The 116838-nt window shown below is 49.8% G+C and overlaps 3 protein-coding genes across 3 annotated transcripts; 2 read left to right on the forward strand and 1 right to left on the reverse strand.

The window, feature by feature from the left end:
- Nucleotides 1-15723: 15723 nt before the first annotated feature.
- TBPL2 (TATA-box binding protein like 2) lies at nt 15724-43785 on the forward strand. The gene is made up of 8 exons (XM_038756711.1): nt 15724-15774; nt 20578-20906; nt 24143-24230; nt 25796-25887; nt 28285-28452; nt 33624-33718; nt 39558-39669; nt 43578-43785. The coding sequence occupies exons 1-7, from the start codon at nt 15724-15726 to the stop codon at nt 39632-39634; spliced, it is 900 nt and encodes a 299-aa protein (XP_038612639.1). The 3' UTR covers nt 39635-39669; nt 43578-43785.
- Nucleotides 43786-50238: 6453 nt separating this feature from the next.
- ATG14 (autophagy related 14) lies at nt 50239-73559 on the forward strand. Its single transcript, XM_038756748.1, has 10 exons — nt 50239-50447; nt 53550-53612; nt 55001-55043; nt 57939-58020; nt 59994-60231; nt 63315-63541; nt 64674-64791; nt 66647-66737; nt 66835-66920; nt 73199-73559. The coding sequence occupies exons 1-10, from the start codon at nt 50239-50241 to the stop codon at nt 73545-73547; spliced, it is 1506 nt and encodes a 501-aa protein (XP_038612676.1). The 3' UTR covers nt 73548-73559.
- Nucleotides 73560-75718: 2159 nt separating this feature from the next.
- On the reverse strand, nt 75719-113594 carry FBXO34 (F-box protein 34). The gene is given in 4 exon segments (XM_038756712.1): nt 75719-76720; nt 76722-77412; nt 96033-96236; nt 113485-113594. Coding segments are annotated over 2 exon segments (1434 nt in total). The 5' UTR covers nt 77403-77412; nt 96033-96236; nt 113485-113594; the 3' UTR covers nt 75719-75967.
- Between the last annotated feature and the right edge of the window lie 3244 nt (nt 113595-116838).

Consider the following 116838-nt stretch of genomic DNA (forward strand, 5'->3'; position numbering starts at 1 on the left):
GGTTCCAAGGTGATCAGGTTGTCCCACGGGGGGCTCACAGTCTTCATCCCCATTTTACAGAGGAGGGAACTGAGGCCCAGAGAAGTGAAGTGACTTGCCCAAAGTCACACAGCTGACAGTTGGCGGAGCCAGGATTTGAACCCCTGGCCTGCTGGGTGACCTTGGCCAAGTCACTTCCCTGCTCCGGGCCTCAGTGACCTCCTCTGGAAAATGGGGATGAAGGCTGGAAGTCCCACGGGGGACCACCTGATCAGCTTGAGAAGCAGCGTGGCTCAGCGGAAAGAGCCCGGGCTTTGGAGTCTGAGGTCGTGGGTTCAAATCCCGGCTCTGCCAATTGTCAGCTGGGTGACTTTGGGCAAGTCACTTCACTTCTCTGGGCCTCAGTTCCCTCATCTGGAAAATGGGGGTGAAGACTGTGAGCCCCCCCCGTGGGACAACCTGTTCACCTTGTAACCTCCCCAGTGCTTAGAATGGTGTTTGGCACATGGTAAGCGCTTAACAAATACCAACATTATTATTATTTTCTGGGCCTCAGTTCCCTCACCCATCAAATGGGGATGAAGACTGTGAGCTCCCCGTGGGACAACCTGATCATCTTGGAACCTCTGCAGCGCTTAGAACAGTGCTCTGCACATAATAAGTGCTTAACAAATACCATTATTATTATTATTATCATTATGAGCAGAAGGGGAAATGGGATGGGGGGAGGGGGATGGGGGAGTGGGATGGAGGGGAGAGGGGGCATAAAGGGGCAGGGAGAATGGAGGGGGAGGGGGAAAGGGAAGCAGCGTGGCTCAGTGGAAAGAGCCCGAGCTTTGGAGTCAGAGATCATGGGTTCAAATCCCAGCTCGGCCACTTGTCAGCTGGGTGACTTTGGGCAAGTCACTTCACTTCTCTGGGCCTCAGTTCCCTCATCTGTCAAATGGGGACTAAGGCTGTGAGCCCCACGTGGGGCAACCTGATCACCTTGTAACCTCCCCAGCGCTTAGAACAGGGCTTGGCACACAGTAAGCGCTTAATAAATGCCGTCATCATTATTATTATTACTAAATGGGATAGAGGGGGAGGGGGATGGAAGGGAAATGAGGAGGGGGAAGGGGAATGGGAGTAGGGGGGATAGAGGGGGATGGGGAAGGGGAATCGAATGGGGGGAGGGGAACGGAATGGAATGGGAGGAGGGGGATGGGGGTGGAATGGGGGAGGGAGACGGGGATGGGAGAGGGGAATGGAATGGAATGGGGGGGGAGGGGAATGCGGGGAGGGGGTGGGGAATGGGAGTCCGGGGGATCCTCTGCACACAGTCAGCGCTCAATAAATACGATTGATTGATTGATAGAGGAGGAGGGGGGAGGGGAAGGGAATGGGGGAGGGGGCTGGGAGAGGGGAAGGGAATGGGGGAGGGGGAGGGGGATGGGAGAGGGGAAGGGAATGGGGGAGGGGGAAGGGGAATTGAAGTAGGGGGGATGGAGGGGGAAGGGAAGGGGAATGGAGGGAGGGGGAGGGGAAGCGGGGAAGAGGAAGGGAGGGAGGGGGAAATGGGGAAGAGGGAGGGAGGGGGATGGGGAACGGGAATGCGGGGAAGGGGAATGGGAGTACGGGGAATAGAGGGGGAGGGAGGATGGGAAGGGGGATGGGAATGAGGGAGGGGATGGGAATGGGGGAGGGGGGCAGGAATAGGGGAGGGGGAGGGGGAAGGGGCTAGAGGGAAGGGGTCCGCCCAAGGCCCGTTGGGGTCCGGGGCCTGTGTCTCACCGCGCAGGCCCGCTTCCGGTCCCCGTCCGCTCCCGGTCCCGCTTCCGGTCCCGCTTCCGGTCCCACTTCCGGTTCCGGTCCCGGTCCGGTCCGCTCCGGGGCTGGGGGGGGGCGGGGGGGAGTGGGGGAAGCGTGTGGCCGCCGGGCAGGGAGCGGGGGCCTGCTGGGGGGGCGGGGCCGACCGGGGGGCGGGGCCCGCGTCGGCCAATGGGCGGTGACCGGGGAGGGGGCGGGGCCGGGGCCGGCCAATGGGAGGGGCCGGGGGGCGGGGCCTGATGAGGGGGGCGGAAGGGGCGGGGCCGGTGGGGGGGCAGGTCGGCGCATGCTCAGTGCGCGCGCGGCGGCGCAACCCGGCCCTTAAAGGGCCCGCAGCCCCCCAAACCGCCCAGCGGGGGTTACAGCCACCGATGCTGATTATCGATCATCACCGGATATATGTCTGAGGCCCTAACTATGTGCTGAGCGCTCTTCTCACCCCTGGGGAGGTTCCCAGGTGGTCAGGCGGGGTCCCACGTGGGGCTCACGGGCTTCATCCCCATTTGACAGATGAGGAAACTGAGGCCCAGAGAATAATAAGCGCTTACTATGTGCCAAGCGCTGTTCTAAACGCTGGGGGAGAGGCGAGGTCGTCAGGTTGTTCCCACGTGGGGCTCCCAGTCTTCATCCCCATTTTACGGATGAGGAAACTGAGGCACAGAGAATAATAATAATGATGGCATTTATTAAGCGCTGAGTGCCAAGCACTGTTCTAAACGCTGAGAGAGATACAAGGTCGTCAGGTTGTTCCCACGTGGGGCTCCCAATCTTCATCCCCATTTTACAGATGAGGAAACTGAGGCACAGAGAATAATAATAATAATAATGATGGCATTTATTAAAAGCTTACTGAGTGCCAAGCACTGTTCTAAGCGCTGGGGGACATGCAAGGTCGACAGGTTGTTCCACGTGGGGCTCACAATCTTCATCCCCATTTTACAGATGAGGGAACTGAGGCCCAGAGAACAATAATAATAATAATAATAATAATGATGATGGTATTTGTGAAGTGCTTACTATGTTCAAAGCACTGTTCTAAGCGCTGGGGGACATACAAGGTCGTCAAGTTGTTCGCACGTGGGGCTCACAGTCTTCATCCCCATTTTACAGATGAAGGAAGTGAGGCACAGAGAATAATAATAATAATAATAATGTTGGTATTTGTTAAGTTCTTACTATGTGCTAAACGCTGGGAGACATACAAGGTTGTCAGGTTGTTCCACGTGGGGCTCCCACTCTTCATCCCCATTTTCCAGATGACGGAACTGAGGCTCAGAGAATAATAATAACAATAATAATAATAATAATAATGGTATTTGTGAAGCGCTTACTATGTGCCAAGCACTGTTCTAAGCGCTGGAGGAGATACAAGGTCGTCAGGTTGTACCCACGTGGGGCTCACAGTCTTCATCCCCATTTTACAGATGAGGGAACTGAGGCACAGAGAATAATAATAATAATAATGGTATTTGTTAAGTGCTTACTATGTGCCAAGCACTGTTCTAAGGTTGTCAGGTTGTTCCACGTGAGGCTCCCAATCTTCATCCCCATTTTACAGATGAGGGAACTGAGGACCAGAGAATAATAATAATAATAATATTAATGGTATTTGTTAAGTGCTTACTATGTGCCAAGCACTGTTCTAAGCACTGAGGGAGATACAAGGTCGTCAGGTTGTTCCCACGTGGGGCTCCCAATCTTCATCTCCATTTTGTGCTCTGCACACAGTAAGCGCTCAATAAATACGACCGAATGAATGAATTTGACAGATGAGGGAGGCACAGAGAATAATAATAATGCTATTTGTTGAGCACTTACTATGTTCCAAGCACTGTTCTAAGCGCTAGGGGAGATGTAAGGTCGGCAGGTTGTTCCATGTGGGGCTCGCAGTCTTTATCCCCATTTTACAGAGGAGGGAACTGAGGCCCAGAGAATAACAATAATAATAATAATGATGGTATTTGTTAAGCGCTTACTATGTGCCAAGCACTGTTCTAAACGCTGAGAGAGATACAAAGTGGTCAGGTTCTCCCCACGTGGGGCTCACAGTCTTCACCCCCATTTTAAAATGAATAATAAATAAATTTGGTATTTGTTAAGCGCTTACTATGTGCCAAGCCCAGTTCTAAGTGCTGGGGAGGTTCCAAGGTGATCAGGTTGTCCCACGGGGGGCTCACAGTCTTCATTCCCATTTGACAGATGAGGGAACTGAGGCACAGAGAAGTGAAGTGACTTGCCCAAAGTCACCCAGCTGACAATCAGCAGAGCTGGGGTTTGAACCCATGACCTCTGACTCCAAAGCCTGGGCTCTTTCCACTGAGCCATGCTGCTGAGGGAACTGAGGCCCAGAGAAGTGAAGTGACTTGCCCAAAGTCACCCTGCTGACAATCGGCGGAGCCGGGATTTGAACCCATGACCTCTGACTCCAAAGCCCGGGCTCTTTCCACTGAGCCACGCTGCTTCAATAAATACGACTGAAGGAATGAATGAATGCTTCTCTTGGCACTGGGGAGGTTCCAAGGGGATCAGGTTGTCCCACGGGGGGCTCACAGTCTTCATCCCCATTTTCCAGATGAGGGAACTGAGGCCCAGAGAAGTGAAGTGACTTGCCCAACGTCACCCAGCTGACAATTGGCGGAGCCAGGATTTGAACCACTGACCTCTGACTCTAAAGCCTGGGCCCTTTCCATGGAGCCATGCTGCTTCATCCATGATAATACTAATAATAATGATAATAACTGTGGTACTTGCATGAGAAGCAGTGTGGCTCGGTGGAAAGAGCCCGGGCTTTGGAGTCAGAGGTCATGGGTTCAAATCCAGGCTCCGCCAATTGTCAGCTGTGCGACTTTGGGTGGGTCACTTAGCTCCTCTGTGCCTCAGCTCCCTCACCTGTAGAATGGGGATGAAGACTCTGAGCCCCCCGTGGGACATCCTGATCACCTTGTAACCTCCCCAGTGCTTAAAACAGTGCTTTGCACATAGTAAGCGCTTAATAAATGCTATTATTATTATTATTATTATTTGTTTGCTAGGCACTTACCGCGTGCCAGGCACCATTCTAAGAGCTGGGGTGGAAACCAGCAAATTGGGTTGGACCCTCTCCCTATCCCACGTGGGGCTCACAGACTCCATCCCCATTTTGCAGATGAGGGAACTGAGGCACAGGGGAGTTAAGTGACTGGCCCAAGGTCATGCAGCAGATACAAATGGCAGCAAAGCTTGTGACTCCCAGGCCCGTGCCCCAACCCTGTGCAGCAGACAAATGGCAGCAAACCTCCTGACTCCCAGGCCCGTGCCCTAATCAATCAATCAATCAATCAATCGTATTTATTGAGTGCTTACTGTGTGCAGAGCACTGTACTAAGCGCTTATGCAGCAGACAAATGGCAGCAAACCTTGTGACTCCCAGGCCCGGGCCCTATCAATCAATCAATCAATCAATCGTATTTATTGAGCGCTTACTGTGTGCAGAGCACTGTACTAAGCGCTTGGGAAGTACAAGTTGGCAACATATACAGACAGTCATCATCAATCGTATTTATTGAGTGCTTACTGTGTGCAGAGCACTGTACTAAGCGCTTGGGAAATACAAGTTGGCAACATATAGAGACAGTCCCCACCCAACAGTGGGCTCACAGTCTAGAAGGGGGAGAAAGAGAACAAAACCAAACATACTAACAAAATAAAATAAATAGAATAGATATATACGGGTAAAATGAATAAATAGAGTATTAAATCTGTACAAACATATATACATATATACAGGTGCTGTGGGGAAGAGAAGGAGGTAAGATGGGGGGATGGAGAGGGGGATGAGGGGGAGAGGAAGGAAGGGGTTCAGTCTGGGAAGGCCTCCTGGAGGAGGTGAGCTCTCAGTAGGGCCTTGAAGGGAAGAAGAGAGCTAGCTGGGCGGATCCCTATGCAGCAGACAAATGGCAGCAATGCTTGTGACTCCCAGGCCCGTGCCCTAACATCCCCATGCCATACTGCTTATCTATCGATGGCTATCGATTGATCTCTGGTATGTACTGAGCGCTCGCTTGCTTGGTGGAGAGCCCCACACAAAACACTCGGGAGGGTACACTACAACAGAGCTGGTAGATCGATCAACCGATCGTATTTATTGAGCGCTTCCTGTGTGCAGAGCACTGTACTAAGCACTTGGGAAGTACAAGTCGGCAACACGTAGAGACAGTCCCTACCCAACAGCGGGCTCACAGTCTAGATGTGACCCCTGCCCACGAGGAGATTAGCTTGTGACTCCCAGGCCGGTGCCCTAACCCTATGCAGCAGACAAATGGCAGCAAACCTTCTGACTCCCAGGCCCGTGCCCTATCAATCAATCAATCAATCAATCGTATTTATTGAGCGCTTACTGTGTGCAGAGCACTGTACTAAGCGCTTGGGAAGTACAAGTTGGCAACATATGGAGACAGTCCCTACCCAACAGTGGGCTCACAGTCTAAAAGGGGGAGAAAGAGAACAAAACCAAACATACTAACAAAATAAAATAAATAGAATAGATATGTACAAGTAAAATAGAGTCATAAATATGTACAAACATATATACATATATACAGGTGCTGTGGGGAAGGGAAGGAGGTAAGATGGGGGGATGAAGAGGGGGACGAGGGGGAGAGGAAGGAAGGGGCTCAGTCTGGGAAGGCCTCCTGGAGGAGGTAAGCTCTCAGTAGGGCCTTGAAGGGAGGAAGAGAGCGAGCTGGGCGGATCCCTATGCAGCAGACAAATGGCAGCAAAGCTTGTGATTCCCAGGTCCGGGCCCTAACCCTATGAAGTAGACAAATGGCAGAAACCTTGTGACTCCCAGGCCCGTGCCTAATCAATCAATCAATCAATCGTATTTATTGAGCGCTTACTGTGTGCAGAGCACTGTACTAAGCACTTGGGAAGTACAAGTTGGCAACATATAGAGACAGTCTCTACCCAACAGTGGGCTCACAGTCTAAAAGGGGGAGACAGGGAACAAAACCAAACATACTAACAAAATAAAGTACATAGAATAGATATGTACAAGTAAAATAAATAAATAAATAAATAGAGTACTAAATCTGTACAAACATATATACATATATACAGGTGCTGTGGGGAAGGGAAGGAGGTAAGATGGGGGGATGGAGAGGGGGACGAGGGTGAGAGGAAGGAAGGGGCTCAGTCTGGGAAGGCCTCCTGGAGGAGGTGAGCTCTCAGTAGGGCCTAGAAGGGAGGAAGAGAGCGAGCTTGGCGGATCCCTATTTAGCAGACAAATGGCAGCAAAGCTTGTGACTCCCAGGCCCGGGCCCTAACCCTATGCAGCAGACAAATGGCAGCAAACCTCCTGACTCCCAGGCCCGTGCCCTAATCAATCAATCAATCGTATTTATTGAGCGCTTACTGTGTGCAGAGCACTGTACTAAGCGCTTGGGAAGTACAAGTCGGCAACACATAGAGACAGTCCCTACCCAACAGCGGGCTCACAGTCTAGATGTGACCCCTGCCCACAAGGAGTTTAGATGGTGCCAACTTGGACTTCCCAAGCGCTTAGTACAGTGCTCTGCACACAGTAAGCGCTCAATAAATATGATTGAAAGAATATATATATATAGATAGATAGATATAATACATAAGTAGCTGATTTGTACTTTCCAAGTGCTTAGTCCAGCGCTCTGCACACAGTAAGCGCTCAATATATAGACATAATACATATATATATAGCTGATTTGTACTATCCAAGCACTCAATCCAGTGCTCTGCACACAGTAAGGGCTCAATAAATATGATTGAATGAATATATATATAGATAGATATCATTATTATTATTATTATTATTATTTGTTTGCTAGGAACTTACCACGTGCCAGGCACCATTCTAAGAGCTGGGGTGGAAACCAGCAAATTGGGTTGGACCCTCTCCCTATCCCACGTGGGGCTCACAGTCTCCATCCCCATTTTGCAGATGAGGGAACTGAGGCACACGGGAGTTGGGTGACTGGCCCAAGGTCATGCAGCAGACAAAGGGCAGCAAAGCTTGTGACTCCCAGGCCCGTGCCCTATCCTTATGCAGCGGACAAATGGCAGCAAAGCTTGTGACTCCCAGGCCCGTGCCCTATCAGTCAATCAATTGTATTTATTGAGCGCTTACAGTGTGCAGAGCACTGTACTAAGCGCTTGAGAAGTACAAGTTGGGAACATATAGAGACAGTCCGTACCCAACAGTGGGCTCACAGTCTAAAAGGGGGAGACAGAGAACAAAACCAAACATACTAACAAAATAAAATAGAGTAGATATGCACAAGTAAAATAAATAAATAAATAGAGTAATAAATATGTACAAACATACATACATATATACAGGTGCTGTGGGGAAGGGAAGGAGGTAAGATGGGGGGATGGAGAGGGGGACGAGGGGGAAAGGAAGGAAGGGGCTCAGTCTGGGAAGACCTCCTGGAGGAGGTGGGCTCTCAGTAGGGCCTTGAAGGGAGGAAGAGAGCTAGCTTGGCGGATCCCTATGCAGCAGACAAATGGCAGCAAAGCTTGTGACTCCCAGGCCCGTGCCCTAACCCTATGCACCAGACAAATGGCAGAAACCTTGTGACTCCCAGGCCCGTGTCCTATCAATCAATCAATCAATCGTATTTATTGAGCGCTTACTGTGTGCAGAGCACTGTACTAAGAGCTTGGGAAGTACAAATTGGCAACATATAGAGACAGTCCCTACCTAACAGTGGGCTCAGTCTAAAAGGGGGAGACAGAGAACAAAACCAAACATACTAACAAAATAAAATAAATAGAATAGACATGTACAAGCAAAATAAATAAATAAATAAATAGAGTAATAAATATGTACAAACATATATACATATGTGCAGGTGCTGTGGGGAAGGGAAGGAGGTAAGATGGGGGGATGGAGAGGGGCACGAGGGGGAGAGGAAGGAAGGGGCTCAGTCTGGGAAGGCCTCCTGGAGGAGGTGAGCTCTCAGTAGGGCCTTGAAGGGAGGAAGAGAGCGAGCTTGGCGGATCCCTATGCAGCAGACAAATGGCAGCAAACCTCGTGACCCCGCCTGGCCCGTGCCCTAACCCAATGCAGCAGACAAATGGCAGCAGACCTCCAGACTCCCAGGCCCGTGCCCTAATCAGTCGATCGTATTTATTGAGCGCTTTCCGTGTGCAGAGCACTGTACTATGCGCTTATGCAGCAGACATATGGCAGCAAGCCTTGTGACTCCCAGGCCCGTGCCCTAACCCTATGCAGCAGACAAATGGCAGCAAACCTTGTGACTCCCAGGCCCGTGCCCTAATCAATCAATCAATCAATGGTACTTATTGAGCGCTTACTGTATGCAGAGCACTGTACTAAGCGCTTATGCAGCAGACAAATGGCAGCAAAGCTTGTGACTCCCAGGCCCGTGCCCCAACCCCATGCAGCAGACAAATGGCAGCAAAGCTTGTGACTCCCAGGCCCGTGCCCTAACATCCCCATGCCATACTGCTTATCTATCGATGGTTATCGATTGATCTCTGGTATGTACCGAGCGCTCGCTTGCTTGGTGGAGAGCCCCGTACAAAACACTCGGGAGGGTACACTACAACAGAACTGGTAGATCGGTCAATCAGTCTTATTTATTGAGCGCTTACTGTGTGCAGAGCACTGTACTAAGCGCTTGGGAAGTACGAGTCGGCAACGCATGGAGACAGTCCCTACCCAACAGCGGGCTCACAGTCTAGATGTGACCCCTGCCCACGAGGAGTTTAGATGGTGCCAACTTGGACTTCCCAAGCGCTTAGTACAGTGCTCTGCACACAGTAAGCGCTCAATAAATACGAATGATTGATTGATTGATAGGGCACGGGCTTGAGACTCACAAGCTTTGCTGCCATTTGTCTGCTGCATAGGGATCCGCCCAGCTAGCTCTCTTCCTCCCTTCAAGGCCCTACTGAGAGCTCACCTCCTCCAGGAGGCCTTCCCAGACTGAGCCCCTTCCTTCCTCTCCCCCTCGTCCCCCTCTCCATCCCATCTTACCTCCTTCCCTTCCCCAGAGCACCTGTATATATGTATATATGTTTGTACAGATTTATTACTCTATTTATTTTACCTGTACATATCTATTCTATTTATTTTATTTTGTTAGTATGTTTGGTTTTGTTCTCTGACTCCCCCTTTTAGACTGTGAGCCCACTGTTGGGTAGGGACTGTCTCTATATGTTGCCAACTTGTACTTCCCAAGCGCTTAGTACAGTGCTCCGCACACAGTAAGCGCTCAATAAATACGATTGATGATGATGATGATGATGATGAGCAAGCGCTCAATAAATACAATTGAATGAATATATATAGAGATTTAATACATATATAAGTAGCTGATTTGTACTTTCCAAGCGCTTAGTCCAGTGCTCTGCACACAGTAAGCGCTCAATACATACAATTGAATGAATATATTATATAAGTCGCTGATTTGTACTTTCCAAGCACTCAGTCCAGTGCTCTGCACACAGTAAGTGCTCAATAAATACAATTGAATGAATATATATATATATATACATTGAATACATATATAAGTAGCTGATTTGTACTTTCCAAGCGCTTAGTCCAGTGCTCTGCACACAGTAAGCGCTCAATACATACAATTGAATGAATATATTATACAAGCGCTTAGTACAGTGCTCTGCACACAGTAAGCGCTCAATAAATACGATCGATGATAAGTCGCTGATTTGTACTTTCCAAGCGCTCAGTCCAGCGCTCTGCACACAGTAAGTGCTCAGTACGATTGAATGAATATTTATAGATATGATACATGTATATGTAGCTGATTTGTACTTCCGAAGCGCTCAGTCCAGTGCTCTGCACACAGTAAGCGCTCAATAAATACGATTGAGTGAAGGGATAAATAAATGAAATGAGTTGCCTTGCCCTAAAACCTAATTCTGGCCAAGACTCTTCCTCTACCATTTCTGTTTGCAAACCTGTCGCGCAGCAGGGGCAGATTTTCCACTCAGGTGGGATCCATGAAGCAATCATCTTGATTATCAGCACAATCAAGTGCTTGCCTCGTGCGGGGCACTGTACTGAGCGCTTGGGGAAAATGTGCTATAAAAAGAGTTGATAAAGACGCCCCGGGGCCCACAGCGAGCTTACAGAGGGGGCCAGAGACGTTAATTCATTCATTCAATCGCATTTATTGAGCGCTGACCGTGTGCAGAGCACTGGACTAAGCGCTTGGAAAGTCCAATTCGGCAACAGAGACCATCCCGACCTAACAGCAGGCTTCCAGTCTAGAAGCAGCGTGGCTCAGTGGAAAGAGCCCGGGCTTTGGAGTCAGAGGTCATGGGTTCAAATCCCAGCTCTGCCACTTATCAGCTGTGTGGTTTTGGGCAAGTCACTTCACTTCTCTGGGCCTCAGTTCCCTCCTCTGTAAAATGGGGATTAAGACTGTGAACCCCCTGTGGGACAACCTGATCACCTGGTAACCTCCCCGGTGCTTAGAACAGTGCTTTGCACGTAGTATGCGCTTAACAAATGTCATTATTATTATTATTATTCTCTGGGCCTCAGTTCCCTCCTCTGTAAAATGGGGATGAAGACTGTGAGCCCCCCGTGGGACAACTTGATCACCTTGTAACCTCCCAAGCACTTAGAACAGTGCTTTGCACATAGTAAGTGCTTAATAAATGCCATTATTATTATTATTGTTATTAATAAAGGCTATCATTAATATTATAATTAGAAGGGGGAGACAGACAACAAAACAAGTGGCATCAACAGCATCAATATAAATAAATAGAATTATAGAGATTTTGTTGTCTGTCTCTCCCTTCTAGACCGTTGTTGGGTAGGGACCGTCTCTAGATGTTACCGACTTGGACTTCCCAAGCGCTTAGTACAGTGCTGTGCACACAGTAAGTACTATTACCCTCTATCTCCCCCAGAGCTTAGAACAGTATTCGGCACATAGTAAGTGCTTAACAAATACCAACATTATTATTATTATTAATAAATATGACTGAGTAAATGAATATAGACACATCATTAATAAGAGTACTAAATATGTTCTAGTGTCCTCTCCCAAAGCACTTATCTCCCCCAGTGCTTAGAACAGTACTCGGCACATAGTAAGTGCTTAACAAATACCAACATGATTATTATTAATAAATACGACAGGGAATGAATATAGACACATCATTAATAAGAGTACTAAATATGTTCTAGTGTCCTCCCCCAAAGCGCTTATCTCCCCCAGCGCTTAGAACAGTACTCGGCACATAGTAAGTGCTTAACAAATACCAACATGATTATTATTAATAAATATGACTGGGAATGAATATAGACACATCATTAATAAGAGTACCAAATATGTTCTAGTGTCCTCCCCCAAAGCGCTTATCTCCCCCAGCGCTTAGAACAGTACTCGGCACATAGTAAGTGCTTAACAAAATACTAACATTATTATTATGAATGAATATAGACACATCATTAATAAGAGTACTAAATATGTTCTAGTGTCCTCTCCCAAAGCGCTAATTTCCCCCAGTGCTTAGAACAGTACTCGGCACATAGTAAGTGCTTAACAAATACTAACATTATTATTATGAATGAATATAGACACATCATTAATAAGAGTACTAAATATGTTCTAGTGTCCTCTCCCAAAGCGCTTATTTCCCCCAGTGCTTAGAACAGTACTCGGCACATAGTAAGCACTTAACAAATAATAATAATAATGATGGCATTTGTTAAGTGCTTACTATGTGCACAGCACTGTTCTAAGTGCTGGGGGAGATAATGAATGAATATAGACACATCATTAATAAGAGTACTAAATACGTTCTAATGTCCTCTCCCAAAGCGCTTATCTCCCCCAGCGCTTAGAACAGTACTCGGCACATAGTAAGTGTTTAACAAATACCAACAACATTATTATTATTATTATTGTGAATGAATATAGACACATCATTAATAAGAGTACTAAATATGTTCTAGTGTCCTTTCCCAAAGCGCTTATTCATTCATTCATTCAATCAATCGTATTTATTGAGCGCTTACTGTGTGCAGAGCACTGGACTAAGCGCTTGGGAAGTACAAGTTGGCAACACATAGAGACAATCCCTACCCAACAACGGGCTCACACTCTAGAAGGGGGAGACAGACAACAAAACAAAATATGTGGACAGGTGTCAAGTCATCAGAACAAATAATTAAAGTACAAATATATATACAAGTGCTGTGGGGAGGGGAAGGAGGTAAGGCCCGGGGGATGGGGAGGAGGAGAGGGAAAAGGGGGCTTAGTCATTCATTCAATCGTATTTATTGAGCACTTACTGTGTGCAGAGCACTGTACTAAGCGCTTAGAACAGTACTCGGCACGTAGTAAGTGCTTAACAAATACCAACATTATTATTAATGTGAATGATTATAGACACATCATTAATAAGAGTACTAAATATGTTCTAGTGTCCTCTCCCAAAGCGCTTATCTCCCCCAGTGCTTAGAACAGTACTCGGCACATAGTAAGTGCTTAACAAATACCAACATGATTATTATAACTATTAATAAATACGACAATGGATGTAGACATCATTAACAAGAGTATTAAATATGTTCTAGTGTCCTTTCCCAAAGCGCTTATCTCCCCCAGCGCTTAGAACAGTACTCGGCACGTAGTAAGTGCTTAACAAATACCAACATTAATATTAATGTGAATGATTATAGACACATCATTAATAAGAGTACTAAATATGTTCCAGTGTCCTCTCCCAAAGCGCTTATCTCCCCCAGCGCTTAGAACAGTACTCGGCACGTAGTAAGCGCTTAACAAATACCAACATTATTATTATTACTATTAATAAATACTACTGAATGAATATAGACACATCATTAATAAGAGTAATAATAAATACCAACATTATTATTAATGTGAATGAATATAGACACATCATTAATTAGAGTAATAAATATGTTCCAGTGTCCTCTCCCAAAGCGCTTATCTCCCCCAGCGCTTAGAACAGTACTCGGCACATAGTGAGTGCTTAACAAATACCAACATGATTATTATAACTATTAATAAATACGACTGAATGAATGTAGACATCATTAATAAGAGTATTAAATATGTTCTAGTGTCCTTTCCCAAATCACTTATCTCCCCCAGCGCTTAGAACAGTACTCGGCACGTAGTAAGTGCTTAACAAATACCAAAATTATTATTAATGTGAATGATTATAGACACATCATTAATAAGAGTACTAAATATGTTCCAGTGTCCTCTCCCAAAGCGCTTATCTACCCCAGCGCTTAGAACAGTACTTGACACGTAGTAAGTGCTTAACAAATACCAACATTATTATTAATGTGAATGATTATAGACACATCATTAATAAGAGTACTAAATATGTTCCAGTGTCCTCTCCCAAAGCGCTTATCTCCCCCAGCGCTTAGAACAGTACTCGGCACGTAGTAAGTGCTTAACAAATACCAACATTAATATTAATGTGAATGATTATAGACACATCATTAATAAGAGTACTAAATATGTTCCAGTGTCCTCTCCCAAAGCGCTTATCTCCCCCAGCGCTTAGAACAGTACTCGGCACGTAGTAAGTGCTTAACAAATACCAACATTAATATTAATGTGAATGATTATAGACACATCATTAATAAGAGTACTAAATATGTTCCAGTGTCCTCTCCCAAAGCGCTTATCTCCCCCAGCGCTTAGAACAGTACTTGGCACGTAGTAAGTGCTTAACAAATACCAACATTAATATTAATGTGAATGATTATAGACACATCATTAATAAGAGTACTAAATATGTTCCAGTATCCTCTCCCAAAGCGCTTATCTCCCCCAGCGCTTAGAACAGTACTCGGCACGTAGTAAGTGCTTAACAAATACCAACATTAATATTAATGTGAATGATTATAGACACATCATTAATAAGAGTACTAAATATGTTCCAGTGTCCTCTCCCAAAGCGCTTATCTCCCCCAGCGCTTAGAACAGTACTCGGCACGTAGTAAGTGCTTAACAAATACCAACATTAATATTAATGTGAATGATTATAGACACATCATTAATAAGAGTACTAAATATGTTCCAGTGTCCTCTCCCAAAGCGCTTATCTCCCCCAGCGCTTAGAACAGTACTCGGCACGTAGTAAGTGCTTAACAAATACCAACATTAATATTAATGTGAATGATTATAGACACATCATTAATAAGAGTACTAAATATGTTCCAGTGTCCTCTCCCAAAGCGCTTATCTCCCCCAGCGCTTAGAACAGTACTCGGCACGTAGTAAGTGCTTAACAAATACCAACATTATTATTAATATCAATGATTATAGACACATCATTAATAAGAGTACTAAATATGTTCCAGTGTCCTCTCCCAAAGCGCTTATCTCCCCCAGCGCTTAGAACAGTACTCGGCACGTAGTAAGTGCTTAACAAATACCAACATTAATATTAATGTGAATGATTATAGACACATCATTAATAAGAGTACTAAATATGTTCCAGTGTCCTCTCCCAAAGCGCTTATCTCCCCCAGCGCTTAGAACAGTACTCGGCACGTAGTAAGCGCTTAACAAATACCAACATGATTATTATTATTACTATTAATAAATACGACTGAATGAATGAATACAGACACACCATTAATAAGAGTACCAAATGTGTTCTAGTGTCCTCTCCCAAAGCGCCTTGGCCAGCCAGTGGGCGCTCAATAAATAGGATGGAGTGATGGCATGGAGCTGGGGTGGTCGCAGCTGGGCCCTAGAGGTGTGTGGACGCCCCCGGGGGTGGGGGAGGCCTTGATTGCTTAACGCGTTACAGCGGAGAGGGCCCCACCCAACCGCGTTATGAGAGAGCTGGGGGGAGAGGAGGGGTCCTCCTTTCCCATCCCATCCCATCCCATCCCATCTCCCCCCGGCCCAGCCGCTGATGGAGGGGGACACTTCCCTGGAGAACTTTCTGGACCAGTGTGCCACTCAGGTGACTGTCTACTGGACTCTCCCGGGCGCTTAGTACAGTGCTCTGTCTCCCCCTTCTAGCCTGGGAGCCCGCTGTTGGGCAGGGACCGTCTCTAGATATTGCCGACTTGGACTTCCCAAGCGCTTAGTCCAGTGCTCTGCACACAGTAAGCGCTTAATAAAGGATTGAATGAATGAATACCATTATTATTATGTGTATATATGTTGCCAACTTGGACTTCCCAAGCGCTTAGTACGGTGCTCTGCACACAGTAAGCACTTAATACATGATTGAATGAATGAATACCATTATTATTATTATTACGTGTATATATGTTGCCAACTTGGACTTCCCAAGCGCTTAGTACGGTGCTCTGCACACCGTAAGCGCTCAATAAATACGATTGAATGAATGGGGCCCGTATCTATATGTTGCCAACTTGTACTTCCCAAGCGCTTAGTACGGTGCTCTGCACACAGTAAGCGCTCAATAAATATGAATGAATCCATTATTATTATTATTATTATTATTATGTGTATATATGTTGCCAAGTTGTACTTCCCAAAATTTTAGTACAGTGCTCTGCACACAGTAAGTGCTTAATAAATGATTGAATGAATGAATGAAAACCATTATTATTATTATGTGTATATATGTTGCCAACTTGGACTTCCCAAGCGCTTAGTACGGTGCTCTGCACACAGTAAGCGCTCAATAAATATGATTGAATGAATCCCATTATTATTATTATGTGTATATATGTTGCCAAGTTGTACTTCCCAAGCACTTAGTACGGTGCTCTGCACACAGTAAGCGCTCAATAAATGATTGAATGAATGAATACCATTATTATTATTATATGTGTGTATATGTTGCCAACTTGTACTTCCCAAGCGCTTAGTCCAGTGCTCTGCACACAGTAAGCGCTCATTAAATATGATTGAATGAATGAATACCACTATTATTGCTATTATTATATGTGCATATATGTTGCCAACTTGTACTTCCCAAGCACTTAGTACAGTGCTCTGCACACAGTAAGCGCTCAATAAATATGATTGAATGAATGAATACCACTATTATTGTTATTATTATATGTGTATATATGTTGCCAACTTGTACTTCCCAAGTGCTTAGTACAGTGTGCTCTGTACATAGTAAGTGCTTAATAAATGATTGAATGAATACCATTATTATTATTATTATATGTGTATATATGTTGCTAACTTGTACTTCCCAAGCGCTTAGTCCAGTGCTCTGCACACAGTAAGCGCTCAAATATGATTGAATGAATGAATACCATTATCATTATGTGTATATATGTTGCCAACTTGGACTTCCCAAGCGCTTAGTATAGTGCTCTGCACACAGTACGTGCTCAATAAATACGATTGATTGATTGATTAGTACAGTGCTCTTCACACAGTAAGCGCTCAATATGATTGAATGAATGAATACCATTATTATTATTAGATGTGTATACATGTTGCCCACTTAGACTTCCCAAGCGCTTAGTACAGTGCTCTGCACACAGTAAGCGCTCAATTAATAGGGACTGTTTCTAGATTTTGCCAACTTGGACTTCCCAAGCGCTTAGTACAGTGCTGTGCACACAGTAAGCGCTCAATAAATATGATTGAATGAATGAACGCTCTGCTGGCAGGGAGCGCTCAATAAATAGGATTGGGAGCGGCAGGGAGAGTGTCTCCCCAAGCTCCTTGTGGGGAGAGTGTCTGTGCTGTTGTAGTGGGCTCTCCCAATAATAATAATGCTAATAATAATAGTATTTATTACTATTACTAAATACAATGATAGTATTTGCTAATAATAATAATAATGATGGCATTTATTAAGTGCTTATGTGCAAAGCACTGTTCTAAACACTATGTGCAAAACAGGCACAGAGAATAATAATAATAAGGGCATTTATTAAGCGCTTACTATGTGCAGAGCACTGTTCTAAGCGCTGGGGAGGTGACAAGGTGATGAGGTTGTCCCACGGGGGGCTCACAGTCTTCATCCCCATTTTCCAGATGGGGGAACTGAGGCCTAGAGAATAATAATAATAATAATAGGGGCATTTATTAAGCGCTTACTATGTGCAGAGCACTGTTCTAAGCGCTGGGGAGGTGACAAGGTGATCAGGTTGTCCCCCATGGGGCTCACAGTCTTCATCCCCATTTTACAGATGAGGTCACTGAGGCCCAGAGAGGTTAAGTGACTTGCCCAAAGTCACCCAGCTGACAAGTGGCGGAGCCAGGATTAGAACCCACGACCTCTGACTCCCAAGCCCGGGCTCCTTCCGCTGAGCCACGCTGCTTCTCCCAAGCGCTTAGTACAGTGCTCTGCACTCAGGAAGCGCTCAATAAATAGGATTGACTGCCTGGGCGCAGCAGGGGAAGGGAGTGTGTCTGTTTTAGGGTTGCATTGTGCTCTCCCAAGCACTTAGTACAGTGCTCTGCACTCAGGAAGCACTCAATAAATAGGATTGACTGCCTGGGCGCAGCAGGGGAAGGGAGTGTGTCTGTTTTAGGGTTGCATTGTGCTCTCCCAAGCGCTTAGTACAGTGCTCTGCACTCAGGAAGCACTCAATAAATACGATTGATTGATTGACTCACTGCCTGGGCGCAGCAGGGGAAGGGAGTGTGTCTGTTTTAGTGTTGCATTGTGCTCTCCCAAGCGTTTAATACAGTGCTCTGCACTCAGAAGGTGCTCAATAAGTACCATCGACAGCCTGGAAGAGGGATTTCACGCTTGCTCTGGGCAGGGAATGTGTCTGTTCTATTGTTGTGTCGTCCTCTCCCAGGTGCTTAGTACAGTGCCTGCACACAGGCAGCGCTCAATAAATAGGATGGACTGCCTGAGCGCAGCAGGGGAAGGGAGTGTGTCTGTTTTAGGGTTGCATTGTGCTCTCCCAAGCGCTTAGTACAGTGCTCTGCACACAGGAAGCGCTCAATAAATAGGATTGACTGCCTGGGCACAGAAGGGGAAGGGAGTGTGTCTGTTTTAGGGTTGCATTGTGCTCTCCCAAGCGCTTAGTACAGTGCTCTGCACTCAGGAAGTGCTTAATAAATACGATTGAGTGAATAAATACCACTGATTGATTGATTGTAAGCCCATTGGGTAGGGACCGTCTCTATAATGTGGCCAACTTGGACTTCCCAAGCGCTTAGTACAGTGCTCCGCACACAGTCAGCGCTGAATAAATACGATTGAATGAATGAATATCACTGATTGATTGATTGTGAGCCCGTTGGGTAGGGACCGTCTCTATAATGTGGCTGACTTGGACTTCCAAAGCGCTTAGTACAGTGCTCCGCACACGGTCAGCGCTCAATAAGTACGATTGAATGAATGAATAAATGCCACTGATTGATTGATTGATTGACTGTGAGCCCGTTGGGTAGGGACCGTCTCTATAATGTGGCTGACTTGGACTTCCAAAGCGCTTAGTACAGTGCTCCGCACACAGTCAGCGCTCAATAAATACGATTGAATGAATGAATAAATACCACTGATTGATTGATTGATTGACTGTGAGCCCACTGTTGGGTAGGGACCGTCTCTATATGTTGCCGACTTGGACTTCCCAAGCGCTTAGTACAGTGCTCCGCACACAGCGCTGAATAAATACGATTGAATGAATGAATGAATGAATAAATACCACTGATTGATTGATTGATTGACTGTGAGCCCGTTGGGTAGGGACCGTCTCTATAATGTCTGACCTGGACTTCCCAAGCGCTTAGTACAGTGCTCTGCACACAGTCAGCGCTCCATAAATACGATTGAATGAATGAATGAATGAATACCACTGATTGATTGACTGTAAGCCCGTTGGGTAGGGACCGTCTCTATAATGTGGCCGACTTGGACTTCCCAAGCGCTTAGTACAGTGCTCTGCACACAGTAAGCACTCAATAAATACGATTGAATGAATGAATGAATAAATACCACTGATTGATTGATTGACTGTGAGCCCACTGTTGGGTAGGGACCATCTCTATGTTGCCAACTTGGACTTCCCAAGCGCTTAGTACAGTGCTCTGCACACAGTAAGCGCTCAATAAATATGAATGAATGAATGAATAAATACCACTGATTGATTGACTGTGAGCCCACTGGGTAGGGACTGGCTCTATAATGTGGCTGACTTGGACTTCCCAAGCGCTTAGTACAGTGCTCCGCACACAGTAAGTGCTCAATAAATACAATTGAATGAATGAATTAATAAATACCATTGATTGATTGACTGTGAGCCTGCTGTTGGGTAGGGACTGTCTCTATAATGTGTCTGACTTGGACTTCCCAAGCGCTTAGTACAGTGCTCCGCGCACAGTCAGCGCTGAATAAATACGATTGAATGAATGAATATCACTGATTGATTGATTGTGAGCCCGTTGGGTAGGGATCGTCTCTATAAAGTGGCTGACTTGGACTTCCCAAGCGCTTAGTACAGTGCTCCGCACACAGTAAGCGCTCAATAAATACGAATGAATGAATGAATAAATACCACTGATTGATTGATTGTGAGCCAGTTGGGTAGGGACCGTTTCTATAACGTGACTTCCCAAGCGCTTAGTACAGTGCTCCGCACACAGTAAGTGCTCAATAAATACAACTGAATGAATGAATAAATAAATACCACTGACTGATTGATTGAATGACTGTGAGCCCACTGTTGGGTAGGGACCGTCTCTATATGTGGCCGACTTGGACTTCCCAAGCGCTTAGTACAGTGCTCCGCACACAGTCAGCGCTCAATACATACGACAATGAATGAACCAAAGCGGTCATCATTAATTATTATTTGGTCTTTCCTAGGATGAGCTGGGCTCGGACGGCCAGCTACTGTTTAGCCCCCTGGCTCCCTTCGGCGACGACCTGGCCGGTCCGTCCCTGCGGGAGGTGGCGTTTAGTCCACCCCTGGTCCCGTCGCGAGAGCCCCCGGCCGATTTCTCATCCGTGGACCTCAGTTTCCTTCCCGACGAGCTGGCCCAAGAGCCCGGAGACCAGGCCGGAGAGGGTCCGGGACCCCCGGGCGGGTCCGAATTCGCACCCGAGGCCGCGGGGCCTTTGCCCTTGACGGTGATGACGCCTCTGACCCCGATGACCCCTGGGCCTGAAGCGTCCGGGATCGTTCCCCAGCTGCAGTGAGTACAAACCAATCAATCAATCAATCAGTCGTATTTATTGAGCACCTACTGTGTGCCGAGCACTGTACTAACCGCTTGGGAAGTCCAAGTTGGCAACATCTAGAGACGGTCCCTACCCAACAGCGGGCTCACAGCCTAGAAGGGGGAGACAGACAACAAAACATATTAACAAAATAAAATAAATAGAATAGTAACCATTCAGTCATTCAATCGTATTTATTGAGAGCCTACTATGTGCCGAGCACTGTACTAAGCGCTTGGGAAGTCCAAGTTGGCAACATCTAGAGACGGTCCCTACCCAACAGCGGGCTCACAGTCTAGAAGGGGAAGACAGACAACAAGACAAAACATATTAACAAAATAAAATAGAATAGTAACCATTCATTCATTCAATCATATTTATTGAGCACCTACTGTGTGCCGAGCACTGTACTAAGCGCTTGGGAAGTCCAAGTTGGCAACATCTAGAGACGGTCCCTACCCAACAACGGGCTCACAGTCTAGAAGGGGGAGACGGACAACAAAACAAAACATGTTAACAAAATAAAATAAATAGAATAGTAACCATTCAGTCATTCAATCGTATTTATTGAGCGCCTACTGGGTGCCGAGCACTGTACTAAGCGCTTGGGAAGTCCAAGTTGGCAACATCTAGAGACGGTCCCTACCCAACAGCGGGCTCACGGTCTAGAAGAAACCATCAGTCTAGAAACCATTACTGCGGTAGTTGCTAGGCGCTTACTCTGTGCTGTTATGATGATGATGATGATGGTATTTGTTAAGCGCTTACTATGTGCCAAGCACTGTTCTAAGCACTGGGGAGGTTACAAGGTGATCAGGTTGTCCCACGGGGGGCTCACAGTCTTCATCCCCATTTTCCAGATGAGGTCACTGAGGCCCAGAGAAGTGAAGTGACTTGCCCAAAGTCACCCAGCTGACAGTTGGCAGAGCCGGGATTTGAACCCATGACCTCTGACTCCAAAGCCCGGGCTCTTTCCACTGAGCCACGCTGCTATTATAATAATAATAGCATTTATTCATTTATTCAATCGTATTTATTGAGCGCTTACTGTGTGCAGAGCAATGGACTAAGCGCTTGGGAGGTACAAGTTGGCAACATAGAGAGACAGTCCCTACCCAACAGCGGGCTCACAGTCTAGAAGCGCTTACTATGTGCCAAGCACTGTTCTAAGCACTGGCGGGGGGGGGATACAAGGTATTCAATCAGTCCCACGGGGGGCTCACAGTTTTAATGCCCATTTTCCAGATGAGGGAACTGAGGCCCAGAGAAGGGAGGCGACTTGTCCCAAGTCCCACAGCTGACAGGTGGCGGAGCCAGGATTAGAACCCACGACCTCTGACTCCCAAGCCCGGGCTCTTTCCACTGAACTACGCTGCTTCTCTAATAATAATGGTACTTGTTATTAATAATAATAATAATGATGGCATTTATTAAGCGCTTACTATATGCAAAGCACTGTTCTAAGCGCTGGATTGTAAAGCGCTTACTATGTGCCAAGCACTGTTCTAAGCGCTGAGGGGGATACAAGGTGATCAGGTTGTCCCCAGTCTTCATCCCCATTTTCCAGATGAGGGAACTGAGGCCCAGAGAATAATAATAATAATAATAATGATGGCATTTATTAAGTGCTTATTATGTGCAAAGCACTGTTCTAAGCGCTGGATTGTTAAGCGCTATGTGCCAAGCACTGTTCTAAGCGCTGAGGGGAATACAAGGTGATCAGGTTGTCCCCAGTCTTCACCCCCATTTTCCAGATGAGGGAACTGAGGCCCGGAGAATAATAATAATAATAATAATAATGATGATGATGGCATTTATTAAGTGCTTACTATGTGCCAAGCACTGTTCTAAGCACTGAGGGGGATACAAGGTGATCAGGTTGTCCCCAGTCTTCACCCCCATTTTCCAGATGAGGGAACTGAGGCCCGGAGAATAATAATAATAATAATAATGATGGCATTTAGTAAGCGCTTACTATGTGCCAAGCACTGTTCTAAGCACTGAGGGGGATACAAGGTGATCAGGTTGTCCCCAGTCTTCACCCCCATTTTCCAGATGAGGGAACTGAGGCCCAGAGAATAATAATAATAATAATGATGGCATTTATTAAGCACTTACTATGTGCAAAGCACTATTCTAAGCACTGAATTGTTAAGCGCTTACTATGTGCCAAGCACTGTTCTAAGCACTGAGGGGGATACATGGTGATCAGATTGTCCCCAGTCTTCATCCCCATTTTCCAGATGAGGGAACTGAGGCCCAGAGAATAATAATAATAATAATGATGATGGCATTTAGTAAGCGCTTACTATGTGCCAAGCACTGTTCTAAGCACTGAGGGGGATACAAGGTGATCAGGTTGTCCCCAGTCTTCACCCCCATTTTCCAGATGAGGGAACTGAGGCCCAGAGAATAATAATAATAATAATGATGGCATTTATTAAGCGCTTACTATGTGCAAAGCACTATTCTAAGCACTGAATTGTTAAGCGCTTACTATGTGCCAAGCACTGTTCTAAGCACTGAGGGGGATACACGGTGATCAGATTGTCCCCAGTCTTCATCCCCATTTTCCAGATGAGGGAACTGAGGCCCAGAGAATAATAATAATAATAATGATGATGGCATTTATTAAGCACTTATTATGTGCAAAGCACTATCCTAAGCGCTTACTATGTGCCAAGCACTGTTCTAAGCGCTGAGGGGGATACAAGGTGATCAGGTTGTCCCCAGTCTTCACCCCCATTTTCCAGATGAGGGAACTGAGGCCCGGAGAAGTGACTCGCCCAAAGTCCCACAGCCGAGAAGTGGCGGAGGCGGGATTAGAACCCACGACCTCAGACTCCCAAGCCGGGCCTTCATCCTGCTTACGACTCCCTCGGTTTTATTTATTTATTTATTTATCTATTTATTTAATTTATTTATTCTATTTATTTTATTTTGTTAATACGTTTTGTGGTCTGTCTCCCCCTTCTAGACTGTGAGCCCGCTGGTGGGTAGGGACCGTCTCTAGATGTTGCCAACTTGGACTTCCCAAGCGCTTAGGCCAGTGCTCTGCACACAGTAAGCGCTCAATAAATACGACTGATTGATTGATCAGTCCAGTGCTCTGCACACAGTAAGCGCTCAATAAATACGATTGATTGATTGATTAGTCCAGTGCTCTGCACACAGTAAGCGCTCAATAAATACGATTGACTGATTTCCCCAGGAATATCGTGTCCACCGTGAATCTGGCTTGTAAACTGGACCTGAAGAGGATAGCCTTGCACGCCAGGAATGCGGAATATAATCCCAAGGTAAGGATTCGCGGCCTTCCCGGGTTAATCGATCGACTCCAGAGGTGAGCGCTCATTAAATACCGTTAATCGATCGACTCCAGGAATAAGAGCTCAGTAAATACCAATAATCGACTCCAGAGGTAAATATTCCGTAAATACCGTTAATCGATCGACTCCGGAGGCGAGCGCCCAATAAGTACCGCTGATCGATCGACTCAAGAGGCGAGCGCCCAGTAAGTACCGTCGATCGATCGACTCCGGAGGCGAGCGCTCAGTAAGTACCGTCGATAGATCGACTCGAGCGCCCAGTAAGTACTGTTGATAGATCAACTCGAGGCGAGCGCCCAGTAAGTACCGTCGATCGATCGATCGACTCCGGAGGCGAGCGCCCAGTAAGTACCGTTGATCGACTCCAGAGGCGAGTGCTCAGTAAGTACCGTTGATCGACCCCAGAGGTGAGTGCTCAATAAGTACCGTTGACTCCAGAGGCAATTGCTCAATAAGTACTGTCGATCGATTGACTCCAGAGGCAATTGCTCAATAAGTATTTATTTATTTATTTTTATTACTCTATATTTATTACTCTATTTATTTATGTATTTATTTATTTTACTTGTACATTTCTATCCTACTTATTTTATTTTGTTGGTATGTTTGGTTCTGTTCTCTGTCTCCCCCTTTTAGACTGTGAGCCCACTGTTGGGTAGGGACTGTCTCTAGATGTTGCCAATTTGTACTTCCCAAGCGCTTAGTACAGTGCTCTGCACATAGTAAGCGCTCAATAAATACGATTGATTGATTGATTGAAGTACTGTCGATCGATCGACTCGAGGCAAGCGCCCAGTAAGTACTGTCAATCTCTCGACTCCAGAGGCGAGCGCTCAATAAATACCGTTAGTCTCTCGACTCCAGAGGTGAGCGCTCAATAGGTACCATTAATCTCTCGATTCCAGAGGCGAGCGCTCAATAGGTGCTGTCGATCAATCGATCAACTCATCATCATCATCAATCGTATTTATTGAGCGCTTACTGTGTACAGAGCACTGTACTAAGCGCTTGGGAAGTACAAACTGGCAACATCTAGAGACAGTCCCTACCCAACAGTGGGCTCACAGTCTAAAAGGGGGAGGCAGAGAACAAAACCAAACATACTAACAAAATAAAATAAATAGAATAGATATGTACAAATAAAATAGAGTAATAAATATGTACAAACATATATACAACTCCAGAGGTGAGCGCTCAATAAATGCCGTTAATCGACTCCAGAGCGCTCTGTAAATACCATCAAACAGAGAAGCAGCGTGGCTCAGTGGAAAGAGCCCGGGCTTTGGAGTCCAAGGTCGTGGGTTCGAATCCCGGCCCCGCCAACTGTCAGCTGGGTGACTTTGGGCAAGTCACTTCTCTGGGCCTCAGTGACCTCCTCTGTCAAATGGGGATGAAGACTGGGAGCCCCCCGTGGGACAACCTGACGACCCGGTAACCTCCCCAGCGCTTAGAACGGTGCTTGGCACGTAGTAGGCGCTTAATAAATGCCATTATGATGATTATGATGATGATGATGATGAATGGATCGCCTCCAGAGGTTCGCCGCTGTGATCATGAGGATCCGGGAGCCGCGGACGACGGCGCTGATTTTTAGTTCGGGGAAGATGGTCTGCACAGGGGCCAAAAGGTACCGTCCGTCCAGCCCCGCGTGGGACCTTAGCCAAGTCATTTCCCTTCTCTGGGCCTCAGCGACCTCAGCCGCACGCAGTAATCAATCAATCGTATTTACTGAGCGCTTACTGTGTGCGGAGCACTGTACTAAGCGCTTGGGAAGTCCAAGTTGGCAACATATAGAGACAGTCCCTACCCAACAGTGGGCTCACAGTCTAAAAGTAAGCGCTCAGTACATACGACGGACCGAACCGCCGCCTCTGGTTTCCCTTCCGGGCCCTCTCCTCCCTTCCTTCACTCGCTCTGTTGTATTTACTGAGCGCTTACCGTGTACAGAGCGCTGTACTAGGCGCTCGGGGGAGGACAGTGAGCCCACTGTTGGGTAGGAACTGTCTCTATATGTTGCCAACTTGTACTTCCCAAGCGCTTAGTACAGTGCTCTGCACAGAGTAAGCGTTCAATAAATACGATTGATTGATTGACAACAGAACAGACATGTTCCCTGTCCAGGACAAGCGGCCTGGTGTTAATGGTGGTGTTTGTTAATACTAATCATTCATTCATTCAGTCAGTCATATTTATTGAGCGCTTACTGTGTGCAGAGCACTGGACTAAGCACTTCATTCATGCATTCAATCGTTTTTATTGAGCGCTTACCGTGTGCAGAGCACTGTACTAAGAGATTCAATCATTTTTATTGAGTGCTTACTGTGTGCAGAGCGCTGTACTAAGCGCTTCCTTCCTTCAGTCATTCATTCAATCGTATTTATTGAGCGCTTACTGTGTGCAGAGCACTGTACTAAGTGCTTCCTTCCTTCCTTCCTTCATTCAATCGTATTTATTGAGTGCTTACTGTGTGCAGAGCACTGTACTAAGCGCTTCCTTCATTCATTCAATCATATTTATTGAGCGCTTTCTGTGTGCAGAGCATTGTACTAAGCGCTTCATTCATTCATTCAATCGTTTTTATTGAGCGCTTACTGTGTGCAGAGCACTGTACTAAGTGCTTCCTTCCTTCCTTCAATCGTATTTATTGAGTGCTTACTGTGTGCAGAGCACTGTACTAAGCGCTTGGGAAGTCCAAGTTGGCAACTCTCCCCCTTCTCCCCCTCTCCATCCCCCCCGCCTTACCTCCTTCCCTTCCCCACAGCACCTGGACATATGGCTAGATATTTGTACAGATTTATTACTCTTATTTTACTTGTACATATTTATTCTATTTAATTTTTTTCATCCATTCAATCATTACCTCCTTCCCTAAGAGTTGCCAACGTGGACTTCCCAAGCGCTTAGTCCAGTGCCCTGCGCACAGTAAGCGCTCAATAAGTACGGTTGAATGAATGAATGAACCAAATAGAATAAATACGTACAACTACTACGGGGGACAACCTGATGACCCGGCATCTCCCCCAGCGCTTAGAACAGCGCCCGGCACGTAGTAAGCGCTTACCTTTTTCGACTGCGAGCCCGTTGTTGGGTCGGGACCGTCTCTATCTGTTGCCCAATTGGACTTTCCGAGCGCTTAGTACAGTGCTCTGCACACAGTAAGCGCTCCATAAATACGATTGATGATAATGATGATGAGTGTCTGTATATGTTGCCAACTTGTACTTCCCAAGCGCTTAGTACAGTGCTCTGCACACAGTAAGCGCTCAATAAATACGATTGAATGAAAAGGGCAGGAAGAGAGGGTAAGCCTGAGGAGGAAAACGCTTAGCACAGTGCTCTGCACACAGTAAGCGCTCCATAAATACGATTGATGATAATGATGATGACTGTCTGTATACGTTGCCAACTTGTACTTCCCAAGCGCTTAGTACAGTGCTCTGCACACAGTAAGCGCTCAATAAATACGATTGAATGAAAAGGGCAGGAAGAGAGGGTAAGCCTGAGGAGGAAAACGCTTAGCACAGTGCTCTGCACACAGTAAGCGCTCCATAAATACGATTGATGATAATGATGATGACTGTATATGTTGCCAACTTGTACTTCCCAAGCGCTTAGTACAGTGCTCTGCACACAGTAAGCGCTCAATAAATACAATTGAATGAAAAGGGCAGGAAGAGAGGGTAAGCCTGAGGAGGAAAACGCTTAGTACAATGCTCTGCACACAGTAAGCGCTCCATAAATACGATTGATGATAATGATGATGACTGTATATGTTGCCAACTTGTACTTCCCAAGCGCTCAGTACAGTGCTCTGCACACAGTCAATAAATACGATTGATTGATCCCCCCGGAAAAATATCGTTATTATCCTCCAATACAGTCCAACCCCCGTGGTCCCTGCGGTGCGGAGGCCCTCTTTCTCTCCCATCCCACCCCATCCGGTGCCAACCCCCGGATTCTGGGAGAGGGTGGGATGGGAGGCGGGGGAAGGTCTCGCCCTCGTGACTCGGTGTCCCTCCGTCAGCGAGGAGCAGTCCCGCCTGGCGGCCAGGAAGTACGCCCGCGTCGTGCAGAAGTTGGGGTTCCCCGCCAGGTTCCTGGACTTCAAAATCCAAAACATGGTGGGCAGCTGCGACGTGAAGTTCCCCATCCGCCTGGAGGGCCTGGTGCTCACCCACCAACAATTCTGCAGGTTACTTGTTCCCTTTCTTCGTCCCCGCGTGTTGTCGTATTTATTGAGCGCTTACTGTGGGCCGAGCGCTGGACTAAGCGCTTGGGAACAGAGAAAGGCAATCCCTACCCGACGACGGGCTCACGGCCTAGAAAGGGGGGAGACGGATGAGAAAACAAAATAAATAGGCATCAATTCAGTCATTCGTTCGATGGTATTTAGTGAGCGCTTACTGTGTGCGGAGCACTGGACTAAGCGCTTTGGAAGTCCAACTGCGCAACAGAGAGAGGCAATCCCTACCCGACAACGGGCTCACGGACTAGAAAGGGGGGAGACGGATGAGAAAACCAAACAAGTAGGCATCAATTCAGTCATTTGTTCGAGGGTATTTAGTGAGCGCTTACTGTGTGCGGAGCACTGGACTAAGCGCTTCGGAAGTCCAATTAGGCAACAGAGAGAGGCAATTTCTACCCGACAACGGGCTCACGGACTAGAAGGGGGGGAGACGGACGGGAAAACCAAACAACAAGGCATCAATTCCGTCATTCGTTCGATGGTATTTAGTGAGCGCTTACTGTGTGCGGAGCACTGGACTAAGCGCTTTGGAAGTCCAGTTGGGCAACAGAGAGAGGTAATCCCTACCCGACAACGGGCCCACGGCCTAGAAAGGGGGGAGACGGACGGGAAAACCAAACAACAAGGCATCAATTCAGTCATTTGTTTAATGGTATTTACTGAGCGCTTACTGTGTGCAGAGCACTGGACTAAGCGCTTCGGAAGTCCAGTTGGGTAACAGAGAGAGGCAATCCCTACCCGACAACGGGCTCACGGCCTAGAAAGGGGGGAGACGGACGGGAAAACCAAACAAGTAGGCATCGATTCAGTCATCCGTTCGATGGTATTTAGTGAGCGCTTACTGTGTGCGGAGCACTGGACTAAGCGCTTCGGAAGTCCAGTTGGGCGACAGAGAGAGGCAATCCCTACCCGACAACGGGCTCACGGACTAGAAAGGGGGGAGACGGACGGGAAAACCAAACAAGTAGGCATCGATTCAGTCATCCGTTCGATGGTATTTAGTGAGCGCTTACTGTGTGCGGAGCACTGGACTAAGCGCTTCGGAAGTCCAGTTGGGCGACAGAGAGAGGCAATCCCTACCCGACAACGGGCTCATGGACTAGAAAGGGGGGAGACGGACGGGAAAACCAAACAAGTAGGCATCGATTCAGTCATTCGTTCGAGGGTATTTAGTGAGCGCTTACTGTGTGCGGAGCACTGGACTAAGCGCTTTGGAAGTCCAACTGGGCAACAGAGAGAGGCAAACCCTACCCGACAACGGGCTCACGGCCTAGAAAGGGGGGAGACGGACGGGAAAACAAATCAAGTAGGCATCGATTCAGTCATTCGTTCGATGGTATTTATTAAGCGCTTACTGTGTGCGGAGCACTGGACTAAGCGCTTTGGAAGTCCAACTGGGCAACAGAGAGAGGCAATTCCTACCCGACAACGGGCTCACAGCCTAGAACGGGGGGAGACGGACGGGAAAACCAAACAAGTAGGCATCAATTCAGTCATTCGTTTAATGGTATTTAGTGAGCGCTTACTGTGTGCGGAGCACTGGACTAAGCGCTTCGGAAGTCCAATTAGGCAACAGAGAGAGGCAATCCCTACCCGACAACGGGCTCACGGTCTAGAAAGGGGGAAGACGGACGGGAAAACCAAACAAGAAGGCATCAATTCAGTCATTCATTTAATGGTATTTAGTGAGCGCTTACTGTGTGCGGAGCACTGGACTAAGCGCTTCGGAAGTCCAGTTGGGCGACAGAGAGAGGCAATTCCTACCCGACAACGGGCTCACGGCCTAGAACGGGGGGAGACGGACGGGAAAACCAAACAAGTAGGCATCGATTCAGTCATTCGTTCGATGGTATTTAGTGAGCGCTTACTGTGCGCGTAGCACTGGACTAAGCGCTTCGGAAGTCCAACTGGGCAACAGAGAGAGGCAATTCCTACCCGACAACTGGCTCACGGCCTAGAACGGGGGGAGACGGACGGGAAAACCAAACAAGTAGGCATCAATTCAGTCATTCGTTTAATGGTATTTAGTGAGCGCTTACTGTGTGCGGAGCACTGGACTAAGCGCTTCGGAAGTCCAGTTGGGCGACAGAGAGAGGCAATCCCTACCCGACGACGGGCTCACGGACTAGAAAGGGGGGAGACGGATGAGAAAACAAAACAAGTAGGCATCAATTCAGTCATTTGTTCGAGGGTATTTAGTGAGCGCTTACTGTGTGTGGAGCACTGGACTAAGCGCTTCGGAAGTCCAGTTGGGTAACAGAGAGAGGCAATTCCTACCCGATAATGGGCTCACGGACTAGAAAGGGGGGAGACGGATGAGAAAACAAAACAAGTAGGCATCAATTCAGTCATTTGTTCGAGGGTATTTAGTGAGCGCTTACTGTGTGCGGAGCACTGGACTAAGCGCTTAGGAAGTCCAGTTGGGTAACAGAGAGAGGCAATTCTTACCCGACAATGGGCTCACAGCCTAGAAAGGGGGGAGACGGACGGGAAAACCAAACAAGAAGGCATCAATTCAGTCATTCATTTAATGGTATTTAGTGAGCGCTTACTGTGTGCGGAGCACTGGACTAAGCGCTTTGGAAGTCCAGTTGGGCGACAGAGAGAGGCAATCCCTACCCGACAACGGGCTCACGGCCTAGAAACGGGGGGAGACGGACGGGAAAACCAAACAAGTAGGCATCGATTCAGTCATTCATTCGATGGTATTTAGTGAGCGCTTACTGTGTGCGGAGCACTGGACTAAGCACTTCGGAAGTCCAATTAAGCAACAGAGAGGCAATCCCTACCCGACAACGGGCTCACGGCCTAGAAAGGAGGGAGACGGACGGGAAAACCGAACAAGTAGGCATCAATTCAGTCATTCGTTCGATGGTATTTAGTGAGCGCTTACTGTGTGCAGAGCACTGGACTAAGCGCTTCGGAAGTCCAGTTGGGCGACGGAGAGAGGCAATCCCTACCCGACAACGGGCTCACGGACTAGAAAGGGGGGAGACGGACGGGAAAACCAAACAAGTAGGCATCGATTCAGTCATTCGTTCGATGGTATTTAGTGAGCGCTTACTGTGTGCGGAGCACTGGACTAAGCGCTTCGGAAGTCCAACTGGGCAACAGAGAGAGGCAATCCCTACCCGACAAAGGGCTCATGGTCTAGAAAGGGGGGAGACGGACAACAAAACAAGTAGACAAGCATCAATTCATTGATTCGTTCTATCGTATTTATTCAATCAATCAATCACTCGTATTTATTGAGCGCTTACTGTGTGCAGAGCACTAGACTGAGCGCTTGGAAAGAAATTGGGCAACAGATAGAGGCAATCCCTACCCAACAACGGGCTCACGGTTTATAAAGTCCAACTTGTACTTCCCAAGAGCTCAGTCCGGTGCTCTGCACACAGTAAGCGCTCAATAAATACGATTGAATGAATAGAAAGGGGGGAGATGGACAACAAAACAAGTAGGCAGGCATCAATTCATTCATTCAGTTGTATTTATTGAGCGCTTACCGTGTGCAGAACACTGGACTAAGCGCTTGGAAAGTCCTATTCAGCAGCAGCGTGGCTCCGTGGAAAGAGCCCGGGCTTTGGAGTCGGAGGTCGTGGGTTCAAATCCCGGCTCCGCCAACTGTCAGATGTGTGACTTTGGGCAAGTCACTTCACTTCTCTGGGCCTCAGTTCCCTCCTCTGGAAAATGGGGATTAAGACTGCGAGCCCCCCGTGGGACAACCTGATCACCTTTTCATTCATTCAATTGTATTTACTGAGCGCTTACTGTGTGCAGAGCACTGTACTATCACCTTGTAACCTCCCCAGCGCTTAGAACGGTGCTTTGCACATAGTAAGCACTTAATAAATGCCATTATTATTATTATTAAATACAATCCTTACCCAATACCCATCATTTATTTATTTATATTTACCCCCGTCTCCCCCTCTAGACTGTAAGCACATTGTGGGTCCAGAAGGTATCTGCTTATTGTTGTATTGAGCACTCCCATGCACTTAGTACAGTGCTCTCCCATGTGCTTAGTACAGTGCTCTGCACACAGTAATTGTCAGTAAATATGAATACCACCCCCCAATCTCAACTGCGGCAGGACCACCTATTTTCCCAGCGTGTGGAATCAGTGTGGTGGCTCTGTAAATAATAATAATAATTACGGTATTTAAGTGCTTACTAGGTGCCAGGCGCTGTACTAAGAGCTGGGGGGGAAGCAGCGTGGCTCAGTGGAAAGAGCCCGGGCTTGGGAGTCAGAAGTCGTGGGTTCAAATCCCGGCTTTGCCACTGGTCAGCTGGGTGACTTTGGGTAAGTCACTTCCCTTCTCTGTGCCTCAGTTACCTCATCTGTAAAATGGGGATGAAGACTGTGAGCCCCCCCATGGGACAACCTGATCACCCTGTAACCTCCCCAGTGCTTAGAACAGTGCTTTGCACATAGTAAGCGCTTAATAAATGCCATCATTATTCTCTGGGCCTCATCTGGAGAATGGAGATGAAGACTGTGAGCCCTTCATGGGACAACCTGATCACCTTGTATCCCCCCGCAGTGCTTAGAACAGTGCTTTGCACATAGTATGCACTTAATAAATGCCATCATTATTCCCTGGGCCTCATCCGGAGAATGGGGATGAAGACTGCGAGCCCCTTGTGGGACAACCTGATCCCCCTGTAACCTCCCCAGCGCTTAGAACAGTGCTTTACACATAGTAAGCGCTTAATAAACGCCATCATTATTCTCACCTGATCACCTTGTATCCCCCCCAGCGCTTAGAACAGTGCTTCACACACAGTAAGCGCTTAACAAATACCATTATTATTATTACCGTTATTATAACACCCAACTTCTTAAGGATCTAAAGGAATTTCTTAGCAGAGTGGTGATTAATAATCATTCTAATAAAATGGAGGTGTTTATTAAGTACAACCTGATCACCTTGTAACCCCCCCAGCGCTTAGGACAGTGCTTTGCACATAGTAAGCCCTTGATAAATACCATTATTATGATTATTATGATTAGATAGCTCCTCTGGAAGACGATCCGGGGGGCACCCGAAGGTAAACGGCCGGAGCGTTCATCGCAAGGTCCCAACCTCTTCCTTCTCCCCCTCTCGGAACAGTTACGAGCCCGAGCTCTTCCCCGGCCTCATCTATCGGATGGTGAAGCCAAGGATCGTGCTCCTCATCTTCGTGTCCGGGAAAGTCGTGCTCACGGGTAAGTCCGGGGCAGGCCCCTCCGATTTCCGAAGAGGAGTCGGTCGCCGTGGGAAGTGCTACCTACTGAGCGCCTACCGTGAGCGGAGAGGCTAGTGAGCGCTAGTATTTGTAATATTCACTCCTATTTATTGAGCACTTGCCGCGTGCAGGGAGGCTAGTGTTTCCACAAACTCTCAACTCATTGTGGGCAGGGAATGTGTCGCTACAGCTCTGTTGTCATGGTCTCTCCCAAGCGCTCAGTACAGTGTACCGAGTAAGCGCTTAATAAATGCCATTATTATTATCATCATCAATTGGTGGCATTTGGTAAGTGTTCAACAAATGCCACCGATTGATGATAATGATAATGGCATTTATTAAGCGCTTACTATGTGCCAAGCAATGTTCTAAGCACTGGGGGAGTTTACAGGGTGATCAGGTTGTCCCACCGGGGGGGCTCACATTAATCCCCATTTTCCAGATAAGGGAACTGAGGCCCAGAGAAGTGACCTGCCCAAAGTCACCCAGATGACAGTTGGCAGAGCCGGGATTTGAACCCATGACCTCTGACTCCAAAGCCCGTGCAGAGAATAGTATTCCTAATAGCATTTCAATCCATCAATCAATGGTATCTATTGAGCCCTAACTGTGTACAGAGACTACTATTCCTAATAGCATTTCAATCAATCAATCAGTGGAATCTATTGAGCGCTTACTGTGTATAGAGTAGTATTTTAATTAATGCTATCTCGACCACTTGCTGTGTGCAAAGAATAGTATTCCTAATAGCATTTCAATCAATCAATGGTATCTATTGAGCACTAACTGTGTACAGAGACTACTATTCCTAATAGCATTTCAATCAATCAATCAGTGGTATATATTGAGCGCTTACTGTATATAGAGTATTATTTTAATTAATACTATCTCGACCACTCGCTGTGTGCAGAGAATAGTATCCCTAATAGCATTTCAATCAATCAATCAATGGTATCTATTGAGCACTAACTGTGTACAGAGAGTAGTATTCCTAATAGCATATCAATCAATCAGTGGTACCTATTGAGCGCTTACTGTGTACAGAGTAGTATTTTAATTAATACTATCTCGACCACTCGCTGTGTGCAGAGAATAGTATTCCTAATAGCATTTCAGTCAATCAATCAATCAATCAATGGTATCTATTGAGCACTGTGTACAGAGACTACTATTCCTAATAGCATTTCATTCAATCAGTGGTATCTACTGAGCGTACTGTGTACAGAGAGTAGTATTTTAATTAATACTATTTCGACCACTCGCTGTGTGCAGAGAATAGTATTCCTAATAGCATATCAATCAATCAATGCTATCTATTGAGCACTAACTGTGTACAGAGACTACTATTCCTAATAGCATTTCAATCAATCAATCAATGGTATCTATTGAGCACTAACTGTGTACAGACTATTATTCCTAATAGCATTTCAATCAATCAATCAGTGGTATCTATTGAGCGCTTACTGTGTACAGAGTAGTATTTTAATTAATACTATCTCGACCACTCGCTGTGTGCAGAGAATAGTATTCCTAATAGCATTTCAATCAATCAATGGTATCTATTGAGCACTAACTGTGTACAGAGACTACTATTCCTAATAGCATTTCAATCAATCAATCAATTGGTATCTATTGAGCACTAACTGTGTACAGAGACTATTATTCCTAATAGCATTTCAATCAATCAATCAGTGTTATCTATTGAGCACTTACTGTGTACAGAGAGTAGTATTTTAATTAATACTATTTCGACCACTCGCTGTGTACAGAGACTACTATTCCTAATAGCATATCAATCAATCAATCAATGGTATCTATTGAACACTAACTATGTACAGAAACTACTATTCCTAATAGCATTTCAATCAATCAGTGGTATCTATTAAGCGCTTACTGTGTACAGAGAGTAGTATTTTAATTAATACTATCTCGACCACTCACAGTGTGCAGAGAATAGTATTCCTAATAGCATTTCAATCAATCAATGGTATCTATTGAGCACTGTGTACAGAGACTACTATTCCTAATAGATAGCATTTCAATCAATCAATCAATTGTATCTATTGAGCGCATACTGTGTACAGAGAGTAGTATTTTAATTAATACTATCTCGACCACTCACTGTGTGCAGAGAATAGTATTCCTAATAGCATTTCAATCAATCAATCAATCAATGGTATCTATTGAGCACTAACTGTGTACAGAGACTACTATTCCTAATAGCATTTCAATCAATCAATCAGTGGTATCTATTAAGCACTTACTGTGTACAGAGAGTGGTATTTTAATTAATACTATCTCGACCACTCGCTGTGTGCAGAGAATAGTATTCCTAATAGCATTTCAATCAATCAGTGATATCTATTGAGCGCTTACTGTGTACAGAGAGTAGTATTTTAATTAATACTATCTTGACCACTCGCTGTGTGCAGGGAATAGTATTCCTAAAGCATTTCAATCAATCAAAGGTATCTACTGAGTGCTTACTGTGCGCACAGAGTAGTATTCAAAATAGTATTTTAATGAGTGGTATCTAGTGAAAGCTTACTCTGCACTGAGAATGGGATTTCTTAATATTTCAATCAATGGTAATAATAATAATAATAATAATTTTGGTATTTATTAAACACTTACTATGTGCAAAGCACTGTTTTAAGCGCTGGGGAGGATACAAGATGATCAGGTTGTCCCATGTGAGGCTCACAATCTTAGTCCCCATTTTACAGATGAGGTAACTGAGGCTCAGAGAAGTGAAGTGACTTGCCCAAAGTCACACAGCTGACAGTTGGCAGAGCCAGGATTTGAACCCATGACCTCTGACTCCAAAGCCCGGGATCTTTCCACTGAGCCACGCTGCTTCTCTCAGTGGTACTGAGCTTTTACAGTGTGCAGAGAGTAGTATTCTTACTAGCATTTTAATCCATTAGTGATTGAGCACTTACTGTGTGCTGAGCAGTATTTGTAATATTCAATGGTATTTATTGAGTACTTACTGCATGCAGAGCACTGGACTAAGCGCTTGGGAGAGGACAATACATGAATGAAAAGACATATTCCCTGCCCACAATGAGCCTACAGTCTAGAGAGCTGTGATAGTGGTAATAGTATTTCAATTAATGGCATTTATTGAGCATTAACCCTGTGCAGAGAGTAATATCCGTAATAGTATTTCAATTAATCAGTGGTATCTACTGAGCACTCCCCAGGTGCAGAGCACTGCACTAAGCGCTTGGGAGGGAACAATACACTAATAAACAGACACATTCCCTGCCCACAATGAGCCTACAGCCTAGAGGGCTGTGATAGTAGTAATAATATTTCAATTAATGGTATATATTGAGCATTTACCCTGTGCAGACAGTAATATCCATAATAGTATTTCAATTAATCAGTGGTATCTATTGAGCTTGGGAGAGGACAATACACTAATAAACAGACACATTCCCTGCCCACAACGAGCCTACAGTCTAGAGGGCTGTGACAGTAGGAATAATATTTCAATTAATGGTATTTATTGAGCATTAACCCAGTGCAGACAGTAATATCCGTAACAGTATTACAATTAATCAGTGGTACCTATTGAGCACTCCTCATGTGCAGAGCACTGTACTGAGCGCTTGGGAGGGAACAATACACTAATAAACAGACACATTCCCTGCCCACAGTGAGCCTACAGCCTAGAGGGCTGTGATAGTAGTAATAATATTTCAATTAATGGTATATATTGAGCATTTACCCTGTGCAGACAGTAATATCCATAATAGTATTTCAATTAATCAGTGGTATCTATTGAGCTTGGGAGAGGACAATACACTAATAAACAGACACATTCCCTGCCCACAACGAGCCTACAGTCTAGAGGGCTGTGACAGTAGGAATAATATTTCAATTAATGGTATTTATTGAGCATTAACCCAGTGCAGACAGTAATATCCGTAACAGTATTACAATTAATCAGTGGTACCTATTGAGCACTCCTCATGTGCAGAGCACTGTACTGAGCGCTTGGGAGAGGACAATACACTAATAAAAAGACACATTCCCTGCCCACAATGAGCCTACAGTCTAGAGGGCTGTGACAGTAGTAATAATATTTCAATTAATGGTATTTATTGAGCATTAACCCTGTGCAGACAGTAATATCCGTAACAGTATTTCAATTAATCAGTGGTATCAATTGAGCTTGGGAGAGGACAATACACTAATAAACAGACACATTCCCTGCCCACAATGAGCCTACAGTCTAGAGGGCTGTGATAGGAGTAATTATATTTCAATTAATGATATTTATTGAGCATTAACCCTGTGCAGACAGTAATATCCGTAATAGTATTTCAATTAATCAGTGGTATCTACTGAGCTTGGGAGAGGACAATACACTAATAAACAGACACATTCCCTGCCCACAATGAGGCTACAGTCTAGAGGGCTGTGATAGTAGTAATATTTCAATTAATGGTATTTACTGAGCATTAACCCTGTGCAGACAGTAATATCCGTAATAGTATTACATTTAATCAGTGGTATCTATTGAGCACTCCCCATGTGCAGAGCACTGTACTAAGCTCTTGGAAGAGGACAGTACAACAGAGTTGGCTGATGTGTTCCCTGCCCACAGGGAGCTTAAAATAAAATAAAAAAGTAAAATAGACTACAGAGCTGCATAGAAGTGTTGTGGGGGCTGAGGATGTTTTGTTTTGTCGTCTGTCTCCCCCTTCTAGACTGTGAGCCCGTTGTTGGGTAGGGACCGTCTCTACCTCTTGCCGATTTGTACTTTCCAAACGCTTAGTACAGTGCTCTGCACACAGTAAGCGCTCAATAAATACGATTGAATGAATGCGGTGAATATCAAGTGCTTAAAGGGTCCAGATCTGGGTTACAACCGTCCAAAACACTGTCAATCTTTTTGTGGTGGAAAGAGCCCGGGGAGTCAGAGGTCGTGGGTTGAGAAGCAGCGTGGCTCAGTGGAAAGAGCCCGGGCTTAGGAGTCAGAGGTCATGGGTTCAAATCCCGACTCCGCCACATGTCGGCTGTGTGACTTTGGGCAAGTCACTTCCCTTCTCTGGGCCTCAGTGACCTCATCTGTAAAATGGGGATGACGACTGAGAGCCTCCTGTGGGACAACCTGATCACCTTGTATCCCCCCCAGCGCTTAGAACAGTGCTTGGCACATAGTAAGCGCTTAACAAATACCAACATTATTATTATTATCATCCCAGCTCTGCCACTTTCCTGCTGTGTGACCTTGTGTGCTCTGCACATAGTAAGCGCTCAATAAATAAATACGATTGATGATCTTGGGCAGCTCACTTCACTTCTCTGGGCCTCAGTTACCTCATCTGTCAAATGGGGGAATCAGTACCGGTTCTTCCTCTTACTTAGACTATCAGCCTCGTGTGGGACCCAATTATCCCGAAGCCACCCCAGCGCTTAGTACAGTGCTTGGCGCAGAGTAAGTGCTACTCAAATATTATTGGGGAATTATTGGGGAAGCAGCGTGGCTCAGTGGAAAGAGCCCGGGCTTTGGAGTCAGAGGTCAGGGGTTCAAATCCCGGCTCCGCCACTTGTCAGCTGTGTGACTTTGGGCAAGTCACTTCACTTCTCTGGGCCTCTGTTACCTCATCTGTAAAATGGGGATTAAGACTGTGAGCCCTCCATGGGACAACTTGATTACCTTGTACCTCCCCAGCGCTTAGAACAGTGCTTTGCACATAGTAAGCGCTTAATAAATGCCATCATTATTATTATTATTATTATTATTATTATTATTATTACTACTCTCATTCCGCTTGTACACTTTGTGAACTTTCCTTTTGCAGGAGCCAAAGACCGTTCGGAAATCTACGACGCATTTGAAAACATCTACCCTATCCTAAAGGGCTTTAAAAAAGGCTAAAGATCCAAACGAACTGATTGAGAAGGACTGCGTTGGTTTGTATTGAAGTTCCTGGGGTTTCCATGGCTAAAATAATAATTATTATGGTATTTAAGCGCTTACAATGTGCCAAGCACTGTTCTAAGCGCTGGGGGAGATACAAGGTGATCAGGTTGTCCCCCCCGTGGGGCTCACAGTCTTCATCCCCATTTTCCAGATGAGGGAACTGAGGCCCAGAGGAGTGAAGTGACTTGCCCAAAGTCACATAGCTGATAAGTGGCAGAGCCGGGATTAGAACTCACGACCTCGGACTCCCAAGCCCGGGCTCTTTCCACTGAACCACCCGGCCTCTCCTGCTTCGTGCCCAAATTTCCTTCCACTCAGGGAACTTATGGAGTGCAGACGAGACTGTTTGCCCTAAAACCAGAGGATGTGCTCAAATCCACATAATATATATAATATATATTATAATATATATATTATACATACACACATATATACATACATATATATACACTATACACATATATACATATACATACACATATATACATATATATATATACACACACATCCGAGGGTTGAAGTGCTTCAGTCTTAGAAAAATATGTGTGTGTATATATGTGTATTTTTTTCTAAGACTGAAGCACATATACATATGTATATATATATGTATTCTTTTTCTAAGACTGAAGCACTTCAACCCTCGGGTTTCATTTCCTAAATAACATTTCGTAGTGGGAAAGGTCTTTCGTTTTTACCAACACGTGGCTTCAGTCTTAGAAAAATATATATGTGTGTGTATATATTTGCATTTTTTTTCTAAGACTGGAGCACATATACAAATATAAATGTGTATTTTTTTTTTCTAAGACTGAAGCACTTCAACCCTCAGGTTTCATTTCCTAAATAACATTTCGTAGTGGGAAAGGTCTTTCACTTTTATCAACACGCGGCTTCAGTCTTAGAAAAATATATGTGTGTATATATGTGTATTTTTTTCTAAGACTGAAGCACATATACATATATATATATATATATATATATATGTATTCTTTTTCTAAGACTGAAGCACTTCAACCCTCAAGTTTCATTTCCTAAATAACATTTCGTAGTGGGAAATGTCTTTCATTTTTACGAACACGCGGCTTCAGTCTTAGAAAAATATATGTGTGTATATATGTGTATTTTTTTTCTAAGACTGAAGCACATATACAAATATATACGTATACATATATTTTTTTCTAAGACTGAAGCACTTCAACCCTCGAGTTTCATTTCCTAACTAACATTTCGTAGTGGGAAAGGTCTTTCATTTTTACCAACACGCGGCTTCAGTCTTAGAAAAACAGATATGTGTGTATATATGTGTATTTTTTTCTAAGACTGAAGCACATATACAAATATATGTGTGTAGATGTATTTTTTTTCTAAGACTGAAGCACTTCAATCCTCAGGTTTCATTTCCTAAATAACATTTCGTAGTGGGAAGGGTCTTTCATTTTTATCAACATGCGGCTTCAGTCTTAGAAAAATATATGTGTGTATATATGTGTATTTTTTTCTAAGACTGAAGCACTTCAACCCTCGAGTTTCATTTCCTAAATAACATTTCGTAGTGGGAAAGGTCTTTCGTTTTTCCCAACACGTGGCTTCAGTCTTAGAAAAATATATGTGTGTGTATATATGTGCATTTTTTTCTAAGACTGAAGCACATGTACAAATATAGACTATATATATGTATTTTTTTTCTAAGACTGAAGCACTTCAACCCTTGAGTTTCATTTCCTAAATAACATTTCATAGTGGGAACAGTCTTTCATTTTTACCAACACGCAGCTTCAGTCTTAGAAAAATAGATGTGTGTATATATGTGTATTTTTTTCTAAGACTGAAGCACATATACAAATAAGTGTACATGTATGTATTTTTTTTCTAAGCCTGAAGCACTTCAACCCTCATTCATTCATTCAATCGTATTTATTGAGCCCTTACTGTGTGCAGAGCACTGGACTAAGCGCTTGGGAAGTCCAAGTTGGCAACATCTAGAGACGGTCCCTACCCAAAAGTGGGCTCACAGTCTAGAAGGGGGAGACAGACAACAAAACAAAACATATCAACAAAATAAAATAAATAGAATAAATATGTACAAATAAAATAGAGTAATAAATATGTACAACGAATTTCATTTCCTAAATAACATTTCGTAGTGGGAAAGGCCTTTCGTTTTTACCAACACGCGGCATCTCTGGCTCACAGTCTAGAAGGGGGAGACAGACAACAAAACATATCAACAAAATAAAATAAATAGAATAAATACGTACAAATAGAGTAATAAATAAGTACAACGAATTTCATTTCCTAAATAACATTTCGTAGTGGGAAAGGCCTTTCGTTTTTACCAACACGTGGTATCTCTGGCACATAAAAAAGCCAACCATCTGATAGATCTGAATGTCTTGGTTGTAGGAAGAGCAGGGATTTCGTGTCTTGCTGGAGTCACCCTTGGTAATATCAATCAATAGTATTTACTGAGTGCTTACCGCTACACATAGTAAGCGCTCCACATAAATACCGCTGATGGATTGTGTTTTAGACTCTTTCACAGGACTTGGGTTCTAATCCCGGCTCCGCCACTTACCCGCTGTGTGACCTCGGGCAAGTCCCTTGGCTTCATTCATTCATTCAATCGTACTTATTGAGCGCTTAGTGTGTGCAGAGCACTGGACTTTGGATTCTCTAGGCCTCAGTTCCTTCGTCAGTAAAATGGGGATTCGATATTCGTTCTCCTTCCTACTTAGACTGTGAGCCCCACGTGGGACCTGATTATCTTAGAGAAGTAACGTGGCTCTGTGGAAAAGAGCCCGGGCTTTGGAGTCAGAGGTCATGGGTTCAAATCCCGGCTCCGCCACTTGTCAGCTGGGTGACTTTGGGCAAGTCACTTCACTTCTCTGGGCCTCAGTTCCCTCACCTGTAAAATGGGGATGAAGACTGGGAGCCCCCCGTGGGACAACCTGATCACCTTGTAACCTCCCCAGCGCTTAGAACAGTGCTTTGCACATAGTAAGCGCTTAATAAATGCCATCATCATCATCTTGTTTATTATCTGATTAGCGTGGCTCAATGTAAAGAGCCTGGGCTTGGGAGTCAGAGGTCATGGGTTCAAATCCTGGCTCTGCCAATTGTCAGCTGGGTGACCTTGGGCAAGTCACTTCTCTGTGCCAACTTGTTGCCAACTTGTACTTCCCAAGCACTTAGTACAGTGCTCTGCACACAGTAAGCACTCAAATACGATTGATTGATTGTGCCTCAGTTACGTCATCTGTAGAATGGGGATTAAGACTGTGAGCCCCCCGTGGGACAACCTGGGATCACCCTGTAACCTCCCCAGCGCTTAGAACAGTGCTTTGCACATACTGCTTAAATGCCATTATTATTATTATTATTATTATTATTATTATCAAGTAGGGTAGATACAGACGTCATGGGTTCTAATCCCAACTCTGTCACTTGTCTGCTGTGTGACTTTGGGCAAGTCACTTCGCTTCTCTGGGCCTCAGTGACCTCATCTGTAAAATAGGGATGAAGACTGGGAGCCCCACGTGGGACAACCTGATCCCGCCCAGTGCTTAGAACAGTGCTTGGCACATAGTAAGCGCTTAACAAATACCATTGTTATTATTACCCTAGAGTTTAGTACAGTGCTGGGTTTACAGTAAGCGCTTAACAAATAATACTACGATTATTGTTAATAAAGTGCTTAAGGGATACAGTCCGGGATAATTGGGCGATGCCAAAGAGCTGTGTCCTATAAACACAAAATGGGAGTGGAAGACACGGAGCCGGCCCCTCCACAACTAGGGGGAACACGAAACCATTTTTAACTTTCACGGTGGAGCAACTTCTATTTTTCTTGTCGTTCGACGGTCTTTATAAACGCCCTTGAATTGTCTCGTGATTTCAGGCACGCTTCGACCGCCACCGAGGAGGTGAAAAGGCCACTTACTCCGCTTTGATCCGCACTGCTGGAGCCATCCGGGACTTTTAAAAATGGGTCGCGCCCATTCACCCCGGGCCCTGGACAGAGTCCTCCGTCCGTAATGAGCTCTCATTTACTTGACTCACCCCTGTAATTAAAACAGTCATGGCCAAGGTATTTTTCGGGACGGCCTAAAAATAATTTGTTTTGCAAGTGCGAGTCGGCTGATGGATTCCCCTCCCACTCCTGCTGGGGTCTGACTAACTCACTGGATGTGCAATCATAAGCACACAAGATAATATTTTTCTCTAAGTGCTCAATACACACCATCAGTGGATTGGTAGCTATGGCAGTGCTTAGCGCATAGTAAGTGTGCAACAAATACACATTATTATTAATATTATTTGGAGGTCCAGGGCCTCATATATAATTATCTTGTGTGCTTATGATAGGATGGGTATAAACTTATATATATATATGTGTGTATAAACTTACACACACACACACGTGTGTGTGCATATAAATTTGTGTGCGTGTAAGCTCCTTGTGTGTGCAGGCTTATATACGTGCGTGCAGGCTTCTTATATACGTGCGTGCAGGCTTCTTATATACGTGCGTGCGTGCTTGCAGGCTTCTTATATACGTGCGTGCATGCAGGCTTCTTATATATGTGCGTGCAGGCTTCTTATATGCATGCGTGCAGGCTTCTTATATGCGTGCGTGTAGGCTTATATGCATGCGTGCAGGTAGGCTGCTTATATGCGTGCATGCGTGCAGGCTTATATACGTGCGTGCGTGTAGGCTTCTTATACTTGCGTGCGTGCAGTCATATACGTGCGTGCGTGTAGGCTTCTTATATATGTGTGTGCATGTAAGCTGATCTGTGTGTGTGTGTAAATTTTTGTGTATAAATTTTTGTGTGTATATGTATGTATACACATACACATACACAGATTGTCTACTTACGCTACTGAACTCTGACAAGCACATAGTAAGCACTAAATACATACCACGGATTTTTTTTTAAATTATGGCACTTGTTAAACACATGCCACGTGACGGGCCCTGTACTAAGAGTCGCGGTAGATAAAAGTTAAAAAGTTTGGACACAGTGCATGTCCCGCAGGGGGATGACCCAAGCGCTTAGTACAGTGCTCGGCACACAGTAAGCGCTCAATAAATACGACTGAATGAATTACCCCGTATTACAGGTGAGGAAGGAGAGGCGCAGTGGAGTGAAGTGACCTACCCAAGGTCACCCGGCAGACAAGGGACCGAGCCGGGATTAGAACCCAGGTCTTCCTGACTCTCAGGCCTGGGCTCTAACCACTAGGCCCTTAGACTGAGCGCCCCATGGGGGACAGGGACTTTTTCCAACCCGATTAGCTTGTATCTACCCCAGCGCTTAGTACAGTGCCTGGCACATAGTAAGCGATTAACAAATTATAATAATATTGATAAACCACGCTGCTTCTCTACCAGTCTACCCCGGCGTGAGTGGTTCCTATGCCAGCGTTTAGCACACAGTAGGACAAGGATTGTGTCTGACTTGATGAGCTTCCGGAGCCTGGGCTTGGGAGGGCGTGGGTTCTAATTCCGCCTCTGCTACTTCTCTGCTGGGGGACCTTGGGCGAGCCACTTCACTTCTCTGGGCCTCAGTTCCCTCAACTGTAAAATGGGGATGAAGACCGTGAGCCCCACGTGGGACAACCTGGTCACCTTGTATCTCCCCCAGCGCTTAGACCAGGGCTTGGCATGTAGTAAGTGCTTAACAAAAATACCATCATGAGCTTGTATCTCCCCCAGCACTTAAACAAGGGCCTGGCATGTTGTAAGCGTTTAACAAAGAGACTCTCATCATCATGGAGGTTGGCTGTCCCCCAACACTTAGACCAGGGCTTGGCATGTTGTAAGCGCTTAACAAAAAGACCCTCAGCATCACAGAGGTTGGCTGTCGCCCAGGGCTTGGCATGTAGTAAGTGCTTAACAAAAAGACCCTCATCATCATGGAGGTTGGCTGTCCCCCAGCACTTAGACCAGGGCTTGGCATGTTGTAAGTGCTTAACAAAAAGACCCTTATCATCATGGAGGTTGGCTCTCCCCCAGCACTTAGACCAGGGCTTGGCATGTAGTAAACGCTTAACAAAAAGCCCCCCATCATCATGGAGGCTGGCTCTCCCCCAGCGCTTAGACCAGGGATTGGCAAGTTGTAAGGGTTTAACAAAAAGCCCCTCATCATCATGGAGGTTGGCTGTTCCCCAGCGCTTAGTGCAGGGCCTGGCCCATAGGATGCGCTGAACAGGGGCCATTTTTGTTGAGAAAAACACCTCAGGTTTGGTCTTTGTGTGGAGGCGTTGGCGGCCCCCTCGGGACGCCTTCCCGCTTTCCCCCGGCCCATAGTAAGCGCTTAACCAAAAGACCCTCATCATCATGGAGGTTGGCTGTCCCCCAACACTTAGGCCAGGGCTTGACATATTGTAAGCGCTTAACAAAAAGACCCTCATCATCATGGAGGTTGGCTCTCGCCCAGGGCTTGGCATATTGTAAGCGCTTAACAAAAAGACCCTCATCATCATGGAGGCTGGCTCTCCCCCAGCGCTTAGACCAGGGCTTGGCACGGTGCAAACGCTTAACAAAAAGACCCTCATCATCATGGAGATTGGCTGTACCCCAGCGCTTCGACCAGTGCCACCTCATGGAGGTTGGCTGTCCCCCAGCGCTTAGACCAGTGCCTCAACATGGAGGTTGGCTGTCCCCCAGCACTTAGACCAGGGCTTGGGATTTAGTAAGCGCTTAAAAAGATCCTCATCATCATGGAGGTTGGCTCTCCCCCAGCGCTTAGACCAGGGCTTGGCATGTTGTAAGGGTTTAACAAAGAGACCCTCATCATCATGGAGATTGGCTGTACCCCGGCGCTTCGACCCGTGCCGCCTCATGGAGGTTGGTTGTCCCCCAGCGCTTAGACCAGGCCTTGACATATTATAAGCGCTTAACAAAAAGACCCTCATCATCATGGAGGTTGGCTGTCCCCCAGCGCTTAGCGCAGGGCCTGGCTGGTAGGAAGCACTGAACCGGGGCCATTTTTGTTGAGAAAAACACCTCCGGTTTGGTGTTTGTGTGGAGGTGATGGCGGCCCCCCTCAGGCCGCCTTCCCACCCTCCCCCTGGCCTGTAGGAAGCACTTAACAAAAAGCCCCTCATCATCATGGAGGCTGGCTCTCCCCCAGCACTTAGACCAGGGCTTGGCACATTGTAAAAGCTTAACAAAAAGACCCTCATCATCATGGAGGTTGGTTCTCCCCCAGCGCTTAGACCAGGGCTTGGCACGTTGTAAGGGTTTAACAAAAAGACCCTCATCATCATGGAGGCTGGCTGTCCCCCAGCGCTTAGCCCAGGGTTTGACATATTGTAAGCACTTAACAAAAAGACCCTCATCATCATGGAGGCTGGCTGTCCCCCAGTGCTTAGACCAGGGCTTGGCATGTTGTAAGCGCTTAACAAAAAGACCCTCATCATCATGGAGGCTGGCTCTCCCCCAGCACTTAGACCAGGGCTTGGCACGTTGTAAGTGCTTAACAAAAAGACCCTCATCATCATGGAGACTGGCTCTCCCCCAGCGCTTAGACCAGGGCTTGGCACATTGTAAAAGCTTAACAAAAAGACCCTCATCATCATGGAGGTTGGCTCTCCCCCAGCGCTTAGACCAGGGATTGGCACGTTGTAAGTGCTTAACAAAAAGCCCCTCGTCATCATGGAGGTTGGCTGTCCCCCAGCACTTAGCCCAGGGCTTGACATATTGTAAGCGCTTAACAAAAAGACCCTCATCATCATGGAGGTTGGCTCTCCCAGGGTTTAGACCAGGGCTTGGCACGTTGTAAGCACTTAACAAAAAGCCCCTCGTCATCGTGGAGGTTGGCTGTCCCCCAACACTTAGCCCAGGGCTTGACATACTGTAAGCGCTTAACAAAAAGCCCCTCATCGTCATGGAGGTTGGTTCTCCCCCAGCGCTTAGACCAGGGCTTGACATACTGTAAGCGCTTAACAAAAAGCCCCTCATCATCATGGAGGTTAGTTCTCCCCCAGCGCTTAGACCAGGCCTTGCCATAAGCGCTTAACAAAAAGCCCCTCGTCATCATGGAGGCTGGCTGAGCCCCAGCGCTTGGCGCAGGGCCTGGCCTGTGGGAAGCGCTGAACCAGGGCCATTTTTGTTGAGAAAAACACCTCAGGTTTGGTGTTTGTGTGGAGGTGATGGCGGCCCCCCTCAGGCCGCCTTCCCGCCCTCCCCCTGGCCTGTAGGAAGCACTTAACAAAAAGACCCTCATCATCATGGAGGCTGGCTCTCCCCCAGCGCTTAGACCCGGGCTTGGCACGTTGCAAAAGCTTAACAAAAAGCCCCTCATCATCATGGAGGTTGGTTCTCCCCCAGCGCTTAGACCAGGGCTTGGCACGTTGTAAGGGTTTAACAAAAATACCCTCATCATCATGGAGGTTGGCTGTCCCCCAACGCTTAGCCCAGGGCTTGACATACTGTAAGCGCTTAACAAAAAGCCCCTCATCATCATGGAGGCTGGCTGTCCCCCGCGCTTAGACCAGGGCTTGGCACGTTGTAAAAGCTTAACAAAAAGACCCTCGTCATCATGGAGGTTGGCTGTCCCCCAGCACTTAGACCAGGCCTTGATATATGCTCTTAAAAAGACCCTCGTCATCGTGGAGGTTGGCTGTCGCCCAACACTTAGCCCAGGGCTTGACATATTGTAAGCGCTTAACAAAAAGCCCCTCATCATCATGGAGGTTGGCTCTCCCCCAGGGCTTAGAACGTTGTAAGCGCTTAACAAAAAGCCCCTCGTCATCATGGAGGTTGGCTGTCCCCCAACACTTAGCCCAGGGCTTGACATACTGTAAGCGCTTAACAAAAAGCCCCTCATCATCATGGAGGTTGGTTCTCCCCCAGCGCTTAGCCCAGGGCTTGGCATGCTGTAAGGGTTTAACAAAAAGCCCCTCATCATCATGGACGTTGGTTGTCCCCCATTGCTTAGACCAGGCCTTGACATATTATAAGCGCTTAACAGAAAGACCCTCGTCATCATGGAGGCTGGCTGGGCCCCAGCGCTTGGCGCAGGGCCTGGCCTGTGGGAAGCGCTGAACCGGGGCCATTTTTGTTGAGAAAAACACCTCAGGTTTGGTGTTTGTGTGGAGGTGCTGGCGGCCCCCCTCAGGCCACCTTCCCGCCCTCCCCGTGGCCTGTAGGAAGCACCTAACAAAAAAGCCCCTCATCATCATGGAGGCTGGCTCTCCCCCAGCGCTTAGACCCGGGCTTGGCACGTTGCAAAAGCTTAACAAAAAGCCCCTCATCATCATGGAGGTTGGTTCTCCCCCAGCGCTTAGACCAGGGCTTGGCACGTTGTAAGGGTTTAACAAAAATACCCTCATCATCATGGAGGTTGGCTGTCCCCCAACGCTTAGCCCAGGGCTTGACATATTGTAAGCGCTTAACAAAAAGACCCTCGTCATCATGGAGGCTGGCTGTCCCCCAACACTTAGCCCAGGGCTTGACATATTGTAAGCGCTTAACAAAAAGACCCTCATCATCATGGAGGCTGGCTGTCCCCCAGCACTTAGACCAGGGCTTGGCATGTTGTAAGCGCTTAACAAAAAGACCCTCGTCATCATGGAGGCTGGCTGTCGCCCAACACTTAGCCCAGGGCTTGACATATTGTAAGCGCTTAACAAAAAGACCCTCATCATCATGGAGACTGGCTCTCCCCCAGCGCTTAGACCAGGGCTTGGCATGCTGTAAGCGCTTAACAAAAAGACCCTCGTCATCATGGAGGTTGGCTGTCCCCCAGCACTTACACCAGGCCTTGACATAAGCGCTTAACAAAAAGCCCCTCGTCATCATGGAGGTTGGCTGTCGCCCAACACTTAGCCCAGGGCTTGACATATTGTAAGTGCTTAACAAAAAGACCCTCATCATCATGGAGGCTGGCTCTCCCCCAGCGCTTAGACCAGGGCTTGGCACGTTGTAAGCGCTTAACAAAAAGCCCCTCATCATCATGGAGGTTGGCTGTCACCCAGCACTTAGACCAGGGCTTGACATATTGTAAGCGCTTAACAAAAAGACCCTCATCATCATGGAGGTTGGCTCTCCCAGGGTTTAGACCAGGGCTTGGCACGTTGTAAGCACTTAACAAAAAGCCCCTCGTCATCATGGAGGTTGGCTGTCCCCCAACACTTAGCCCAGGGCTTGACATATTGTAAGCGCTTAACAAAAAGACCCTCATCATCATGGAGGTTGGTTCTCCCCCAGCGCTTAGACCAGGCCTTGACATATTATAAGCGCTTAACAGAAAGCCCCTCGTCATCATGGAGGCTGGCTAAGCCCCATCGCTTAGCGCAGGGCCTGGCCTGTGGGAAGCGCTGAACCGGGGCCATTTTTGTTGAGAAAAACACCTCAGGTTTGGTGTGTGAGTGGAAGCGATGGCGGCCTCTCCTCAGGCCCCCTCAGGCCGCCTTCCCGCCCTGCCCCGCGCGCGCGCGCACGCACGCACACACTCACGCACGCGCGCGCGCGCCCTCCCGGCCGGCCGTCCCAGCATGCACCGGGCGCGACACCGCCCCCACGTGACGGGCGCCGGTCGGGGCCCATCATGGCGTCTCCCAGCGGGCCGGGGGCCCGGGGCTTCGGGCGGCGCCCCCCGGCCGGCGGAGCCCTGGCGGCGTCGGTGGAGGCGGCCGAGGGGCTGTCCGTGGCGGTGGAGCGCTGCCCGCTCTGCAACACCACCCGCCGGCGCCTCACCTGCGCCAGGTGCGTCAGGACCGGCGACTTCGTCTTCTTCGACGGCCGCGACGGCGAGAGGTACGAGCCCCTCAATGACGGCCTCCTGCCCACCCCCACCCCACCGCCGCTCCTTCCGGCGCTCGCGCGCCACCCCTCCCCCCCCACCGTCTCAGCCCGAGCTCGCGCGCGTGCGCGCGGACGGTGTTGGGGGGCGGAGGTCGGTGGGGGTGATGACCTCGCGCACGCGCAGTCGGGGCGCCGGGTGGGGGGGGGCAGGGAGGTCGGCGGCGGGGACCTCGCGCACGCGCAGTCGGGGCAATTGAGGGGGAGAGGGCGGTGATTGCCTCGCGCATGCGCAGTCGGGGCGCTTGGTGGGGGGGAGAGGTCGGCGGCGGGGACCTCGCGCACGCGCTGTCTGGTTGCTTGGTGGGGGGGGTAGAGGGCGGTGATGGCATCGCGCATGCGCAGTCGGGGCGCCGGGTTGGGAGAGGTCGGCGGAGGGGACCTTGCGCACGCGCTGTCTGGTCGCTTGGTGGGGGGGGGAGAGGGCGGTGATGCTTCGCGCATGCGCAGTCGGGGAGCCTGGTGGGGGGTGGGCGGTGATGGCCATGCGCACGCGCAGTCGGGGCGCCGGGGACCTCGCGCGCGCGCGCGCTGCCTGCTCGCTTGGTGGGGGGGAGTGGGCGGTGATGGCCTCGCGCATGCGCAGTCGGGACGCTTGGTGGGGTGAGAGGGCGGTGATGGGCTCGCGCACGCGCAGTCGGGGCGCTTGGTGGTGGGAGGGGAAGAGGGAGATCGCGCGTGCGCAGTCGGGGCGCCGGGTTGTGGGGGGGGTCGGCGTTGGTGGCCTCGCGCACGCGCAGTCAGGGCCTCTCGCCTGGCCGGGCCTCCCCTCAGCCATCCAGGGCCTCGACGGACTCACTCATTCATTCATTCATTCGTATTTATTGAGCGCCTACTGTGTGCAGAACACTATACTAAGCGCTTCAGAAAGCGCACTACAATAAACAGTGACCTTCCCTGCCCACAGCGAGCGTACAGTTTAGAGGGGGTGGGACAGCCATCAACACAAATAAATAAAATGACAGATAGGGACAGAATAATAGTAATGATAATAGCGATGACATTTATTAAGCGCTTACTATGTGCAAAGCACTGTTCTAAGCGCCGGGGAGGTTACAGGGTGATGAGGTTGTCCCACAGGGGGCTCACAGTCTTAATCCCCATTTTACAGATGAGGTAACTGAGGCCCAGAGAAGTGAAGTGACTTGCCCAAAGTCACACCGCTGACAATTGGCGGAGCAGAGATTTGAACCCATGACCTCTGACTCCAAAGCCTGGGCTCTTTGCATTGCGCCACGCTGGTTCTTGATAGTAATCAGTGGTATAAACTAAGGGCAGAGCACTGTACTAAGCGCTGGGGAGAGGACAACAGAACGGACACATTTCCTGCCTACGATGAACTTAGGGTCTGTAGTTGTACCCCAAGAGCTAAACGCAGTGCTCTGCCCACAGTGAACACGCAGTCCAACACCACAGATTGATGGACGGAGTTCATCTCGGAACCCAGACCTCCGCCGCTCCCCACCTGCTAAGCGGGCGGTGGGGTGGGATTTGGGGAAATGGTTTTCCAGGGAGGTGGTGCCGGGGGTTTCTGGAGGAGCTGTCCTCCTCAGTCCACCTGGTTGGCCACAATGGAGGCCTCTCCCGTCCCCTTCCCCTCCCCGGGGTGGCCATCCTGTTCAGCACAGCATCTGAGCCCCAGCCCCTTGGCCGGCCGATGCTGCCTGTGGGCCTGTTAAGCCAAACCCTCCGCCTGTCTCTCTTTTCCCCTCTCTCTTCCTCTCCCCTAAACTCTCTCTCACACTCTCATGTTGCTCTCACACTCTCCCTTTCTATCTCCCCCTCACGCATTATCTCTCTCCCTCATTCTGTCTCTCATGTTCTCTCTCACTCCCACTCTCCCTCTCTCCCCCCACACTCCCTTCCTCTCTCCCTTTCTCTCACCCCCTTTTCCTCTCTCACTCCCTCACATCCTGTCTCTCCCTTATCTTTGTCTCTCTCTCTCATACCCTCTCTTTCTGACGCTCTCCCTCTCTTCCACGCTCCCCCTCACACTCTGTCTCTCTCATGCTCTCATTCCTGCTCTCCCTCTCTCCCCCACACTCCCTCTCCCTCCTTCTCCCACCCCCTTTTCCTCTCACTCCCTCACACTCTGTCTCTCCCTTTTATCTCTGACTCTCTCCCTCTGTCACGCTCCCCCCACGTGCTCTCACTCCTGCTCTCCCTCTCTCCCCCTCACACTCCCTGCCTCTCTCCCTCCTTCTCACCCCCTTTTCCTCTCACTCTATCTCTTTCTCTCTGACACTCTACCTCTCTTCCACGCTCCCCCTCACACTGTCTCTCTCATGCTCTCCCTCTTTTCTCTCTCCCCCTGACACTCCCTGCCTCTCTCCCTCCTTCTCTCATCCCCTTTTCCTCTCTCACTCCCTCACACTGTCTCTCTCCCTTTTTATCTCTTTCTCTCTGACACTCTCCCTCTCTTCCACGCTCCCCCTCACACTGTCTCTGTCATGCTCTTTCTCATTCCCTCTCTTCCTCTCCCCTCACTTCCTTTCTCCCTCCTTCTCTCACCCCCTTTTCCTCTCTCACTCCCTCACACCTGTCTCTCCCTTATCTCTCTCTGAGGCTCTCCCTCTCTTCCACACTCCCCCTCACACTGTCTGTCTCACGCTGTCTCTTCCTCGCTCCCCGCCTCTCTCCCTTTCTCTCACCCCTGTCCTCTCTCACTCCCTCACATCCTCTCTTTTTCTCTCTGTCTTTCTCTCTAATGCTCTCTTTCTGACGCTCTCCCTCTCTTCCACACTCCCCCTCACACTCTCTTCCTCTTCCTCTCGCCCTCTTTTCCTCTCCTTCCCTCGTCTCTCTCTCACATGCTCCCCCTCACGTTCTTTATCTCTCTCCCTCTTTCCCCCCACCCTCTTTCCCCTCACGTTCTTTATCTCTCTCCCTCTTTTCCACTCTCTTTCCCACTCTCCCTCTCCCGCTTTCCCCTTCACATTCTTTATCTCCCTCTTTCCCACTCTCTTTTCCACCCTGTCCCCCTCACCCTTTGCCTCTCCCCCCCCATCTCTCCCTGTCTCTCTCTCTCTCTCTCTCTCTCTCTCTCTCTCTCTCTAGGTTTGCTGACAAGAAAGAGAGGCTAAGCAAGCTGAAGAGCAAACAAAATGAGTTCCAGGAACAGTAAGTCGGCTTGTTCGCTTTCCCCATCTCCGCTCACCGCAACGGGGTGGAGGTGGCCCGGGTGTTTTAAGCCCCTTTTCTGAGCTGGAAAACCGCCCCCCCCATGAGGGATTCTCCACCGGTCGGGAGCCGCCGGGAAGCCCAGCAGCCAGAGCTGGGACGTGAGCGTCCGTGGAAATGAGCGGCACGTTCCGGGCCCGGCCCGGAGGCCCCCGAGTGTGACCATTGGAGCCCGCTGGCCTCATCATCTCCTCAGGCTTTTAATCTTTTTTTTAAATGGTATTCGTTAAGCGCTTCCTATGTGCCAGGCACTGGACTAAGCGCTTGGGGTAGCTCATCAGGTCGGATACAGTCCCTGTCCCCCGTGGGGCTCACAGTCTTCATCCCCATTTTCCAGATGAGGGAACTGAGGCCTGGAGAAGTGAAGTGACTGGCCCAAAGTCAGAACAGCTGACAAGTGGCGGAGCCGGAATTAGAACCCATGACCTTCTGACGCCCAGGCCCAGGCTCTATCCACCTCACCATGCTGCTGTACATAAGGGCTGGGGGGTGGAGGGTGGGGCGATTATCAAATAATAATAATGTTGGTATTTGTTAAGCGCTTACTATGTGCCAAGCAGTGTTCTAAGCGCTGGGGGAGATACAAGGTAATCACGTGGGGCTCACAGTCTCGATCCCCATTTTACAGATGAGGGAACAGAGGCCCAGAGAAGTGAAGTGACTCGCCCAAAGTCACACAGCTGACACGTGGCGGAGGCGGGATTAGAACCCACGACCTCTGACTCCTAAACCCGGGCCGTTTCCGCGAAGCCACGCTGCTTCTCCATGTCCAAAGGTGACAGATCCTAGAGAAGCAGCGTGGCGCAGTGGAAGGAGCCCGGGCTTTGGAGTCAGAGGTCATGGGTTCAAATCCCGGCTCCGCCAACTGTCAGCTGGGCGACTTTGGGCGAGTCACGTCACTTCTCTGGGCCTCAGTTCCCTCACCTGGAAAATGGGGATGAAGACTGGGAGCCCCCCGGGGGACAACCTGATCGCCTCGTAACCTCCCCAGCGCTTAGAACGGGGCTTTGCACATAGTAAGCACTTAATAAATGCCATCGTTATTATTATTATTATTATTATTATTATTAAATCCGAGCGCTTAGATGAAGCAGGAGGGAGAGGGACAAGAGGGCTGAATCGGGGACGGCCTCTTGGAGGAGGTGTGACTTGAATGAGGTTTTGAAGGTGGAGAGAGCGGTGGTCCGGCACAGACGGAGGTGGGAGGGAGTCCCGGGCCAGAGGGAGGACGCGGGAAAGGGGTCGGCGGGCGTTGCCCCACACTGGGGCCGGGATCACTACTTAACCAGCCTCGATTTCCCTCCCATCCCCTTCCCCATACCCCGCAGGCTGCTACAGGCCATGGAGGGGAAGCGCATAGCCGACCAGTTGGTGAGTCGGGGCTGGGGGATGTTCTCACTGTCTTCTTATTTCATTCCTATTTACTGAGCGCTTACTGCGTGCAGAGCACTGTACTAAGCCCTTGGGAGAGGACGACAGGACAATAAACTGACACATCCCCTGCCCACAACAAGCTGACGGTCCGTCCTTTGGGCCCCGCTGTCTTGGAGACTTTGTTTTTTAATGGTATCTGTTTTTTAATGGTATCTGTTAAGGGCTCTGTGTTGAGCCCTGTTCTGAGCGCTGGGGGAGATTCATTCATCCAGTCGTATTTATTGAGCGCCTACTGGGTGCCGAGCACCGTACGAAGCGCTTACAACCTAATCGGGTCGGACGCAGTCCCGTCCCACAAGGGGCTCACGGTCATCACCCCCGTTTTCCACGTGAGGTAACCGAGGCCCAGAGAATAATAATAATAATGATGATGGCATTTGTTAAGTGCTTACTATGTGCAAAGCACTGTTCTAAGCGCTGGGGGAGATTCATTCATTCAGTCGTATTTATTGAGCGCTTACTGTGTGCCGAGCACCGTACGAAGCACTTAATAACCTAATCGGGCCGAACACAGTCCGTGTCCCATAAGGGGCTCACGGTCGTCACCCCCATTTTCCACATAAGGTAACCGAGGCCCAGAGAATAATAATAATGATAATGGTGTTTGTTAAGTGTTTACTATGTGCAAAGCACTGTTCTAAGCGCTGGAGGAGATTCATTCATTCAGTCGTATTTATTGAGCGCTTACTGTGTGCCGAGCACCGTAGGAAGCGCTTACAACCTAATCGGGTCGGATGCAGTCTCGGTCCCATAAGGGGCTCATGGTCGTCACCCCCGTTTTCCACGTGAGGTAACCGAGGCCCAGAGAATAATAATAATAATGATAATGGTATTTGTTAAGTGCTTACTATGTGCAAAGCACTGTTCTAAGCGCTGGGGGAGATTCATTCATTCAGTCGTATTTATTGAGTGCTTATTGTGTGCCGAACACCATACGAAGCGCTTAACAACCTAATCGGGTCGGACGCAGTCCCGGTCCCACAAGGGGCTCACGGTCGTCACCCCCATTTTCCACGTGAGGTAACCGAGGCCCAGAGAATAATAATAATAATGATGATGATGGTATTTGTTATGTGCTTACTATGTGCAAAGCACTGTTCTAAGCGCTGGGGGAGATTCATTCATTCAGTCGTATTTATTGAGCGCTTACTGTGTGCCGAGCACCGTACGAAGCGTTTAACAACCTAATCAGGTCGGACGCAGTCCCGGTCCCACAAGGGGCTCACGGTCGTCACCCCCGTTTTCCACGTGAGGTAACCGAGGCCCAGAGAATAATAATAATAATGATGATGGTATTTGTTAAGTGCTTACTATGTGCAAAGCACTGTTCTAAGCGCTGGGGGAGATTCATTCATTCAGTCGTATTTATTGAGCGCTTACTGTGTGCCGAGCACCGTACGAAGCGTTTAACAACCTAATCGGGTCGGACACAGTCCCGGTCCCAGAAGGGGCTCACGGTCGTCACCCCCGTTTTCCACGTGAGGTAACTGAGGCCCAGAGAATAATAATAATAATGATGATGGTATTTAAGTGCTTACTATGTGCAAAGCACTGTTCTAAGCGCTGGGGGCGATTCATTCATCCAGTCATATTTATTGAGCGCTTACTGTGTGCTGAACACCGTACGAAGCACTTAATAACCTAATCGGGTCGGACGCAGTCCCTGTCCCATAAGGGGCTCACAGTCGTTACCCCCATTTTCCACATAAGGTAACCAAGGCCCAAAGGATAATAATAATAATAATAATGGTATTTGTTAAGTGTTTACTATGTGCAAAGCACTGTTCTAAGCGCTGGAGTAGATACAAGGCAATCAGGTTGTCCCACGTGGGGCTCAACAGTCTTCATCGCCGTTTTACAGGTGAGGGAACTGAGGCACAGAGAAGTGAAGTGACTTGCCCAAGGTCACACAGCAGAGAAGTGGCGGAGCCGGGATTAGAACCCAGAGAAGTAAAGTGACTCTCCCAAGGTCCCGCAGCAGACAAGTGGCGGGGCCGGGATTAGAACCCGGGTCGTTCATTCAGTCGGTCGTATTCAATGAGCGCTTTCTGTGTGTAGAACACTGTACTAAGCGCTTGGGAGAGGACAATACCACAATAATAATAATAATGACGGTATTTGTTAAGCGCTTACTATGTGCAAAGCACTGTTCTAAGCGCTGGGGAGGTTACAAGGTGATCAGGTTGTCCCACGGCGGGGGGGCTCACAGTTTTAATCCTCATTTTACAGATGAGGGCACGGAGAAGAAGCAGCTTGGCCAAAGTCACCCAGCTGACAGTTGGCAGAGCCGGGATTTGAACCCTTGATCTCTGACTCCAAAGCCCGGGCTCTTTCCACCGAGCCACGCTGCTTCTCATAACAATAAACAGACAGATTTTCCGCCCACAACGAGCCGGCGGTCGAAAATCCACAGTCCAGGCCTTCCGACTCCCGGGCCGCGGGACTAGGCCACGCCGCTTCCCCTCGGGGTGTCTCTTAGAGCGACCCTCTCCCGGCTCGATCAGCGAGTCCCCACAAACCGGCCGTGGAGAAGCCCCAACGCCCCCCGTCTCCATGATGGGTCGACGGGATTTATTGAGCGCTTTTCCAGTCGGGAGAGAACAGCGGAACGGGCGCGTTCCCTCCCTGCCCTCAGCGGGCCGACGACTAGCGGGGCGGGGGGAGAGGGACGTGAACGGGAATCGATAAATCGATGATAGGTGCGGATCCACATGCCAGGGCGGCCCTTTTTACCCACGATTAGCGTCCCAGCGGCTAACGGTGGGCCGCGGGAGGGGGACCCGGAGGCCGTCCCTCCCGCGCCTCGCTCACCGGCTGGCCTCTGGATTTCAGAGATGGAAGATAATGTCCTGCAAGATGAGGATCGAACAACTGAAGCAAACCATCTGTAAAGGCAACGAAGAAATGACAAAAAGTAAGGAGGATGACACGACAGACGACTTACTTGTGGCGGGAGGGGATCTTATATTCATTCATTCATTCAGTCATATTTATGGAGCGCTTACTGTGCACAGAGCACTGGACTAAGCGCTTGGGAAGTACAAGTCGGCAACATCTAGAGACGGTCCCTACCCAACAGCGGGCTCACAGACTAGAAGGGGGAGACAGAGAACAAAAGAAAACATATTAACAAAATAAAATAAATAGAATAAATATGTACAAGTAAAATAAATAGAGGAATAAATACAGGTGCTGTGGGGAGGGGAAGGAGGTAAGGCGGGGGATGAGGAGGGGGAGAGGAAGGAGGGGGCTCAGTCTGGGCTCAGTAGAAAGAGCATGAGCTTTGGAGTCTGGGGTCATGGGTTCAAATCCCGGCAACGCCGATTGTCAGCTGGGTAACTTTGGGCAAGTCACTTCTCTGGGCCTCAGTTATCTCATCTGTAAAAAGGGGATGAAGCCTGTGAGCCCCCCGTGGGACAACCTGATCACCTTGTATCCTCCCCAGTGATTAGAACAGTGCTTTGCACATAGTAAGCGCTTAATAAATGCCATTATTATTATTATCTATTTCCCCCCACCCCCGGCCACGTTTTCTATGGTATCTGTAAAGCGCTTACTATGTGCCCAGCACTTGACTAAGCGCCGGGGGTGGATACGAGCTAATCCAGTTGGATACGGTTCCACGTGGGGCTCACGGTCTTAATCCCCGTTTTCCAGATGGGGGAACTGAGGCCCGGAGAAGTGAAGTGACTGGCCCAAGGTCACACGGCAGACAGGCGGCGGAGCCGGGATTAGAACCCGTGACCTCTGGCTCCCAAGCCTGGGCTCTTGCCACTGGGCCCTGCTGATAAACAGACCCATGCCCTGCCCACGAGGAGCGGACAGTCTAGAGGGGGAGACAGACATGAATAGAAATCAATAAATGTTCAGATGTGGACGTAAGTGGTGTGGGGCTGGGCGGGGGGGGGATGAAGAAAGGGAGCGAGTCAGGGTGACGTGGAAGGGAGCGGGAGAGGAGGAAAAGGGAGGTTTAGTCAGGGAAGGCCTTTTGGAGGAGATGGGCCTTCAGTAAGGCTTTGAAGGGGAGGAGAGTCTTGAACAAATGAAGGGATGAAAACAACAGGGAATCAAGGAATGGGGGAATGAAGGCAAGGGGGACTGAAAGAACGGGGAAGTGAAGGGACGGGGGAATGAAGGAACTGGGAAATGAAGGGATGGGAGAATGAAGGAATGGGGAAGTGAAGAAATGGGAATGAGGGAACGGGGGACTGAAGAAATGGGAATGAAGGAACTGGGGAATTAGGGAACGTGGGAATGATGGAATGAAGGAATGGAATGAAGGAATGGGGGACTGAAGGGATGGGGGAATGAAGGAATGGGGAAGTGAAGGAATAGCAGAATGAGGGAACAGGGGAATGGGGATGGGAGAATGAAGGAACGGGGGAATGAAGGAATGGGGGAATGAAGGGACGGGAGAATAAAGGGACGGGAGAATGAAGGAACGGGGGAATGAAGGGATGGGGGAATGAAGGAATGGGGAACTGAAGGAATGGGGACGGGGGAAGTGAAGGAATGGGGGAATGAGGGGACGGGGGAAGTGAAGGAATGGGGGAATGAGGGAACAGGGGAATGAAGAAACGGGGAAGTGAAGGAATGGGGGAATGAGGGAACAGGGGAATGAAGAAACGGGGAAGTGAAGAAACGGGAATGAAGGGACAGGGGAATGAAGGGACCGGGGAAGTGAAGGAATGGGGGAATGAGGAGACGGGGAAATGAAGGAAATGGGAAATGAGGGAACGGGGGAATGAAGGAACCGGGGAATGAAGGAACAAGCAAATGAAGGAATGAAAGGTGGAACGAGCGAACAAACGGGCAAACGAGTGAGCGCGGGACCGAACGGCGGGCCGAGCGACCGTCCGCAGGAGCGAGCCCCTCTGTCCTCCCCAGCTTCCGAGGGCCTGGAGAAGACCCAGGAGAAGAACCAGAAACTGTCGTGCCGAGCGCAGCGGCACCGAGAGAAGAAAGAGAAGATCCAGCGGCACAACCGCAAGCTGGGCGAGCTGGTGGACAGGAAGAGCGAGGAGCTGCGCGGGCGGCGGGCCCGCCTGGCCGGCCTCCGCCGGGAACACGTCCTGGAGCTCACCTCCGTCATCTTCCCCATCGACCAAGTCAAGACCGGCCCCAGGTAAGAACAATAATACCACTACTACTACTAATAATAATGATGGCATTTGTTAAGCGCTTACTAGGTGCCAAGCACTCTTCTAAGCACTGCGGGGGGATACGAGGTGATGAGGTTGTCCCACGCGGGGCTCACAGTCTTAACCCCCATTTTCCAGATGAGGGAACTGAGGCACAGAGAAGTGAAGTGACTTGCCCAGAGTCCCACAGCTGACAGTTGGCGGAGCCGAGATTAGAACTCACGTCCTCAACCTCCCAAGCCCGGGCTATTGCGGCTTATAAGAATTGTGGTATTAAGCACTTTCTATGTATCTCCTCCCCCAGTGCTTGGCACGCAGTAAGCGCTTAACAGATACAGTCATTATTATCATTATTATTCATTCATTAATTCAAGCGTATTTATTGAGCGCTTACTGTGTGCAGAGCACTGGACTAAGCGCTTGGGAAGTCCAAGTCGGCAACATATAGAGACGGTCCCTCCCAACAGCGGGCTCACAGTCTATAAGGGGGAGACAGAAGACAAAACAAAACATGTGGACAGGTGTCAAGTCGTCAGAACCAAATTATTATTATAATAATATAATTATTATAAATAAGCGCTTAATGAGGTACCATAATTACTCAATCGGTGAGGTTTTTTTTCACTACCTGGGAAGCGCCCACTCTGTTCTAAGCACCGGGGTAGATAGATGTCTATCATTCATTCAGTCGTATTTATTGAGTCGGAGAAGCAGCGTGGCTCAGTGGAAAGAGCCCGGGCTTTGGCGTCAGAGGTCGTGGGTTCAAGTCCCGGCTCCGCCAACTGTCAGCTGTGTGACTTTGGGCAAGTCACTTCACTTCTCTGGGCCTCAGTTCCCTCATCTGTAAAATGGGGATGAAGACTGTGAGCCCCCCGGGCTGGGACAACATGATCACCTTGTAACCTCCCCAGCGCTTAGAACAGTGCTAAGTCTTTCAGTCGTCTTTATTGAGCGCTTACTGTGTGCAAAGCACTGGACTAAGCGCTTGGGAAGTTCAAGTCGGCAACACATAGAGACGGTCCCTACTCAACAACGGGCTCACAGTCTAGAAGGGGGAGACAGACAACAAAACCAAATAGGTGGACAGGGGTCAGTACCATCATAATAAATAGAAGTATAGCTCTATAATGCAGACAGGTGTCAATACCGTCGTAATAAATAGAAGTATAGCTCTATATTGTGGACAGCTGTCAATACCGTCATAATAAATAGAAGTATAGCTCTGTATTGTGGACAGGTGTCAATACCATCACGATAAACAGAAGTATAGCTCTATATTGTGGACAGGTGCATATACCGTCCTAATAAATAGAAGTATAGCTCTATATTGCGGACAGGTGTCAATACCATCATAATAAATAGAAGTACAGCTCTATATTGTGGACAGGTGTCAATACCACCATAATAAATAGAGGTATAGCTCTATATTGTGGACAGGTGTCAATACCGTCATAATAAATAGAAGTATAGCTCTATATTGTGGACAGATGTCAATACCCTCATCCCCCTCTCCATCCCCCCATCTTACCTCCTTCCCTTCCCCACAGCACTTGTATATATGTATATGTGTTTGTACATATTTATTACTCTATTTATTTTACTTCTACCTATCTATTCTATTTATTTTATTTTGTTAGTATGTTTAGTTTTGTTCTCTGTCTCCCCCTTTTAGACTGTGAGCCCACTGTTGGGTAGGGACTGTCTCTATATGTTGCCAACTTGTACTTCCCAAGCGCTTAGTACAGTGCTCTGCACACAGTAAGCGCTCAATAAATATGATTGATGATGATGATGATGATACCATCATAATAAATAGAAGTATAGCTCTATATTGTGGACAGGTGTCAATACCATCATAATAAATAGAAGTATAGCTCTATATTGTGGACAGGTGTCAATACCATCATAATAAATAGAAATATAGTTCTATATTGCGAACAGGTGTCAATACTGTTGTAATAAGTAGAAGTATAGCTCTGTATTGTGGACAGGTGTCAGTACCGTCGAAATAAATAGAAGCATAGCTCTATATTGTGGACAGGTGTCCGTACTGTCTTAATAAATAGAAGTATAGCTCTATTGTGAACAGGTGTCAATACCGTCATAATAAATAGAAGTATAGCTCTATATTGTGGACAAGTGTCAATACCATCATAATAAACAGAAGTATAGCTCTATATTGTGGACAGGTGTCAATACCATCATAATCGTATAGCTCTATATTGTGGACAGATGTCAATACTGTCGTAATAAATAGAAGTATAGCTCTATATTGTGGACAGGTGTCAATACCATCATAATAAATAGAAGTGTAGCTCTATATTGTGGACAGGTGCATATACCACCATGATAAATAGAAGTATAGCTCTATATTGTGGACAGGTGTCAATACCATCGTAATAAATAGAAGTATAGCTCTATATTGTGGACAGGTGTCAGTACCATTGTAGTGAATAGAAGTATAGCTTTATAGTGTGGACATGTGTCAATACCGTCATAATAAATAGAAGTATGGCTCTGTATTGTGGACAGGTGTCAATACCGTCATCATAAACAGAAGCATAGCTCTATATTGTGGACAGGTGCATATACCGTCCTAATAAACAGAAGTATAGCTCTACAGTGCGGACAGGTGTCAATACCCTCGTAATAAATAGAAGTATAGCTCTATATTGCGGACAGGTGTCAATACTGTCATAATAAATAGAAGTATAGCTCTATATTGTGGACAGGTGCATATACCGTCATGATAAATAGAAGTATAGCTCTATATTGTGGACAGGTGCATATACCGTCATGATAAACAGAAGTATAGCTCTATATTGTGGACAGGTGCATATACCGTCATGATAAATAGAAGTATAGCTCTAAATTGTGGACAGGTGTCAGTACCATCAAAATAAATAGAAGCATAGCTCTATATTATGGACAGGTGTCCGTACCGTCTTAATAAATAGAAGTATTGTGGACAGGTGTCAATACTGTCATAATAAATAGAAGTATAGCTCTATACAAGTCATCGACGAAATAAAGAGCTCCCTCCCCCCCCCACCCCCGGCGGCCGCAGAGACCCGGCGGACGCCTCCTCGGAGGGCGACAACATGACGTCCAGCACGGTGAGCAAGCTGGCGGAGGCCCGGAGGACCACCTACCTGTCGGGGCGCTGGGTCTGCGACGACCACAACGGCGACAGCAGCGTCAGCATCGCGGGGCCCTGGATCAGCCTGCCCAACAACGGGGACTACTCCGCCTACTACAGCTGGGTGGAGGAGAAGAAGACCGCCCAGGGCCCCGGTGAGACCCCCCCCCGCCCCCCCGTCATCCATCCAATCCTACTTATTCAGCGCCTACGGCGGGCAGAGAGCACTGGACTGAGCGCTTGGAAAGCACAGGCGGCGTGACGGCTCAGCGGGAAGGTCGTGGGTTCTAATCCCGGCTCCGCCGCCTGTCAGCTGGGCCTCAGCGACCTCTTAATAATAATAACGATGGCATGTGTTAAGCGCTTACTACGTGCAAAGCACCGTTCTAAGCGCTGGGGAGGTTACAAGGCGATCAGGGTGTCCCACCGGGGGCTCGCGGTCTGCAGCGCTTTGAACAGTGCTCTGCACATAGTAAGCGCTTAATAAATGCCATTAGTATTATTATTATTATTATTATTAATCCCCTTTTTACGGATGAGGGAACTGAGGCCCAGAGAAGTGACTCGCCCCAAGTCACCCAGCTGACAAATGGCGGAGCCGGGATTTGAACCCAAGCCCGCGCTCTTTCCGCCCGTCATTATTATTCATTCAGTCGTATTTATGGAGCGCTTACTGTGCGCAGAGCACTGGACTAAGCGCTTAGTTATTATATTATTATTATTACAAATCGTGGGAAGCAGCGTAGCTCGGCGGAAAGAGCCCGGGCTTGGGAGTCGGAGGTTGTGGGTTCTAATCCCGGCTCCGCCGCTTGTCGGCTGGGTGACTTTGGGCAAGTCACTTCGCTTCTCTGTGCCTCGGTGACCTCATCTGGAAAACGTTCTATGTTGCCAACTTGTCCTTCCCAAGCGCTTAGTCCAGTGCTCTGCACACAGTAAGCGCTCAATAAATACGACTGATGATGATGATGAAAAATGGGGATGAAGACTGGGAGCCCCGTGTGGGACAACCCGGTCACCTGGTAACTCCCCCAGCGCTTAGAACAGTGCTTGGCACATAGTAAGCGCTTAATAAATACGTTCATTCAGTCGTATTTATTGAGCGCTTACGGTGTGCAGGGCACTGTACTAAGCACTTGGGAAGTACAAGCCGGCAACATATAGAGGCGGTCCCAACCCAACAGCGGGCTCACGGTCTAGAAGGGGAAGGGGGAGAGTTGGCTGGGCGATCCCTGCCCTCCGGGGGCTTCCAGTCTAGTCGCCCTCGCACTGTTTAACCGCCTCTTTTAGATACGGAGCAGAACAACCCAGCCCACACCATCAGCGCCGCCTTATGCTATGCAACTCAGCTCGTCAACATTTTATCTCATATCCTGGACGTCAATCTCCCCAAAAAACTCTGTAACAGGTAAGGAAGGGCCTGGAGGTTTGGGTTTTTTTTTGGTTAATCAATTGTGGTGATCGAGGGCCGTTCATTCATTCAGCCGTATTTATTGAGCGCTTATTGTGGGCAGAGCACCGGACTGAGCTCATTCATTCATTCAGTCGTATTTATTGAGCGCTTACTGTGGGCAGAGCAGCGGACTGAGCGCTTGGAAAGCAGCGTGGCTCCGTGGAAAAGAGGCCGGGCTTTGGAGTCAGAGGTCACGGGTTCAAATCCCGGCTCCGCCAATTGTCAGCTGGGCGGCTTTGGGCAAGTCACTTCACTTCTCTGGGCCTCAGTTCCCTCATCTGGAAAATGGGGGTGAAGAGTGGGAGCCCCCCGTGGGACAACCTCATCACCTTGTAATCTCCCTGGCGCTTAGAGCAGTGCTTTGCACACAGTAAGTGCTTAATAAATGCCATTATTATTATTATTATACAATTGGCGGAGCTGGGATTTGAACCCAGGACCTCTGACTCCCAACCCCGGGCTCTTTCCACTGAGCCACGCTGCTTCTCTGTCTCATTATTATTCATTCAATCGTATTTATATTATTTGTACATATTTATTCTATTTATTTTATTTTAATATGTTTTGTTTTTCATTTGGTCAATTCAATCGTATTTATTGAGCGCTTACTGTGTACAGAGCACTGTACTACGCGCTTGGGAAGTACAAGTTGGCAACAAGTTTTGTTTTCTGTCTCCCCCTTCTAGTGAGCCCACTGTTGGGTCGGGACCGTCTCTAGATGTTGCCAACTTGGACTTCCCAAGCGCTCAGTACGGTGCTCTGCACACAGTAAGCGCTCAATAAATGTGATTGATTGATTTGGGGGCCAGAAGACTAGACTGTGAGCCCGCCGTCGGGTAGGGACTGTCTCTCGATGTTGCCAACTTGGACTTCCCAAGCGCTTAGTCCGGTGCTCTGCACACAGTAAGCGCTCAATAAATATGATTGATTGATTGATTGATTGATTTGGGGGTCAGAAGACTAGACTGTGAGCCCGCTGTTGGGTAGGGCCTGTCTCTAGATGTTGCCAACTTGGACTTCTCAAGCGCTTAGTACAGTGCTCTGCACACAGTAAGTGCTCAATAAATACGATTGATTGATTGATTGATTTGGGGGCCAGAAGACTAGACTGTGAGCCCACCGTCGGGTAGGGACCGTCTCTAGATGTTGCCAACTTGGACTTCCCAAGCGCTTAGTACAGTGCTCTGCACACAGTAAGCGCTCAATAAATGTGATTGATTGATTTGGGGGCCAGAAGACTAGACTGTGAGCCCGCCGTTGGGTAGGGACCGTCTCTCGATGTTGCCAACTTGGACTTCCCAAGCGCTTAGTACGGTGCTCTGCACACAGTAAGCGCTCAATAAATACGATTGATTGATTGATTTGGGGGCCAGAAGACTAGCCTGTGAGCCCACTGTTGGGTAGAGACCGTCTCTAGATGTTGCCAACTTGGACTTCCCAAGCGCTTAGTCCAGTGCTCTGCACACAGTAAGCGCTCAGTAAATACGATTGATTGATTGATTTGGGGGCCAGAAGACTAGACTGTGAGCCCGCCGTTGGGTAGGGCCCGTCTCTAGATGTTGCCAACTTGGACTTCCCAAGCGCTTAGTCCGGTGCTGTGCACACAGTAAGTGCTCAATAAATATGATTGATTGATTTGGGGGCCAGAAGACTAGACTGTGAGCCCGCCGTCGGGTAGGGACCATCTCTAGATGTTGCCAACTTGGACTTCCCAAGCGCTCAGTCCGGTGCTCTGCACACAGTAAGCGCTCAATAAATACGAAAAAAAGAAAAAGTCACGCCTCTGCTGTCCGGATTCTCGTTGGTGCAGCGAATTTTGCGGAGAAAACCTCAGCCGGCGGAAGTTCACGCGGTCCGTGAAGAAGCTGAACGCCAACGTCCTGTACCTCTGCTTTTCCCAGGTAAGGGGACCGCGCGGCCGGGTCCGTCCGGCTCGAAGCGGAAAGTCCCGCCGGGCGGACGCACGCGGTCATCCCGTCTCTTCCCTGCTTTTCCCAGCACGTCAATTTGGATCTGCTGCATCCCCTGCACACTCTCAGGAATATCATGTACCTGGTCAGCCCAGGCACCGAAAACCTGGGCAGGTAAGTAAAGATGCTTTTTGGGGGGCTTTGCTCGTCATTCATTCGTTCATTCATTCATTCAGTCGTATTTATCGAGCGCTTACTGTGTGCAGAGCACTGGACTAAGCGCTTGGGAAGTCCAAGTCGGCAACATCTAGAGACGGTCCCGACCCAACGGCGGGCTCACAGTCCACATCTGCTGTGTGACCTTGGGCAAGTCACTTCTCTGAACCTCAGTTCCCTCATCTGTCAAATGGGGATGAAGACCGTGAGCCCCCCGTGGGACAACCTGATCACTTTGTATCCCCCCCCCAGCGCTTAGAACAGTGCTTTGCACGTAGTAAGCGCTTAACAAATGCCAACATTTTTTTTTGGAATGAATTCGGTCGTATTTATTGGGCGCTTCCTGTGTGCAGAGCACTGTACTAAGCGCTTGGGAAGTCCAAGTCGGCAACATCTAGAGACAGTCCCTACCCATCAGCGGGCTCAGAGGCTAGAAAGGTTTTGAAGGTTTGACGTTCTCACGAGGATTTACTATTTTTGTAAGGGACTTGTTCAATCAATCAATCATATTTATTGAGCGTTTACTGTGTGCAGAGCACTGTACTAAGCGCTTGAGAAGTACAAGTCGGCAACCTATAGAGACGGTCCCTACCCATCAGCGGGCTCAGAGGCTAGAGAGGTTTTGAAGATTTGACGTTCTCACGAGGATTTACTGTTTTTGTAAGGGACTTGTTCATTCATTCATTCAATCGTATTTATTGAGCGCTTACTGTGTGCAGAGCACTGTACTAAGCGCTTGGGAAGTCCAAGTCGGCAACCTACAGAGACGGTCCCTACCCATCAGCGGGCTCAGAGGCTAGAAAGGTTTTGAAGGTTTGACGTTCTCACGAGGATTTACTATTTTTGTAAGGGACTTGTTCATTCATTCATTCAATCGTATTTATTGAGCGCTTACTGTGTGCAGAGCACTGTACTAAGCGCTTGGGAAGTCCAAGTCAGCAACCTATAGGGACGGTCCCTACCCATCAGCGGGCTCAGAGGCTAGAAAGGTTTTGAAGGTTTGACGTTCTCACGAGGATTTACTATTTTTGTAAGGGACTTGTTCATTCACTCATTCAATCGTATTTATTGAGCGCTTACTGTGTGCAGAGCACTGTACTAAGCGCTTGGGAAGTCCAAGTCGGCAACCTACAGAGACGGTCCCTACCCATCACCGGGCTCAGAGGCTAGAAAGGTTTTGAAGGTTTGACGTTCTCATGAGGATTTACTACTTTTGTAGGGGACTTGTTCATTCATTCAGTCGTATTTATTGAGCGCTTACTGTGTGCAGAGGTTGTTAAGCGCGTACTACATATCAAACACCCTTTTAGCACTTAGAACAGTGCTTGGCACTTAGAAGTGGCACGGCTCAGTGGAAAGAGCCCAAACTTGGGAGTCAGAGGTCGTGGGTTCTAATCCTGGCTCCGCCGCTCGTCAGCTGTGGGACTTTGGGCGAGTCGCTTCACTTCTCTGGGCCTCAGTTCCCTCGTCTGGAAAATGGGGGTGAAGACCGTGAGCCCCACGTGGGACAACCTGCTCACCTTGTATCCCCCCAGGGCTTAGAACAGTGGTTGGCACATAGTAAGCGCTTAACAAATACCGTCATTATTATTATTCTCTGGGCCTCAGTTCCCTCATCTGGAAAATGGGGGTGAAGACCGTGAGCCCCACGTGGGACAACCTCATCACCTTGTATCCCCCAACACTTAGAACAGTGGTTGGCACATAGTAAGCGCTTAATACCATTATTATTATTATTATTCTCTGGGCCTCAGTTCCCTCATCTGTAAAATGGGGATGAAGACCGTGAGCCCCACGTGGGGCAACCTGATCACCTTGTATCCCCCAGCACCATCATTATTATTATTCTGTGGGCCTCAGTTCCCTCATCTGGAAAATGGGGGTGAAGACCGTGAGCCCCACGTGGGACAACCTGATCACCTTGTATCCCCCAGTGCTTAGAACAGTGCTTGGCACATAGTAAGCACTTAACAAATACCATTATTATTATTATTATTCTCTGGGCCTCAGTTCCCTCATCTGTAAAATGGGGATGAAGACCAGGAGCCCCACATGGGACAACCTGATCACCTTGTATCCCCCAGCGCTTGAGAACAGTGCTTGGCACATAGTAAGCGCTTAACAAATACCATCATCATCATTATTATTCTTCTCTGGGCCTCAGTTCCCTCATCTGTAAATGGGGATGAAGACCGGGAGCCCCACGTGGGACAGCCTGATCACCTTGTATCTCCACCAGCGCTTACAACAGGGCTTGGTGCATAGAAAGCGTTCAACCAGTACCAACATTATTGTAATCGCTTAACAAATACCATCATCATCATTATTATTATTAATTATTATCAAACACCATCCTAAGCGCCGGGGTCACTACCAGTTAATTAGGTCGGACACGGGCCCCGTCCCAGTTGGGGTTCGCGATCGAAAGGGGGAGAAACTGGTATTTAATCCTGAGTCGCACTGAATCGGCGACGACTTGACGGCCCCTGATAGCAATAGCTCGCTCGAGGAAACTGAGGCCCGGGGGGGTGAAATGACTTACCCTCGGTCACCCAGCGGACGGGTGGCGGAGCCGGGATTCATCCAGTTGTATTTATTGAGCGCTTACTGTGTGCGGAGCATCATCAGTCACCATCAATCGTATTTATGGAGCGCTTACTGTGTGCAGAGCACTGTACTAAGCGCTTGGGAAGTCCAAGTTGGCAACATATAGAGACGGTCCCTACCCAACAGCGGGCTCACAGTCTAAAAGCACTGGACTAGGCGCTTGGGAAGTATAAATCGGCAACATAATGGACGCCCGGGCTCCGTCGGCTTGGCCGCCCGGCGGGAAAGCGGGCGAGTCGGGCTCGAAGAGGAAGACTCAACCTCCCCCAAAATCCGGCACCAGGAGGAAAGAAAAATCAATCCATCAGTCGTATTTATCGAGCGCTTAGCGTGTGCGGAGCGCTGTACTGAGGGACTTTGGGTGTAATATAATATGTGTACCCTGCCCACAGTGAGTTTACAGTCTTGATGGGGGAGACAGACTTTGGTACAAATAAATATGTTACAGATCGGAACAGTGCTCTGCACATAGTAAGCGCTTAATAAATGCCATTATTATTATTATTATCCAAGGAGGGAGGCCCAGGGAGAAGGTTGGCACGAGGGGAGCCGAGCGTGCGGGCCGGGCTGGAGAGGGAGAGCAGCGAGGTGAGGTAATAATAATAATAATAATAATATAATAATAATAATAATAATAATATTACGCACTTCCTATGTGCCAAGTGGCTGGGCTGGAGTGGGAGAGCAACGAGGTGAGGTAGTAATAATAATAATAATAATAATAATAATAATAATAATAATGGCATTTATTAAGCGCTTACTATGTGCCAAGCACTGTCCTAAGCGCTGGGGGAGATACGAGGCCATCAGGGTTGTCCCACAGGGTGCTCCCAGTCTTCATCCCCATTTTCCAGATGAGGAAAGAAAAATCAATCGATCAATCGTATTTATCGAGCACTTAGCGTGCGCGGAGCGCTCTACTGAGGGACTTTGGGTGTAATGTAGTATGTGTACCCTGCCCACAGTGAGTTTACGGTCTCGATGGGGGGGAGACAGAGTTTGGTACAAATAAATCCGTTACGGATCGGGACAGAAGTGCCGGGGGGGGGCACGTGAGGGAATAAAGGGCGACGCAGAAGGGAGCGGGAGAAGAGGAAAGGAGGGCGCAGTCAGGGAAGGCCTCCTGGAGGAGGTGGGCCTTCGATAAGGCTGTGAAACGGGGGAGAGGAATCGTCCGTCGGATTGAGAAGCAGCGTGGCTCAGTGGAAAGAGCCCGGGCTTTGGAGTCAGAGGTCGTGGGTTCAGATCCCGGCTCCGCCAACTGTCAGCTGGGTGACTCTGGGCGAGTCACTTCACTTCTCTGGGCCTCAGTTCCCTCATCTGGAAAATGGGGATGAAGACTGGGAGCCCCCCGTGGACAACCTGATCACCTTGTAACCAAAAACAGCGCTTAGAACAGTGCTGTGCACATAGTAAGCGCTTAATAAATGCAATTATTATTATTATTATTATTATCCGAGGAGGAAGGCGAGAGGGAGGCCCAGGGAGAAGGTTGGCACGAGGGGAGCCAAGCGTGTGGGCCGGGCTGGAGTGGGAGAGCAGCGAGGTGAGGTAATAATAATAATAATAGTAATAATAATAATAATGGCATTTATTAAGCACTTACTATGTGCCAAGCACTGTTCTAAGCACTGGGGGAGATGAGGCTACCAGGTTGTCCCACGGGGGGCTCCCAGTCTTCATCCCCATTTTCCAGATGAGGGAACCGAGGCCCAGAGAAGTGAAGTGACTCGCCCAAAGTCACCCAGCTGGCAAGTGGCGGAGGCGGGACTTGAACCCATGACCTCGGACTCCCAAAGCCCGGGCTGTTTCCACTGAGCCCCAGCTGCCGGGGAGCGGACCGAGCCGACGAGGGACGGGTGGGCAGCGGGGGGAGGTTTAACATCTTCCTCACCACTTATAAGCGCTCAGCCCAGTGCTCTGCACACAGTAAGCGCTCAGTAAATAGGGCGGAATGAAAGGAGCGCGGGAGACGCCCGCTGAACCCTGCTGAGGACGGTCGTGGGGGCGGTTGGGATGGAGAAGGAAGGGGTGGATCTGGGAGGGGACGAACGACGGGATCCGGCGCCCGACTGAATAGGAAGGAACGGGAGAGGGAGGGGTCCGAGACCGCGTCCGGGCGACGGGTTCGAGATACCGTGAGGGGAGATTTAGGATTTAAGCCAGCTGAAAAGAGGGAATTCAGGGGGTGAGCGACTGAATTGTAGCTCCTGCCCCACCCAGACTGCACCGCGGGGTGGGTTGGAAGTGATTTTCTCCCCCCCCCCCGTGGTATTTGGGAAGCGCTTCCTAGGTGCCGGGCACTGTTGTGAGCGCCCGGGGAGGGGTAGATCCAAGCCAATCGGGTCAGACTCCGTCCCACGTGTCCCGTGTAGAGAAGCAGCATGGCCTAGCGGATAATAATAATAATAATAATAATGGTGATGATGGCATTTATTAAGCGCTTACTATGTGCAAATCACTGTTCTAAGCGCTGGGTAGAATGCGGGCGTGGGGGAGTGTAGAAGGTCATGGGTTCTAATACTGTCTCTGCCACTTAATAATAATAATAATAATAATAATGGCATTTGTTAAGCACTTACTATGTGCAAAGCACTGTTCTAAGCGCTGGGGGGATACAGGGTGATAATAATAATGGCATTTGTTAAGCGCTTACTATGTGCAAAGCACTGTTCTAAGCGCTGGGGGGGGATACCGGGTGATAATAATAATAATAATAATAATGGCATTTGTTAAGCGCTATGTGCAAAGCACTGTTCTAAGTGCTGGGGGGAGATACCGGGTGATAATAATAATAATGATGATGGCATTTGTTAAGTGCGTACTATGTGCAAAGCACTGTTCTAAGCGCTGAAGTGATCAAGTGGGTGATCAAGTTATCCCACGTGGGGCTCACAGTCTTCATCCCCATTTGACAGATGAGGTCACTGAGGCTCAGAGAAGTTAAGTGACTTGCCCAAGGTCACACAGCAGACATGTGAGGGAGCCGGGATTCGAACCCACGACCTCCGACTCCAAAGCCCGGGCTCTTCTCACTGAGCCACGCTGCGTCTCTGTCCACTTTCATTCAATCGTATTTATGGAGCGCTTACTGTGTGCAGAGCTCTGTACTAAGCGCTTGGGAAGTAAAAGTTGGCAACATACGGAGACGGTCCCTACCCAACAGCGGGCTCACAGTCCACTTGTCCGCCATGTGATCCTGGGCAGGTCACTTCCCTTTTCGGGGCCTCAGTTCCCTCATCTGTAAAATGGGGAGACCGTGAGCCCCACGTGGGACAGGGACCGTCCCCGACCTGATTTGCCTGCGTCCGGCCCAGTGCCTAGCACAGTCCCTGGCACACAGTAAGCGCTTAATGCCGGATTTATTACTAGTAGGTTTATTATTATTATTCCCATACGGGATGGTCTACAAGGGAGAACAGGGACTGAATCCCCACTTTCCAGCCGAGGCCCAGAGAAGCGGCGCGCCTGGCCCGAGGTCACACAGCGGGGATTAGAACCCGGGTCCTTCTGCCCCACGGAGGAGGAACGGGGGGCGGGGGGCGGCGCTCGCTGTGGGCAGGGCGCTGTCCTGAGCGCCGCCGTGAGCCGGGGGCGACCCGGGGCGGGGTCCGTGTCGGGGGGGGCAGGTCCGGCCCCTTCGAGATGAGCGCCGACCTGGAGGACTCGGTGGAGTTCGTGGAGGCCGGGGCCGGCGCCCAGACGGACGAGAGCGGCGGCGACGACGGCGACGACGACGGCGAGGGCGTCAGCGACGACGAGACGGACCTGGGCACCGACTGGGAGAACCTGCCCAGCCCCCGCTTCTGCGACATCCCCTCGCAGCCCGCCGAGGCGGGGCCCGGGCCCGGCGCCCCGGCCTCCGCGGCCCCCGCGGCCCCCGCGCCCGGCGCCGCCAGCGGCACCGCGGGGGGCATGATCTCCTCCGCCGCCGCCTCTGTCACCTCCTGGTTCAAGACCTACACCGGCCAGCGCTAGCGGCGGACGGCGGGCGGCCCGCCTCGCTCTGGCCGCGCACCAAAGACACGCCGGACCCCCCCCCCACGTCCTCGAGACCCCCGCCCGGGCCCTCTTGTCGAAAGGACGCCGGCGGCGAGTCCGGCCGGCCGGTCCTGCCCCTCGGGGACAGCGGGCGAGGCCGGAGCGGGGGCGGCACCGGCACCGGCGGGGACGTCTCCCCCATCCCGACCACAACCAAAGACAAAATCCCGCTCACGGCGGCGGCAGCGGCGGCCTCATCCCTAACCGTTAACCAGAGGCACTTTCCGGGGGGTCCCCCCGTCTCCCGCCTTTTTGCACCGGACCCATCGCGGCGGCGGCGGCGGCGGCGGCGGGGAGGGGGACGCCCACCTTTCTGCTGCTTCGCCTCCCCTCCTCGTCCTCTCTTCTTTTCTCCCCCCGCCGCCCCACGAAAAGCCATAACGCTCGGCACGGGCCCGCGCTTCCCGGCCGCCCGCTGACACGGCGCGACGGCCGGAGAGAGCCCGGAGGGTATTTCGGCCCGGGTGGGCGAAAGGGAGCGGACGGGACGGGAGGCCGGGACGGGAGCAGGAGCGCCGGAAGGATCCCTCGGCCGACGGACGTTTAGCGGGGGGAGAGACCGCGCCGCGGCGGGGGCTTTCCCCGAAAGGCCCGGGCCCTGACCGGAGGTAAGAGTTTCCAGCAGTCCGGCCCCTCGGGTCGGGATGCCACCCTGCCGTTTTCTAAACTCTCTTCGTCGTGGTGGTAGCGCAATAAACGTTTTAGCGGCGCCTCGCTCTCGCGGTCCTTCACACGGGCATAGCGGTCGAAAGCTGGGGGCGCGGAGACCCATCCATTCCTCGTCCCCACCTTTTTTTTATCAATCGTATTTGAGTGCTTACTGTGTGCAGAGCACCGTACTAAGCGCTTGGGAAGTACAAGTTGGCAACATATAGAGACAGTGGGCTCACAGTCTAAAAGGGGCAGACGGTGAAGTGCTCACTAGGAATCCCGACACTCCACCAGTTGTCAACCGTGTGACTTTGGACGAGTCACTTCACTTCTCTGGGCCTCGGTTCCCTCATCTGTAAAATGGGGATGAAGACTGAGCCCCCTGTGGGACAACCTGATCACCTTGTATCCCCCCTCAGCGCTTAGAATGGTGTTTTGCACGTAGTAAGCGCTTAATACCATTATTATTATTCACCAGTAAAATGGGGATGAAGACTGTGAGCCCTACGTGGGACAATCTGATTACCTTGTATCCACCCCAGCGCTTAGAACAGTGCTTGGCACATAGTAAGCGCTTAACAAATACCATAATAATAATCCCCCCTGATGTTTCCAGGTGAGGCCCTGCAGCCTCCCTTGAGTTGCCCTCTGGGCTGTTTATTGTTCAAAACGATAAGGACGGCAAGCATTAATAAGAATCACTCTTTGCCAAGCAAATCGGGGTGGAAACCGTCTCAACCACCCATTTTCCAGACGAGGTCACCGAGGCTCAGGGAAGGGAAGGGGCCAGTCCACTTGTCTGTGGCGGAGGCAGGATTGGAACCCGTGACCCCCCCGCGCCGTGCCTTTCGAGCCGTCGGTGAAGCCGAGTCCCAGCCCGCCGCCCCAGCTGTTAGGGGGGCCGGGGGGGACCCAAGAATAATAATAATAATAATGATGGCATTTATTAAGCGCTTACTATGTGCAAAGCACCGTTCTAAGTGCTGGGGAGGCTACAGAGGGATCAGGTTGTCCCACGGAGGGCGCACAGTCAACCCCCATTTTACAGATGAGGGAATGGAGGCCCAGAGAAGTGAAGTGACTTGCCCAAAGTCACCCAGCTGACGAGTGGCGGAGCCGGGATTTGAACCCATGACCACGGACTCCAAAGCCCGGGCTCTTTCCACTGAGCCACGCTGCTTCTCAGCGAAGGCAAGCGAACGGCCATTCCTGGCCCTCTCTGGGAATTAAGCCGCTCGCCCGGCGGCGGCATTCATCCGCCGTCGTACTTCCTGAGCGCCCCGGGGGGACAGGCCCCCTGCCCACGATGAGCTTACGGTCGCGCGGGGGGCGGAGACGGACGCCCCACGCCCCAGCCGGGTCCCGCCAGCCGTCGGGGGCGACTCCTTGGGACGGGCCGGGGGGGGGGGATCCGGGGCACCGGACGCCCCCGGGGGGGAGAAAACACAGGGCTCAGCCCCCGCTCCGATGCACGATTTATTGGAGTAAAAAACAAGGCGGCCAAACGGGATGAGGAAGGGCAGGCGAGCGCTCGGAGCCGTCGTCTTCCCCGGAGAGACCCCCCGCCGGGGCCAACGATCCCTAAGCCGCGCGGCTTCTCGGGAACGGGGGGACGTTCCTCGCGGGGACGTGTCCGTACACGTCCCGTCCACCTTCCGGACGGGCGGCCCGGGGGCCGGGAGCGAGCGCGCGGCTCAACCCGGCGGCTAGCCCTCCTCCTCGGCCCCCCGGGCCCTCCGCTGGGCGGGCCGGCTGAGGCTGTGGCAGGCGGGCACCCAGCGGTTGTCGTGCAGGCCCAGCTGGCAGCCGGGCACCCCCTTCTGCGCGCGGTGGCAGCACATCCAGTAGCCGGGCCCGTAGGGCAGCGCCTGGCAGTAGGGCTTGGGGTGCCAGCGGCACAGGGACACGTCGCCGTGGACGTAGGTCTTTTTGCACTGCTTGCAGGGGTCCTCGCGGTAGCGGGGGTCCCGCACCCAGCGCGAGTCGGCCGGCCGCACGCTGTAGTGCTCGATGAGGAACTTGAAGTAGGCGCAGGTGACCTTGAGGGCCACCAGGCTCCGGGTGGGCAGCAGGCCGAAGATCTTCACCATGATGTGGTGGGGCAGGAAGGTCAGGTACTGCTGGGGCTCCAGCAGCTGCTGGATCTTGAAGCGGGCCTCCAGGAAGTCGTGCGACACGGGCCTCTTGGGGCAGGGGGGCTCGCGGCCCGCCGGGCGCCCGCGCTCCGCCGCCGCCGCCGCCGCCGCCGGCCCGGGGGGCGGCCCGCCGGGGCGCAGGAAGAACAGCAGGCCCGGGACGGGGTCCTCGCGCCGCCGGTCTCGGCGGGCGGCCGCCCCGTCGCCGGCCCCCGGGCCCGGGGGGCCCCCGCCGGCCGCGCGGGGCCGGGCCGGGCCGCCCTCGGCCAGCAGGACGCGGCCCACCTGGCGCCGGGAGCCCTCGTCGCGCGCGGGGGGGCCCGGCCTCCCGCCGGCCGAGGCCCTCGGACTCCAGCCGGGCCACCATGGCCGACACCCGCACGGCCTCGCCCGGCGGCGGCTGCGGCGGCGGGGCCTCCTCGCCGGCGGCGTCCGGGCCCCCCGGCCGGGGCGGGCCGGCGGCCAGCAGGGCTCCGGCCCGCCGCTCCAGGAAGGCCACCATCTGGGCCACCGAGGGCGGGCGGCCCGGCGGGGGGCCCGGGGGCTCGGGGGCCGGGGCCCGCCGCCGCTCCGGCTGGGCCTTGGCCCGCTGCGGCCCGGGGGGCTTTTTCCTCCTCTTGGCGGCCCGCCCGTCCAGGTCCCAGCTGCTCTTGCTCTTCAGGGGGCCGGGCCGCCCGCCCCCGCCCTGGTGGGCGGCGAAGAAGGCGATCTTCTCCCGGGTGTTGCCGGGCTTGACCACGGCCCAGATGTCCAGGGGCCCGTCCCCGTCGCCCTGGTGGATCCCCGGGCCGCCGCCGCCTCCGCCGCCACCGCCGCCGGGGTTGCACATCTTGGGCCTGGGCGGGGGGTCGGGGGCCGGGACGGGCCGGGGGCCGTCAGCCGGGCATCGCCCGCCCTCGCGGGAGGGCCGCGGCTGGCTCTGGGCCGGCGGGCCCGCGGGCGGTCTCGGGGCGAGGGCGAGGGGGCGGTCCTTCCTCTGCAGGCCGTGGCACACTTTGGGGTGCATCCCATACGCTCTGGGGGGGCGGGAGGAGGACAAGGAGAAGAGAGACAGGCAGGGAGTTAGTCATTCAGTCATTCATTCATTCATTGAGCGCTTACTGTGCGCAGAGCACTGGACTAAGCGCTCGTGGAGTCCAAGTCGGCGACACATTCAGTCATTCGATCGTATTTATTGAGCGCTTACTGTGCGCAGAGCACTGGACTAAGCGCTCGTGGAGTCCAAGTCGGCGACACATAGAGACGGTTCCTACCCACCAACGGGCTCACAGTCTAGAAGGGGACGACAGAAGACGGAGGCAGGTGTCAAAATCGCCCAGAACAAATCGAATTAAAGCTTAGATGCACATCATTTTATCATCATCATCATCATCAATCGTATTTATTGAGCGCTTACTATGTGCAGAGCACTGGACTAAGCGCTTGGGAAGTCCAGACTGGCAACATATAGAGACAGTCCCTACCCAACAGTGGGCTCACAGTCTAAAAGGGGGAGACAGAGAACAAAACCGAACACACTACCAAAATAAAATAAATAGAATAGATATGTACAAATAAAATAAATAGAGTAAAAATAGGTACAAACATATATACATATATACAGGTGCTGTGGGGAAGGGAAGGAGGTAAGATGGGGGGGTGGAGAGGGGGACGAGGGGGAGAGGAAGGAAGGGGCTCAGTCTGGGAAGGCCTCCTGGAGGAGGTGAGCTCTCAGCAGGGCCTTGAAGGGAGGAAGAGAGCGAGCTGGGCGGAGGGGCAGAGGGATTGGGGGCATTCCAGGCCCGGGGGATGACGTGAGCCCACTGTTGGGTAGGGAGTGCCCCTTTATGTTGCCAACTTGGACTTCCCAAGCGCTTAGTACAGTGCTCTGCATACGGTAAGCGCTCAATAAATACGATTGATTGATTGATCATTAGCAAAATAAAAAGAACAGTAAATACGTACTAAACGTCTTCCAACGGCTGTTAACACCGTCCAGGTATTTCCTAACAGAGTGTTGTGAGGACCCAGCCGAGAGGAAACAGTCTCAGTCGTATTTTCGACACGGTCTTAGGGACGTCTCTTAAATAGCTGATGCAGAAAGAAATATTTGCTACCACCGGCACCTGAATCTTCCTTGCCCCACAGCAGGGCATTGGAGAATTTCATTGTTTGGAGAAGGTCTTGTAGACAGATAACCTCTACCTAGTCAACGAGTAACAAACATCCTATAAATTGTACATACCGGTATAAAAAAACAAACTCGCTCACACAGCGGCAGCGTGACCTTGGGCGAGTCGTTTCACTTCTCCGGGCCTCGGTTCCCTCATCTGTCAAATGGGGATGAAGACTGCGAGCCCCCCGTGGGACGACCTGATGACCGTAGAACAGTGCTTTGCGGAGTAAGCGCTTCACAAATTCATTCATTCATTCATTCAATTCATTCAATTGTATTTATCATCATCATCAATCGTATTTATTGAGCGCTTACTATGTGCAGAGCACTGTACCAAGCGCTTGGGAAGTACAAATTGGCAACATCTAGAGACAGTCCCTACCCAACAGTGGGCTCCCAGTCTAAAAGGGGGAGACAGAGAACAAAACCAAACATACTAACAAAATAAAATAAATAGAATAGATATGGACAAGTAAAAGAGAGTAATAAATATGCTCAGTCCAGTGCTCTGCACACCGTAAGCGCTCAATAAATACAGCTGACTGCCTGGCGATGAGTCGGGGTCTCACCCGGACACACACACACAAACACACGCCCAAACACACGCTCAGTATTTATTGAGCACTTACAGTGTGCAGAGCACTGTACTAAGCGCTTGGGAAGCACAAGTTGGCAACATATAGAGACGGTCCCTACCCAACAGCGGGCTCACAGTCTAGAACGGGGAGACAGAGAACAAAACAAAAAATATTCACAAATGCCAGGTGGCTCTGCGGAAAGAGGCCGGGCTTTGGAGTCAGAGGTCATGGGTTCGAAGCCCGGCTCCAACTGTCACCTGGGTGACTCTGGGCAAGTCGCTTCACTTCTCTGGGCCTCAGTTCCCTCATCTGGAAAACGGGGATGAAGACTGTGAGCCCCCCGTGGGACAGACTCATCACCTTGTAACCTCCCCAGCGCTTAGAACAGTGCTTGGCACGTAGTTAGCGCTTAACAAATACGATCATTATTATTATTTCTTGAGCGCCTACTGTGTGCCGAGCACCAGACTAAGAGTTGTGATGTCTGTCAAACACTTTAATAATGATAATAATGGCATTTATTAAGCGCTTATTGTGTGCAAAGCACCGTTCTAAGCGCTGGGGAGGTTACTTTAAGAAGAAGCCGTGTGGCTTAGTGAGCAGAGCCCGGGAGTTAAAAGGTCAAGCTGGGAGACCCTGGGCAAGTCACTTCACTTCTCTGGGCCTCAGTTACCTCACCTGGAAAGTGGGGATTAAGAGCGTGAGCCCTACGGGGGACCGGGACTAGGTCCAACCTACCTCGTATTCGTTCGTTACGACGAGGAGGAGGAGGACGAGGAGGAAGAGAAGGATGAGGTGGAGGTAACGGTTTGTCAGCACAAGCTGCTGAGTGCAGGAGTCCAGTTGCCCCCGATATTTTATTACTTCTACTAATGTCTGTCTCCCCCTCTAGACTGTAAGCTCATCGTGGACAGGGAATTGTTACATTGCGCTCTCCCAAGCGCTTAGTCCAGTGCTCTGCAACAAATACAATCGACTGACCGACTGGCAGACAGACGCAGACCCGAGGCCTCGGGCCGGGCAAACGCGGACACCCACGGCAAACTGAGGGGGTGGGAAGGACAGGGGGCGGGAAGGAGGAATAGGGGGAAAGGAAAGAGGGAAGGAGAAAAAGGGGGGAAGGAAAGAGGAGAAGGAAGGGTGGGGAAGGAAAGGGGAGAAGGAAAGGGGGAAAGGAGAAAAAGGGGGAAAGGAAAGGGGAGAAGGGAAGATGGGGAAGTAAACGGGAAAAGGAAAGGGGAGAAGGAAAAGGGAAAGCAAAAGGGGGGAGGAGAAGGGAGAAGGAGAAAAAAGGGGAAGGAAAGGGGGAAGGAGGAAAAGGGAAGGAAAGGGGAGAAAGAGAAAAGGGGAAAGGAAAGGGGAGAAGGAAAGAGAGGGAAGAAGGAAAGGAGAAGGGAAGGGGAGAAAGAAAAGGGGAAAGGAAAGGGGAGAATGAGAAAAAGGGGGGAAGGTGAAAGGTGAGAGGGGAGAGAGAAAAGGGGAAAGGAAAGGGGAGAAGGAAAGAGAGGGAAGAAGGAAAGGGGAGAAAGAAAAGGGGAAAGGAAAGGGGAGAATGAGAAAAAGGGAAGGTGAAAGGTGAGAAGGGAGAAAGAAAAGGGAAGGAGAAAAGGGGGAAGAAAAGGGGTGGAGGAAGGAGAGGGGAAGGGGGAAGGGGAGAGGTGAGGGGAGAAGGAAAGGGGGGAAAGAGAGGGAGAAGGGGGGAAGGAGAGAGGAGAAGGGAAGGAAAAAGAGGGGAAGGAAAGGACGGGAAGGAGAAAGAGGGGAAGGAAAGGGGAGAAGGAAAGGGGGAAGGAAAGAGGGGAAGGAAAGGGCAAGGAAAGAGGGTAGAAGAAAAGGGAGAAGAAAAGGGCAAGGAAAGGGTAGAAGAAAAGGGGCAAGGAAAGGGGGGAAGGAGAAAAAGGGGAGAAGGAAAGGGGGAAGGAGAAAAAGGGAAGGAAAGGGGAGAAGGAGAAAAATGGAAGGAAAGGAGAAGGAAAAAGGGGGAAGGAGAAGGGGAAAGGTGAGGGGAGAAGGAGAAAAGGGGGGGAAGGGGAAAGGTGAGGGGAGAAGGAGAAAAGGAGAAGGAGAAAAAAGGAAAGGAAAGGGGTGGAGGAAGGAGAGAGGAGAAGGGGAAGGGGAGAGGTGAGGGGAGAGGGAAAGGGGGAAGGAAAGGGGGAGGAAGGAGAAGGGGGGAAGGAGGGGGAGAAAGGGGAAGGAGAGGGGGGAAGAGGGGGGGAGAAGGGAGGAAGGAGAGAGGGGAAGGGGAGAGGTGAGGTGAGAAGAGAGAGAGGAAGAGGAGAGAGGGGGGAGAGAGAGGGGAGGGAGGGAGGGAAAGACCCCCCCCACCACCACCACCCAGCTCCCACCATCAAAATGGGGCCAACACAGGCCGAGTACGGATCCCCGTGGCGCCGCGGCCGCCGTGCCCAGCCGGAACGAAAGATCCTCCGGCTGAGTCAAACGAGAGCTATTTTAACCGGGTCCTCCCGTGGACGCCACACGTCTCTCGGTGTCCTTCTGAAGGGCCGCCGATACACAGATTCCCGTTTTATCGTCGCCATCTGCTACCTCGACGCTAGCCCGGATGCCACAGCGACTCTGCGCGAGGAGCGGACAGAGTCCCGAAAAGCGTTCGCGTCGCGACTGGTCTAGACGGCTCTATCGGGCCGAGGCCGCCATGGGTCCCCCCTCTGAGACAACGAGAGCTCTGGGTCTTTTCGGTGGTCTTCCCGGGGGGCTGGGCGCGAAGATAAAATGAATTTTACCATTTGTCTCCCCCCTCTAGATTGTGAGCTCCTGGCGGGCAAGACTGGGTCTACCAACTCTGCTGTATAATAAACTCCCTGGCGCTCAGTACAGTGCCCAATAGGTGCTCAATAAATACCCGACTGATTGGCGAAGCATCCTGGCATAATGGCTAGAACCTGGGAGTCGAAAATTCCGACTTCGCCGCTTGTCTGCTGTGTGACCCTGGGCAAGTCACTTTCCTTCTCTGGGCCTCAGTTCCCTCATCTGAAAAATGGGGATTGAGACTGGGAGCCCCACGGGGGACAGGGACGGCATCCAACCCGATTTGCTTGGCTCCACCCCGGCGCTTAGTACAGTGCCTGGCATAAAGCAAGCGCTTGTACAGCGTGGCTCGGTGGAAAGAGCCCGGGTTTGGGAGTTGGAGATTATGGGTTCGAATCCCGGCTCTGCCACTTGTCAGCTGTGACTTTGGGCCAGTCACTTCACCTCTCTGGGCCTCAGTTCCCTCATCTGGAAAATGGGGATTAAGACCGTGAGCCCCACGTGGGACAACCTGATTTCCTTGTATCTCTCCCAGCGCTTAGAACAGTGCTTGGCACATAGTAAGCACATAACAAATACCGTTATATATATATATATATATATATTCACTCATTCATTCAGCTGTATTTACTGGGCACTTACTGTGTGCAGAGCACTGTACTAAGCGCTTGGGAAGTCCAAGTCGGCAACATAGACGATCCCTACCCAAAAACGGGCTCACAGTCTAGAAGGGGGAGACAGACGACAAAACCAAACATGGAGACAGATGGCAAAACATGTAGACGGGTTATAATAACGATGATGATAATAATAATAATAATAATGATGGTGATGATGATGACGATAATAATAATATTGACCACCCCAGCTCTTACGTACATAGAGAAGCAGCGTGGCTCAGTGGAAAGAGCCCGGACTTTGGAGTCAGAGGTCATGGGTTCAAATCCCGGCTCCGCCACTTGTCAGTTGGGTGACTTCGGGCAAGTCACTTCTCTGGGCCTCAGTTCCCTCATCTGTAAAATGGGGATGAAGACCGTGAGCCCCCCGTGGGACAACCTGTTCACCTTGTAACCTCCCCAGCGCTTAGAACAGTACTTTGCACATAGTAAGCGCTTAACAAATACCATTATTATTATTATTATGGGTTCAAATCCCGGCTCCGCCACTTGTCGGCTGTGTGACTTTGGGCAAGTCACTTCAGTTCTCTGAGGCTCAGTTCCCTCATCTGTAAAATGGGGATGAAGATTGTGAGCCCCACGGGGGGGGGGGGGGACAACCTGATCGCCTTGTAACCTCCCCAGCGCTTAGAACAGTGCTTTGCACATAGTAAGCGCTTAAAAAATGCCATAAAAAAACAAACAAAAAAAAAACCCAAAACATGTCGACAGATGACAAACATGTAGGCAGGTGACAAAACATGTAGACAGGTTATAATAATAACGATAATAATGATGGTGATGATAATAACAACAATAATATTGACCACCCCAGCCCTTACGTACATAGAGAAGTAGCGTGGCTCAGTGGAAAGAGCCCGGGCTTGGGAGTCAGAGGTCATGGGTTCAAATCCCGGCTCCGCCACTTGTCAGCTATGTGACTTTGGGCAAGTCACTCCACTTCTCTGGGCGTCAGTGACCTCATCTGGAAAATGGGGATGAAGACTGGGAGCCCCCCGTGGGACCACCTGATCACCTTGTAACCTCCCCAGCGCTTAGAACAGGGCTTTGTACATAGTAAGCGCTTAACAAATACCTTCATCATTATTATTATTATTATTATGGGTTCAAATCCCAGCTCCGCCACTTCGGGTGAGTCACTTCAGTTCTCTGAGCCTCAGTTCCCTCATCTGTAAAATGGGGATGAAGACTGGGAGCCCCACGGGGGACAACCTGATCGCCCTGTAACCTCCCCAGCGCTTAGAACAGTGCTGTGCGCATAGTAAGCGCTTAATAAATGCTATAAAAGAAACAAAACATGTCGACAGATGACAAACACGTAGACAGGTTATAATAATAACGATAATAACGATGGTGATGATGATGATATTAGAGCCCCCTTCTAGCCTGTGAGCCCGCTGTCGGGTAGGGACCGTCTCTCTATGTTGCCAACTTGGACTTCCCAAGCGCTTAGTACACAGTAAGCGCTCAATAAATACGACTGAACGAACGAACGAATAACATGGACCACCCCAGCCCTTACGTACATATCCTTTCAAGAATGGTATGCCTGTCCCGGAAGGGGGTGCCCACCCCGTCAGGGAGCAGGGAATCCGGGACGACGCTGCCCATTTTCCCGGCTCCCGCCTTACAACCGCCGGCTGCGAGTCGATCCATCCCCTCACCCGTTCCCGGCGGTTTTCCGGCTCCCTTCCTCCTCCCGGCTCACCACTCGGACCTCTCGGGGCCCGTCCGCCGCAGCCCGCACGCGGCCCGTCCGCCCGCAGCCCGCAATCCGGGAAGGCGGAGCGGGTGGGTGGGTGGGTGGGTGGGCGGGGAGTGCCAAAAAAGCCGCCGGGAACAGAGGGTGGGTGGGAGGGAAGAGACGGATGGCGCATTTTCCCGGCCCCGAACCCCCCCGAGTCGCCGGGAGATATTTGGTTTGGTTTCTGAGGCCCCCTTCGACTCGCGGCTGCGAGGTGGCCTAGTGGCTAGAGCCGGGCCTGGGGGTCCAAGGGACCCGGGTTCTAATCCCGACTCCGCTGGGTGACCTTGGGCGAGTCGTTTGCCTCCTCCTCTGTACCCCGGTTATCCGTCAAATGAGGATAAGACTGAGCCCCATGTGGAACAGGGACTACGTCCAACCCCATTTGCTTGTATCCACCCCAGCTCCAGGGAAGCAGCGTGGCCAAGTGGGAAGACCCCGGGCTTGGGGGTCAGAGGTCGTGGGTTCTAATCCCGGCTCCGCCACTTGTCTTCCCCAATTCGTACTTCCCAAGCGCTTAGTACAGTGCTCTGCACATAGTAAGCGCTCAATAAATACGATTGATTGATTGATTGATTGTCTGCTGGGTGACCTTGGGCAAGTCGCGTCTCTGGGCCTCAGTTCCCTCATCTGGAAAATGGGGACTAAGGCTGGGAGCCCCACGGGGGACAACCCGATGACCCTGTATCTCCCCGAGCGCTTAGAACAGTGCTCGGCACATAGTAAGCGCTTAACAAACACCTTCCGCGCTTGTGTTGTTCTGAGGCTGTTGGGCGGGGTGGCCAGAGCGATATCTCCGATCACCACCGCAAATCCAGCCCAGGCACCAAGTCCAACTCTGTTGCCGTGGCGACGGCCCCCAGAAACCCTCTCCCCCCTTCCCGTCGCCCCCGCTCACGCCGTTTTCCCTGCCTGGACACTTCCTTCCAGAACACTGGAACCCGCCCTTGGATTTAGGAAGAGAAAAACAAAACGTAACAAAAATAAAACCTCCTCAAGGTCGTTCTGGTGAGCTCTCTTCCCACCGTGGAACGCCACCCTCGGGGCACGGGGAAGGGATTCGAACCGGCTTGGGAAGGACGGGAGGGATTCCCGGCTGGATCGGAGCCAGCCCGGGTGTCCCTGGGAAAAGAGGTTGGAAAAGGCCCGAGGTCCCGGAGACGGTGTCCGAGATTCGATACGGACTGGTCGGTCGGTTAGGAGGAGCGGCGGGGCTCGGCAGTTAGAGGTCGTGGGTTCTAATCCCGGCTCCGCCGCTCGTCTGCTGTGTGACCTTGGCCAAGTCACTCCACTTCTCTGGGCCTCAGTTCCCTCATCTGGGAAATGGGGATGACGATTGGGAGCCCCACGGGGGGACAACCTGATGACCCTGTATCCACAGCAGTGTTTAGAACAGTGCTTGGTGCATAGTAAGCGCCTAACAAATACCGTCATTATTATTCTAATCCCGGCACCGCCACTTGTCAGCTGTGGGACTTTGGGCAAGTCACTTCACTTCTCTGGGCCTCAGTGACCTCATCTGTAAAATGGGAATTGACTGGGAGCCCCCCGTGGGACGACCTGATCACCTTGTATCCCCCCCAGCGCTTAGAACAGTGCTTGGCGCATAGTAAGCGCTTAACAAATACCGTCATTATTATTCTAATCCCGGCACCGCCACTTGTCAGCTGTGGGACTTTGGGCAAGTCACTTCACTTCTCTGGGCCTCAGTTACCTCATCTGTAAAATGGGAATTGACTGGGAGCCCCCCGTGGGACAACCTGATCACCTAGTATCCCCCCGCCAGCGCTTAGAACAGTGCTTTGCACATAGTAAGCGCTTAGTAAATGCCATTATTATTATTATTAGAACAGTGCTTGGCACATAGTAAGCACTTAACAAATACCATCACCATTATTATTATTATTATTACAGCAGCGCTTAGAACGGTGCTTGGCACATAGTAAGCGCTTAACAAATACCATCATCATTATTATTATTATTATTACAGCAGCGCTTAGAACGGTGCTTGGCACATAGTAAATTGCTTCACAAATACCGCAAATTATTATCATTCAGTCGCATTTATTGAGCGCTTTCTGTGTGCAGAGCACTGTACTAAGCAGTTGGGAAAGGACAATGTAACAGACACGTTCCCCGGGAAGCAGCATGGCATAACGGACAGAGCCCGGGCGTCAGAGGTCACGGGTTCTAATCCCAGCCCTGCCACTTGTCTCCCATGCGGCTTTGGATACGTCACTTCCCTTCTCTGTGCCTCGATTACCTCATCTGTAAAATGGGGAGTAAGACCGTGAGCCCCATGTGGGACTTGGACTGTGTCCGGCCCCATTAGCTTTTATCTATCTCAGTGCTTAGTACAGTGCCTGGCACATTGAAAGCGCTTAACAAATACCATTTCAAGCCAAAAAAAAAAAAGGACAAAAAACCCCCCCGGGCCCTCCGACACCCAGGCCCAGCCTCTTTCCATTAGGCCACACTGCCTGAAAAAACCTCTAATCATTCATTCAATCGTATTTATTGAGCGCTTACTGTGTGCAGAGCACTGGACTAAGCGCTTATCCCATGCCAAAGCTGGAGGTCACCGATACGTTATCATCCTCCCTTGCAGACGTGATTTTTTTTGCGTTAAAAACAACACCGAAACGGACGCCGGTCCAACTCCTCTTCCGCTCCTCAGCTTTTTGGACAACTTCGCATCACCGAATCGGCGAAATACGATCGATTGATTGATTTATTGATTGATTGATCACCGCACTCTCTAGACCGTAAGCTGGTTGTGGGCAGGGAGTGTGCTGGCTATGCTGTACGCTCACTACAGTGCTCTAGACGGGGGAGGCGCTCAGTAAATACGACCGCCTGCTCGCTGTTCTCATCCCGGCTCCGCCACTTGTCAGCTGAGTGACCTTGGGCAAGCCGCTTCACTTCTCGGTTCCCTCAGCTGGAAAATGGGGATGACGACTGGGAGCCCCTTACCTTGTATTCATTCATTCATTCATTCATTCAATCATATTTATTGAGCGCTGACTGTGTGCAGAGCGCTGTACTAAGCGCTTGGGAAGTCCAAGTTGGCAACATCTAGAGACGGTCCCTACCCAACAGTGGGCTCACAGTCTAGAAGGGGGAGACAGAGAACAAAACAAAACATATTAACAAAATAAAATAAGTAGAATAAATATGTACAAGTAAAATAAATAAATAATTAAATAGGGTAATAAATACGTACAAACATATATACATATATACACATATATGTATATACACACACATATGTATATATACATATATATACATCTACATATATATACACATATTTACATATATATATGTATACGTACACACACACACACACACACACACACACACACACACACACACACAGGTGTATCTACTCCAGTGCCTAGAACAGTGCTTGGCACATAGTAAGCGCTTAAAATAAATAAATAATTAAATAGGGTAATAAATACATACAAATATATATGCACATATATGTATACACATATGTATATATACATATATATACATCTACATATATATATACATATATACACACATATTTACATATATATGTATATATGTGTGTGTACACACACACACACACACACACACACAGGTGTATCTACTCCAGTGCCTAGAACAGTGCTTGGCACATAGTAAGCGTTTAAAATAAATAAATAGGGTAATAAATACATATATGTATACACACATATGTATATATACATATATATACATCTACATATATACATATATACACACACATTTACACATATATGTGTATATATATGTGTGTGTGTGTGTATACACACACACACACACACACACACACATATACATATATACAGGTGTATCTACTCCAGTGCCTAGAACAGTGCTTGGCACAGAGTAAGCGTTTAACAAATACCAACATTATTATTATTATTATTCTCTGGTAGGAAGTGAGGCACTTGAGGAAGGAGGCCTGCCTCTGTCCAGTGAATCGATGAGTACGTTCGGCGCAGCGTGGCTCAGTGGTAAGAGCGCGGGCTTTGGAGTCGGAGGTCGTGGGTTCAAATTCCGGCTCTGCCAATTTGACTTTGGGCAAGTCACTTAACTTCTCTGTGCCTCAGTTCCCTCATCTGCAAAATGGGGATGAAGACCGTGAGCCCCACGGGGGACAACCTGATCACCTTGTATCCCCCCAGTGCTCAGAACAGTGCTCGGCACATAGTAAGCGCTTAACAAATACCATCATGATTATTACCTAGTAATCTGTCTCGAGGTGTTTACTGAGCACCCGCTGGGGGCCGGGGACTATAATAATAATAATAATGGCATTTACTAAGTGCTTACTATGTGCAAAGCACTGCTCTAAGCGCTGGGGAGGTTACACGGTGATCAGGTTGCCCCACGGAGGGATCACAGGCTTCATCTCTATTTTCCAGATGAGGGAACTGAGGCACAGAGAAGTTAAGTGACTCGCCCAAAGTCACCCAGCTAAGTGGCAGAGCCAGAATTCGAACCCACGACCTCTGACTCCAAAGCCCGGGCTCTCCCCACTGAGCCACGCTGCTGTACGAAGCGCCGGGGAGGTACACGACGGAGCTCTAAAATCCTCCCGCCCCGCAAGTGCCTTATAATAATAATTTTGGTATTTGTTAAGCGCTTACTGTGTGCAAAGCACTGTTCTAAGCGCTGGAGAGGATACAAGGTGATCAGGTTGTCCCATGTGGGGCTCACAATCTTAATCCCCATTTGACGGATGAGGTAACTGAGGTACAGAGAAGCAAAGTTCATTCACTCATTCAATCGTATTTATTGAGCGCTTACCGTGTGCAGAGCACTGTACTAAGCGCTTGGGAAGTCACACAGCATCAACAGCTCCCCAGGAGGGAGGGAAAGGCGGCGGGTAACCCCCGTCTGCAGGGGGCGGGGGGAAACTGAGGCTCGGAGCGGTCAAGCGACTTGCCCCAGCTGGCCGTGGCAGTTAGACGCCCCCCGCCCTCCCAAGTCCCCTCCGTGACAGGAAAGAAGTCACCTCCCGAGGTGCTGAACTGGCTTCTGGGCGGAGTTCGTGGAAAGGATTCTGGGAATATCCTGCCCGGAGCCGTTCAGCACCATAGCAGCGTGGCTCAGTGGAAAGAGCCCGGGCTTTGGAGCCAGAGGTCATGGGTTCAAATCCCAACTCTTCTAATTGCCAGCTGTGTGACTTCGGGCAAGTCACTTCACTTCTCTGGGCCTCAGTTCCCTCCTCTGGAAGATGGGGATTAAGACTGTGAGCCCCACGGGGGACAACCTGATCACCTTGTAACCTCCCCAGCGCTTAGAACAGTGCCTTGCACATAGTAAGCGCTTAATAAATGCTATCATTATCATTATTATTATTTCCTGCCATTGTCGGTGCTGGTTCACTCCCCTGAACCGCCATTGTTTGAAAAAGCGAGATTAAAAATGAGTTTGGAGCACTGAAGATTGCCAGCTGCAGTTCTAAAAAAAAATAATAATAATAAGAGAAAAAGAGGGGGGTAGGTTTAAAAATTTCCACTCCTCTGAGTGAGGAATTTTCAACGGGAACTTTAGTTAGAGAGGGGGAAAAATGACCTGCTCACCCTCTTCCTCCTGGCAGAGAACGTGGGCATCTCTGTCGGGAAGGTGCTCTGACAGGCCGGATATAATAATGATGATGATGGCATTTATTAAGTGCTTACTATGTGCAAAGCACTGTTCTAAGCACTGGGGAGTTTAAAAGGTGATCTGGTTGTCCCACAGTCTTAATCCTCATTTTACAGATGAGGTAACTGAGGCCCAGAGAAGTGACGTGACTTGCCCAAAGTCACCCAGCTGACAAGTGGCAGAGCCGGGATTTGAACCCATGACCTCTGACTCCAAAGCCCAGGCTTTTTCCACTAAGCCACACTGCTTAATAATGATGTTGGTATTTGTTGAGCGCTTACTATGTGCCAAGCACTGTTCTAGGCGCTGGGGGGGGATACGAGGTAATCAAGGTTGTCCCACGTGGGGCTCACAGTCTTAATCCCCATTTTACAGATGAGGGAACTGAGGCACAGAGAAGTTAAGTGATTTCCCCAAAGTCACATGGCTGACAAGTGGCAGAGCCAGGATTGGAACCCACAACCGCTGACTCCCAAGCCCGGGCTCTTTCCACTGAGCCACACTGCTTCTCTAAGCACTTGTTAAGCGCTTACTATGTGCAAAGCACTGTTCTAAGCGCTGGGGAGGTTACAATGTGATCAGGTTGTCCCGCGGGGGGGGGGGGGGGGGGGGCTCACGGTCTTCATCCCCATTTGACAGATGAGGGAACTGAGGCCCAGAGAAGCAAAGTGACTCGCCCGAAGTCCCACAGCTGACAAGTGGTGGAGCCGGGATTCGAACCCATGACCTCTGACTCCCAAGCCCGGGCTCTTTCCACTGAGCCACGCTGCTTCTCTTCCCCAGAAGCCCCCTCTCTAATAGTGCGTCGCCACAGCCCCATTTCCCCGGGAGTTCTTCGTTCAGTCAATCGTTACGGAGCGCTTACTGTGTGCGGAGCACTGTACTGAGCGCTCGGAGAGGACAACGTGCCAGGCGCATTCCCCGCCCACAGCGAGCTTATGGTCCAGAGGACGAACTTACAGTCGAGAAGCAGCATGGCGTAGTGGATGGCGCCTGGCCCTGGGAGTCAGAAGGTCATGGGTTCTAATCCCGGCTCCGCCACTTGTCTGCTGGGTGACCTTGGGCGAGTCGCTTCACTTCTCTGGGCCTCAGTTTCCTCCTCTGGAAAATGGGGGCGGAGACTGTGAGGCCCACGTGGGACAGGGACTGTGTCCAACCCCATCTGCTTGGATCCATCCCAGCGCTTAGGACAGTGCCTGGCACATAGTAAGCGCTTAACAAGTGCCAAATTATTATCATCATTATTATTATTTTTTTTATTACAGTCTAGAGGTTGAACTTACAGTCAAGAGGACGAACTTCCATCACCCGACACTAACTCCCTTTTTCCTCTCCACCTCCCCCTCCCCACAGCACTTGTATATATGTTTGTCCATATTTATTACTCTATTTATTTTATTTGTACATATCTACTATTCTATTTATTTCCTTAACGATGTGCACCTAGCTATAATTCTATTTATTCTGACGATTCTGACACCTGTCTCCATGTTTTGTCGTCTCTCTCCCCCCTCTAGACTGTGAGCCCGCTGTTGGGTAGGGATTGTCTCTCTCTGTTGCCGACTTGTACTTCCCAAGCGCTTACTACAGTGCTCTGCACACAGTAAGCGCTCAATAAATACGATTGAATGAATGAATGTGAGCCCGTTGGGTAGGGACCGTCTCTATATGGGGCCGATTTGTACTTCCCAAGTGCTTAGTCCAGCGCTCTGCACACAGTAAGCGCTCAATAAATATGATTGAATGAATGAATGTGAGCCCGTTGGGTAGGGACCGTCTCTATATGGGGCCGATTTGTACTTCCCAAGCGCTTAGTCCAGCGCTCTGCACACAGTAAGCGCTCAATAAATACGATTGAATGAATGAATGTGAGCCCGTTGGGTAGGGACCGTCTCTATATGGGGCCGATTTGTACTTCCCAAGTGCTTAGTCCAGCGCTCTGCACACAGTAAGCGCTCAATAAATATGATTGAATGAATGAATGTGAGCCCGTTGGGTAGGGACCGTCTCTATATGGGGCCGATTTGTACTTCCCAAGCGCTTAGTCCAGCGCTCTGCACACAGTAAGCGCTCAATAAATACGATTGAATGAATGAATGTGAGCCCGTTGGGTAGGGACCGTCTCTATATGTGGCCGATTTGTACTTCCCAAGTGCTTAGTCCAGCGCTCTGCACACAGTAAGCGCTCAATAAATACAATTGAATGAATGAATGAATGTGAGCCCGTTGTTGGGTAGGGACCGTCTCTATATGTTGCCGACTTGGACTTCCCAAGCGCTTAGTCCAGCGCTCTGCACACAGTAAGCGCTCAATAAATATGATTGAATGAATGAATCAATGTGAGCCCGTTGTTGGGTAGGGACCGTCTCTATATGTGGCCGACTTGTACTTCCCAAGCGCTTAGTCCAGCGCTCTGCACACAGTAAGCGCTCAATAAATACGACTGAATGAGTCATCATCATCATCATCAATCGTGAGCCCTCACTCGTAAGCACTCAATAAATACGACAATGAATGAATGTGAGCCCGTTGTTGGGTAGGGACCGTCTCTATATGTGGCCGACTTGTACTTCCCAAGCGCTTAGTCCAGCGCTCTGCACGCAGTAAGCGCTCAATAAATACGACTGAATGAATGAATGAGTCATCATCATCATCATCATCATCAATCGTGAGCCCTCACTCGTAAGCACTCAATAAATACGACTGAATGAATGAATGTGAGCCCGTTGTTGGGTAGGGACCGTCTCTATATGTGGCCGACTTGTACTTCCCAAGCGCTCAGTCCAGCGCTCTGCACACAGTAGGCGCTCAATAAATACGCCAATGAATGAATGGGTCCCCGTATTTTCCAACATGCAGGTAGCAGCGGGGAGGGAGATGCCCCTGACCCGCAGAAAACTGCCCAACGAGGCCGACTCGGCCCCGTCCGCCTCGCCCGAGCCGGACGTTGGCGAGCCGATTTGGGCCCGCGGCCTGGAGATTTCGGCTCACGAGTCGCTGCGGGTTTTTGATGACGCTTTTGGCAAAACGACGAAAAAAGCGGAGGATCAAAGTATTCATTCATTCATACATTCATTCAATCGTATTTACTGAGCGCTTACTGTGTGCAGAGCACCGGACTAAGCGCTTGGGAAGTCCAAGTTGGCAACATCTAGAGACGGTCCCTACCCACCAGCGGGCTCACAGTCTAGAAGGGGGAGACAGACGACAAAACAAAACATATTCACAAAATAAAATAGAACAAATATGTACAAATAAAATAATCAATCAATCAATCATATTTATTGAGCGCTTACTGGGTGCAGAGCACTGGACTAAGTGCTTGGGAAGTCCATGTTGGCAACATCTAGAGACGGTCCCTACCCAACAGCAGGCTCACAGTCTATAAGGGGGAGACAGACAACAAAACAAAACATATTCACAAAATAAAATAGAATAAATATGTACAAATAAAAGAAATAATCAATCAATCGTATTTATTGAGCGCTTACTGTGTGCAGAGCACTGGACTAAGCACTCGGGAAGTCCAAGTTGGCAACATCTAGAGACGGTCCCTACCCAACAGCGGGCTCACAGTCTGGAAGGGGGAGACAGACAACAAAACAAATTCACAAAATAAAATAAATAGAATAAATATGTACAAATAAAATAAGTAATCAATCGTATTTATTGAGTGCTTACTGTGTGCAGAGCACTGGACTAAGCGCTTGGGAAGTCCAAGTTGGCAACATATAGAGACGGTCCCTACCCAACAGCGGGCTCACAGTCTAGAAGGGGGAGACAGACAACAAAACAAATTCACAAAATAAATAGAATATGTACAAATAAAATAATCAATCAACCAATCGTATTTATTGAGCGCATACTGTGTGCAGAGCACTGTACTAAGCGCTTGGGAAGTACAAGTTGGCAACATATAGAGACGGTCCCTACCCAACAGTGGGCTCACAGTCTAGTAGACCGGGAGCCAAAATAGAGTAACAGAGTTTGCCAAAATAGAGTGATAAATAGAGTAATAAATAAAGTAGTGATTATAATAATAATGATGGCATTTATTAAGCACTTACTATGTGCCAAGCACTGTTCTAAGCACTGGGGTGATCAGGTTGTCCCACGGGGGGCTCACAGACTTAATCCTCATTTTACAGATGAGGGAACTGAAGCCCAGCGACTTCCCCCAAGTCACCCAGCTGACAAGGGGCGGAGGCGGGATTTGAACCCATGACCTCGGACTCCAAAGCCCGGGCTCTTTCCGCCGAGCCACGCTGCTTCCCCACCCACGGGTATTTGTTAAGCGCTGATTGTGTGCCAAGCACTGTTCTGAGCGCTGGGTTATCGGTTTGGCTCAGGGCTCACAGTCTAGGGAGGAAGGACGGTGAAGGGGCAGGGAAAACCGGGTTTCCCGCGGGCAGCGGGGCGAGTCGGTCCTCAGGCAACCAGTGCTATTTACTGAGGTCCTCCCGTGCACAGAGCACTGTGCTGAGCGCCCGGAAGAGCACGACAGAGCTGGAGGGTCCGCTTGCTGCCCTCAAGGACCTGCCAATCTACCAGGAAAGATCAGCCCGGCCTAAGGTGGCTACAGCCACTAGGACCTGGGTTCTAATCCTGGCTCCGCCACTTGTCTGCTTCGCAACATCAGGCAAGTCGCACTTCTCTGGGGCTCAGTTATCTCATCTGGGAAATGGGGATTAAGAATGTGATGATGATCATCCATCGTATTTATTGAGCGCTTACTGTGTGCAGAGCACTGTACTAATGGTATTTGTTCATTCCTTCATTCATTCAGCCGTATTTATCGAGCGCTTACCGTGTGCAGAGCACTGTACTAAGCGCCTGGGAAGTAGAAATCGGCAGCAGATAGAGACGGTCCCTACCCAACAACGGGCTCACGCTCTAGAAGTTGTACTATGGGTCAAGCACTGTTCTAAGCGCTCGTCACAAGAGAGGCTCACTGTCTTCACCCCCATTTTCCAGATGAGGTCACTGAGGCCCAGAGAAGTGACGCGCAAGGTCACTCGGCAGGCAAGTGGTAGAGCCAGGATTAGAACCCAGGGCCTTGTGACGCCCAGGCCTGGGCTCTAGTCACAAGGCCACGTTTGTGCTTGGGAGACTCCGGTTTGAGGGGGTGGACGTGTTTCCTGCCTGCAAAGGGCTTACACTCTAGAGAAGCTCCACCCCAACCGATAATAATAATGATGATAATAATTTTGGTATTTGTTGAGCGCTTACTATGTGCCAAACACTGTTCTAAGTGCTGGGGAGAGACTCAAGATAATCAGGTTGGACACAGTTCCTTGTCCCACATGGGGCACACATTTTCCAGACGAGGTAACTGAGGCACAGAGGATAAAAATAATAATAACGATGATGATGGTGGTATTTGTTAAGCGCTTACTACATGCCAAGCACTGTTCTAAGCGCTGGGGGAGATACAAGGTGATCAGGCTGTCCCTCGTGGGGCTCACAGTCTTCATCCCCATTTTACGGATGAGGGAACCGAGGCCCAGAGAATAATAATAATAATGATCTTGGTATTTGTTAAGCGCTTACTATGTGCAAAGCACCGTTCTAAGCGCTGGGGAGGATACAAGGTGATCAGGTTGTCCCATGTGGGGCTCACAATCTTAATCCCCATTTTCCAGATGAGGGAACTGAGGCCCAGAGAAGCAGAGTGACTCGCCCAAAGTCACCCAGCTGACAAGCGGCGGGGCCGGGATTTGAACCCATGACCTCTGACTCCCAAGCCCGGGCTCTTTCCACTGAGCCACGCTGCTTCGCGTGAAGTGCCTTGCCCAAGGTCACCCAGCAGACACGTGGAGGAGCCGGGACTAGAACTCGCATCCTCTGACCAAATCAGATCCAACACTGTGGCAGGAAGGGGTGGGCCTCTCCTCCTCCCTCTTTCTTCGCTCATTCATTCCATCCTATTTTATCAAGCCCTTCCTGCGTGCGGAGCACTGTACTAAGCGCTTGGGAGAGGACGACAGAACAATCCACGGACGCATTCCCCGCCCACACCGAGCTTCCAGTCTGGAGGTGAGGTGAGACTGCGGGAACAGGGTCTGACCTGCTGATCTTGGCTCGACTCCGGCGCTCAGCACATAGCAGGCGTTCGACGAAGCGCTCGCGTCACCGTGGGACGGAGGAGAGGGGCGAGTTGTCCAAGAGCTGCGGGGAGGGGAAGGGGAAAGCCCCGGGAGAGGAGTAAACGCACCTTCGTCCAAGAAACGCCGCTCACGTCGGCAGCGATCGAGTCGAGGAATCCGACGTTCTGCCAAGACAGAAAAGAGGATGGATAAACCAGATTTCACAGGAAGTACCTCCACGGCCCCTCGGGAATAAACACGGTGAATTAACTGTCCCGGAAACCTCCCCCCTCCCGAATCCCACGTGCAGATCCTCGAAACAAACATCCAGTGGCGGGAGACTAAATTCCCTCACGGGAAAAAGGCAAGGAAAAGCAAACCCGTCGCGTTTTCCCCAGCAAACCACGTAGCTGAGAAGATAGACGATGAACTTTGCTTTTCCGCGTTTTATTTAGAGGCGAATCAGCTCAGGAAACCTATTACCGTCCACCGTATCGGGGGTTTAATTTTTGGAAAGTCAAAAGACAAGACGGAAAACCGGGAGCGGTTTTCAGGAGGCGATGCTCTATTTTTTTTTTTTATTTGGGATGGGCCCTCGGCAGATTAGAAAGAGCCGAGTGCGAGCTTTTCAATAAGGAGATTGATATTCATGTTGAACTTTCGTACGCTCACGTTAACGCTTCGTGGCGTCGTAATGAAATTTGCTAATTAAAAGCTGGCATTAATGGCAACCCCAAAATAGTTCAGACCCACGAGGAGAGAGAGAGAGAGAGAGAGAGAGAGAGAGAGAGAGAGAGAGAGAGAAAGAGAGAGAGGGAGAGAATCCTAGGTGGTATATGGGGATTGTTCAAAATTTGCCAAATAATACAAATGAACTAAATTAACAAGCCTGGCAACAAAGATTTCACAAGAAGTAAGGTGAAAGTTAACAGCCCTTAGGCCACCATCAGATGGGGGAGAGTGTGAGAGACAGCAGAAGACAGAAAAAGAGAGAGAAGGAGAGAGGAAAGAGACGGGGAAAGAAGAAGAGGGGAAAGAAGGGGGAAAGAAGAAGGGGGGAAAGAAGAAGAGGGGAAAAAGAAGAAGAGGGGAAAAAGAAGAAGAGGGGGAAGACGAAGAGGGGGAAGAAGAAGAGGGGGAAGAAGAAGAGGGGGAAGAAGAAGAGGGGGAAGAAGAAGAGGGGGAAGGAAGGGGGGAAGGAAGGGGGGAAGGAAGAGGGGGAAGGAAGAGGGAAAAGAAGAAGGGAAAGGAAGAGGGGAAACGAAGAGGGGAAAGAGGAAGGGAAAGAGGAGGGGAAAAAAGAGGAGAAAGAGAAGTCAGTATTTCATAGATTAGTGATCTGAAGCACACAGAAAATACTTTTTTTTAAAATGATATTTATTAAGTGCTTACTATGTGCCAGGCACTGTACTAAGTGCCGGGGGGAGACACAAGCTCTTCAGCCTAGACACAATCCCTGTCCCATAGGAGGCTCACGATCTTCATCCCGGTTTTCCGGATGAGGGAACTGAGGCCCAGAGAAGTGAAGTGACTTGCCTGAGGTCTCCCAGCAGAGGAGTGGCTGAGCCGGGATTAGAACCCTGGTCCTTGTGATTGGCAGGCCCGGCTCTGCCCACTAAGCCACACTGCTTTGGAGCACGGCTGGCAAGCCTTCCTTCAGGAACAATTCCCAAGCACCCCCCTGAAGCAAATGAGGGCCATCTCTCGGAGATTTCAGTCTAATTATTTTCTCCCAAGGGCAGCCTTCCCTTTTGGTTTAACACAATCGGGCTTATTACTTCACTACTTCACACCTCAAAGGCAAACAAAATTAAAAAACCAACCCCCAAAAACGCTCAGAGGAGATCAGGTGAGGGGAGGGAAGGTTCCTGATTTATTTCGAAGAATCCCCTCGCCACCACGCAACCCCTAAAATACCATTTCCCAGCCTCGGGGCCGACTGAAGCGGTGCGGCTCAGTGGGTAGAGCCCGGGCCTGGGAGTCGGAAGGACCTGGGTTCTAATCCTGACTCCGCCACCTGTCTGCTGTGTGACCTTGAGCAAGGCGCTTCCCTGGGCCTCAGTTCCCTCACCTGTAAAATGGGGATGAAGACTGTGAACCCTGTGTGGGACGCGGACTGCTTCCGAGCTGAGATCTACCTCAGTGCTTAGAACAGTACCTGGCACGTAGTAAGCGCTTAACGAATACCGTTCGAAAAAACCAAAAACCAAACCAGGAAAGAGAATGGCAAAGCAGAAGATTAAAATTGACAAGATGTCCACCGCATAATTGACCTCAGCTGTTTTTCAAGACCACAGACGCCAATTCTTGCTTCCATCACCCTCTCGGCCTAACGGAGACGGCGCTCATTAATAATAATAATAATAATAATAATAATAATAATAATAATAATAATAATGGCATTTATTAAGTGCTTACTATGTGAACAGCACTGTTCTAAGCACTGGGGGGATACACGGTGATCAGGTTGTCCCACGGGGGGGCTCACAGTCAACCCCCATTTTACAGATGAGGTAACTGAGGCCCAGAGAAGTGACTTACCCGAGGTCACACAGCTGACAAGGGGCGGAGCCGGGATTTGAACCCACGACCACCGACTCCAAAGCCCGGGCTCTTTCCACTGAGCCACGCTGCTTGGCATGGTTTTCCCCTCAGAACGGCTGCGGTATCGCGCGCTTAGTGTAGTGCTTTGCACAACATCAGCGCTCAATAAATACGACTGAATGAATGTGGAAGACTGGGCTACCTAACCGCTCCAAAGTAGCTCGATATTTTTCTCCCTTTAATAATTCATCCACACACAGAGTTCGCTGGACCGCCTCTTCCCATTAGATGCCAAGTTGAAAAACACTCATGTATTTTCCTGTTTGATGTAAGCGCTTAATAAATGCCATCATTATTATCTTTGGCAAAACGCTCTGCACGCAGTAAGCGCTCAGTAAATACAACTGAATGAAAAATGATCTTTTTAAGGTTACTGTAAGCACTCACTAAGTGCCAGGCACTGTATAGATCCAAACTAACCAGGTTGGACACAGTCCCTGTCCCAGGCGGGGCTCACAGACTTAATCCCCATTTTACAGACGAGGGAACCGAGGCCCGGAGAAGTAAAGTGACTTGCCCAAAGTCGCACAGCAGACAAGTCAGAAGGACCGGGGTTCTGATCCTGGCTCCGCCACTTCATTCATTCATTCAATCATTCAATCAATCATTCAATCGTATTCATTCATTCATTCATTCAATCATATTTATTGAGCACTTACTGTGTGCAGAGCACTGTATAGACCCAAACTAATCAGGTTGGACACAGTCCCTGTCCCAGGCGGGGCTCACAGACTTAATCCCCATTTTACAGATGAGGGAACCGAGGCCCGGAGAAGTAAAGTGACTTACCCAAAGTCACACAGCAGACAAGTCTGAAGGACTGGGGTTCTGATCCTGGCTCCGCCACTTCATTCATTCATTCAATCATTCAATCAATCATTCAATCGTATTTATTCATTCATTCATTCAATTATATTTATTGAGCGCTTACTGCGTGCAGAGCACTGTACTAAGCGCTTGGGAAGTACAAGTTGGCAACATCTAGAGACGGTCCCTACCCAACAGTGGGCTCACAGTCTAGAAGGGGGAGACACTTGTCTGCTGTGTGACCTTGGGAGAGTCACTTCACTTCTCCGGGCCTCAGTGACCTCGTCTGGAAAATGGGGATGGAGACCGTGAGCCCCACGTGGGGCGGGGACTGTGTCCAACCTGATTAATAGTGACGGTACTTGTTAAGCGCTTACTATGTGCCGAGCACTGTTCTAAGCGCTGGGGTGGATACAAGGTGATCAGGTTGTCCCACTTGGGCTCACAGTCTTCATCCCCATTTTACAGATGAGGGAACCGAGGGCAAGTGAAGTGACTTGCTCAAAGTCACCCAGCTGACAAGCGGCGGAGCCGGGATTAGAACCCACGACCTCCGACTCCCCAAGCCGGGCTCTTTCCACTGAGCCACGCTGCTTCTCATAGCTTGTATCTATCCCAGTGCTTAGTACAGTGCTTAGAGAAGCAGCGCGGCTCAGTGGAAACAGCCCGGGTTTTGGAGTCAGAGGTCGCGGGTTCCAATCCCGGCTCCGCCAACTGTCAGCTGTGTGACTTTGGGCAAGTCACTTCACTTCTCTGGGCCTCAGTTCCCTCATCTGTAAAATGGGGATGAAGACTGGGAGCCCCCCGTGGGACAACCTGATCACCCTGTAATCCCCCAGCGCTTAGAACAGTGCTTTGTTCTCTGTCTCCCCCTTTTAGACTGTGAGCCCACTGTTGGGTAGGGACTGTCTCTATATGTTGCCAATTTGTACTTCCCAAGCGCTTAGTACAGTGCTCTGCACATAGTAAGCGCTCAATAAATATGATTGATGATGATGATGATGCTTTGCACATAGTAAGCGCTTAATAAATGCTATCATTATTATTATTATTATTACAGTGCCTGGCATATAGTAAGCGATTAATAGCATTTTTTTTTATTAGAACCCAGGTCCTCCTGACTTTCAGGCTCTAGCCACTCGGCACACTGTCTCCAACCCCTGACAGGCCCAAAGATCTCAAATCTAATCTCAAAGTCCTGTCCACTCTTTGGGCTACTCGAATATTTCGCTAACCAACGGACAGCAACCTAAGACGGTCCCATTAACTGCCTCTAAATTTCGGCCCCTTTCGTCCCTGGACGAAACCAACTGCATGGAAACCCGAAGACGCCGACCAAAAAATTAAAATCCCTGTTTCCAGTAGCGGTGGAACCGATTCTAAGGGACTAAAAGCTGTTCGATAGACCGAGGCGTGCGCTGCGTGGGTGGAAAACACCGTCAGAAGTAGAAATAGACTGCGAGAGATGTTCTGAAGGCTCGGTTCTCGAAAATGGCTGGGTGTTTATCTTGCTCGGGACACGGAGACGAGCTGGTTTTTGGGCTCCTTGAATCGCTGCCCCTTGGGCAGATCGGGTTAATAATAATAGTAATAATAATTTTGGTATTTGTTAAGCGCTTACTATGGGCAAAGCACTGTTCTAAGCGCTGGGAAGGATACGAGGTGATCAGGTTGTCCCATGTGGGGCTCACAATCTTAATCCCCACTTTACAGATGAGGGAACTGAGGCCCAGAGAAGTGAAGTGACTGGCCCAAAGTCACACAGCCGACAATTTGGTGGAGCCGGAATTTGAACCCATGACCTCTGACTCCTAAGCCCGGCTCTTTCCACGGAGCCACGCTGCTTCACTAATTAGGCCATTAATCAATCAATCGTATTTATTGAGCGCTTACTATGTGCAGAGCACTATACTAAGTGCTTGGGAAGTACAAATTGGCATTAAGAGATTAGGCAAATCAGGTGAGGTCATTAAGAGTAGTGCGGCTTCATGGTTAGAACCCGGGTCTGAGCATCAGAAGGACTTAAGCGCTTAGTACAGTGCTCTGTGCCCAGTAAGAGCTCAAGAAGAGCCACGCTGCTTCTCTAATTAGGCCATTAAGAGATTAGGCAGATCAGGTGAGGTCATTAAGAGTAATAATAATAATAATAATTGCATTTATTAAGTGCTTACTATGTGCAAAGCACTGTTCTAAGTGCTGGGGAGGTGACAAGGTGATCAGGTTGTCCCACGGGGGGGCTCACAATCTTAATCCCCATTTTCCAGATGAGGGAACTGAGGCCCAGAGAAGTGAAGTGACTTGCCCAAAGTCACCCAGCTGACAACTGGCAGGGCAGGGATTTGAACCCATAGTGCGGCCTCATGGTTAGAGCCCGGGTCTGGGCGTCAAAAGGACTTAAGCACTTAGTACAGTGCTCTGCGTCCAGTAAGAGCTCAAGAAGAGCCACACTGCTTCTCTAATTAGGCCATTAAGAGATTGGGCAGATCAGGTGAGGTCATTAAGAGTAGTGCGGCCTTATGGTTAGAGGCCGGGTCTGGGCCTCAGAAGGACTTAGGCGCTTAGTACAGTGCTCTGTGCCCAGTAAGAGCTTAAGAAGAGCCACACTGCTTCTCTAATTAGGCCATTAAGAGATTGGGCAGACCAGGTGAGATCATTAAGAGTAGTGCGGCATCACGGTTAGAGCCCGGGTCTGGGCGTCAGAAGGACTTGTTGCCAACTTGTGCTTCCCAAGCGCTTAGTACAGTGCTCTGCACACAGTAAGCGCTCAATAAATATGACTGATGATGACTTAAGCGCTTAGTACAGTGCTCTGCACACAGTAAGAGCTCAAGAGGAGCCACGCTGCTTCTCTAATTAGGCCATTAAGAGACTAGGCAGATCAGGTGAGGTCATTAAGAGTAATAATAATAATGATAGCATTTATTAAGCGCTTACTATGTGCAAGGCACTGTTCTAAGCGCTGGAGAGGTGACAAGGTGATCAGGTTGTCCCACGGAGGGCTCACAGTCTTAATCCCCATTTTCCAGATGAAGTAACTGAGGCCCAGAGAAGTGAAGTGACTTGCCCAAAGTCACCCAGCTGACAACTGGCAGGGATTTGAATGCATAGTGCGGCCTCATGGTTAGAGGCCGGGTCTGGGCGTCAGAAGGACTTAAGCGCTTAGTACAGTGCTCTGCACAGAGTAAGAGCTCAAGAAATGCGATGGAAAAGAGAATCCGATTTCTTTTTTTCCCGTTTTCCCAGTAGCCAGGCTAGGAGAATGCTAGTGTGAGAGACGGTTTTTAGCCCTACCTGTTCTGAGTGGACAGGGAATGTGTCTGTCCTCCTCCAGGAGGCCTTCCCAGACTGAGCCCCTTCTTTCCTCTCCCCCTCGTCCCCCTCTCCATCCCCCCCATCTTACCTCCTTCCCTTCCCCACAGCACCTGTATATACGTATATATGGTTGTACATATTACTCTATTTATTTATTCATTTATTTATTTTACTTGTACATTTCTATCCTACTTATTTTATTTTGTTGGTATGTTTGGTTCTGTTCTCTGTCTCCCCCTTTTAGACTGTGAGCCCACTGTTGGGTAGGGACTGTCTCTTTGTGATGCCAATTTGTACTTCCCAAGCGCTTAGTCCAGTGCTCTGCACATAGTAAGCGCTCAATAAATACGATTGATTGATTGATTGATTGTCCGGGATCAGGTCCTTTTTTAAAAGGTTCAAATCCCAGCTCCGCCACTTGTCAGCCGTGTGACTTTGAGCAAGTCACAACTTCTCTGGGCCTCAGTTGCCTCGTCTGTAAAATGGGGATGAAGACTGTGAGCCCCCCGTGGGACAACCTGATCACCTTGTAACCTCCCCGGCGCTTAAAACAGTGCTTTGCACAGAGTAAGTACTTAGTAAATGCTATCATTACCCCAACTCCACGTACCCCTCCTTACTTATCCCCAGAGACAACGTTTTCCATGTCTATTTTCGCTTCCCGACGCCTGCCCTTCTAGCTCAAAACGTGAACGCCTTTAAGACAATGGAAAGAAACAAAAACAAGCGCTTGATAACCTTGACCTTGGCTTCATCTGCAAATCCCCAAGACTGGATCGTTACAGCCCGGTGAGGTCACCCGGCAGCTATGTGGACGCCGCTCAACTGGGCTACAAAAATAGGTCATCTTTTAGCGGGGGGAAGGCGAGCACCAGCCGAAAGCTTTCAGCCTTCCCTCCTCAGGTCGAGCCGAAGCCACCGAAGGAAGGTTCTCGAACCCACGCACGAGAATTATTCCCCACAGGGATGGCTAATCCAACCCCTCCTAGAGACGCCCCCGAAATATCTCCGTTTCCAGGGGCCTCTGACTAAAGCTTCTCGCAACACGGGTTAACCGTTTAGAGAATTAATTCGTTCTGGTGTCCGTTAAGCGCTTACTATGGGAGAAGCAGCGGGGCTCGGTGGAAAGAGCCCGGGCTTTGGAGTCAGAGGTCGCGGGTTCAAATCCCGGCTCCGCCACTTGTCAGCCGGGTGACTCTGGGCAAGTCGCTTCACTTCTCTGGGCCTCAGTGACCTCATCTGGAAAAGGGGGATTAAGACCGTGACCCCCCCGTGGGACAACCTGATCACTTTGGAACCTCCCCAGCGCTTAGAACAGTGCTTGGCACATAGTAAGCGCTTAACAGATACCATCATTCTTTTTATTATTATTCTCTGGGCCTCAGTTACCTCATCTGGAAAAGGGGGATTAAGACCGTGACCCCCGCCGTGGGACAACCTGATCACTTTGGAACCTCCCCAGCGCTTAGAACAGTGCTTGGCACATAGTAAGCGCTTAACAGATACCATCATTCTTTTTATTATTATTCTCTGGGCCTCAGTGACCTCCTCTGTAAAATGGGGGTGAAGACTGTGAGCCCCGCATGGGACAACCTGATCACCTTGTAACCTCCCCAGCGCTTAGAACAGTGCTTTGTACATAGTAAGCGCTTAATAAATGTCATTATTATTATTATTATGTGCCAGGCACTGTACTAAGCGCTGGGGAGGGTACAAGCAAATTGGGGTGGACACAGTCCCTGTCCCACGTGGACCCTATAGGCCCAATCCCCATTTTCCTCATTTTCTGTTTTGTTGTCCGTTTCCCCCCTTCTAGACTGTGAGCCCGTTGTTGGGTAGGGATTGTCTCTATTCGTAGCCAAATTGGACTTTCCAAGCGCTTAGTACAGTGCTCCGCACCCAGTAAGCGCTCAATAAATCCGACTGAATGAATGAATTTTCCAGATGAGAGACCTGAGGCCCGGAGAAGTGAAGTGACTGGCCCAAGGTCACCCAGCAGACAAGTGGCGGAGGCGGGATCGGAACCCACGACCTCCTGACTCTGAAGCCCGGGCTCTAGCCACTATGCCACGCTGCTTCTCAAGGAAGCAGAAAGCAAGAAGAGGGGAAAGGAGGAGGAATAAAAGCATCTTTATAACCTTTAAAAAAGAAATGATCATACTGCAGCCGTGCCTGCATCGGGAAACTGTTTTTCTTTTTTTTCTTTTCTTCCCCAGTGGAAAATTCCTCTATCTGCAGGGGGCAAGTCACGCACTTGGCATCAAATCAGTGCTTTCTGGGCAAGTGGCAAACAGACCCGGGCCACCGAGCCTTCCGGGAGCCCGCCCTCCCCCTCTCATCATCATCATCAATCGTATTTATTGGGCGCTGACTGTGCGCAGAGCACTGGACTAAGCCCTTGGGAAGGACAATTCGGCCACAGCCAGAGACGGTCCCTACCCAACAACGGGCTCGCGGGCTGGAATAATAATAATAATAATGATGGCATTTATTAAGCGCTTACTATGTGCAAAGCACCGTTCTAAGCGCTGGGGAGGTTACAAGGTGATCAGGTTGTCCAACGGGGGGCTCACCGTCTTGATCCCCATTTTACAGATGAGGGAACTGAGGCCCAGAGAAGTGAAGTGACTTGCCCAAAGTCACCCAGCTGACAAGTGGCAGAGCTGGGATTTGAACCCATGACCTCTGACTCCAAAGCCCACGCTCTTTCCGTTGAGCCATGCTGCTTCTGACAGACGACAAAACAAGTAGACAGGCGGCAATCACCAGCCGGACGTCAGCCCGCCCGTCTCTTGGGACCTGGGTGCTAATCCTGGGTTGAACTGGGTGGGCTTGTGGTCAGTTTCTCTGCCCTGCTTTGGCCCCCGCAATAGTTGTGTCCAGTCTTGGCTCGGCGGGGCGGGGGGCGGGAGAGGCCGTCAAGGAGGAACGGAGGGGGCTTTTCTGGGACAAAACAACGGGATCGGGAAGGTGAGTCCCTCGTGGACGGAACTGATGTTCCAAAGTAATAATAATAATCATAATAATGGTATTTGTTAAGCGCTTACTATGTGCCAAGCCCTGTTTTAAGCGCTGGGGGAGATACAAGGTCATCAGGTTGTCCCACGTGGGGCTCACAGTCTGCTTTGTTGTCTGTCTCCCCCTTCTAGACTGTGAGCCCGCTGTTGGGTAGGGACCGGCTCTATATGTTGCCAACTTGTACTTCCCAAGCGCTTAGTACAGTGCTCTGCACACAGTAAGTGCTCAATAAATACGATTGAATGAAATGAATGAATATGATTGAATGAAATGAATGCATCCCCGTTTTCCGGATGAGGGAACTGAGGCCCAGAGAAGTAAAGTGACTTCCCCAAGGTCACCCAGCAGACACGAGGCGGAGCCGGGAATAGAACTCACATCCTCTGACCCCCAAAATCAGATCCAACGCTGTGGAAGGAAGGGGTGGGCCTCTCCTCCCTCCTCTTTCTTCGCTCATTCATTCCATCGTATTTACTGAGCCCTTCCTGTGTGCAGAGCGCTGTACTGAGCACTTGGGAGAGGACAACAGAACAGTAATAATAATAATGATGGCATCTGTTAAGTGCTTACTATGTGCAAAGCACTGTTCATTCATTCATATTTGAGCACTTACTGTGTGCAGAGCACTGTACTAAGCGCTTGGGAAGTACAAGTTGGCAACATATAGAGATGGTCCCTACCCAACAGCAGGCTCACAGTCTAGAAGCCACTGTACTAATCGATGGGGGAATACAAGGTGATCAGGTTGTCCCACGTGGGGCTCACAATCTTAATCCCCATTTTACTGATGAGGTAACTGAGGCCCAGAGAAGTGACTTGCCCAAAGTCACATGGCTGACAAGTGGCGGAGCCGGAATTTGAACCCAGGACCTCTGACTCCCAAGCCCAGGGTCTTTCCACCGAGCCACGCTGCTTCAGTACACAGACGCATCCCCTCCCAGGCGCTTAGTGTGGTGCTCCGCGTGCAGGAAGCGCTCCATAAATACCACCGACTGAAGAGCTCACACCTCCCCCTCTCCCGTGTGGATTTCTTGACTAAGGATCCCGTTTGGGAGCGATCCCAGCTGGGCTCCGGCGGGGTCCTTCGGGGCACCCCAAAGTTATCCCCCAAATCTCGGTGAGCTCCAAAGCCTCGGAAAATATCGTCGCACGGGGGAGACGGGCGGAGCTCCGTCGCGACTGTCCTCTACAATGTGAGTTCGTCGTGGGCGGGGAACCCGTCTACGAGTCTACCAACTCTGCTGTCCTCTCCCAAGCGCTTAGTACAGTGCTCTGCACACGGTGAATAATAATAATAATAGCAGTTATTAAGTGCTTACTATGTGCAAAGCACTGTTCTAAGCGCTGGGGAGGTTACAAGGTGATCAGGTTGTCCCGGGGGGGACTCACAGTTTTAATCCCCATTTTACAGATAAGGTAACTGAGGCCTAGGGAAGTTAAGTGACTTGCCCAAAGTCACACAGCTGACAACTGGCGGGGTCGGGATTTGAACCCATGACCCCTAACTCCAGAGCCAGGGCTCTTTCCACTGAGCCACGCTGAATGCTCCATAAATACCACTGATTGATTGACAAGATAGCTCTTCGTGGGCAAGGGACTGAGCTTAGGAAAGCGGCGTTGCCTAATAATAATAATAGTGATGGCATTTGTTAAGGCTATCCCCATTTTACAGATGAGGGAACTGAGGCACGGAGAAGTGAAGTGACTTGCCCAAGGTCACACAGCTGACACGTGGCGGAGCCGGGATTTGAACCCACGACCTCTGACTCTCAAGCCCGGGGTCTTTCCACTGAGCCATGCTGCTTCTCTCTATCCCTAGCGGATAGAGCTTGGGCCTCGCGGTCAGAAGGACGCGGGTTCTAATCCCACCCCTGCCACTTGTCTGCTGGGTCACTTCCCTTCTCTGGGCCTCAGTTCCCTCCTCTGGAAAATGGGGATGAAGACTGGGAGCCCCTTGGGGGAACAACCTGATCACCTTGTATCCCCCCCCAACGTTTAGAACGGCGCCCGACGCATAGTAAGCCCTTAACCGATATCATCATTAATTACCGCTTCTGGATGTTGCTACGGTGCTCTGCACTGAGTAGGCGCTCAATAAATACCACCGATTGATCGACAAGGTGGCTCGTGGTAGGGGACTCTGCTATACTGCACTCTCCGAAGCACTCAGTACAGTGCTCCGCACGCGGGAAATGCTCAGTACATCCCGACTGATTGCCTGAAGTCAACGTCGAGACCCGTTGCAACGTTTGCACACAGTGAGCGCTCAATAAATACCGCCAGCTGACTGACAAGACGACTCGTGGTGGGGAGGGAATGTTTCTACCAACCTTTACAGCCCTCTCCCCGGCGTTTATCCAAGTGCTCTGCACGCGGAAAGCGCTCAATAAATACCACCGACTGACAAGACGGCTCGTTGTGGGGCAGCGAATGTGCCTGCTTATTGTCCTCTCCCAGGCGCTTAGTCCAGTGCTCTGCACGCAGTAAAGCGCTCAGTAAAAGCACCGATCGATTGCCTGACGTCTCTGCACACAGTAAGCGCTCAATAAATACAACTGATTGATTGATTGAAGTGAACGCCTTATGATGTTTGCCTTCTCTCCGATCCACCGATGGAAATCTTCCCGCAGGAAAACCTGATTTTTAGCTCATTCGTTCACTCGTTCCGTAATAATAACTGCGGTATTTGTTGAGCGCTTAAAGCAGCGTGGCTCAGTGGAAAGAGCCCGGGCTTTGGGGTCAGGGGTCATGGGTTCAAATCCCAGCTCTGCCAATTGTCAGCTGGGTGACTTTGGGCAAGTCACTTCACTTCTCTGGGCCTCAGTTACCTCATCTGTAAAATGGGGATGAAGACTGCGAGCCCCCCAGGAGACAACCTGATCACCTTGTAACCTCCCCAGCGCTTAGAACAGTGCTTTGCACATAGCAAGCCATTATTATTATGGGTTCTAATCACGGCTCTGCCACTTGCCAGTTGGGTGATCTTGGGCAAGTCGCTGCACTTCTCTGGGCCTCAGTTCCCTCATCTGGAAAATGGGGATGGAGAGTGTGAGCCCCACGGGGGACGGGGACTGTGTCCAACCCGATTTGTTTGGATCCACCCCAGTGTTTATCATAATAATAATAATAATAATAATAATAATAATAATAATAATAATAATGGCATTTGTTAAGTGCTTACTACGTGCAAAGCACTGTTCTAAGCACTGGGGAGGATATAAGGTGATCAGGTTGTCCCACGTGGGGCTCACAGTCTTAATCCCCATTTTACAGATGAGGGAACTGAGGCACAGAGAAGTTAAGTGACTTGCCCAAAGTCACACTGCTAACAATTGGTGGAGCCGGGATTCGAACCCATGACCTCTGACTCCTAAGCCCGTGCTCTTCCCACCGAGCCACGCTGCTTCACTGTTTAGTACAGTGCCTGGCACATAGTAAGAGTTTAACAAATACCATCATCACCATTATTAGTATTATTATGTGCATTATTATGTATTACACGTCAGAGTAGGCGCTGACGACGTACTGTCGTTATGACTGTTCTTACAGCACTCAGAACAGTGCTCAGCGCTTAGAACAGGGCTTGGCACATAGTAAGTGCTTAACAAATACTGTAGTTATTTATTATGACTATCACCAGCGCTCAGAACAGTGCTTGACCCATCGGAAGTGCTTAACAAATACCATCGTCATGACTATATAGCAAGCGCTTAACAAATATCGTTATTATTATTATGATAGTAAGCACTTAACAAATACCACTGTCTCCCCCTTGGAGATGGTGAGCCCGCTGTTGGGTAGGGACCGTCTCTATATGTTGCCGATTTGTACTTCCCAAGCGCTTAGTACAGTGCTCTGCACACAGTAAGCGCTCAATAAATACAGCTGAATGAAATGAATGAACCATTATTATCATCATTATTATTATTGTAAGCACTTAAATACCATTAATTATTATTACAGTAAGTGCTTAATAAATACAATCATTATTATTAATATAGTAAGCGCTTATCAAATACCATCATTATTATTATTAAAGTAAGCGCTTATCAAATACCATCATTATTATTATTAAAGTAAGCGCTTATCAAATACCATTATTTATTATTATAGTAAGTGCTTATCAAACACCATTATTATTATTAAAGTAAGCACTTATCAAATACCATCATTATTATTATAGTAAGCACTTATCAAATACCATTATTATTATTATAGTAAGTGCTTAACAAATACCATCATTATTATTATTATAGAAAGCGCTCATCAAATACCATTATTATTATTACAGTAAATGCTTAACAAATACCATCATTATTATAATTATTATTACAGTAAGCACTTAAATACCATTATTATTATAGTGAGTGCTTAACAAATGTTATTATCATAGTAAGCGCTTAACAAACACTATTATTATTATGACTATTAGCGTGGCTCGGTGGCAAGAGCCCGGGCTTGGGAGTCAGAGGTCGTGGGTTCTAATCCCGACTCCGCCACTTGTCAGCTGGGTGACTTTGGGCAAGTCACTTCACTTCTCTGGGCCTCAGTTCCCTCCTCTGGAAAATGGGGATGAAGACTGTGACCCCCCGTGGGACAACCTGATCACTCTGGAACCTCCCCAGCGCTTAGGGCAGTGCTTGGCATATAGTAGGCGCTTTATAAATGCCATCATTATTATTATTATTATTCTCTAGACCTCAGTTCCCTCCTCTGTAAAATGGGGATGAAGACTGTGAGCCCCACGGGGACAACCTGATCACCCTGGAACCCCCTCAGCGCTTAGAACAATGCTTGGCACGAAGTAGGCGCTTAATAAATGCCATCATTATTATTATTCTCTGATCCTCAGTTCCCTCCTCTGTAAAATGGGGATGAAGACTGTGAACCCACGGGGGCCAACCTAATCACCTTGGAACCCCCTCAGCACTTAAAGCAGTGCTTGGCACATAGTAGGCGCTTCATAAATGCCATCATTCTTCTTCTTCTTCTTCTCTGGGCCTCAATTCCCTCCTCTGTAAAATGGGGATGAAGACTGTGAGTCCCATGGGGAACAACCTGTTCACCTTGGAACCTCCTCAGCGCTTAGAACGGTGCTTGGCACATAGTAAGCGCTTAATAAATCCCATCATCATTATTATTATCTGTGCCTCAGTTCCCTCCTCTGTAAAATGGGGATGAAGACTGTGAGTCCCACGGGGGACAATCTGATCACCTTGGAACCCCCTCAGAGCTTAGAACGGCGCTTGGCACGTAGTAAGCGCTTAATAAATCCCAACACTATTGTTATTATCTGTGCCTCAGTTCCCTCCTCTGTAAAATGGGGATGAAGACTGTGAGCCCCACGGGGAACAACCTGATCACCTTGTAACCTCCCCAGCGCTTAGAACGGCGCTTGGCATGTAGTAAGCGCTTAATAAATCCCATCATTATTATTATTATTCTCTGGACCTCAGTTCCCTCCTCTGGAAAATGCCCCCCCGTGGGACAACCTGATCACCTTGTAACCTCCCCAGCGCCTAGAACAGGGCTTGGCACATAGTAAGCGCTTAATAAATGCTGTCATCATTATTATTATTATTCTCTGTGCCTCAGTTCCCTCATCTGTAAAATGGGGATGAAGACTGTGAGCCCCAAGGGGAACAACCTGATCACCTTGGAACCTTCCCAGCGCTTAGAACGGCGCTTGGCACGTAGTAAGCGCTTAATAAATCCCATCATTATTATTATTATTCTCTGGACCTCAGTTCCCTCCTCTGGAAAATGCCCCCCCCGTGGGACAACCTGATCACCTTGTAACCTCCCCAGCGCTTAGAACAGGGCTTGGCACACAGTAAGCGCTTAATAAATGCCGTTATCATTATTATTACTATTCTCTGTGCCTCAGTTTCCTCATCTGTAAAATGGGGGTGAAGACTGTGAGTCCCACGGGGGGACAACCTGATCACCTTGTAACCCCCTCAATCAATCAATCATACTTATGGAGCGCTTACTGTGTGCAGACCACTGTACTAAGCGCTCGGGAAGTACAAGTTGGCAACGTATAGAGACGGTCCCTACCCAACAGTGGGCTCACAGTCTAACCCCCTCGGCGCTTAGAACGGTGCTTGGCACGTAGTAAGCGCTTAATAAATCCCATCGTTATTATTATTATTCTCTGGGCCTCAGTTCCCTCCTCTGGAAAATGCCCCCCCGTGGGACAACCTGATCACCTTGTAACCTCCCCAGCGCTTAGAACAGCGCTTTGCACATAGTACGTGCTTAATAAACGCCGTCATTAGTATTCTTCTTCTCTGTGCCTCAGTTCCCTCATCTGTAAAATGGGGGTGAAGACTGTGAGTCCCACGGGGGGACAACCTGATCACCTTGGAACTCCCTCAATCAATCAATCGTATTTATTGAGCGCTTACTGTGTGCAGAGCACTGTACTAAGCGCTCGGGAACTATAAGTTGGCAACGTATAGAGACGGTCCCTACCCAACAGTGGGCTCACAGTCTAACGCCCTCAGTGCTTAGAACGGTGCTTGGCACGCTTAATCAGTGCCATGATGTGACCTCCTTCCCTTCCCCACGGCACCTGTATATATGTATACGTGGTTGCACATATTCATTACTCTATTTATTTATTTATTTTACTTGTACATATCTATCCTATTTATTTTATTTTGTTGGAATGTTTGGTTTTGTTCTCTGTCTCCCCCTTTTAGATTGTGAGCCCGCCGTTGGGTAGGGACCGTCTCTGTATGTTGCCAACTTGGACTTCCCAAGAGCTTAGTACAGTGCTCTGCGCATAGTAAGCGCTCAATCAATACGATTGATGATGACGATTCCCAGACTGAGCCCCTTCCTTCCTCTCCCCCTCGTCCCCCCCCATCCCCCCATCTTACCTCCTTCCCTTCCCCACAGCACCTGTATATATGTCTGTACATATTTTTTTACTCTATTTATTTATTTATTTTACTTGTACATATCTATCCCATTTATTTTATTTTGTCGGTATGTTTGGTTTGGTTCTCTGTCTCCCCCTTTCAGACTGTGAGCCCACTGTTGGGTAGGGACCGTCTCTATGTGTTTCCAGCTTGTACTTCCCAAGCGCTCAGTCCAGTGCTCTGCACATAGTAAGCGCTCAATAAATATGATTGATGATGATGACTGTGAGCCCACTGTTGGGTAGGGACCGTCTCTCTATGTTGCCAACTTGGACTTCCCAAGCGCTTAGTACAGTGCTCTGCACATAGTAAGCGCTCAATCAATACGATTGATTGTACAACAAATATGGTTGTACATATTTATTACTCTATTTATTTATTTATTTTACTTCTACATTTCTTTCCTATTTATTTTATTTTGTTGGTATGTTTGGTTCTGTTCTCTGTCTCCCCCTTTTAGACTGTGAGCCCACTGTTGGGTAGGGACTGTCTCTATGTGTTGCCAACTTGGACTTCCCAAGCGCTTAGTACAGTGCTCTGCACATAGTAAGCGCTCAATAAATACGATTGATTGATTGATTGATTGATGATGATTATTGTGCTGCCAGGCCCGGGGGGGGGGGGGGGGGGGGGGGGCCGCGGAGGCGCGTGACGTCCCGGCCGCCCCCGAGGGGGGGGGGAGGGGAGGGAGGTGCTGAGGGGAGGGAGGGGAGTGGTGGGGGAGGGGCGGCCCCGCCTGTGCCCGGCCCCCGCGCTGACCTACCGGTCGGAGGCCCCGGTCCCGGTGTGGAGGCCCCCGGGCCCTGAGGAGGCTGAGGAGGCGGCGGAGGCTGAGGAGGCCCCGGCCCGCTCCGCCCGCTGAGGAGAACGACGAGGAGGCGGCCTCGCGCTCCCGCGCGCGCGCGCGCTCCGCCCCCGACGCACGCGACGTCGCCCCCGCGCGCCGCTCGCCCAATCGCCGCGCACCCCGGGGACGGGGCCTCGGCCGGACGTCGCCCCCACGCGGCTCGGCCAATCGCCGCGGACCTCGGGGGCGGGGCCACGGACGGACGCGCCTGACGTCACCCGGACGCGCTCCAGAGCCCGCGGGAGGGGCCCGGCATTGCCGTCGTGACGTCACCCGGAGGCGGCCCGACCAATCGCTTGAGCCCCGGGCGGGGCCCGCGTGCGTGACGTCACCCGGAGGCGGCTCGCCCAATCGCCGCACACCCCGGGGGCGGGCCCTAACTGACGCCTATGACGTCACGCTGTGGCGCCTCGCCCAATCAATCGAGAGCCCGGGGGCGGGGCCACGGACTGATGCGCGTGACGTCACCGCCACGCGGCTCGTACAATCGCCGGACACCCCGGGGACGGATACACGGACGGCCGATGGTGACGTCACCCCGACGAGGCTCGGCCAATCGCCGCGCACCCCGGGGGCGGGGCCTCGGCCGGACGTTGCCCCCATGCGGCTCGGCCAATCGCAGCGGACCTCGGGGGCGGGGCCACGGGCGGACGCGCCTGACGTCACCCGGACGCGCTCCAGAGCCCGTGGGCGGGGCCCGGGATTGCCGTCGTGACGTCACCCTGAGGCGGCTCGCCCAGTCGCCGCACACCCCAGGGGCGGGCCCTAACTGACAACTGTGACGTCACCCTGTGGCGTCTCGCCCAATCAATCGAGAGCCCGGGGGCGGGGCCACGGGCTGATGCGCGTGACGTCACCGCCACGCGGCTTGTCCAACCGCCGGACACCCCGGGGGCGGGGCCACGGACTGATGCGCGTGACGTCACCCCGACGCGGCTCAGCCAATCGCCAAGGACCTTGGGGGCGGGGCCTCGGGCGGACGCGCGTGACGTCACCCGGACGCGCTCGACAGCCCGGGGGCGGGGCCCGGGATTGCCGTCGTGACGTCACCCGGAGGCGGCGCGACCAATCGCTTGAGCCCGGGGCGGGGCCCGCCACTGCCGCGTGTGACGTCACCCGGAGGCGGCTCGCCCAATCGCCGCACACCCCGCGGTCGGTACCCCCGCACTAACGTCACCCCGAGGCGGCTCGGCCAATCGCCGGACACCCGGGGGGGGGGGGGGGCCTAACTGACGCCTGCGACGTCACCCGGGGGCGGCTCTCAATCGAGAGCCCGGGGGCGGGGCCACGGATTGGTGTGCGTGACGTCACCGCCACGCGGCTCGTTCAATCGACGCGGACCTCGGGGTCCGGGCTCCGCACAGACGTCACCGCCACGAGGCTGGGCCAATCGACGCAGACCAAAGGGGCGGGGCCAGGGACTGACGCACGTGACGTCACCCTGAGGCGGTTCGCCCAATCAACCGAGACTCCGGGGAGTCCTGCGCGTGACGTCATCCTGACGCGCTCCGAAGCCCGGGGGCGGGGCCAGTCACTGACGCACGTGACATCACCCTGAGGCGGTTTGCCCAATCCACCGAGACTCCGGGGGAGTCATGCTTGTGACGTCATCCGGACGCGCTCCAGAGCCCGGGGGCGGGGCCCTGTATTGCCGAGCATGACGTCACCCCACGCGGCTCGGACAATCGACGCAGACATCGGGGGCGCGGAGAACCCGGGGTTGGGGCCCGAGAGAGCCACATGTGACGTCACCTGGAGGCGGATCGGCCAATCGCCGCAGACCCCGGGGGCGGGGCCCCACACTGACGTCACCCCCAAGCGGCTAGGCCAATCGCTGGGCACCCTGGGGGTGGGGCCCCGAACTGACGCGCGTGATGTCACCCGGACACGGCTGGGCCAATCGCTTGAGAGCTCGGGGGCGGGGCCCCGGAGTGACGCACGTGACGTCACTCTGATGCCCTCGAGAGCCCAGGGGCCGGGCCCTGTACTGCCACGCATGACGTCACCCGGGCGCGGCTCACCCAATCAACCGAGACTCCCTGGGGCGGAGCTCTGGATGCATATTTGCTACCGAATTGTACTTACCAAGCGCTTAGTACAGTGTTCTACACCCAGTAATTGCTCAATAAATACGACTGAATGAGCCCCGGACTGGGGGCTCATTTTGGGCAGCGAATATATGTTTGTTCTTCTACTATACTCTCCCAAACATTTAGTACAGTGCTCTGCACCCAGTAAGCACTCAATAAATACGACCGAACGACCCCCGGACTGGGAACTCATTTTGGGCAACGAATATATCCGTTTGTTGTTCTATTATACCTTCCTATGCGTTTAGTACAGTGCTTTGCACCCAGTAAACTTTCAGTAAATACGATTGAATGGACGAGTGAATCCTCGTGACGTCACCCGGACGCGGCTCCGCCAATCGCCCGAGACTCCATTCACTCATTCATTCATTCATTCATTCAACCGTATTTATTGAGGGCTTACTGTGCGCAGAGCACTGGACTAAGCGCTTGGGAAATACAAGTTGGCAACATAAAGAGACGGTCCCTACCCAACAACGGGCTCACAGTCTAGAAGGGGGAGACAGACGACAAAACAAAACATGTGGACAGGTGTCAAGTCATCAGAATAGAAGTAAATAATAATAATAATAATGTTGGTATTTGTTAAGCGCTTACAATGTGCAAAGCACTGTTCTAAGTGCTGGGGTAGATACAAGGTAATCAGGTTGTCCCACGTGGGGCTTACAGTCTTCATCCTCATTTTACAGATGTGGGAACTGAGGCCCAAAGTGAAGTGACTTGCCCAAAGTCACACAGCTGACAAGTGGCGGGGCTGGGATTTGAACCCACGACCTCTGACTCCAAAGCCCGTGCTCTTTTCCACTGAGCCACGCTGCTGCTGCGCAGATAGAAGTAAAGCTAGATGCACATCATTAACAAAAGAAATAGAATAGTAAATATGTGCAATATTCAATAAATACGATTGAATGAATAAATGCAAGTGCTTAGAACAGTGCTTTGTACATAGTAAGTGCTTAACAAGTGCCATTATTATGATTATTATATATCATTATTGAGGAAGGCCTCCCCACTCCAAGGGGCTGGTCCCCGGATGCGTATTTGTCGCTGAACTGTACTTTCCAAGCGCTTAGTACAGTGTTCTGCAGAGTAAGCGCTCAATAAATACGACCTACCGAATTAATGCTCGTGACGTCATCCGGAGGCGGCTCGGCCAATCGTCTGAGCCCGGGGGCGGGGC

The sequence above is a fragment of the Tachyglossus aculeatus genome, chromosome 14, assembly GCF_015852505.1.
Source record: "Tachyglossus aculeatus isolate mTacAcu1 chromosome 14, mTacAcu1.pri, whole genome shotgun sequence".
NCBI lineage: Eukaryota > Metazoa > Chordata > Mammalia > Monotremata > Tachyglossidae > Tachyglossus > Tachyglossus aculeatus.

Coding starts and splice junctions, on each gene's coding strand:
- TBPL2 (XM_038756711.1), top strand. CDS start 15,724: ATGGAGGGGGACACTTCCCTGGAGAACTTTCTGGACCAGTGTGCCACT. Junction 20,907..24,142: donor GGGATCGTTCCCCAGCTGCA/GTGAGTACAAAC, acceptor TGATTTCCCCAG/GAATATCGTGTCCACCGTGA. Junction 24,231..25,795: donor ATGCGGAATATAATCCCAAG/GTAAGGATTCGC, acceptor GATCGCCTCCAG/AGGTTCGCCGCTGTGATCAT.
- ATG14 (XM_038756748.1), top strand. CDS start 50,239: ATGGCGTCTCCCAGCGGGCCGGGGGCCCGGGGCTTCGGGCGGCGCCCC. Junction 50,448..53,549: donor GACGGCCGCGACGGCGAGAG/GTACGAGCCCCT, acceptor CTCTCTCTCTAG/GTTTGCTGACAAGAAAGAGA. Junction 58,021..59,993: donor CAACGAAGAAATGACAAAAA/GTAAGGAGGATG, acceptor TGTCCTCCCCAG/CTTCCGAGGGCCTGGAGAAG.